Here is a 123,567-nt window from a genome sequence, read left to right as displayed (position 1 = left end):
ACTGATTGTCACCAGCCGTCACAGGCTGTCCTTGTCTCTTTATCTGAATCCCTCTAAAAGCAGTGTCAGCAGTACTGACTTGCTCCAATAACACCCTGCCTTCGTTTCATCTCACATTCATACTGATCTAAAGTTCAATAAAAGCAGCCATCGCACGACTGCACTCTGTCGAGCTAATGAGAGACCATCAGCTAACTTCATTTTAATATGAAAATCCATTAAATGATTACATTTTAATTAAATGTGTCCTATCTAACTAGGGAATGATGATCTGGAGTGGATCGTGCTCTCTTGGGTTTATTTATTTATTTATGAAGTTCAGCTGTCAGCAAACATGTATCTCATTGAGGATATACTGCTATTAGCGAAATGGACTAAACAGATGTTGAATATAGACAGACACACAAATTCAACCCAGAGATTACCTTGTTCTTGCCTTCTATGTGTTTAATAGTCAAAGCATACTCCTGATGGTTAGCCAAGTTGTGTGTCTCTGTGTGTGTGTGTGTGTGTGTGTGTGGCTGCTTCCTTGCCTCAATAAAGCATAGAGCATTTTTTGACAACAATGGGACATTTAACAAACTTAACAATAAAACGCATTTAAATAAAAAAAAATCCCTGGGACCTCTTTGAATCCCAATTAATGCAGGAGATATTGTTTCAGCCAATCAGCGCTCGGGAGAACAAAACAACGCAAAACTGCATTTATATGAACACCCCCACAAATCCACCACAGCACAGTACAGAGGAGAGCATACATCCTCATCAGCGTTCTTAAATACAGAGAACTGACAGAAAACGATTTGTTGCAGCAGGCGGGCGGGAGGACAGGCAGGCAGAAAGGCAGGCAGCCGCGATGTTGAGGATCAGTGAACTCCAGGAGGGATCTGTCATCCCCTTCCCTAATTAATTGGGCCTCAAGCTTCCAGTTAGAGCTGACCTGCTGTTACTTTATCTGGCTATCTCTACATTATCTGCATATTATATTATCTCCTTTATTATTTCAGTATTGTGTTACTTTATCCAGCAATCTCCATATTACCTCCATGTTGTGTTACTTTGTGTATTTATCTCTATTACCTCCATATTGTGTTACTTCATGTATTTATCTCTATTACCTCCATATTGTGTTACTTTGTGTATTTATCTCTATTACCTCCATATTGTGTTACTTTGTGTATTTATCTCTATTACCTCCATATTGTGTTACTTTATCTAGCAATCTCCGTATTGTGTTACTTCATGTATTTATCTCTATTACCTCCATATTTTGATTTAGATTATCAGGCAATCTCCATATTACCTCCATATTGTGCTACTTGATGTATTTATCTCTATTATTGCCATGTTGTGCTACTTGATGTATTTATCTCTATTATTGCCATATTGTGCTACATGATGTATTTATCTCTATTATTGCCATATTGTGCTACTTGATGTAACTCTCTCTATATTATCTCTGTATTGTTTTTGGAAGGGGGTCAGGCTGTGTGTGCAAATGTGCATGGGGGTCTGTGTGTTTGGGGTGTGTGTGAGTGTGTGTGTGTAGGCCTGATGAAGGCGTTGTGTGTGTAATTGGCTTCCTTGTCTCAGCAGAAGTGAAAGTCATTAAGAGACAGCGGTTTTCATAAGAGGATTGTAATTGTTATCTCTTCATCCAATCGCCACTGGTCGGGTAATTGCATTCTAGTTTGCCATACAATGCAGAACTGTGTTCAATTCCGCAGGAAAATATTGCTTGCATTAGCCTGACAGTTAATCCCAATGTCATTGTCCCTGTTAGGCTGTTTCCAATCATGTCCTGTCTAAATCCCCAGTTTTATGCAAGCTTACAGGTTTCTGTACTCTGGAGAAAACATACACACACACGCACATACACGCACACACACACACACACACACACGTACCAACTCCGTAGTCTACAAAGACAAAAATGTATTATCCACATCAATCTCAACTCACATTTTTGGGGTTCATGAGTAATAGCCTAAGTAATAAAAATGTTACTGGATTTAATATTCTCTGTTACAATGTAAAATACAAATGAAATCCACTATTCACAAAAAACATGTTTACATTTAAGTATATTCAGCCAATGCTCTTACAGTACTGAATGCATACGTTTTTATCCTGGCCACCATGGGTATTGAACCTACAACTACTGTGTTGCAAGCACCACGCTATACCAACTCAATGGAACCCCAAGCAGTCTAAATTATATTCTAATCTGTCTTTCACAAAATACTAGAAATGTTCTCAGTGCTCAGGCTACTTTCAAATCTGTCCAAAGCACAGCCAAGATTGGAGAACTCAAAGCCATGAACCACTCGAGTAACTATAGAAAGCAAAAGGTGTCACCTAGTGGACATCTCGCATACTGCAACTAACAACAGTGTCAATCTAGGCGTCTGAAGCAGTGGTCTAAGGCTACCGTAAAAATGTAAAAAATTTTATAAAAAATATACACACACATATATATATATATAGACACACACATATACATATATATATATACACAGTGGGGAGAAGAAGTATTTGATACACTGCCGATTTTGCAGGTTTTCCCACTTACAAATCATGTAGAAGTCTGTCATTTTTATCATAGGTACTCTTCAACTGTGAGTGACGGAATCTAAAACAAAAATCCAGAAAATCACATTGTATGATTTTTAAGTAATTCATTTGCATTTTATTGCATGACATAAGTATTTGATACATCAGAAAAGCAGAACTTAATATTTGGTACAGAAACCTTTGTTTACAATTAAAGAGATCATACGTTTCCTATCGTTCTTAACCAGGTTTGCACACACTGCAGCCGGGATTTTGATCCACTCCTCCATACAGACCTTCTCCAGATCCTTCAGGTTTCGGGGCTGTTGCTGGGCAATACGGATTTTCAGCTCCCTCCAAAGATTTTCTATTTGGTTCAGGTCTGGAGACTGGCTAGGCCACTCCAGGACCTTGAGATGCTTCTTACGGAGCCACTCCTTAGTTGCCCTGGCTGTGTGTTTTGGGTCATTGTCATGCTGGAAGACCCATCCATGACCCATCTTCAATGCTCTTACTGAGGGAAGGAGGTTGTTGGCCAAGATCTTGCAATACATGGCCCCATCCATCATCCCCTCAATACGGTGCAGTCGTCCTGTCCCCTTTGCAGAAAAGCATCCCCAAAAAATGATGTTTCCACCTCCATGCTTCACGGTTGGGATGGTGTTCTTGGGGTTGTACTCATCCTTCTTCTTCTTCCAAACACGGCGAGTGGAGTTTAGACCAAAAAGCTCTATTTCTGTCTCATCAGACCACATGACCTTCTCCCATTCATCCTCTGGATCATCCAGATGATCAATGGCAAACTTCAGATGGGCCTGGACATGCACTGGCTTGAGCAGGGGGACCTTGTGTGCGTTGCAGGATTTTAATCCATGACAGCGTAGTGTGTTACTAATGGTTTTCTATGAGACTATGGTCCCAGCTCTCTTTAGGTCATTGACCAGGTCCTGCTGTGTAATTCTGGGCTGATCCCTCACCTTCCTCATGATCATTGATGCCCCACAAGGTGAGATCTTGCATGGAGCCCCAGACCGAGGGAGATTGATCGTCATCTTTAACTTCTTCCATTTTCTAATAATTGTGCCAACAGTTATTGCCTTCTCACCAAACTGCTTGCCTATTGTCCTGTAGCCCATCCCAGCCTTGTGCAGGTCTACAATTTTAACCCTGATGTCCTTACACAGCTCTCTGGTCTTGGCCATTGTAGAGGGGTTGGAGTCTGTTTGATTGAGTGTGTGGACAGGTGTCTTTTATACAGGTAACAAGTTCAAACAGGTGCAGTTAATACAGGTAATGAGTGGAGAACAGGAGGGCTCCTTAAAGAAAAACTAACAGGTCTGTGAGAGCCGTAATTGTTACTGGTTGGTAGGTGATCAAATACTTATGTTATGCAATAAAATGCAAATTAATTATTGGATTATATGGATTTTTGTTTTAGATTCTGTCTCTCACAGTTGAAGTGTATCTATGATCAAAATTACAGACCTCTACATGCTTTGTAAGTAGGAAAACCTGCAAAATCGGCAGTGTATCAAATACTTGTTCTCCCCACTGTATATACATACACACACACACACACACACGTGTGTGTGTGTGTGTGTGTGTGTATGTATGTATGTATGTTGGTACACAAAATTATAATAAGATATAGTAGACTACTGTTTCCTACTAATTTAGAAAAGTTGCCTTATAATTTAGCCTTCTATTTTGGTGCAACAGGCCTATCCAAATTCAAAGCGATGGTTTTACCGCTATGCAGATGTGCGAGGATTCAGATCGACGTCTAAGATTTAAAAACCCAACTGGGCGTCTGTAAAACGGGAATACATTTGGCTTCAGCTCTCGAAAAAAAGTAGAGAAGATTTTTTTTAACAGTGTTTAGTTTTCAGGACGCGGTCGTGTTTGAATTAGTTCTTGCAGTTGAAAGACATTTATTTAAATGTGTAAGCTAAGCTGTTTGTTTTGTTGAAACATTTAAATTGGTTATTTAATTAAGTTCACGAATCCAGGTGACGGTGCGGAGGATTTTTTCCAGGATGAATAGTCAGTTTAGTGTTGTTATGGTGATGTGGAGTTTGCACTACGTCTTCATTGCCCATGGGCAGGTGAGTACACGTTCTAGCAAACTGTCCGGTTTTATATCGATTGATTGGTTACTTAGAGAAAATAAATGCTCTGATCGTTCCTCCTAATTTTACATTAAATGCTTATTGCATTTAATAATAATGCAAAACTCTTATAGCACGGACAATAAATCAATGTAGAAATAAGGCGTATTGTATGACTGAAGGTGTCTTTAGTAAAAGTGGCTTATTATGTGGACCATTTTTCTATCTGCGCTTACATACGCATAGGAGCTGCACATGCTGCCAATAAGTAAGATTTTGTTCGAGGATTACATTTTCTTCTCCATTTTCTCTTCTGACCATGCGCAATTCTGTAGTAATAGAATACTGTAGTAATAGCCTAATAGTCTACTTACGTTTGCAGTGGCTAAGTTGATGCAGAGCAATTAAAAAGTTATCTTTCCGTATTTGGAGAAGTTATAGACTATTTGTCATTCCTGACCATTTTCACACACCTGCGAGACTTCAGTAAGTGGACGAAAACAAGAAGCTCTGACACAGAAAAAATAGCTGACAATTGTTACTGCTTTTTCAGAAAATACTATTTATTTGGTTTGTGTGAATTGAGCCGCCAAACCCTGGTGAAACCTCGGATGTTTTCCATTCGATGGAACATGAACATATGTGTTTTTTTACGGTTAAAACAAGCAAATTAAACGTGTAGGTTGTACTGTAAATAAAGCATAGTAGACATACTAAAGTGCCATGCAAAATTATTGAAACCCCTGTGCAATTCAGTCATTAAAATGTTTTAGCTAAAACATTTTTGCATGGTGACAATGGACTTATGTTGGGAAGTAAAAAAAACAGCTCTGGAAAAAATTAAGAGACCACTGCAAAATTATCAGTTTCTCTGGTTTTACTATCTCATCTCATCTTCATCCGCTTATCCATATCGGGTCGCGGGGGCAGCAGCTCCAGCAGGGGACCCCAAACTTCCCTTTCCAGGGCCACATTTGCCAGCTCTGACTGGGGGATCCCGAGGTGTTCCCAGGCCAGTGTCGAAATATAATCTCTCCACCTAGTCCTGGGCCTACCCCGAGGTCTCCTCCCAGCTGGATGTGCCTGGAACACCTCCCTAAGGAGACGTCCTGGGGGCATCCTTACCAGATGCCCGAACCATCTCAACTGGCTCCTTTTGACGCAAAGGAGCAGCGGCTCTACTCCGAGTTCCTCACGGATGGCTGAGCTTCTCACCCTATCCCTAAGGGAGAAGCCTGCCACCCTTCTGAGAAAACCCATTTCAGCCGCTTGTACTCGCAATCTTGTTCTTTCGGTCATGACCCAGCCTTCATGACCATAGGTGAGGGTAGGAAGGAAAATTTACCGGTATATTGAGAGCTTTGCCTTCCGGCTCAGCTCTCTTTTCGTCACAACGGTGCGGTAAAGCGAACCATCTCAACTGGCTCCTTTTGACGCAAAGGAGCAGCGGCTCTACTCCGAGTTCCTCACGGATGGCTGAGCTTCTCACCCTATCCCTAAGGGAGAAGCCTGCCACCCTTCTGAGAAAACCCATTTCAGCCGCTTGTACTCGCAATCTTGTTCTTTCGGTCATGACCCAGCCTTCATGACCATAGGTGAGGGTAGGAAGGAAAATTTACCGGTATATTGAGAGCTTTGCCTTCCGGCTCAGCTCTCTTTTCGTCACAACGGTGCGGTAAAGCGAATGCAATACCGCCCCCGCTGCTCCGATTCTCCGGCCAATCTCCCGCTCCATTGTCCCCTCACTCGCGAAGACCCCGAGATACTTGAACTCCTTGGGGTAATGGCTCATTCCCTACCCGGAGTTGGCACTCCATCGGTTTCCTGCTGAGAATCATGGCCTCAGATTTAGAGGTGCTAATCCTCATCCCAACCGCTTTGCACTTGCGAACCGGTCCAGTGAGTGCTGAAGGTCACAGACCGATGATGCCATCAGTACCACATCATCCGCAAAAAGCAGCGATGAGATCCCCAGCCCACCGAACTGCAACCCCTCCCCACCCCGACTACGCCTCGATATCCTGTACATAAAAGTTACAAACATGGTTGGTGACAAAGCGCAGCCCTGGCGGAGGCCAACTCCCACCTGGAACGAGTCCGACTTACTACCGAGAACCCGAACACAGCTCTCACTTTGGACGTACAGGGATTGGATAGCCCTCAGAAGGGACCTCCACACCCCATACTCCTGCAGCACCTCCCCCAGTATCTTCCGGGGGACCCGGTCATACGCCTTCTCCAGATCCACAAAACTCATGTAGACTGGATGGGCATATTCCCAGGCCCCCTCCAGGATCCTTGCAAGAGTAAAGAGCTGGTCGGTTGTTCCGCGACCAGGACGGAATCCGCATTGTTCCTCTTCAACCTGAGGTTTGACTGTCTGCCGAACCCTCCTTTCCAGTACCTTTGAGTAGACTTTCCCAGGGAGGCTGAGATGTGTGATACCCCTGTAATTGGCACACACCCTCTGGTCCCCCTTTTTGATTAGGGGAACCATCACCCCAATCCGCCACTCCTTAGGCACTTTCCCCAACTCCCACGCAATGTTGAAGAGGCGTGTCATCCAGGACATCCCCTCCACACCCAAAGCTTTCAACATTTCTGGACGGATCTCGTCAATCCCCGGAGCTTTGCCACTGTGGAGTTGTTTGACTACCTCAGTGACTTCTGCCATGGAGATTGACGATGCCTCCCCATCAGCCTCCAGCTCTGCCTCCACTATAGAGGGCATGTTAGTGGGATTTAGGAGTTCCTCAAAGTGTTCCTTCCATCGCCCAATTACCTCCTCAGTTGAGGTCAACAGTGTCCCATCCTTACTGTACACAGCTTGGATAGTTCCCCGTTTTCCCCTCCTGAGGTGGCGGACGGTTTTCCAGAAGCACCTTGGTGCCGACCGAAAGTCCTTCTCCTGGTTTTACTATTCATAGGTATATGTTTGAGTAAAATGAACCGTTTTGTTTTATTCAAAAAACTACTGACAACATTTCCAAATTCCAAATAAAAATATTATAATTTACAGTATTCATTTGTAGAAAATTACAATTGGTCCAAATAACCAAACAAATATGCATTGTTTTCAGACCTCAAATAATGCAAAGAAAACAAATTCATATTCATTTTTCAACAACAAAGTACTAATGTTTAAATTAGGAAGAGTTCAGAAATCAATATTTGGTGGAATAACCCTGGCAAAAAAATTCAAGTAGCTCGGCTTTGTTTGATGTCTTGTGACCATCCATCTTCCTCTTGATCAAATTCCAGAAGTTTTCAGTGGGGTTCAGGTTTGGAGATTGGGCTAGCCATGACAGGGTCTTGATCTGGTGGTCCTCCATCCAAACCTTGATTGACCTGGCTGTGTGGCACAGAGCATTGTCCTGCTGGAAAAAAACAATTCTCAGAGTTGGGGAACATTGTCAGAGCAGAAGGAAGCAGGTGTTCTTCCAGGATAACCTTGTACTTGGCTTAATTAATGTGACCTTCATAAAGACAAATCTGCCCGATTCCATCCTTGCTGAAGCAACCCCAGATCATCACCGATCCTTCACCAAATTTCACAGTGGGTGCGAGACATTGTGGCTTGTAGGCCTCTCCAGGTCTCTGTCTAACCATTAGACAACAGGTGTTGGGCAAAGTTGAAAATTTGACTCGTCAGAGAAGATGACCTTCCTCCATTTCTCTATGGTCCAATCCTCATGGTTTTTTGCAAACTTCAGCCTGGCTCTTCTTTGCTTCTCAGTGATGAAGGGCTTTTTTCTAGCTTTGCATGACTTCAGCCCTGCCCCTTGGAGCCTGTTTCGAACCGTCCTCGCCGTGCACTTCACCCCAGCTGCTGTTTGCCATTCTTTTTGTAGGTCACTTGATGTCATCCTACGATTGTTGAGTGACATTCGAATTAGTTGACGGTCATCTCGGTCCGTGGACAGTCGTTTTCGCCCTCTGCCAGTCAGTAGCTTTGTTGCCCCCAATGTCTGTTGTTTGACCTTGTTCTTATGAACCGCTGTCTTTGACATTTTCAGGATGGAAGCAAACAGACACTCACTGTATCCCTCTGCCAGTAAAGCAATAATTTAACACTTTTCCTCACTCAAAGCTTTTCTTTTCAACTCTTTTGTCATGCTGAATTGTTTTTTTTTTTTATTCAAATTAGCTTTGAGGTACTACTTGCACTGTTTTTGCCATCCAGCTGGTCCTATTATAAGAAGATAGTGATGACCACAACAGTGGTTTTTATACTTTTCCTCGTTAAATTAAATTTGGTTCAGGTAAACATCTAATCAGTACATCATTCACCTCATAAACGTAAGTACCCCAGATCTGGACAGAGGAGCTGTCCGACAAACAGATTCTAAAGTTTAATTTGGAATGAAGCCAGACACTCAATCGACCATAAGGACATATATTTTGGATGCCTGGGACCTACCTTTATCCATCCAGCCATCTGAGGTGCCATCTTTATTGGAAAGTTGAACACTTTTCTCTTACAAAGTAAGCTCTGGTTTGGTCTGTGCTTGAGATAAATTTTCCAGTTCATTACCAAATGAATTGTTAGGTTCTTAGAACCTTAACCAGCCTATTGGCAATGATATCCGATCATCTATGACTGATAAAACATATCGATTGTCTGGAGGGTCAGTATGCGTTATTACACGTGGATGCCTTAGTTTTGTGAAGTGTTCCGTTATCCTTGAAGCTTATGCTAAGTTAGCATAGCTTTAGATTGGGTTGTCTAGTCTAGTAGCCAATTAGATTGTCTCTTCAGTTGTAGGCAGATATCCCAGGCGGGGGAGAGCCTCTTTATCGACCCTCATTGCGCAATAGGTCGAAGGTCGCATGGAAAGTCACTGGGATGAGAAGGTCGTGTTTTTATTGTAGAAAATGGGTTTCTATATTAAACAGATAGCATTTAAAACATTACAGATGTACATCAAACAGTGGAATGATGTAATTTACAGATTTGAAGTGAAAAGACACTTGGAAATGGCTCTTGACACCACTTACTAAAATAGCTGCCCAGATCTAGTACGTATGTCTATCAATCCCCAATTTTTGTTGACATGTTTGGGTAACCATAGGATGTGTGTAAAGCTGTATATATCATTATTTGAGTTTTAGCCTGTCCATGAAAGAATAGAAAAAATAGGAGTGTTTTTTTCCAGAGCTGTGTATTGCTAGCCTAACCCGATCTTGCGCCGATAATGAACAGTAATATTCCTGAAAACTTTGTGAAAACCCTAACTAGCACCAATCAAATGTAATGATACTAATTTCAACAGAACCAATTGGCTACCCGACTAGCTTGGTGGTGTTCATGATGCCTTCATGATGGGGAGCAATGTTTGTAAACACAGAAAAGGGATTATTCAATGTTCCATAGTTCTGTAAAAAAAATATATTTTAAATGGAATAGTTTTTCCAAGTGCTCAGAGGTCAATGAAACAATAATCACATTAAATATTTAATCTTTGTTAAAGTCACTGCCTGCGGTTTGAATCCTGCTTCCTGATCAGGCCCGGGGTGCCACGGAGGGCAGATTTGGGGGTTAGTAATTGTTTAAGGTTGGCTAGCCTTCATGCACTATAGGGACTCCTTGTGATGACTTGAGGACGTGTGAGCACAATTAAGATAGAAGACCTCGGCTGTCTCATATTTTTGTTGTAGCCCTGACCAACTCACCTGAATCAAGCAGTCAAAGGCTTGATAATTTGTTGACAACTTACATCTGACACATGGAATGGCTGGGTTCCCCAGAAGAGGTTTGAGAACCACTGATCTAGACGGTTGCACGAGCAGTGTGATAAGAACCAGAACGCCATCAGATAAGAGAGATTTACAAAGATGGTAAAACTCTGAGAGAAGTTAGGATGAAGGGTTGGCAATCCTCATTGAATCCAACTACGCTATCACCTTAATTAGTTCACCCCTTCTTATATGCTACTCATGAACCTAAAATGTAGTTTTCCATTCCAAAGTTAACAAATTTCATCTTTCATTCCCTCTTCCGAAACATCCATTTGCTATTTCACTACTTTAACGAAATGGTCATATTAGTGTGTGGCGAAATCTTGTGTCTGTTCTGCGGCGCCCCTCGCAGGACTGCCCATCGAAGCAGGAGATGCAGAACTCTCTTCGCCAGCTGGACAAGTTGCTGTCAGCCCAGGAGGCCTCCTACCTGCAGAACCTTCGTTCCTTGAGGAAGAGACTGAGTGCCCTGCAGAACAGCAGTACCTTAATTGCCAGGCATGACACCCAGGCTCACAACGGTGAGAGAGTGACAGCATGGTGCGCCATTTGCACATCACCGTTCTACCACAACTGTACGGTATTGCACCAGCACAGCGGTCATCACCGGAATTAACATGGCCGACGTCTGAATGTGTCATGCTTGTCTTACTGTTTATGTGACTCTTCCCTTGCTCCCCCTCCCTCTCCCTGTCCAGCCACCTGCCCTAAGCCTGAGGTCTTGGCCAATGGCAGGAGGCTGGGCAGGGTGTTTGGTGTGGGGCACGAGGTGCACTTTGTGTGCAAAGCTGGCTACGAGCTGATGGGGCCCCAGACCAGAGTATGCCTGGCGTCTCGGAAGTGGAGCGGAAAGCATCCCACATGCAGGGGTGAGTCTGAGGCCGGAGTCTGAGGCCTGAGTCTGTTTCCCCCGTTCATGCCTAGAGTGATAACATGATGTAACTCTACCTTATTATAAACTGGGAAATGGGGGTTTGGATGGTCTCCACTTTCCACACATCCGTATGTATTTTTTTATGTACATACAGTTAGGTCCAGAAATAATTGGACACTGACACATGTTTTGTTATTTTGTCTGTTTACCAAAATATATTCAAGTTACAGTTAAATAATAAATATGGGGAACTTCAGGGAATTCACATCCAAATTGGAGGAACGGTTAAGGAATTACTGCTTTTTAATATGTTGCCACTTCTTTTTCAAGGCACCAAAAGTAATTGGACAATTGACTCAAAAGCTGTTTCATGGACAGGTGTGGGCTACTCCTTCATTGTCTCTTCATCAATTAAGCAGGTAGAAGGTCTGTAGTTGATTCCAGGTGTGGCATTTGCATTTGGAAGCTGTTGCTGTGAACCCACAACATGCAGTCAAAGAGCTCTCATTGCAAATGAAACAGGCCATCCTTAGGCTGCAATTTTTATCCATCAGGGTTAAGGCAGGAACATAAGGAGTGGCCAAAACAACAGTTTCGTACATTCTGATAAAAAAAAAGAATGCACTGGTGAGCTCTGCAACACAAAAAGGCCTGGACGTCCACGGAAGAAAACAGTGGTGAATGTTCGTAGGATCCTTTCCATGGTAAAGAAAAACCTCTTCACCACATCCAGCCAAGTGAAGAACACTCACCAGGAGCTAGGCATTATCCAAGTCTACCATAAGGAAAATACTTCACGAGAGCAAATACAGAGGGTTCACCACAAAAAGCCAACCCAGTTCTGGAACAACATTCTTTGGACAGTTGAAACTAAGATCAACCTGTACCAGAATGATGGGAAGAAAAAAGTATGGAGAAGGCTTGGAACGATCCATAGCATAACACATCATCTGTAAAACATGGTGGAGGCAGTGTGATGGCATGGGCATGCATGGCTTCCAATGGCACTGGGACACTAGTGTTTATAGATGATGTGACAGAAGACAGAAGCAGCCAGATTAATTCTGAAGTGTATATTGTCTGCTCACATTCAGCCAAATTCAGAGAAGTTGATTGGACGGCGCTTCACCTTCCCAGATGACCCAAAACATACTGCCAAAGCAACCCAGGAGTTTTTTAAGGCAAACAAGTGGAATATTCCGCAATGGCCTAGTCAATCTCCTGATCTCAACCAGATCAAACATGCATTTCACTTACTGGAAACAAAACTTGCAGAAAGACCCACAAACAAACAACAACTGAAGACAGCTGCAGTAAATGATGGTGATGTCCATGCGTTCCTGCAAAAGATTCTCGACAAAGTATTAAAAATGAACATTCTATTTATGATTATGTTAATTTGTCCAATTACATTTGAGCCCCTGCAATTATGTATGAAAATGGTTTCAATTCCTAAACGTTTTATGCAATATTTTTGTTCAACCCCTTAAATTAAATCTGAAAGTCTGCACTTCAGTTGCACCTCTGTTGTTTCATTTCAAATCCATTGTGGTGGCGTAAAGAGTCAGAATTATGAAAATGTGTCCAAATATTTCCAGACCCAACTGTATGTACGTATGTATGTGCAATCTCACACAATATCTAAGGCAGCACTGGCCTGATTTGGATGAAACTTTGATGCATGGAATTTACAAATTGCACTGATTTGTTAGATGGTGGCACTTTAACAAACAATTCAAAATGCAGACTTTGCAAAGTGGGCACACCGGTTTATCTCTGCAAAGGTTCCTCTCCAGACAAGAAACACATTGTCCTGAAGAAATGCGTAAGGTCCAGGCCTTTTATTTTTGTTGAGAAACGCGAAAAATGCTAATCCTCTGGCACAGACACCATGGACAAAAACACTAGGTACAATGTTTATTCGATTAGTAACTATAACAAAATGGCCGCTGCTGACCAAAAAACCTCAGCATGGTTGTGCTCTGAAAAGACTCAACATAGAGCATGCATATCGATATTTGGCACACACGCTCAGGGATATGATTTTCTCTAATGTCAGATGCAATTTTACTAAACTTGGTGAAAGATGTGTCTTGTCAATAGAGATCCAGCATTTACAAAACAGTCCATTACTTGTGTGGGATGTTAACGGTTACCTTGTTTAACTCTAATATGGGACATAGTGTATGTATGTATGTATGTATGTATGTGACACTATCATCAGTGTGCAGGGAGCCCCTTATTTATTACTTATATATTACACCTCCTGTGTAAACTTGGTCTTACTTTTGTCTCTTTCTGTTCCCCAGTCTTTAACACTTTGATCAACACCCCAGCTGCCATACCTACGCCCTCCTACCTCTCCTCCATGTCATCCTCCACCTCCCTCTCCATGTCATCCTCCACCTCCAGCCCCTCCTCCCAATCCTCTACATCCTCTACATCCTCCCCATCCTCCGCCCCGCTCTCTGATTTCGTCCGTCCGTCCCGATGCACGCAGTTCCAGGGCTCCTCCCACTGCACCTGTGACCCCGGTTTCACCATAAGTAGCCGCGACAATAACGTCTGCACAGGTCAGTGGATCCAAACCATACCTAAAGAGAAGAGAAATCAACCAATGGAATGGTCATTCACCAACAGCCTCTCTCGCACTCTTTCATTTTCTGAGAATCCAATCGGTACTTAGGAACAGACAATAGTAAAACTATATGTAAAGTTGTGTTTTCTTTAAATAACATTTCTATTGTAGGTGGACCTAATAGATGGGGCTTTAAAAGCATAGAGTACTATCTATTTATATCAGCAATGTATTGAGGAACTGTGTGTTTCAGACATGGATGAGTGTCAGCTGTTCCCGCTGGCCCAGCCTGGGCGCCTGTGTATGCACGCCTGTGTCAACACCCCGGGCAGCTACAGCTGTGTATGTCCCCGTGGCTACAACCTGACCAGAGACAACCGCAGCTGCAAAGGTTTAGGCCCACAGACCAGACAATTCTGCAGATAAGAGCTACTGAACTACCCTGAAACTGCTGTTGTTTCAGGGAGATAGTCTTGACACCACGTCTGATATCTAACACTACCAGTGTCCATGGGCTTTTGATGAAACAGTACTGCTTTGTAATGGCAACTGTGTAATACTAAAGCCTTTTTTGTGCTTTTTTGTTTCCTGCCTCTGGGTAGATCTTGATGAGTGTGAGAATGGACATCACAACTGCACCCAGGAGCAGGAGTGTGTAAACACGTATGGAGGATTCCAGTGTGTGCATGTGGAGTGTCCTCCCATCCAAAATGCCACGTACATAAAGACGTCCTCTATGTGAGTAACTGCTACAACAAAAACCCCACCACTACCCGATCCCACAATGTCTCAGCACTGTTTTACCAGACCAGATCGGAGTTGCACTTGGGGACAAAGTCCTGAGAGGAGATTTCCTAAACTCTCAATCATTTTGAAACAAACAATGTAGCTGTTTCTATGGAGGGAGAATATTTTTATTGTTACAATTTTTTCGCCACCACAGAGCAGGGCCACCCAGCATTTCAGATCAGCACGCAGATAAATTTACCGTAATTACCATTTGCGCTGAACAATGACTTTTGCAAAACAATAGAATACAACATTATTTACAGTTGTTTAAAGAGAGAGTTTATCCAAATTAGAAAAGGATACATTGGTTTATTTAGGGTGAACTGTCCCTTTAGTGCTGTGTGTTTAGATGTACTTAGTAGTTAAGTTATATTTACTTGGTGAAACAAGAACTGACCTTCCGCCCTGTCCCTCGTCCTGAACCTCCCAGGCGCTGTGAGAGGAACCCATGCGTGGTGGGGGACTTAGCCTGCTCCCAGGCTCCCAACTCAGTCTCGTTCCAGTTCCTGCCCGTGGTCTCCAACATGCCCGCCCCACGGGTGCTCTTCCGGGTGTCCGCAGCCCGAGTGCTGGGCGACACGTTGCGCTTCGGCCTCCTGGGAAGCACAGGCCGCCGACACTTCAGCATGCAACGCTCTGGAAGACAGACAGGCACCCTGCTCCTGGTGAACTCAATCCATGGCCCTGCTACGCTGGAAGCCGAGATAGAAATGAGCGAACTGGAGAGAAGAGCTGTGCTGGGTCGCTACCTTACCAAGGTGACCCTGTTTGTCTCGCCGTATGGTTTCTAGGGGGATGGAGACGTAGAATGGGAGAGAAGGAATGAGGGAGGAGAGGGTGAGGATAGATTACTGTGAGGTGTGGAGGGGGGTTTGTAGGGCTGTGTTGTAAGTTCCATACTGTTAATGTGGATGGGTTGTCCCAGTAATGTTGATACAGGGATCTCGTTTTTAAACAGGCTTTAGACTGCTCTCCTGTTATCACTTTGACAAGCATTCATATGAATGAACCTGAGCGTTTCAGTGTTTAATTCCGGTCAGAAATACAATGATGTTGTGTTTCTATAAGTTATGGAATCTGTATCCCTAATCAGGAAGACCAGAAGGTCAGCTAATACAAATACAGATATTGACAATTCTGTAGTTCTGTTTGTGTTTGTCTATATTTATAATTTGTTATCCATTCGGTTGTGTACTTTTCTGTACCATTTTTCTTTATTTAACTTTTTTGTTTACGGTTTTGCTATATTGTATATGTTAAGTAGCTACATTTATAAAACTCCTTGTATTCCTTCCATTTCGCTAACAGAGCCTGAAAATCTTCATTGTGCTTGGGCGGGATAGAGCATATTGAAGGCCAGGGCAGGTAGGATTAAGCAGGGGCCAAGCAGTGTTGTTGCAAGCTGATGAGTGTTCGCTTAAATTGTTCCATCATCTAATCATGTTGTGGGTGATCTGGCACGGTCCTTGTTCTTAGCTTTTTTAACTAATAACTGCCATGTTTCTATGTCCGGAAGAACCTTCAAAATAAAATATTATCGGAAAAGGTTTCTACATGTCTTCTTTGTATCCAGTTCTTTGTAGAGAAAGTACACTGCCTCTATTACAATACCTCCATTACACTAACTCCATAGTACACTGTCGACATACAGTGGGAAGAACAAGTATTTGATACACTGCCAATTTTGCGGGTTTTCCTACTTACAAAGCATGTAGAGGTCTGTAATTTTTATCAAAGGTACACTTCAACTGTGAGAGACTGAATCTATAACAAAATGATTTTTAAATAATTAATTTGCATTTCATTGCATGACATAAGTATTTGATCACCTACCAACCAGTAAGAATTTTGGCTCTCACAGACCTGTTAGTTTTTCTTTAAGAAGCCTTTCTGTTCTCCACTCATTACCTGTATTAAAAGCACCTGTTTGAACTAGTTACTTGTATAAAAGACACCTGTCCACACACTCAATCAAACAGACTCCAACCTCTCCACAATGGCCAAGACCAGAGAGCTGTTTAAGGACATCAGAGATTAAATTGTAGACCGGCACAAGGCTGGGATGGGCTACAGGACAATAGGCAAGCAGCTTGGTGAGAAGGCAACAACTGTTGGCACAATTATTAGAAAATGGAAGAGGTTCAAGATGATGATCAATCTCCCTCAGTCTTGGGCTCCATGCAAGATCTCACCTTGTGGGGCATCAATGATCATAAGGAAGGTGAGGGATCAGCCCAGAATTACACGACAGGACCTGGTCAATGACCTGAAGAGAGTTGGGACCACAGCCTCAAAGAAAACCATTAGTAACACATTATGCCGTCATGGATAAAATTCCTGCAGCGCAAACAAGGTCCCCCTGCTCAAGCCAGCGCATGTCCAGGCCCATCTGAAGTTTGCCAATGACCATCTGGATGATCCAGAGGAGGAATGGGTGAAGGTCATGTGGTCTGATAGAGCTTTATTGGTCTAAACTCCACTCGCCGTGTTTGGAGGAAGAAGGATGAGTACAACCCCAAGAACACCATCACAACCGTGAAGCATGGAGGTGGAAACATCATTCTTTGGGGATGCTTTTCTGCAAAGGGGACAGGACGACTGCACCGTATTGAGGGGAGAATGGATGGGGCCATGTATCGCAAGATCTTGGCCAACAACCTCCTTCCCTCAGTAAGAACATTGAAGATGGGTCTTCCAGCATGACAACGACCCGAAACACACAGGCAGGGCAACTAAGGCTCCGTAAGAAGCATCTCAAGGTCCTGGAGTGGCCTAGCCAGTCTCCAGACCTGAACCCAATAGAAAATCTTTGGAGGGAGCTGAAAGTCCGTATTGCCCAGTGATCTCCCTGAAACCTGAAGGATCTGGAGAAGGTCTGTATGGAGGAGTGGGCCAGAATCCCTGCTGCAGTGTGTGTAAACCTGGTCAAGAATTACAGGAAACGTATGATCTCTGTAATTGCACAGAAAGGTTTCTGTACCAAATATAAAGTTCTGCTTTTTTGATGTATCAAATACTTATCATGCAATAAAATGCAAATTAATTACTTAAAAATCATACAATGTGATTTTCTGGATTTTTGTTTTAGATTCCATCACTCACAGTTGAAGAGTACCTATGTATCTACATGCTTTGTAAGTGGGAAAACCTGCAAAATCGGCAATGTATCAAATACTTATTCTCCCCACTGTAGGTAGTTGACTTTAGGTACTGTCCTATCTATTTAGCCATATATGCAGCTCAAGGCAGACAAGTGGGGTGGTTTCAAGTAATGGCAAAAATGTAACACTGTAGTGTCAGACGGTCAACACAGGATCTGTCCCCGTCTCATGGCCTTCACACGGTCGACTAAAAATCTAACTTCCTATGCCTGGATGCAGAAATAACCCCAACCTCCAGATGCTACTCCACGTTACTGTATCCTGGACAGACACATGCAACGGTGTCCGTACCACACCACATCGACACCCGCAGGTCGAGGAGGGGCTTGTGTTGAAACCCATTCCAGTGGACTAGGAGCACAAAGCAAAGCCGTGTTCCCTGAAAAATGACCGATTAACTCACTAGCAGTCTTGTCCAGCCAACTCCACACATTAGGCAAGGCACATAGATGGGAACATATCTCAGTTTCACTCAGGCATTCTCGTTTACTTAACGGAGATTGATCACAGGGTGTGAATCATAATTTATTAAATCAACAAGAATCTGCTGATTTGTGGATGCTTGACAATCATGACTACTCTGGCCATAGATAAGAGGAACTGTGTATTTATAGGTGGAATGAAAAAACAGCCTTCTGGCCTGCAACCTACCCAGAGTGGGAATGTGGGTGGTTTGGTGTGTGTGTGCGTGTGTCGTAGTCAGAGGAGACTAGTTCCAGAACCTGCCTCCAGCCTACAAAACAGTGGACAATATTTTAAAAACCTGCAGACTTTATTTTTAACAAATTGTCCAACTTCATCTGTACAGAAAAAAAAAAACTCTCTCTAAACCAGGGAAATGCACTGTTATTCTGTTACATCTCAAGTACATGGCATTATCAGAGATGAAAGCAAAGGACCTCCATGAATGTATACACAAAAACATAATTACAAAACATTTTTCATCATAACCTTAATCATATGTTATAGTCATTGTTATAATCATTATTAAATTCCACCTTGATGAAAGCTTTTGAAAAACAAAAAAATAACAGTAAGTATCAACAGATAGAACGACTCAACAGTATTTACTGCTGCCTGGGTAGCACAAGAGGAGAGTGCTGATTCCCAAAACAAAAAAAATAAGCGACAAGTTTTCCCCAAACTAGATGTCTTTGTAGGAGTGTTTCCCTCTGCCAAGAGCAGGGTGCAACAGCTGTGTGAGGCTCGTCTCCCCACGCGCCACTGCTCAGTCTGAAGGGGTGTTAGGAGAGGGCCGCCGGCCTCCCATACGTATGCATGTATATACACAGGGGATCCCTATTTGGGATTGTTCAGAGTAGGCACACACTGACGAATCTAGCTTTTGCGTGGTTACAGCAGAGGCCATTTTACAAGTCAAATCATCAACTGTTTTTACAAGCAAGAAGGGAAGCGCTCACAGCTCACGCCAATTCAACAGCAAGGCAATGACATGGATGGGGGGAGACGACTAAAAATCCACTGACATGGCATGACAGTTTAGAGAAAAGGATTGTTGAATCGTCTTGAACGCATTAGGAATTCTCCTCAACGCGGCTTTGATTCGTCTGTTTTGATTCGTTAAAGTTCCCATCCTTCTGAGGTCAGTAACTAAAAAGTAAAAGGGCAAGAGACAGAATTATTCATTCCCACACTGACTGAGCCGAGAAGCTCCTGGTGACAACATCCAGCCCCTTCCTCTCCACCGTGGCATCTCCCTCTTCCTCTAAACGGGCATTGTCTCCCTTGAAGGTGAGGAGAAAGAATGTAGCTACCCATAACCAGCTCAAACAACTGGGTACTCCATAGGCAAAAGGCAACAAGAGAACAAACCAAATAGAAAAATGACTTTTACGAGAAATAAATAAGGCTATGACCAAACAATATATATATATATATATAGAGATATATATATATAGATATAAAATAACAAAAATGTGCAATGGTTCCAGTATCATATATATATATATAAAAAAAAAAAATCTTCACATCTCTAATAGCATCTCTTTATTCATTTTTGTATTTGTTTTTGCATTGCTCTTCACCCATGTACCACCAACCATTCTTCAATACTGATGTATCACAGCTACCAAAACCATTGCTCTTATCCCGCAATTAACTACTTAAACTACATGGGACCCTTTGGAAAAGTTCAAAGCCAGTGTTCAAAATGAGACTCATGTTTCTGCACCATCCATCACAAGAGTTGTGTCACCTCACCACCTTGACCCAAAGCCTCCGACTGTCAAAATGTTCCTACTTAACTCAGAGTACCTTGAGAAAAATGGGGGGAATAACTTCCTGTTCCAGTCACGTGGTCGATGCTAACCGCTAACCTAGCGCACCACCCAATGCAGTTAGCATCGTGCAACCACAGCATGACAGTGACTGTGGTTGCAGACTGTGACGTACAGACGGGTCAGTAATCAACATTATCACCAGCTGTTAGGAGTCTAATACTGGAGTGACGTGCTGTGGAGTGTCACGCTCCTCTATGTGGCTCAGTCAGTGGAGGACAGTTCAACGCCACGCCCGGCAGTCTCATGGCAAATCAGTGACTCTAATACACTTCGGCGACCTGAAGTCCGTCAACCACCCCGTCCTTTACAAAGAACACAAAAAAAAACGGTGTTAAAACTCCCCTTTCTCACACACACACGCAAACGCACTCGCACGAACAGCAAACTATCGGTTCAGACCTCACCGAATACCTCTCTGGCAGGTCATTAGTATGGAGGCTGTTGCTCTCGCATTATAATGCTCAACGCTAACTGTGCACCCACCTCACCTTCAGACCAACCGACACCCACCCACACCAGAGAGATCTGGAAAGAAATATTGCATCTAAATGAGGTAAAGGATAGAAGGAGAAAAAAAAAAAGTCCAAGAGAAAATGAAAGCAGAATCCAAATAAATAATGCGTCTGTGCTAGCAGGCTGGCCTAGCCGGATTGCCCAGTGGTAAAAGTCTGTAAGTGTCAGTGGATCGACGGAGGATGAACAGGCGAAGGCGGCGTCCTTCTAGAAGTCTCCTGTAGAATGTATCGTGAAGACTTGGCTTCCATCGGTCAGACACTGGAGTGGTGGTCGGTCTCACGGTTGGGGCAAGTCCGCTTTCATGTCAGGGAAACTGGGGGAGACCCGGGGTCGCCCTCCGACAGCATAGCGATGACCACAGCGAAGCTCCAATGGCTGGCTGTTCTTATACGCCCAGTCTCTGGGAGTAACGTGGAGAAAGCTGAGGGAGCGGGGTTGAAGAGGTGGACAGAAGGTGGGGGTGGGGGGGTTGGGTGGTTTGTACATGGAGCCAGACTGAGGTGGGGGTCAGTCGGGGCTATGCTGAGGGAGGGGGGGGGGGGCCCTGCCCGGGTTCTTCTGCTGAGGCCCTCGGTGGCCCCGGAGGCCCCGCCCTCTACCTGTCCTTCTGCTCCTGCATTACCCGCTTGGTGATGCGGCCACACAGCAGACCGAACAGGAACAGGACACAAACTCCCATGCCGATCATAGCCAGGATGTAGTTCTTGGAGGGGGAGGTCATCACCTGCATGGCCAGGTCTGAGAAGCCTTCTGCCGGGGCCACCTGGGGGGGGGGGTTCCAGGTCAGTTTGAGTGAGTTCAGGGCTAGGACTTAGGGGATTCCCCCGTTAGCTACAGCCACAAGCTTCCAGGAGTTCTGCACTTAAGACAGACCAGTAACACAAAGACCGGACTACATAAACAAGCTGTTAAATCACCCTACCGTGTTTGACGTCACTACCATGCCTACGTCATGATCCACGATCGAGTGATTAACGGGAGCCTCAACAGGAGTCCACATTTTTCGTACTGAATGACCTTTGAATTGAGCTACTCAGGTTATCAGTTCTAACCACACTGGAATCTAAAAAGTATGATGGTAATATTGGGAAGGACATCACTCGCTTCTACAGAACTATGGGTTTAGGCTACGTGTCATGGGTCTGTGTGCGTGCATGCGCGCGCATCCCTAGTTCACCTTGGCAGCATAGCTCCACATGTCAATGCGGTCCTGCAGTCTCTTCTTACACTCCGGCTGCAGACGAACTCTCTTGTCCTGCAGGGCCTCCATCAGACAGGACATCTCTGGAGAGGAATGCACGCGCTCCGTTAAGGCCATTATCCAGATGTTGTCTGCTATGTATTCTAAGAACAGACTCTCACAGCAGACCGGGGAGCATTAGAGTGGACGGTCTTGCACAGGGACACACCAACAGGGTTTTTCACCTTGTCGTCTCTTGGATTAAAACTCCTCTACCTTCTGTTTACTGGCTCAACGCTACTGACCAGCCGCCGACCCATTTAACAGATGGGAAAATGACTAAAGAGGGGAGGAACGCGTGAAAGAGGGACAGGGGCGTGTAGAACTAGGCAGGTGGAGGCTGGGTGTTACTCACGGCGTCCTCTTCCTGGCGGGATGGCAGCACAGTGGTGTTTGATGTCCAGAGCACAGGCTGTGTGAAGGACAGGGTCCACAAAGATGTCCGCCTTGCTCTCCTTCAGAATGTTTAACACCTCCTGTAGATAAAACAGAGAGAGCGATGGAGGAGGCGGAGCATCATACTGGACTCGGCGGAGGCCCAACCCGGTTGGCTGATGTCCGCCACAGAGGAGGAACACCCACCTTCTTGCAGCCCTCCACTTTGATTTTGAGAAGGTTGAATTTGAGACACTCCTCTACTTGACCCGTCTGCTCCTGCGCCGCCGCCTCCTCTGGACACAGCCGGGAGATCTGAGACAGACAGACACACGTCAGTGGCTCCCCCGTGGTTGAGAGCCTCGGCATGCGGCGGCAGCCACGGCGAGGTGAGGTGCGGTGCCGGCCAACCCACTCACCTCATCGGTACAGTGCACCTGCAGCTGTGGGTCCAGTCGGTAGTCCAGAGCCGACTCCTGCAGGATCACTCTGATCTGGTCCTCACAGTCGGGAGACAGGCGCTGTGAACGACAGCACGGGTGAGGCGCAGGGCCAAACACAAAACACCCACAACGAGGTATGAACTCAAACAGTAGAGGAGGACAAAACCCCCACCCCACCCCACCCCCCGCGCGCAGGCGGACCTGGTCGGCATATTTCAGTTTGAGGCAGGAGACGACCTGTCCCTCCAGCTCGCTGTCTCCTGTAGCCTTGTTCAGGATGCTCTGGCAGAACTTGGGGATGTCCGCCTTGCAGGACTTCTTCAGCACCGGGTTCAACCTGTAGTCTGGGGAGGAGACGGGGGACAACCGCAGTGTTACGGGGGAGAGGCCGGATATACAGGTGACACTACTGGAGTGACAGACTTGTACTGGGAGTGGAAGACAGAAACTCGTCTTATATTGGGAGCTGTAGTGTGAATGTGCGTCCTCTGCATCTACCTGTGTTCTGCGTGATTTGCCTCTTGGTGATCATCTGTTTACACTTGGGATCCATCAGCTCGCTGTTCTTGTTCTGCTTCAGGCACTGCAGCATGTTCTTGGCATCAGCCTCGGTACAGAACCGCTGGTGAAGGCAGACGGAGACAAGAGCAGACGATAAGACCGAATGCTTTAGTCTTCAGAGAGCCGAGAATAACGACACGGGGGAATGCTCCGCAGAGACGCCACGAGCCACAGTCATCTCATCTGTCAAGCAACCAGGGAGCTCTGCTTCACAATAGGATAATTACACGAAACACACGGAGACGTTCCTCCCTACAGACGCTGTGTAATCGGCAATCATGGTCGGACTGAGGCGCCTTTCAGCTGGGCTGGTTGGCTTCTTTAAATTCCTCGCAGCGTTCCTCTTCTATTCGGATCAGGGTTCCTGTGTAACGCCTTCACGGCTAGAAATGTGCGGTTGGAAGACGTGGATGGCGAAGTTATACTGTACGTACCCGGATCATCTGTTTGCAGACCCTCATGAGTTGGTAGTCCAGTTCTGGGTCCATCATCTCCACCTCCTGCAGTTTGAACATCCGGTGGTGACAGCGCTGGGTTAGCTGCCTCTTGTTTTCCTTTAGACACTCAATAACCTGTCAGAGAGATCAGATGCCGATCATCCAAGTATCACATGCTGCTAAATGCTTCGGTCCAGGCACAATTAACAGGTGACGCTGAGCCCCAAGGGAACACGACGGAGCCTCAACGCTCAGAGACCACTGACTACCAACACTGACCTGGGCGTTCCCGAAGGCCACGTTCTGGCACAGCCTGCCGATGTCCTGCTTGCAGGAGTCGTAGAGCTCGGGCTCCAGGCGGATGTCCTCCGACATCTCCAGCTCCTCCACCCGGAGCTGCTTCCGACACTTGACCGACACGCGCTGCTCCTTGGTGTCCTGGAGGGTGTCGTTCCTCACGGTGGTGCTGAGACAGATCACCACGTCCACCCTGGAGGGGGGGGGGGGGGAAGATGGGGTTTAAAGGCTGCAGCTGGTCCCGCTAGAGCCCGGGTGTGGTGCGGGATGCCACTCACTTCTTCTTGATGTTGGGGCAGAGTTTGAGCACGTCCTCTTTGCAGGCCATCTTGAACTTGTAGGAGAAACGGAAATCTTTGATCTGGACCTGATTGGGGGGAGGGGGGGAGGAGGACAGAAGAGCAGAATCAACTCACTGCGCTGAGTCATGTTGGGGGAAAGTGTCTGTTAAGTGGCTTTTTAGGCTAAGGGCGGGTGAGATGGCAAAACAGTCCATATTTTTGTCATATCACTGGATATCAGTAAATACCATAATATATATTTGGAACTCACAGTAAGGAATATGCTAGAGAATGAGCCCACAGTAACACCCAGCACTGTCCCACAGTAACACCCAGCACTGTCCCACAGTAACAGAAACCTGAGCTGGTTCCTGTGTGATTAACGAAGCCTGGGGCCTTTGGAGAACTAACATATTAATCAACAGATAATTATCATTATTTAGGCTATCCTAGATTTATCCTTCTTACATTATCACAAAGCTCTATGTAAAATGGTCACTTTCAGTGTAGGACATAAGCCAGAAGAAACCAACGGGTTAATTGTGATGTAAAAAAATAAGGTTTATTTTGGACATAACCAAAACATCAAAGCAACAGACTCCTAAACACAAAATAGATAAACTGCTGCCAGGTCTTTTTCCATGAGGAAGTGCTGACCACTTCTATACACTCCAAATGCTCTTTAAATCATCTGTTCTCTAAAGAACTAGAGACAAAAACAAATGAATGTTAAACATTGTAGAATGCTGTAAAACAGTTTGGCAAACCCTTCCTCAATCCGCATGATGGGCACTCCTGTCCTGAGACCAGTGACCCTAAGTTTCTGTTGAGCCTTTCAAAAGACATTTAGTCTCAGGAAAAAACACAACTGATTCAAAAATGTATCTCAAAAGACTAGCATTGAAATTGTATTAGTCTCTAACCTTAATAAAAACTGATATTGTTTCATCGCCCAAACAAATACTGAATCATTCCAATCATCACCAGTGTGGTTCTAGAACCAGACAGACTTACCAGCTGGAAGTGTGTGACGCCCACAGCACACTTGTCGTTCATCTCTTTCTGGTGCTTGTTCTGCACCAGACACTCCATCAGGTCCCCTGTGTCGATCTGGTTGTCAGCCACCTCCTGAAAGGGGACGGGACATAAACATAGAATAACAGTTCATGAATCTATAATCCATTTAAACCTGATTCCTAAATGATTCTGAAATCCTAGGCTTTGAACGGGAGACATATCTTCCGTATCCCTGCCAGCGTTTGTGGGTCTGTTGGTCAGAATGAAGCCCCCAGAAACAGCTCAGGCCTGGGGTAGAGGAAGGACTCACATGACAGTGGGACTGGATGACTGGCTCACAAGCCCTCATCAGCAGGGTCTCGATCTGAATGTCCTCTGACTCCAGCTCAGTGAGGTTCCCCACCACGTCTCTGCACTGTGCCACTAAGTCCTCTAGATGGTCCTGTAGACACTCCAACTCCTGGAACAACACACAATAGCAGGTCAGACTCCCACATACCTAGTCAGTCATATTCACGAAGGCGTAGTGGCTGACATAAAAACACAATAGTTCTTGAATGGACAAGTTCAGGTAGCCCTTTGGGACCAGATCCGGGTGCGGTTCTGTACCTGGCCGGACTCTGTCTTTTCAGAACACCACTTTCCCAGGTCAGTCATACAGTGGGTCTGCAGCTCCGGGTCAAGCTTCACGTCTAGCGCCCTCTGGTGGAGGATACGCTGTACTTCCACTTTACAGTCCCGGGACAGCTGGGGAAACAACACCACACATGACTTTGGGATCTAGGTTTGTGATCAATCCTGTTTTAAAAAACTTAAAATAACATTTTGGCCAATACTCAACACCGCCCATCCCTTTTGGTTTATTTGATGTATATGAAAATCCTTTCTATGCACTGGGCTTGTCAGCTCACTGAACAATGAAGCATCACAAATGACCCAGGAAGACACATTATTAACTGCATCACAAGCCATGGATCAAGCTGACAATGAATCTTTTTAAAGCAATTCTTCTCAACTCCTCAGAGAGTATGGAGACTATTAGATTAAACACAGCCATCTGTTCAAAAGGACATGCTTCAGTGGATAACATTAATATTTCTTCCTGTGATGTATTCAGGTTTAAGTTATGCATTTCCTGTGCAGAAGGCATGGCGGTCCAGTCAATCCTATGAATATTCAACATATTTAAAACCACGGTGTTGGTAAGGTGTTACCCGTCGTCCTTGCTCCTCTGTCCGGTAGGCGTGGCGGTACAGGCAAGAGAAGATGGCCCCGGGAGGCATGAGCTCACTGGTCTCATTCCAACCGTGGGTGTGGCAGAGCCTGGAGGCATCACCCTGGCACTTCTTGTAAAGGATGGGGTCCAGTCTAGCAGACAGGAAACAAAAAGTGTCTTACATCTTGAAGAGACATTTCTAACCTCAAAAGTCTATTCTGGGTTACATTTATTTTAATTAAATAAAAAAGAGAAAGCCCTAAACGAGGCCAACGGACCAGGGACAGTAAACCCTACAACAGAGCCTGCTTGACCTCTGTATTAAAGACACGGTTCTTACAAGCCTCTGAATGTGTGGAGGACCAGCGTTAACTCACTTCCAGTCCCGTGCTATGAAGTACTGCAGCTCCAGCAGCCGGTGTTCACAGTCCTCCACCATCTTCTCTGTGTACAGGTGTTCCATCAGACAGGACAGGATCCTACACAGGTAGGGGTCACGATGAACACAAACAGAGGTACACGAGTGACTGCATGTACTGCAGAGTAGAAATGTCCTGCTACCTGTGTGTGTGTGTGTGTGTGTGTGTGTGTGTATAGAGAGAGATAGTAAAATATAAAAAGGGATTCAATTCATAAAAAAAACATGATTTAGACTAAGTAGTGACAGATCGACTCACATAGGATCTCCGTTGCGGATGTGCTTGCAGGCGGTCTGGATGACGGACTCACAGGCCTCGTTCAGGGCCCGGTCGATGCGGTAGTCAGCCCCGGGGTCGGCCTCCTGGATCAGGGTTTGGAGCTGAGAGAGAGGACAGAGAGGAACTTCAACAACCACTGTCGGGAGACTGGAAGCCTGCCCAGTCGGATGACTGTGGTGAAACCCAACACCGGCCTTCCTGTCTATTCCACCTCTGTGTGGGGGAGCGGCGGCCTGGCTCCTTACAGCTCTGAAAGGACGTGCTCTCGGCTAATCTGCCTCAATCCTTAAAGCCCAGCGGCTCCACCCATGTCGATCTCTTAGCAGTGAACTCACGGCTTTCTGGCAGAGGCTGTCGATGGCGGCCATGTCTCCCCGGCCCACCCTCATCAGACAGTGCAGCGTGCGTCCCTTGCGGTGGAGGCCGGAGCAGTGGGCCTCGATCTCCCCGCGGCAGTGCAGCACAATCTCCGGGCTCAGAGAGAAGTCCTCCATCAGCATCCTCCGGTAATCCAGCATCTCTCCCTGGCACTCCCCGACCACCGTGCGCCCTGGAAAACACACAAGGAGATGTTTCTCTGGAGCTTCCCGCTCAACATCTCATTAACCCATTCACCGCCATCCTTCCGTCAAGGATTCCCAGAAACCCGGCGGGAGAGTGAGAGAGTCCGGGCCGAACCTCTGTGGACGGCCGACTCCAGGCAGAGCAGCAGGTAAGACAGGCGGGCCTCACGGGCGCGGGGCATGTTGGTGTCCATGCTGCAGCGGTACTTCCTCAGGTCCGCCTTGCAGGCCTTGGCCAGAGAGTAGCTCACTTTGTAGTCCTGGGCGATTAGCTTCTGACGCGTGGTGAGGGCTTCCCGGCACTGTGGGGGGGGCAACCGCAACACACAGCAGCTCCGGTCACAATTGGGGTCTGACTCGCAGACGAGAGACGTCAGAATGAAGTGACAGAGGAGAGGTACGCAAATCACAGCAGCGTGGATACAGACAGTAGCAGAATGAGGTTTTGTGGGAAGATTCCACCCAGGGTCAACAGTAAAACACATACCCTTTCAGACATGGCCTCCTCAAACTTGTGATTGAAAAGACACTTGTAGACTCTGCCCTCTCCGGCCGCCGTCTAGAAATACAAGACAATAGAATGGGACTCACCTCCGAAGACGTATTAACCCACCCGAATACCGACGGGCGAACGGGGTGCGGGGTTAGGTTACTCACGTTCTCACAGAAGCGTTCACGGTCCTCCCGGCAGGAGAAGTACAGATACCGGTCCAGGTGGAAATCGTCCGAGGAGAGCTCAGCCACGCGCATGATGGCCTTCTTACACTCGTCTCGGATGGCGTGCGCCCCCGGCTGCTCCTCGGCCTCCCGGACCAGACCCTTCTCCAGGCACGCTATCACCTCGCCCTGGGAATGCACGTCCTGACAGACAGTGGGGGGGCACGGAGGTCACTACAGCACTGGGGAGTCTCTGAGCACCAATGACATGTCTCTGTGTGAAGCCTGAGGAGCTGGGGGTTACAGGATCTGTCGCTGGAAATATTTCAGGAGATTTCTGAACAGAACACCAAATCACAAAAACACACACGAACAGCCAGGCGGTAGGGGAGGAAAGATGCTAGTGAATACCAAGCAGCTTACGATTTCAAGAACGAAGGAAAACATTCAGCATTAAGAGAGTTACGGCTGTTGTTTTACCCTGACGGCCTGCTGTTGATTCCAGAAGCCACGGTCATTAATCATCCAAGTAGATATGAATAATTTATTAGAGGAAGGTGATTTAAGGTAAATGAAGATAAAATATTGTTTACCATCCCAATCCTATTACCAGGAGACCAATCTAACACTGGAGCTCAGAGTCGTGACAAACCTCATTTAGTCATAAAATATATTTGCAAACCAGGTCCCAAATAAAACTGAAAACCAAACCAACAAGCACGAAACCAGCACAAACACTTGGTCATAACTTAGCCGGTCTGTTTTCAGACGGTACCTTTACAGCATCCCAGCACAGAGAGCACTTCATATAAATCTAATGCATCAGCCAACATACAAAAACAATCAGGATCAATTCCTGATAAAAACAGTGTTTACATTTTTTTTTATAGACCTGCCACAGTAAAGTGAGAGTTATTCAGCTGGGAAAGGCTGATCCACTAATGAAATCAGTTGATATTATTTAAATATGATAGATAAGACAGGTGCATATGACGGTTTAAATGTCAAGCGGTTCTTTGTTGGATGGCTACACTGACTCTGGACAGTGGATTTGGGTACATGCCAAATGTGGGATCTTTGAAAATTTGTCATTGATTTTGTTAGTTGGATTAGTTTGAGAGTATCCAGTGTCTATAATACTCTGGAGCTCAGCTGGTAGAGGAGACTATCCAGGAGCTCAGCTGGTAGAGGAGACTATCCAGGAGCTCAGCTGGTAGAGGAGACTATCCAGGGGCTCAGCTGGTAGAGGAGACTATCCAGGGGCTCAGCTGGTAGAGCATGGCCCTTACAACACCAAGACAGTGTGTGAATCCAGGCACCACTGGTATGTGTGGGTTAAAAGCATCTGCTCAGTGTTTTTCCGTTGTCCTAGTACAAGTACTGGCTCAGCTGCATTTTTGTCACCCCTCCAAAGTGACTAGTTACAACGTGTCACAGACCAAGCAAGCGGAGGCTAAAGCCAACCAAGCCACACGCTCTCAGCACCACTGTTTGTGCTTCTGACTGTACAGTTGAGTGCTAAACCGTTATACCTCGCTAGGGATGTAACGGTTTCACGGCGTAAAACCACGGTGTAAAAACAGACGGTTCTCATACCGTCGCCATTTTGTCATTCAGGGTATTGCATGAACATATTCATAAATGTTTTCCTCAATTGCTCAAATTCAAGTAAAAGGAATTAGCATTCACATTGTAGATATCTGGTCAATAGACAGCCGGTTACATTTACACACTATCATATATACGTCACGAGACAAGAATCTTGAAATTGAAAAGTTGCTTTCATTCGACCGTCAAGGAGACGTCCAAACTGCATGTCAGTGAGTGCCGCGCACCGAAATGGCAATGCCTAAGCGGCTGAAGTCTGCAATATTTTGGCTCTTCAAAAGACCCAAGAGAGAAATGTATGTAAAAATACAGTATAGGCTAATCAACGATAGACTCCCCTTTCATAAATAACACAGCCACATACAATACATTTTCCAAGTTGTGTAATGACTCATTATGTTTATAGGTAGGCTAACGTTATGTTCACGCTGTCTGTCACACCTGCAGCAAACACAGTGCATATGTTACGATTGGCCAACTGTATGTTCATGCGTTCATTTGCTGGAGTGTAGCGCAATGGTGCAATACGTTTAATACTACGCTTTGTTAGCACTCTTATTAAAACAAGGTTTACAAAGTGCTTTAGGCCTACAGAAACTGGACAGTAGTGGGAAAACCCCCAATCAATAAACTGCTATTTAATTATCTTGTTTATCATAATTAGGGTCTTAGATTTTATGCAACCTGTTTTTTTCCAAATGTAATTCAACAACTATCCCCTAGATGTCTCTGCAGCCACTTTGATTACAGTCATCAATTCTCAGTTCAGAAATTAACAAATTGTATTAATGTTGTTTATCAAACATATTTAACACATTAACAATGTATTTGCTAATATTATTAGCAATAGGCCTACACCATAATACTGTGATACTTTTTGAGAGTTATCATGAAAATCTCATACCGGTTCACCCCTACACCTCACACACCAGAAGCAGATCATTTAAACCTGGCTTCTATTGCCATTTCTTGAGTTAAACCAATGATCCAGATAAATTAAAATTCGCCTTCCTCAGAGAAACTGACAGTCTCCTCACCAACTCGGGCCCTGGAGGGCAAAAACATTCCTGGATTTTGTTTCTACCTGGTAATGTTTCAGATCTGAATCCATTAACATTCACACATCACATTGTAATGAGCGAGATGTGGAACTTCAAACTGTTAAGGTGGTACCCACCGAGCCAAAACAAGGTAGCAGAGAAGCGTCGGGAATCAGAACGCTGCGTTGTTGCAGACATTCACCAATTTCGCTGTTTACTTTCTGCACCTGCATCATGTCGCTGTTTACTTTCTGCACCTGCATCATGTCGCTGTTTACTTTCTGCACCTGCATCATGTCGCTGTTTACTTTCTGCACCTGCATCATGTCGCTGTTTACTTTCTGCACCTGCATCATGTCGCTGTTTACTTTCTGCACCTGCATCATGTCGCTGTTTACTTTCTGCACCTGCATCATGTCGCTGTTTACTTTCTGCACCTGCACCATTTGGGTTTTAGCGAGTTCAACAAAGGCAGTACCTTCTCGCCGGTGGAGATGCTGCCACAGTGCAGGGTGTTGATGTCATCGTGACATTTGTCCATGAAGCCACAGATGAGACGGTAGTCACTGAACACGATGCTGGTCATCTTGGTGATGTACTGGTTGCACTGGTACTCCGTGATGTTGCTACGGTGATCCACAAGGCAGGACACCAGATAGCCCTTCCCCCTCTCCTCCGTCGCACATTCTTTAATCTGAGGAAGAGGAGGAGGATTGTGGTTGCTGTCTCTCAACATCAATTTTTATCAACAACCTCCACAAAGTAGTGGGTAATGTATAATAGGACATTAAAGCATCTGGATTTGACAAGTATTCATGCCTGAGTCAATTTGCACACAATGATATCTGCATCTCTGAAGTGCCTAGACGTTCTGCCCACCGGGACTGGCCAATATAAAGCCTAACAATTATCCAAGGCCTCAGGGCCTAGGATTCCTTAATCCACCACTGGTCATTATTGTGGAGTCACTACAATGTGGTTGATCACAGTAGTTTATTGCGGTGTTAAAAACTAAATCACCAACGGCCTTGTGGTGATGTCATTAGGGTTTCCTCCTTGTCGTGCAGCTTAGTTCAGAAGGACGACTGTCTCTATAATGATTAACTTCACCATGGTTGAAGACCTACTTTAAATGTCTGATTTGTTATCGTTTCCCCATTGCTGTCCTTCTTTGAGGCTTTCAAATGATTCCTTGGTCTTTTTTGGTGGAATCTAAACTTGAAATGTAGCCAATAGTTGACTGGAATTACAGATGCTGTTTGTATAGAAGCAGGCTTGGTCAAATAAGTACATTTAAAATATTTCAGATTCTATGTAACATACACGATTTGTTAGGCCAGATATCACCCCTGAACTATTTTTAGGTGGTCTATGCAACTACTAAATAAATTGGTATCATTTTGTAGAACTCAATTTTCAATTTGTTATAGAATAATTAATTTGGCACAACCCCGCCCCCCACCTCAAAAAAAACAATCAGTGTTAGACCGCTTCACAGGAATGAGTCTTGCTAGGTGTATTACCCATTCAGAAGGATGTGCCGGTATCTGCAAGCTAAGCCCGCTTTACATTAATTCAAACCACATAAATAGAATTGGCCAAATTGTTCTGGACCGCTTGTCATACTTGGGATTTCACACTTCGACAACATTCGTTGGTAAGCTTCGCGTGGATGAAGAGCGCAAGTCAGTGTTGTGGGTTGCTAGGTGACAGTAGAATGTCATGCAGCTCTGCCTAGATACAGTGGCTAGTTAGCCAACCAACTTACATCGTTGATGGTGGTCTTGCACACTTCCACGGCCACAGACTCAAACTTGGGATCAGTCGTCAGGTTAAGCTTGTAGTTCCACAGGAGCTAGAAGGATACATAAAAAACGGAATATGTAAACCGACAGCTCAGTGAAAAAGCCCTGGAGAGTAGAAGCCCACAGATAGGAGAATTTCAGAGGCTGCGTACGCCGCATTAAATGATGATGCACATCTAGTCACACAAACACCAACTGACAGGAAGGTTTAATGGTGCGATGTAGTTCAGAACACTTACATGGTTGCAGTCAGCAGCGATCTCCGTTTCCTAGAAGACGACAAGAGATAAAACTGTCATCAGAATCGCAAAGAGAACACAGCTCTCCACCGAGGCAGCACAAACGACACAAGCGGGCAGGACGCAGGGCCTTAATGAAGATCACATGGCCACGCGCAATAACGCGCTCGGTTTTTGATTAGCTCTGGTCGAGAAGGGCAGTACACAACGGTTTACCACCAGTCAGGCGGCTGGTCAAAAAGCAGGGGAGTACAGGTCGTGTCAGAGACCTACCCCAGCCACCGGGTAGCTGGAGTAGATTAACAAGGCCACCTGTCAAAACCAGTTCCCGATTGACTGTCAGGTGGCCTCTCGTTAACGGTGACGGCGAATACGTCCTGCACTGACCCCGCCTCCTAAATCACCGCCAGGACGATGAGGAGGAGAGGCCTGTCGGCAGACATCTGCTCAGCTCCTCTCAGGCCAGGCTGGCTGACAGAAGCAGGTCTCTGACGTACGGCCTCCAAACGGGAGCACAGCTGCCCGAGACCGAGCATAAACAACGCGGTCCTGTCCTGCCGACCCATTCAACGTCTCCACAAATGGCCTACTACGACACACTGAAGCTGGGCGCCCAAATTGTGTGTTTGTTTGTGTGTAGTCTGCAAAACACGTTTTCAGTCACTGTCTGCCCAAACCTCAACCGTAAAGCCAGTTGGGTAATAACTGCCTTACCCAGAGGAGAAGCCTCGATTTATGGACCACGAAGAGAAAAATGATCCTGGCAGTGATCGTCTGTGAAGTAATGCATGTGCCTGGGGAGCAGGAGAACAGAGTGCCGCTATCATGCTAATCACACATTAGCTCTGCGGTCCATCTGCTGCTTTCAGTTGCTGCAGGAGGATCTTAGTCACTCATTTATTTTGAAGGAGTGATTCACACCCTCACAGGCAGACCACAGAGTCAAGAGAGCAAAGACAAACAACATACTGACACAATGTGCCTGAATGCTCTAATGAAACTGTAGGCTCACTCACACAGTTTGTGTGATAGGATAGATGAACAGCTAGGCCCACTTTGTAGCCAAGTGCTGGCACAGCGGCTACAATAAGATCTTGTACAGACACGTATGCTACAATATCATGTTGAACTGACACCTGGGCTACAACACCATTACATCCCTTCACCAGTGTGTAGACATTCTGTAGACATGGAAAATGTTATCAAATACTTTCCATTATCCCTGCAGATAATGAACATATCAATATTCTTTTGAGACTATATAAAACACACTGTAGTCCAGACCAGTGAAAAAAGAAAAGAAATATTAAATTTTAAATACATGCAATATATTTAAATACATGTAAGAGAAGTTCTGCACAGCTCTGCACACAACTGTACATACATACCTAACCGTGGGGGCTATGGATGGGACCTCCCTACAGAGACCGCTATCGCCCATCCCTCAGGTCAGACCGCTATCGCCCATCCCTCAGGTCAGACCGCTATCGCCCATCCCTCAGGTCAGACCGCTATCGCCCATCCCTCAGGTCAGACAGCTATCGCCCATCCCTCAGGTCAGACTGTGTCTCAAGATGACATTTCAGCCATTTCCACAGCAATCATGAGCCATTAGCCTATGGAGTCCTTTTAGGGAATTGTCAATATGGCTTCTGGAGGCAATGTGAACTTGTCTTAGCATCACCATGTCATTCGGTTGTCACTGTCTGACTAATCTCAGACTTTTTCAATGAAAACTCCAGTATTGGCCAGAAACAAATGAAACATGGTGGTAGCGAACAGAAATATCCAGACAAACAGACACAGTCGTATCTATCTGGCCTATGACAAGTTGCAACACAGATAAAACACCCAGCACAGAAGCAGAGAAAACACCTCACTAGACGGTCACCTGTTGGGCAGCACCTGCCCATTATAGCCTAATCAGACACCAAAAAGCCTGTTAAGACCAGACTGAGCAGCTAGGACGAAGTGCTAACCGTGAACATTCGCGTTTCCCTATGTTGTGCAGTTGGATGTCACAAGTAGCCCTGTTTTGATCATATTAAGCCCGCAAAACCAAATCCTGACAGAAAATGTTTAGTTTAAATGTTAAGTTTTCATTTCGATGCAACATTATGTAGACATTTTAGCTCTTTTTTTACATGATGCAGACTGCTGTGAGCACTTGCATCAGGTCACCGTTCAAATGCAGGCCCATAAGTTATCAGACGGAGAGCTTCATTTGAGGGGCTTGAAGTCATTATTTCAATCAAAAGGACCAGTCCTAATTCTGATCAAAAAAAGACTGTCTAAAACTTAGTGTTGTTATCATTTAGCTCTTAATACCATAACCTTTTCATTAAGCTTAGCTCTCAGGCTAAAAAAGTGGTGACATTGCCAACTACAAACATTTGAAGGCAGAGATTTTACACTAATTACGCTATTACTTTCGATATCAAATGAATCGTTTACCTATCGCTTGTCAAACCAAATGTAATCTAAGCTAACTAAGCCGGGGTAAGGCAGACTACTAGATAAACATTCTAATGAACTGTCAAATTCAGTATAGCCAACAAACTATCTACTCAATTCTAACTCAACATGCACAACATGGGCACGTCCCAAGGATCACAGACGACACCTACCAACCCAAAGCTACAAAATCCTACAGTATGTCAGGGTGATCATGGACGGTCCCTCTGACATCTCACATGCCACAGTATTTAATCAGTATGTCAGGGTGATCATGGACGGTCCCTCAGACATCTCGCATGCCACAGTATGTAATCAGTATGTCAGGGTGATCATGGACGGTCCCTCAGACATCTCGCATGCCACAGTATTTAATCAGTATGTCAGGGTGATCATGGACGGTCCCTCGGACATCTCTCATGCCACAGTATTTAATCAGTATGTCAGGGTGATCATGGACGGTCCCTCTGACATCTCTCATGCCACAGTATTTAATCAGTATATCAGGGTGATCATGGACCTTCCCTTGGACATCTCACAGTCTCCACATTCCAACCGGCAAAGGAAACTGAACAAATACTCAAATCAGCCCCCCAGCAGTGACCTTGCCAAGAAAAAGAAACACACCAGTCACTTTAATTCTCTGCCTAGTTGACACAACAGCACCAAACATCACGTAACAGGATAATGCAGTTAGTGGTCACCGCGTGTTACGTTGTCATAAATGTTTACTCCACCCTCCATAAAAAGGCTTGATTGGTTAAATCCTATAAAAAAAAAATTATGCACTTGCACGCCATGCAAATAGAGAATGCAAGTACACATTTCAGTCAAATATTTACTTTCTTGCATGCTTTGTCACTTTCAGTAGAAGAAAGGTCAATTGCAAGGCCTATGCATCGGTGTACTGGCATCTTGTATCTCTGTACTAGCTACCAAGTTGGGGCAGTCCAATACTGGAAAGGCGCTTTGTTTTGCCTTGCCTTCCTGACTTTGATGTGTGTTCATTTATGTAAGCCCTTGCAGGCTGCACAGTTACTTTGCTAACTTGCTTAGTTAGTTCATTAAACAGTATTTTTTTTTTGGATATTCTGCATCATGGCATTGTTAATTGACCTTAATGTAACCCCTGGCCATCTAGGTGTTTGTATGCAGGGTTATATTTGTTTGCACTAGAAGTTGCTGGGTTAGTAAACTCGCTAGGGCCACACTATTGTTCGGTTAGTATTGCAAGCATTGGATAATAATAATACACCATTTCTGAACTAAATCAAGTTTTGACATGTCCTGGCTATTTAATTAGCCTATATGTGGTTTACTTAGTGACTTTGCTAATATTATAATTTAGACATTTTACTGTCTCTAATGGGTGTTTGTCCTGAGAAAAATCTATTAAAATCCCAAATTCCCAAAGAGATGAATGTGCCATCAGACAAGAGTCAAAATTAAAAGATCTGGAGCCACTCCCTAAACAATATACTAAAATCATCTTTTATAATCTGATCAAAATAAACCCAGCTCAAACCTAAAATAGATATGCTCAACTACAGCAAGTCTACAATTAGAGGGTGGGGGTGACTAAACACTCAGACCACCGCAGGTACAAGTCCATGGAGCAACCAGAGGCATTGCCTTAAGACTGAGGTGGTTACTTACAAAGCTGTCTTTTGAAAACAGCTAATTAGTAAAGACTTTCACCTCGGTGTAGCTTTTGGCCCCAGGCAAAGGTGGCCCTGGCCTCACCACTAATAACTGAATGCATTGCTTTTCCCAAGCCCTTCTATATTGGCCGTGGAAAGTTAAATGTGACTGAATCTGCACTGCAGTCCTAGAGCCCAATCTCCTCCTACATCCAGGCTAACCTTTTCTGAACCGGACATTACAAGAAAATAAGGATTGCGGCTGACAAAAAGCAAATATTTGTTCTCACAATATTTACCTAATAACGGCTAGGCTAACAATGGCCAGTATCATAGCTAGCTAGGAGTTGGAACATGATTTGTAGATGCCAGAAACACAACTGAAAAACGTTAGCCAAGTGATGACGATTTCACTTATAAATAATAATACAATGAGGTTAACTTACAGACTGGTTGGTACAAAATATAGCTATAGCTTCCTTACACTTATGATGACTCTCTAGAAGTCTACTAGCTTAATATTGCATTACAATACTTTCTACCTATTTTCTGTTTGCAGTGCAACCCAAGCAGCGAGCTACTTACTATAACAGCTAGCTAAATAGCCAGCTAGCTCACACTTAGCATCGACTAGCTAATGTCAACTGTAACACAGTATGACTATGAGCTAACGTTACAGTAGTTGCGCTAGTTTGAGTCAAGCAAGGCACACCCAACCAAGTCAAAGATACTGTCTGTGCCCATGTTTTGGCGGTGCTGTGGACCCAATATTACCCATACCTCTTTCTTGTCCTGGAGGCACTCAAGCACAGCCAGGTTATTGTTCCAGGAATGTTTCGGACAAAGCCTGGTTAAGTCGTCCCGACAAGCACCCTCTTCCGCCAGCTTCCAGCCGCTGGTGCGCTTACGAGGTGGCAAGGCCACGACAACTGGACCATTTATTCCAGCCGCTACTCCGCCTTGATTTTGAGCAGGTACATCAACACTAACTACAGACTTGACGATTGCATTGTTCGGAAGTTTCTGTCCTCGAATAGGATGCACATATAAAACGATGGACATCAAAAGCAGCAGAAGAGGAGGAACACGTCTACAAACCGCCATCTTCGGATAACTTGCTGCCTACAAGCTAGCTTGGATTGCTAGCTGCATATTACGACGAGTGGGATGGGACGTTTTCATACGTCGGCGTGTGCGTTGTTGGCAAACTCACACATAGATCCACATTTTCTAGACTGAAACTCTCATTGCGAAAACACGTTCCGTGAGAATGTTATTGACGAATGAAGAGTTGAGAAGGCGTAGACATTTCATTTATATAAAAAAGACAATGACAAACATTCTGCCTTATATTAAATATATAGTATTAATCATGAGTAAATACGAAAAGTAACCAATGACATTTTTATTACATTTCAAAAATTGTACACAAACATATGGTATAAATGACACTTATATACAATTTCCTCAAACTAATATAAAGAACATTTTTAAAAGCATCCAGAATTATTTTTGATACAGCCTGCTGGCTTCTCCAACTAGATTTACAGGAAGTGTAACACTTGTTTGCGGTCAGTGTCATGATTTTAATTCACGTATCCATCAGCAAGACCAGTGATGAAGCACGACGTTGAAAAGGTCTCACACTGGCAGCATGTATAAATGGCAACCACATCAATTATTCTCTACTTCCAAAACAAGGCCAAGCAAAAGGCAGAGTAGGGATGAGTGGGTGTACAACACGCCTAGTTCACTGTATCATATCTGTTATGCTATTTTTATTTTCTATGTGATGGGTTTTCAGTCCTTAAACTCTCCAGCAATGTAGGTCTCCAGACACTCCACTGCAATCTGAACACAGCAAGGGCTCCTCTGTAGTTACTTTGGGTAAGAATTTGGGTAAGCGTTACATATAGATCCCAGCAGCAGCTATTAAAGAATGCTCGCAGAGTGGCGTCCTCCATAATCCTCATTCCCACTTATAGATCTTGAGCATCTTCTCAGTGAGAGAAGCCAGGTAGTGGCCCTGGTTCACCTCAAATGGGCAGATGTCTAACACTGGGAGGTCAGCAGGCAACTTCTGAATCAAGGATCCACTCTTGGCATCCCACACCTGGATAAAGATGAAATGATTAGAGTCAATGGATATTCCTATGTAGAGTAAGATGTACTTACTACCAAGTTGCATGGTTTTGCCATTTTATAATACAATGCTAAAAAAAATTAAGGGGAACATGTAATCACAGTATAACACCAAGTCAATTAAACTTCATGGATATAAATCTGTCCAGTTAGGAAGCATAAGCGATTGTGAATCAATGTCACCTGTTTTGGTGCAAATGAAAGTGACAACAGGTGCACTAGAGGCAACAGCAAGACAACGCCCAACAGGAGTTTTTGCAAATGGTGGCCACAGACAATTGCTCGCTCCTTATCCTTCCCGATTGATTTTTCTATAGTTTTGTGTTTTTCTAGTGTCCTTGTAACTATTGGTAGCATGAAGCAGTACTTGCAGCCCATTCAGGTTGCACAGGCACTCCAACTCCTCCAAGATCCTCAATATGTGCCGCCGCAAGGTTTGCTGTGTCTCCCTGTACAGTCTCAAGAGCAAGCAGGAGATACCAGGAGACAGTTCATTACACAAATAGAGCTGGACAGGGCTGTAGAAGGGCATTAATCAGCAGCAGGACCAGTATCTTCTCCTTTGTGCGAGGAGGAACACTACCAGAGCCCTACAAAATTACCTCCAGCGTGTTACTGGTATGCATGTTTCTGACCAAACTATCAGAAACAGACTCCATGAGGGTGGCAGGAGGGCCCTTGATTGGCATTCACCAGAGAACTCCAGAAATGGCACCCAGTTCTCTTCACAGAGGAGAGCAGGTTCACACTGAGCATGTGACAGACATGAGTCTTGGAGATGCCATGGTGAACATTATACTGCCTGCAACATCATCCTGCATGACAGGTTTGGCGGTGGGTTAGTGATGGTCTGGGGAGGCATATCCTTGGAGGGTCGCACAGACCTCCACATGCTTGCCAACATTACCCTGACTGCTGTCCTCCTGGTGCAGGACAATGCCTGGCCTCATGTGGCCAGAGTGTGTAGACAGTTCCTGGATAATGAAGGTATTGATGAAATTGACGGGCCCTCATGTTACCCAGATCTGAATTCAATTGAGTATCGGTGCATCCGACACCGCCAAGTAGCACCACAGACTGTCCAGGAGCTCACTCATGACCTGATCCAGGTCTGGGAAGAGATCCCCCAGGACACCATCCGGTGTATCAACAGGAGCATTCCCAGACGTTGTTGGGAGTGCATATAGGCACATGGGGGCCATACACACTGCTGAGTCACATTATGAGTTTCTGTGATGAACTTCATGCAAGTTGGAACAGCCTGTGATTTCAATTGTTTACTTTGATTTTCAGAGTGAGTTTGAATCCAGCCTTCAATCGGTTGGTGATTTTGGTTTCCACTGACCTGTGTTACATCATTTTGTTCTAAATGAATTACGCAACGTACAGTAAAGATTTTGATCTTTAATATATTTCCTTCATCGGCCCAGATGCCTGATATAAGTGTTCCCTTAATTCTTTTGTGCAGTGTATATTACCTAACTGTTAGCCGCTCAAAACCGAAGTGTCTGCTTAATTACTAAAATCCAATGTGAAAGGTCTTGACAGTTCTCAACATTGCACCACACCACACACACCTCACACCACACACTTCAGTAAATGCCATCCACCTCCTCCCAAAGGGGCTAACCTACAGTGGATATAAAAGGTCTACACACCCCTGTTAAAATGCCAGGTTATTTTGATGTAAAAGAATGAGGCCAAGATAAATCATGTCAGAATTTTCCCCCCTTTAATGTGACCTATAACATGAACAATGCAATTGAAAAACAAACTGAAATCTTTAAGGGGGAAACATAAAAAAAACAACAACAAAAAAGAACTCAACCTGGTTGCATAAGTGTGCACACCTTAAACTAATACTTTGTGGAAGCACCTTTTGATTTTATTACAGCACTCAGTCTTTTTGGGAAGGAGTCTATTAGCATGGCACATCTTGACGTGACAATATTTGCCCACACTTCTTTGTAAAAGAGCTCGAAATCTGTCAGATTGCGAGGACATCTCCTGTGCACAGCCCTGTTCAGACCACCCCACAGATGTTCAATTGGATTCAGGTCTGGGCTCTGGCTGGGCCATTCCAAAATGTTAATCATCTTCTGGAGAAGCCAGGCTTTTGTGGATTTGGATGTGTGCTTTGGGGCATTGTCATGCTGAAAGGTGAACTTCCTCTTCAGCTTTCTAACAGACGCCTGAAGGTTCTGTGCCAAAATTGCCTGGTATTTGGAACTGTTCATAATTCCCTCCACCCTGACTAAGGCCCTGGTTCCAGCTGAAAAAAACAGCTCCAAAGCATGATGCTGTCATCACCATGCTTCATTGGGGGTATGGTGTTCTTTGGGTGATGAGCAGTGTTATTTTTTGACCATAACACATTTTCCCACGTGCTTTTGGGAGACTTGACGTTTGTTTTTGCATCAGCTTGGATGTTTTTCTTTGTAAGAAAAGGCTTCTGTCTTGACACCCTACCCCATTCATATGAAGAATACGGGAGATTGTTATCACATGTAGCACACACCCAGTACTTGCCACAAATTCCTGCAGTTCTTTTAATGTTGCTGTAGGCCTCTTTGAAGCCTCCCTGACCAGTTTTCTTCTCATCTTTACATACATTTTGGAGGGTCATCCAGTTCTTGGTAATGTCTCTGTTGTGCCATATTTTCTCCTCTTGATGATGACTGTCTTCACTGTGTTCCATGGTATATTTAATGCTTTGGAAATTCTCCTGACTGATATCATTAAACAATGAGATCCCTCTGATGCTTTGGAAGAGCTCTGCTTTTGCTCTGAGATTCAACTAAGAAAATATCAGGAAAATCCTACAAACAGGTGAACTTTATTTGTTCAAATTATGGCAGGTGTGTAATGACTTCTATTTAACTTATGCAACCAGGTTATTTTAAGGTTTTTCCTTTTTTCCCCCTCAAAGATTTCAGTTTGTTTTTCAATTGGTCACATTATAGGTCACATTAAAAGTGGAAAAAGTTCTGACATGATATATCTTTGTCTCATTGTTTTAAATCACAAAAACCAGGCATTTTAACAGGGGTGTGTAGACTTTTTATATCCACTGTATGTGAGACACCCCTTGTATGGCTCCATCAAAATAATAATCGCTGGTCTAACAAACGTAAACCCGGGGAATGGTGCGCACACACAAACCCATAAATCCACGTTGAAAAATCCCCTAACCCAAAACACACACATCGATCTCCTCCACACTTGCATCAGCCAATAGCTCACCATGGTGGAGTTGGTGGACTCGTCTCCAGCACAGACCAGAGTGGAGCCCTCCCCAGCCGGGCTTCTGAACACTGCGTTCTTGGTGAGCAGTTTGCAGGAGGAGCCGATGCTGAAGGCCTGGACCGGGTAGCAGGAACACGAGTGCTCCAGGTCAGTATCCACAGGGGGAGGCGTCCTGTTCAGCTCCATCAGAACACAGCGCTGTGACGGGTTGGTGCGCCCTGGGGTCACACGGGGTCAAACATGCAGAGTCATAGTAAACACTGGAGAGGTAGGTGCAGGTTTTAGTGGTGGTCAAAACACCCATTACGAGGTATGAGAATACAATCCTGCAGTGAAGAGGAACCACTTCGGCTGTTTGTGCTTAACGTATCCCCCGAAAGGGCGCCCCCTGTTCAGCCTTTTGAGCCTCCTTTGCTTTCATTTGGTAGATGTGGCCAACTGAAATTGAATATAATAAAATCGTTTTTTTGTTGAGTTCAAAATTCCTCCTCAGTGTGTTACCTGGTCTGTAGGTGACCAGACAGTGTCGGCTCTCTGGCTCCACTTGGATGTCTGTGCAGCCTCCCATCTCCAGGGGCAACATATGGCGTCTGTAGGTTGTCCCGCCAACCAGCTCCCAGAAGCAGCCCCCCTCCAGAGAGCCTGCGATGAGGCCACCGCACGGGAATGAGCGGGATACAGCGCGGGGCACATAGGTCAGGGAGGCAACGGGACACCTGGGGGGAGACGGGTCGTGGTTCCAGCCGTGTGGTTTTCACATGCACCGAAGACTACATATCCAGTGCATTTTTTAATATATTACAACACGTGAATTATATTTCACGTTCAATCTACATCAAAATGTATTTAACAGTCTCAGACGATGAGCAGCAAAACAAACCAGACGGCTTCAAATAAACTAAATTTAGGCCTAGAAGCTTTTTTTTTTTTTACTGAATACTCCCAGGTTAAAAAAAATCACATATTGACCAGGCAGCCAGACAGACCTGGAGCGTAGTGGCTGCAGCTCCTGGACGTGGGTGCTGGTGTCCCTGGTGTCATACACCAGCACGGAGCCGTTAGTCAGGCCGGCGTACACATAGTTGCTATTGTCCAGGCACCAGCAGCAGCTCCATACGGGTTTACCGGTGTTGTATGTCTGCACCACAGTGTTGGTCATCAGGCTGAAGGACACAAGCGGTACCGTGGGGGCATTACATTCACAGGCAGGAACACAGGCCCGTCAACGGTTGGTCTTCAACCCAGGCCGTGCAACCAAATCATATTATTTCTTGGGAAAGTTCAATGTGGTTCTCCATCCAAGTCTGGGGCAGAGAAACCAACAGCGTTCTGAAAGACTGGGTTTTGAGAAAGACTGGGTCTTGGCTGGTTACCTGGTGAGTTTTATGGTGCAGTCCAGGGCACCGGAGAGCAGGAGGCTGTCGGCCTGTCTGTTGAAGGCTAGGCCTCGGATCTGTTTGACATGGATGGGAACATACTGGCAGGCCTTCAGATTCACCGTGCTCACCTTCTTCACACCACAGCCTGACAAACGGTAGGGGGGTCAAAAGACAACAAACATGAGGAAGAAACAGAAGGAAATCATTCCAAAACACAGAAACACTTCTTGAAGGTAGAACATACTTCACAGGTGGTTGAAAATATTCTCCACTGATATTCACATCTGTTCTCAAAGGCATTTTGCAATGTGTCTCAAATCTCATCAGAAGGTCTCACCAGGCACCAGAGTGGTGTGTGGGGAGGGCTGTGAGGCCAGCAGGCAGCTGAGAGGCTCACAATACGACAGAACCCTGCAGCCCCCCGTCTGGGACACCAGCACTGCCTTGGAGAAGACGTATTGGCCCGCCTTGGCGCCGTCCTGTCCCTGGGAAAGCCCAGAGAGAGAGGTCCCTTTGCTCTGAGAAGGTGCACAGCCAGGCTGGGCCATCAGAGTCTTCAGCTCCTGTCAGAGGTGGAGGGAAGAGAAAGTGACTTGTCTGCACTGTTCACATTCAATTTCCACAGGTGGTACTGGTGTTATTGAGGCTTTCAGTTGGGGGCACCAGCACATGATTTGGGCGCACCACCAAAACAGTGACCTTACATAATAATTTGAGTTAACATTTGGCATATTCATTTGTGTGTATATAAAGATGGACTGAGTAATGAACTGATTGTATGTGTAGACTGCTGTCCCTGATTAGTCTACTAGCACTGGGACATACTGTAGGTCTGTGTTTTGGTTTAGAATGCAATTATGAATAGGAGGCAGTTCATGACATGCTTAAGACTTTTAAACATGCAGTTAAAATGGTACATTTATAACTACAAGGCATTACAAAAACTATTTTTAATGCATTTAACTATAGCAGGTCTAGTTGAAGCTTCAACGTGATTCAACGTGCTAATGACTTTAGATTTAAAGAGACTTAAAATTAGACTTAAAGTTGTCCAAATTACAATACGGAGTATATCACAAAACAAAGAATCACTTCATTATCCCAGAATTATCTAAGTATCTGGATAATGCTGTATTGTGACGCCCCAGGCAATTCCCAGCCCTATAAGCAACATGCTGAAATTTAGCACAGTTGATTTTTGGGGGTACATCAATCTCAGTGACTACAGATATCCACTTATAAGCCAAAATATGACGACCCGCCTAATATGCTATTGGTCCTCCGTGTGCCGCCAAAACAGTGCCAATCTGCTGAGGCATGGATTCTAAGACCCTTGAAGGTGCCGTGTGGTACCAAGTTCCAAGACATTAGCAGCAGATCCTTCAAGTGCTGAAAGTAAGGTGGAGCCGCCATGGATCGGACTTGTTGGTCCAGCACATCCCACAGATCCTTGATCTGATTGAGATCTGGGGTAATCTGGAGGCCAGGGCAACACCTTGAACTCGTTGTGTTCCTCAAACCATTCCTGAACAATGTGTGCCGTGTGGAAGAGTACACTGCCCTGCAGAAAGAAGCCACTGCCATCTGGGAATACCATTGCAATGAAGGGGGCACGTGTCAGATTGACGTCCACATGAATGCCCGGACCCAGGGTTTCCCAGCAGAACATTTGCCCAAAGCCTCACACTCCCTCCACCGGCTTGTCTCCCACAGTGCATCCGGGTGCCATCACTTCCCCAGGTAAACGGTACATTGTAGGTGCTTTCGGCAGCAGACGGGGTCATCACGGACACTGACCAGTCTGCGGCTACACAGTCCCATATGCAGCAGGGTGCCATGGGTTGTGTTGTTACATTCCTCCGGTAACCATCCTTCAACCTTTCTCTGACTTGTGCCACAGTAGATGTTCTGTCGGTTCAGACCAGACCGTATAACCTCACACATCCACGAGCCTTGGGCGCCCAACACCGTCACCGGTTTGTCCCTCCTCGGACCACCGTAGGGAGGTGCGCACCGCTGCTGACCGGGGAGCACCCCACAAGCCTTGCCGTTTCAGAGATGCTCTGACCCAGTCATCTGGCCATAATTTGGCCCTTGTCAATGTCGCTCAGGTCTTTACTCCTGCATCCAACAACTACGAGAACTGATTGTTTGCTTACCATCTAATCAACCCAGACCTTGACATGTGCCCTTGTTAGGAGATGATCAACGTTATTCGCTTCACCTGTGAGTGGTCACGTTTTGGCTCATCTAATGTGTATATATATATAGATATAAAACGATATGGACAGAAGACCAGGGGAAATGGGAGTGAACAGCTAAAGAAACAAAAACAAAGCACCTGGAGCTGCTTGCGTAGTTTCCCACATTCGTCGGTTATCACCTGCAGCTGTAGCCGACACTGGGCCGACTCCAGTTCAGCCTTCCTACGCAGGGACTGCTCCTGCTCCAGTGACCTGCCCACAATAACATGACATTCAGACCCGTCACTCACTGTCCGCAGCTCCCTCCCTACAGCGGCACGTACGGCCAAATCAATACAACCACATCAACGTGCCAGTCAGGAAACCTGGGGAGGGTGGGGCCTTGGCCACTTTACCTCTTCATACGCTCCTGCTCGGTGTTGTCCAAAGCCCTCAGCTTGGGTGCGTACAGGAGGACGATATCGGAGCGCTTGGCCTTCTTGTTGCACTGCAGACATTGCATGGAACAGTATATAAACAGAGCCATACTGAGACTGCTCTCTTAAGACTTAAAACATTGTCTGTGAGACACATTTAGGGGCAGAATATCAACAAAACACATTAAGCTAGCTCGTCTAGCTCGGAGACTGGTCAGCCAGAGATTATTACCGGTGGTGTGAAATGCTTGTTAGGAGCGAGATGGTTCACAATCAAGTATCACAATTGTGTCAATTGTTCTGTTGTTTTTTTGCTATTACTGAAACGTGCATGGATGTGCTGTTCGCAAGTTAACGGATGCCTGACAAGTCAACACCCTGTACTTTCAATGAAAAACTCATTTAGGTCTGTTTTCTTTCACAGATTTTTTTTTTTTTTTTAAACACCATATGTAGCCAAGTCTATCATTGCATCATTTAGAACAGATATTCTCTTGAAAACCCATTTTCCATGTTTTATGGCAGTCAGGTCTTTCAAAACAGAACTATGTACTATACATCTCCAGAAAAAATTAAGAGACCACTGCACCTTTTTCTTTCCTTTCCAAAAAAAAGTTTGGTTTTGAGTGAGGAACAGAATAAAGAAACCACTCCAAATTGAACGCTTCTGTTCTTCACTCAAAAAACTTTCCTTTTCAACTTTTTTTGTTGCAGTGGTCTCTTCATTTGTTCTGGAGCTGTATACTGTATAGTACAATTATTTAACAGCGAAAAGGCCTATTGGGACACAAGACAGACCTGTCCGTTAATACCGCAAAAATCTATATAACATTGCAAAATGTAAATTGCAATACAATCCATAACATTCAGTATGAATAATCATTGTAAAGTGTGTCCCAAAGCAAAACCAGTTGAGAACCACTGGCCTAAGGTATGCGTAGGGCAAAAGACGTGCTCAACTTTTCTGCCATTCTTTCCTCTACCCTTCTACTACAAATGGAAGGAAATTGCAGATGCGTATCTCTTTAAAGGATTAGAAGTTTGATGGACAATGAAGGTGAGGCTATTATAGATGGATACAATGAACACATCATTCCCACCTCGCTTCAGTGAGCACACTGGTCTAATTTCATCTCAATGAGACAGACCAGGGGGAAAAAAGGAGAAATAATAAAGATCACTACGCACACGGGTCATATTTCATTACAGCATTTGTTGTGGTTTCTAATAAGCGTTGAAGGTTCGACAAGATTAACTCCAGTCCACCTGACCTGGTGACCATCATTCCTGTGGGCCCAGGTCAAAACCAACGCCCCTCCTCCCAGCCTCCCAGCCTCCCAGCCTCCCAGCCCGGACACACTGGAGCAGACAGACTGACCTGGGGGCACTTGGCTCCATGGCCCTGACCCTTCACCCAGCGTTCGATGCAGGTGTATCCGAACAGGTGTCCGCAGCGCAGTGTCGCCAGGCGATGCTCCCCTGACGTGGTCCAGGGCTCAAAGCAAACGGGGCAGTTCTCCCCTTCGGTCTCCTCCACCTGAGGCAGTGGAGCCGCGCCATCAGAGGGGTCGGAGTCCGGTGCCCCCTGGGCAGGGAACGGTGAGGTAAAGCATGGCAGGTACCACAGTGAAGAAACAGAAACTCAGCGGAAGTGGAGAAACTGCCGACTAGCTCGTCGTATCAATCTGTACGCCCGTAACTGACAACGAAAGTGGTCTTACCACAGGATTCGCTTGATTCCCGGCCTCTGTTCTTCTAGCCTCTGTTGTCGCGTTAGAAGCTATACACAGGAAAGACATCGTGATCTATTTTTTTCTTGGGACAGTGGGAAATGGCAAAGCATGGGTTAGACTGGAGCCTGGTTTACCTGCCGGATCAATGCTTTGCGGGGGCGGTGCTGCCACTGAAGGATTTAGACGAGGGCTGGAGGAAACGGCAGGGATGGAAAGATCGGCGGCTGCCACCGGGGCCTCTGGCTCATCCTCGGACTCGCTCACCTCCGTGTTACTCCCAGAGTCAGGCTCGGCCTGGTTGGCAGCAGGGACCCGCAGCAGGAAATCAAGGAAACGGCTAGCAGGCGCGGAAGCCTGGGTGGCGTGGTGCGCCCTCAGGCCCGACCTGTTGATCACCACAAGTAGACAACAGGTAACGTCAGTTATGCCATGTGTGCACGTCTCAGCAGAATGCTTCAGGTGACTAGGACACCCCGGCTTTCAGTAGGGCCAGACCGACTTTAAGATCCATTTCAATTAAGGTGTTTTCATATGGCTTACGACACCTCAGCATTTTGATACTCCCATCATCTAGATATAGGGATACCTACCAACACAGCGACTAGGTACAGCTTGTTTATTGACTGCATGTCCAGGCATGTTATTATTGAATGCAACAAAACGTGTTTTATCTTTTTCTTATTTTTGGGTTACTGTGGCAACCCGCCCATTTCTGAAAATGTGATTGTTACCTTATTGTGAGAATAGCAACCTTCATGTTCATTGGCTGTTTGCTGATAATTCTCACAGCTAGAGTTGACTCGTCCAGAAGGCTGTTACTGCACCACAGTCAACACTAAAGGGCGCACTAGGATTAGCCATATAGAGAGACCATCGGAGAGCCGGGTAGAACAGGGCCAACTGCCGATGGACTAGAAAAGGCCATATCTACCCTGATATAATGGCAATCTGAAATATTTGCTACTTTTTTCCACCTGTTGGGCTAAATAGACTATTCAACATAAATATCTTAATCTCAAAGCGGAAACTCTTTATTATACATTTCACCCTAATAGTCTTTAAGGCCAACTGGTGGAAAAAGTACTAGCCAACTGACAGACAAAATGAGCTACAAAAAATGTAAAAAAGAGAGACACTGAAATATGGAAATAAAAAACATTTCTCAATGCTCTAGTTGTTGTAGTTCAAGTGTCCCTGAAGATCACACCAACTTGCAGGGTTGCAAAAATGTAAATTAGGCAACTGCATTACCAAACATTTCCTGGACCCATTTCCTGAATTCTCCTTATACTACCAAAATATTTAAATGGAAAGAGACACATTCAGTAAAAAATGTATTAACCTAGAATAAGGGGGAAACATCAACATAAATGCCTCCCTGACCTTCTATTCATTTCTATTCCATGCGACCTCCGACCATAATTACCTGGTTCTCCGCTGCCTCAGGGCGGCTGCAGTGGTGACCCTGGTCCCAGTGTGACCCTCCATTCTGACCCTGGTCCCAGTGTGACCCTCCATTCTGACCCTGGTCCCAATGTGACCCTCCATTCTGATTCGGGGACCAACTTGACCTTCCACTCTGACTCTGTTCTGACTGTACGCCCAGGTGGTCGGTAGTCGAGGCGGGTCAGGAAGAGCAGCTTCTGCCTCGTCCTCAACCTCGGTTTCGCTGCCAGAGTCGGGGACGATGGCGGGGAGCTCTTCCAGGCTGGCCAGAGCGTCAGAGTCAGGCACGGGCTCCCTACTGGGCCCTCCCAGCTGCAGGTCCACCTCCATCGCCTCCAGCACCTCCATGCTACAACCTGTTGGTGTGAATGGGCATGAGCATTTACCTCACCACAAAAAAACTGCATGATTGAATCACAGTCACTTAGATGTTAAGGCAAAGGAACATCCTGACATTTGCAGGGAATAAACGCTATTTAACATGTTGCCCTGCTGGTCTCTCACTGACACGTGTTGCCAGACTCCAGCGATGTTTAGTCCTGTTGAAATGCAATATAATATGACCTTATACATTACAGATGTCTTCATCCACAATGGCTGTAATTCTAATCATATAGTAAGATCTCTCAACCCTACTAACTATACAACTCTGAATCATAGAACTAACGCTATGTGAATACATACCGGTTAAGTGATATGAACTGTATTAATGGGCATAACCAAACCCTAAAATCTTCATTACTAGATTGTATGTAAAAGAGTTCCAGAGACTCAACTGAACATATATTTGTATTATTATTTAGCTCTAACTGGTCATTTATTTGTAAATGCACCTGATGATGGGGATTTTCCACTGACAACCACATCCATGTGTTCCAGATACTCTTCCGATATCTGATATTACTCTTCTGATATTCCAGATACATTTCTTATTCCGAAGGGAGTTACTTGTGTTTACCTCACACCATTTGGTCATGGTGATTGTCTGACTGATGACTCCGGACAGATGTAGATTTCGGTGTGTCTGAGAGGAAATTTGCCAAGCAGCATGTTCCCCTGACCCTCCCTTTTCAATTGATGTATACCATGCATTTGAGTCAAAAACGTATTTACAGATGTCTTAGTGACTTTGTTCTTGCTAGAGCACCCCACCCCTGCAAAAGAACGCAAATCATGCATTCTGGTAATGAGTTTACCATAATTGCTTATATCGCCTGGTTCACAAGAATCCGCTGAACATTGTAAAAGAAAAACGGTGTGGCCAGCACAAACATAAAGAGAATCAGGTAACACACAACGACATGACCAAGTTCAATCACCCCCACGATGAAAAAACTGGTATGGATTAATTAAAGGTTATGCACATCAAAATCTTTAATTTTGCTGAATTTTATCAACATTTGAACTAGAGCAGGTGAAAATAGTACCACCAAGTATGAAAAATTTATATCAAGAGCCTTACCTGAAAATCCAACAACAGGATTTGAGTCAGAATCATTGATTTTGCATGGAATACCTGACTTCTGATTTTTTTTCGGTTCCTAATTTGAATGTGTACAGCACACATCTGATCAGATAGTTAGCTTAACCAGGCTGCCTCAACCACCATGCTTACAGTTTGTTGAGCACATTTTGCACATCAGTGCTGTCAAAGAAATACAAAAAACAAATCGAATATGCTAAGTTTCTAGTGCTTAATCCTGATGCAGTTTCAACACATGAGTTGCCAGTCCAATGCTTAACATGTAAATACGGAGGTCCTAGAACCCAAGTGTGTGAGAGGACAACTTGACCCAGTGTTGGGGGGCAGGGGGCGTGGCTAAGCATCCTCCTGCAGCTTGACTCAATGAAGAATTCAAATCATCTTGAATGGAGCACACCATAGATAAAACCCTCTCAATCTTGTCAGGCAATAGGCAACTTTACATGGAAACCATAGGTCAGAAAAAGCATGGATTACATTGGGACTTGAGGGGTATTGCAAATCCATATGTAACAAAGGGCTCTAAGCTGGCTTTTAAATTATATAAAATATATATTACAAATAGCACACGTGCTCCTAAAAAAATCTAGGCTCACACACATTTAGGATCACAATGAAAATATGGTAGTCTTAATTGTCTCTAATGATGACAATTAAACACATATGGACAATAACAGAGCTTCAAACATACTGTCCATAAGAATTCATTATACAGGTCCACAATCTTTTTCTGGATTTAGAGCGAAAAAAAATGGGAGCTACTCTATTTTATTGGCTTTCAATTATGCACATCCTTATTTTCCAACAGCTAGGGAAAAAAAGAGGCCTATAAAATGACAGGTTTAAAGGAAAAGGGACTCCACTTTTACTTAATCTCATCTCATCTAAACTCTTCTGTTTGCGGCACTAAATCCTCGATTTAACTGCGATATTACGTTATATGCTTCCCGCAAAGGAGTTTTCACTACTATTGCAACCATGTGAGGTGGTATGCCAATCTGAACGCCCAGTGCACTGCCTACTGAGGACGTTACATTTAATTGAACGCTATACATTTCATTGGCCGATTAACATCTTTTTATAATATCTCTGGCAATGCTAAATGTTAAGCACCACATTAGCAATATTGACAGGCAGCTACAAAACAACCTATATCGAAGCTAAATAAACAATGATTATGTACATTTTAACGTTTTAACGTTAACTAGCTGGTTGTGGGGTAAACGTCCGGTGACAATTAACAGTTACAAACAGGTAGGTAACATGTTAAGAGGGATCAATGTCTGTCATAGCTCGCTAACCAATTGCTACTAGCCGGCTAGCCGAGGCCTCTTGACGTCTTCTGAATAAAACATGCAGCTCTCTGGAAACTACAATTTGAGGCCCCAGCTAGACTTGCTAGCGAATTAGCTGGCGTAACTTGGTTACGCAACGGCGTAGTTACATTAACAAGGTGGTGACAGTCTCAAACGTGATTAATGAAATACTACAATTCCATGCATAACTAACAGTAACTGTTTGTAAACCGCATAACAGCTGGCTATTGAGCTAACGTTAGCTACCTATTTAACACGAGTTAGTACAGTACTGTCGCTGTTAGCGTAGCTAAGAAGCCTAACGAAAGGCTTACCTTGAAAATAATGGTTGACCACAACGAGATGTACCTGCAGTGTCAATTTTCGTGGGTAACCATGACAAACTAAATGTTTAAGATACACAGATTTTTAGTTCAAAAGCGTTGTTATCTAATAATCCGTTTACATTTCCTATTCTGTTGCCCCACCGTTGTGGAATGCTCGAATCTCCCCGCCAGTCTTCAAAGGCCCGCCCCAACAATGTTCCAACCTTAGTTCCAACACCACGATTGGTGCGGAGCCAGACTACTAATAATTATGCAAATTAATACATCGCCACTGTCGATGTTTTAATAACCTCTGTCGCTCACAATCACAAAATTATTTATTTTTCCCAGCGTTGTGCAAATAGAAATTCTGATTTGAAAATCAAAATGATATTGAATGCATTTCATACAGACTCACAGTTTCAATTTATTCATAACTGCATTAAGAGATATGCAAATTCCTTGCTCCACATTATTATAATTCTCACAAGCACTTGAACAAGCTGTTGTTAATGTCATTATGAATTGCAGTCAATCAGTCTTCCATTGACCCAGGGCTAAACTTTGCTGTTTTCTTCTTTTCCAGTAATTTTCCTGAGATCTTTGGAAATGTCCTCTGCTTGTTAGTCCTCCTCCAGTTGGTCCACCACTTTACTGAGCTTATCCACCAACACTGTGGAACAAGGAAACTTGTTTACTCAGTCTGACGTGACCTTTTAATGATGCCGATCAGAATGGGAAAAATAAGGACAAATAGCAACTGATATACAGAAAGCAATACATCTGTAAGTACTGTGTATGATATAATATTTATATTAGAAGTGTGTGTTTCGCTGTTGAAGGAATTACCTCCTGATGTTGGCCTGGAGAATCCGTCATAGGAGCGGCAGGCGTTGATCAGTTCTCCTAATGTTTCAGGGCAGTCTTCAGGAAGAGGTTCGTTACGTCTCTCTTCACACACCATCTGATACACCTCTTTGTGTGAGAGATCTGATCAGAGTGTGAGAGAACAGAACATTTAATTTATGAGAGAACAGAACATTAATGATAACCATTAGATATCTACATATTGTATTTCACACAACCTTTCCCCCTCTCGCTCTTTCACAATGTCCCATTCACAACACTCGAAGACCCAACCCACCATATGAATCACTAAAGCGTGATGAGACAAGGCACGCCAGTGTGAAATCCATTTATCCATTCCAGGCGCTGAATTATTTAGCACCACCCTATGCGAAATCCTGGGCACTGTCCATGTGTCCCTACCAGGATGCAAATCAGGGGCCACATCGGCACAGCTGGTAGGCTACTTATTTTCCATTCGGGGGTCAGGAATGATACTATGCTTATGAGAAAATCCCAAACTTGTTCTTTTTAAATATTTCATTGGCTAGTAATACTTTACACAATGAGCTGATGAAGTTGATACACACCTTTGAAGGGAATCTTGCGGGTTGCAATCTCCCATAAGACAATACCAAAACTGCAAAGAACAGAAGAATTCAAACAAAATGAACCATCAGTCTTTATTGCTTTAATTGCCCTGATAACCGGTTTATAATAGTAATAAGGCATTTTGGGGCTTTTCGGTATATTGTCAAAATACCACAACTAGGAGCCCTGCAATATCACATTGCTCATTTCCTTATTGCTTCATTATAACATAACAATAGTCAAAAGGTGTCAGAATCTGACATAATTTTGTCAAAACACTTTTGTGGCACAGACACATACAGAGCATTTTGACCGGTTGTATTGCATTGAAATCCTACTTCTCAAGTCAAGCCGTGAATAGTTTAGTAAGAACACCTTTGTTACTTTCTATAGCAAAGCCATAAATCAACTCTATCATTTATTGCCAGAACTAATAAACATGTTGATGTTACCACATTGTACTGCATGTCATAAACAGTTACAAAATAACACAATATTCTGCATTTTACAACAGGCAATGTTACAATAATATTATAACCTGGTATGTCAGCTGTTATGACATGGTTATGACTGTGATATGGTGTTAAAAGATATTGCATTATGTTTCAACTCAAATGTTATTGATTTACAACAGCTGAGAGTGTTGTACACAACAAAACAACAAATGTACTATAAGTGTGATTAGAAGCTGACCTGTACATCTCACAGGCCTTGTTGTAGGGATAATTGACACTCTCAAGTTGCTGAGGAGAGCAATAGCCCAAAGAACTCCTCTTGGTGTTCTTAGTGTTCTTCAACGAAGTCTCAGTTTTGGCCAGCTCAAAACCGCCCAGCTAACGAGATATAAGTACCAAAAACCATGAATAGTTAATATGAATATGGACATGTTTAGAAAGAATTTCAAAACAATTTACTAGTACACCAATGTATATATGGAACCTCTAACTACACATCTCGATAACCTCACTGTTCACATACACTGTACATACAGTATATTTTACTGATGTAAACAAATTTACCTGCTATCACATTGCCTTCTGCCTCTATTTTCTAGGGGACTTACTTTCTGGCGTAATCACCTTGGGGCCAGTCTTTGTATATTCTGTTAACAGGTCTCTGATGAACATCATACCTTTACTCTGTATCCAGCAGCTACCAGGAATTTGCTGCTGTTGATGCACCCATGCACCTTGAATTTCTCCTCAGACTGGTGCAATCTATAGTGAGAGAAAGATCAGCTAGTGACAGGGTACCTTAATGATGGGGTACCTTAATGCAATTGGGGTACAGCTTGTCATGACTGGGTAGTGTAATGTGATTGGGGTACAGTTTTCAGTGACATCAGCTTGTCATGACTGGGTAGTGTAATGTGATTAGGGTCAGGTTTTCAGTGACATCTGCTTGTCATGACTGGGTAGTGAAATGTGATTAGGGTCAGGTTTTCAGTGACATCTGCTTGTCATGACTGGATAGTGAAATGTGATTAGGGTCAGGTTTTCAGGGACATCAGCTTGTCATGACTGGGTAGTGAAATGTGATTAGGGTCAGGTTTTCAGTGACATCAGCTTGTCATGACTGGGTAGTGTAATGTGGTTAGGGTCAGGTTTTCAGTGACATCAGCTTGTCATGACTGGGTAGTGTAATGTGATTAGGGTCAGGTTTTCAGTGACATCAGCTTGTCATGACTGGGTAGTGTAATGTGATTAGGGTCAGGTTTGATTAGGGTCTAACACAGGGTCTAAAATTAGGGTCAGGATATTGACAATATATGGAACCCTTCCTCTCCATATAAGTCATTGTACTGTCACGTTTTAGAACACCCTTTAATACATCTTTTCTATGTACTTGGTAGTTCCGTGGGCTGGCCTCTTAATATTTTCTTTCTTCCTTTTCTCATGTCATCAAATCAAAAAAATATAACAGTATATTTTTGGTTAAAATTGCTATATTGCCCAATAAAACATAGTTGATATATTCTCAGCAGCTCCTTATTTTATCATTTCATTGTTTCAATGGTATAACTATCCATTGTACCTCACACAAGATATTGCAGGCCAATCTTAAATGTCTAACAGAAGACTGACTGGCTCCAGTAGACTTCAATCTGCCTTTGAAGCAGGATGACCAGTCACAGTGTATCATCTTTCCAAGGCCTGAGACACCATTCGCTACCTTGACCACTGAACAGACCCCTTGTATACAAGATGTTGCCTTGTTTTCTCTGGTATTATATGGTACCATTAACATCCCTCTGCGTTAATTCTATCATAAAAGTTGCTCAGCTAGCTACGACTGATTGACTGAGCAGGGAGATCACCAGATACACAAACACCTGTGGGGAGAGGAAGGGAAGACACATTCCTGTGCCAATATCTAAAGCTTTCTGAATAGGACTGTTTGAAACGGAATCTTGGTAAAAACACAAAAATAAGGAATGTAGATATTTTCCCTCTCTGGGAAACAATAAACAGTGGAAAAGCATATTCAAGCTTCAGCCACTGTGTGTTGTAGAAATGATACTGTGTATTCCCTTAATGCCTTGACATTTCAAGGAAACCATGACATATTTGGTAACCCCAGGTAGGAACTATTACAACCAGAGCAGTGACCCCACTTCCGCATGGATGTTTTGAGCAGGGGGTTCTGATAATTGTTAAATTCGTGGTTGAATAGAAAATCGAGGACACCCATTTTTAAATATTTCATTTTGTAACGTTTCCTCCATAGATGGCTGATGGGTCTACTGCACAAGCCAATGACCCATCTATGGAGAAGACTCTAGATAATGTAACATTTAAAACCCTAGACAGACATTAATCTCGTACAATGTATATAATGTGTCCCACAATAGATTGAGGTTCCCCGATGTGGTGTTTTCACTATGACAAATCATTTGGCTTTCACGTAGTTCAAAAGGTTCTATGAAATCTCATTACTGGGGGGAGAGCCATAACCAGACGACGCCGTACTCGCGCTAGCTCGACCATGCTCTCCGAGTGACAGAGTTGCGTGCATAGAGATTGTTCCAAGTGATTTATGAACTCAGACAAATTGTAGATCTTCGCTGTTATTGCCCTTTAAGGAAGCCGGCTCTTGCTAGTGAATGGGGTCACAAGAGAATGCTCAGTGAAAATACGGGAATGCTCATCACTAACCTGTGTTCATAGTCTTCTTTGTTTGTTCCAGGATGCAGATAGTTGAATTTATAATTTTTTACAGTGTTTGTTGTTTTTATAGCCCATCTGTCAGGTAATAACAGACAGCAGAGTTGCCAGTTGGGGTGGTTTCCCTGATATTTTTATTGGGATTGGGTGGATCACTATAATTGCAATTACAGTTTTCTAGTGGGTTTTTGTGTAGTAGGTGGGATTAAGTCTGTGATTCTACAGCATACTTTCAATCAAATCTGGCAACCCAGATGGAAAGTTGACATTTATAGGTCTGGGAAGAGGGGTGGTTTTATTCTCAACAATAAACAGTCCCTGATTCCAGTCTGTTTAAGTAATCTGTAACATTTGGTTGTTCTATGCATGTATGAATAATGGTTGTTCTGGCTGTTCTATGCATGTATGAATAATGGTTGTTCTGGCTGTTCTATGCATGCATGAATAATGGTTGTTCTGGCTGTTCTATGCATGCATGAATAATGGTTGTTCTGGCTGTTCTATGCATGCATGAATAATGGTTGTTCTGGCTATTCTATGCATGCATGAATAATGGTTGTTCTGGCTGTTCTATGCATGTATGAATAATGGTTGTTCTGGCTGTTCTATGCATGTATGAATAATGGTTGTTCTGGCTGTTCTATGCATGTATGAATAATGTATGAATAATGTTTAGCTTTTTGCTTTTGGTATTCTTCATCTTTCATATTTTCCAAAACACCAGTGACCCTTTACTAATCAGATTTTTTTGAAGCTTGCAGCTGTTCCAACATTTCATGTTGAATGGGTCTGCTGGTTGCAACAGATACCTTATTAAATGGTAGACAAGATGGCTTAGTTAACACTATGCAATACAACACATATGGCAATGTAGTGTAATGAAAGATATGTTTTGGAAAGTCTTTGAAGGTGCAACGTTGTCTGGCATCTCAAATCAGTGGAACATCCTAATCTCACACCAGTGAACCCATTTGCTTCCTCAGAAGAATGGATATACAAGCTGGGGGGACAAAGTAGCCCAATCTGATAAGACAAACCAGATGTGAAGACGGAAAAACAAACAAAGTTGTGTGACGGTTTGGTGACGGACGGCTCCGTCATCTCCCGCTTTTCCCGGATTCCCATTATTCATGAACTCACCCCGGACTCCTTCATTTGTCATGTCTCCACTTGTCACTCACACCAGGTCCCAATGAAGTCATTAGTACGTGTTTAAATGTTTCTCCTCTGCTCCCCTCACTTATTGTTGGTTATTGTTTCCCTGTCTCCGTATGTGTCTCGTCATTGGTGTTACTGTTTCAATTTGTTTGTGTGCTTGGTGTTTCATTGCCAACTAAAAAAACAACAACATCGACTGCCACTCTGCCTTCGCCTGGTTCCTCCTCTCCACCACTACACCATCAATTACAAGTAGTAAAATGACATTCATTAGGATATACAGTTCTTTGGTCTTCTAATATGTGTCCCATAAAAGGACAAATGCTCCAATACGTTTCATTGCTGTACATGTTATGTATCACTTTTTGGTTTGCTGGATGAAGAATTCCGCGAGACCAGATGGTACTAATTGAATACAGGTAAATGTGTGAATGCCGATTTCTTTGCTTTCATTGTTGTAGCCAATGTTTGGTGATCCTATTATTGACACAATGGCGTTTTGAATTGATTTGTCAATTTGGGATAAATAGTGAAGTTTTACATATTTCTGGGAGTCTATCGTTAACGGATACTCCTCGCACACATTTCGTGCTATAGTGTTTTAAATACTTATGTTATACTTTGTAGACTTTTATACGATTTGAGAGGAATATTGCTGGTATGCAACTATGCATAGTGTGGTGATGTGGAGGACGCAGCAGAATCAATTTGCAGCTTTTATTTAGAATAGTCAACAGGCAGGGTAAATCAGGGGCAGACAGAACAACAGAGAAAATCACAGGCAAGGGTCGAGACAGGCGGCAGGAATCACAGTCCAATGAACAATCCGGGTCGAGACAGGCAGCAGAACAATCAGAGGTCGGTATAAACAATCCAAGGTCGGTAACAGTTCAGCAAACAGTGAAAAACGCTCAGAAATTGTACGCCGGGGCAATGCAATACTTCGCAATGGACTTGAGAGGGAACAGGGTTTATATAGACGAGTGTGGGTGAGTTGCAGGTGTGTGTGCAATCAGTCCCAGGTGAGCGGCATGATGGGATGATGAGTTAATATTCTGGTGAAAGTGTCCTACAGTGGCGAAGAGGAGGTGGAGCGGAAGCCCGCTCTGTAACACATAGTATTGTTTTTTTTTTTTTTATTGGAATAAATTGTGTTACTGTTAAGTAAAGATTACAACGGCATTACACCCTCCATTTTGACTCTGCGCCTGTGTCGTACCACAACTTCATCCATGACAGCCAGGTCTTTACTGAAGTTGTCTTCAGTTGTTGTTTGTTCGTGGGTCTTTCTGACTTAAGTTTTGTCTTCAGCTAGTGAAATGCATGCTCGATCGGGATGAGATCAGGTGATTGACTCAGCCATTGCAGAATATTCCACTTATTTGCCTTAAATTCCTGAGATGACAATTAATTCGACTGCTTCTGTCACATTATCAATAAACAATAGTGACCCAGTTTCATTTGAAGCCATGCATGCCCATGCCATCACACTGCCTCCACTGTGTTTTACAGATGATGTGGTATGCTTTGGATCATGAGCCGTTCCAAGACTTTGCCATACATTTTTACATTCTGGTACAGGTTGATCGTAGTTTCATCTGTCCAAAGAATACTATTCCAGAACTAGGCTGGCTTTTTTAGATGTTTTCGGGCTAAATCTAATCTTGCCTTTCTATTCTTGAGGTTTATGAATGGTTTGCACCTTGTGGTAAACCCTCAGTATTTGCTCTCATGAAGTCTTCTCTTTATGGTAGACTTGGATAATGATATGCCTACCTCCTGGAGAGTGTTTTTCACTTGACTGGATGTTGTGAAGGGGTTTTTCTTTACCATGGAAAGGATCCTACGGTCATCCACCACTGTTGTCTTCCATGGACGTCCAGGCCTTTTTGTGTTGCAGAGCTCAGACTCCTTGGGAGCTTTTTCTCACAATGTAACAAACTGTTGATTTGGCCACACCTAATGTTCCTGCTATCTTTCTGCTAGATTTTTGTGATAGCCTGTTTCACTTGCTCCTTTGACCGTATGTTGTGGGTTCACAGCAACCGCTTCCAAATGTGAATGCCACACCTGGAATGAACTCCAGAGCTTTTACCTGCTTAATTGATGAAGAAATAACGAAGGAATAGCCCACAACTGTCCATGAAACAGCTTTTGAGTCAATTGTCCAATTACTTTTGGTCCCTTGAAAAAAGGGAGCTACATATTAAAGAACTGTAATTCCTAAATCCTTCCTCCAATTTGAATATGAATACACTCAAATTATATCGGAGAGACTGCACATTAAGCCCATATTGACTATTTAACTGAAACTTGAGTATATTTTGGTGAACAAACAAAATTACAAAACTTGTCAGTGTCCTATTGTTTCCGGACCTAACTGTGTATACATACATACATACATATAAACAATATGGAAATAGATAATAGAAATTACCACAAAGGTTAAATTCTCAAATTTTCCTATCTGTCCCCTAAGTAAGGTTCTAAGTGGTACATTTTTACAGCTACAACTATGTGTCATGGGTAATAGGTGTCCTCTCTGGTCTGTGTGTAGGGCACTGGGTAACAAGATTCATTTCTATGCTTGTATACCTGTAGATGCCACGAGCTGCGTCCAGACTCATGCAAGCCTTTCTGTCCCAGGGCAGCTTACTTTGGGAGTCAAGCACTTCTCTCAGACTGCCCTTCTCACAAAACTCCATCACAATCAGGAAATTTGGATTGGATCCTGCAATGTTGGGAGGAAAAAAATATTTAATTTAAATATACACACAAAATATACATTTAGTGATATATCAATTATCGTATTGTTCAACCACTATATCTCATAATGGAGAACCACACATCGAAGTCGACTCACCATACTCATCCTGGACACAAATCCCAAACATTCGCAAGATATTTGGTGACTCAAAGCGCTTCAGAGTTTCCACCTCCTTCCTGAAGATCGTCCTCACCTGACTGTGTGAACCAAAAACCGCAGATAAAACAAACACAGTACATGAGTATGATATTATAAGAGCTCTAAGAGGAGCATGTTACGCCATGCAACAAACCTTAGGCATGTGTTCGTGGGGTGGGTGTATCTTTTTATGGCTACTGTGAATTTGTTGTATTCTCCTTTGTACAATTCTGAGAAGTCATTTTTGAACATGACCTCTTTGGGCACATCAAAGGTCAGCTCCTCTGGTTTAATCTCTCTGATATCTTGAATTAAAATGCTGGGCTTCTTTACTGTCAGTTAGAAACACACAAAGTCACAGAGAGATCAAGTTAGACACAAAAGACAATAACACGTGTTGTGGAAATCTCTATTTCTGGGTTCTATTGTTAACAAATGTATTAGTTCAAAGATAGTTATTAGGATATAAGTGTGTCTAAACTATAGTACTTATTACAGAATGGTCAAGTGGGTGAGTGCTATACTCTTGTCACTGAGATGAAGAACATCATGTGTTGATGTTGTTGTAAACCACTTGTCAGAGTGGGGGCAAAGACAGATGGATGTGTTTTATGACAGGATAGAAGAAGACATCAATTTCAAAATGGGCATATATTTTTCCTAAATCAATTACATGTCTCTGGTTCAACATTTGATATGTACTATTTGTACTATTTTCAATAGAATATAGGGATTAAATGATTTGCACATCATTCCATTCTGGATTTATTTACATTTTAAGCAGCATCTCAACTTTTATGGAAATAGGGTTGTACATTAATATTAAATATGCTATGATATATAGCTATTTACTATCTAAATCAATTACTTTAGTTTGACTTTCAGGTGCCTAAGACCTTTTCACAGTACTGTACATTAAAGATCAATTAAATGTAACAAAGTAAACTCCGTCCACAGTCTCTATATTTAGGCTCACTCACAAGTTTCCAGCATGGCTTTGATGTCTTTCACGTCTTTTTGGGTGGACTCCACTTTCTCATGCACTGAATCCACACTTGTTTTGGTGCCCTCCGCCAGTGACTTGAGTACTGTGAGATGAACAGACACAATGTCACCTGCCTCAGCAGAGCCGCACACAACCTAGAACCCTCAAAAAGTCCACACCTCTGACAGTAACTAGAGACAGCATGTACAGGAAGGCTGCGTAAATAAGACCGTGCACAGTAACAGTGCACTCACATTTGTGAAGCTCCAGACGATCCAACTCCCTGTCAGCCTCATCCTCTGTTGAGCGCGTCACCTCAGTGAACACCTGCTGTAGCTTCTCCCGCTGCTCCACTTGCAAGGCAAGCGAGAGCACCTGGGCTGCGTCGTTCAGGCGCTCGTTCAAACTCTCAAAATCATCTCCCTGGTCGTAGGCCTTCAGGATGCGCTTCAGGTAGCTGGCACTAGTGTATTTCTTAACCACATCCTGGGCCGATTCTAGGGTGAGTTTGAGCTCACGCAGGCCGTTCTCCAGACGGGCAGGGTCTTTCCCCAGTCCATTCACCTTTATCGCCCTCACCACCTCTTCCAAGGCTTTTATACGGGTGGCCAAACGTAGACAGCGCTTCTTATTGGCTTTCACTTCACCGCATAGAGTGTAGAGCTTTTCCGCTATGCCCAAGATGGGTTCTATGATCTCCATGGCTGGAGAAGAGAAGAATAAGCAATGATTAGACATGGTTCACCCAAAACATAGCTCTGAGAAGGTCTAGCTACTGTAGTCAATACCCAGCTTGTCCACAGGGCACAACATTAACTCAATTACTTATGTTCATCATAACAGTCATGTAAGTTCTGGAGACCCAAAGAGTTCAATTTAACTTATTTAAAGGGCAATAAATGACATGTGAAATTGTTTACACTGTCAAAGGAAGTGGAAGAAAATAGGAATAACAAGTCAAATAATAAGTAAACATTACACACAAATAAATTACAAAATTATGAATGTATTTCAAATGTCATATTATTCACAATGTATAATGTTGTAACAATGTGCAAATAGTTACTCATGAACAAAAAAAGAGAATGGATAAAGAGAAATGACGTTAATTAAGTTTTTTGTGCTGTTAAGGTCTCCCTTTACTCATGGCAATGGGTCAGATGATCTGTATGATCTGATGTAAATGTCACTCTTATTGGCCAGGGGATTAGGAAGTGCAGCTTTCTTTCCACCCCTTTTTCAGGGCAGTTCAATTTCAGCTAGATCTAGATAGTGTTCGTTTGTGTTTAATCCTGGCTTTATTCCCACACATTCCCACACATCCATTAGACACTGACATTTTAAATGTATTAATGTTATGCAAACGGAAAGTAAAATATTTTTTCAGCCAGTTTATGTTTTCCAGCCAGGTTTATAGAAATACTTACAATTGGTATTTGTGTATGAACTGGAGTTAGTTTAATGTTTTAGGCATTATGTTAAGTTTAGATACAAATGTTAAGTTATTGAGGTTAGGCATAGGATGGGTTAGGGTTAGGGGATTGCGAACATATTTTCCCTGGTCCTCAAAATAACTCATATACAAACAGAAAGGTTCACCAGGTTTCAACTCTGAATGCCAAGAAGCTACTTTGAAACAGTCATGTCAATTGAAGTCAATGGAACAGGAAGGGTAACCATCTTTTCCCCTTGTACACATCCGTAATCAGAATCATGTACAGTTTTTCAACAGAAGGAAGGAAAGCAGAAGGAAGTTACAGTTTGATTTGGTTTTGGTTTAAGTAATAGCTGAACATTAAATGAGTAGCAGCCATCATGCCAAACATTAAGGTCAGATAATTCAACATTATTTTGATCAGCTTCACAACGTGTCAGATCCATAGACTGTAAAAATCAGATCAGTAATTACTATAATTAATGTGTCAGTAACAAAATGTCACATTTCAGATACACGTTATTTTAATTATCTCAAAAAATGAATGCTCAGTTCGGACGGCCAGCTCAAGGAAGAGTGTTGGAAGAATGATGGAGGCCTCTGTGTTCAGTGGGGACCTTCAATGTGGCAGACATTTTGTTTTGTACCTTTTCCAAGATTTCTGCCTTGACACAATCCTGTCTCAGTGCTCAACAGACAATTACTTTGCCATGATGGCTTGGTTTTTGTCCAGTCATGCACTGTTAACTATCAGACCTTATATACGTGTGTCTTTCCAAATTATGTCCAATCAGGTGTATTTACCACAGATGGAATCCAATCAAATTTGTAGAAAAACCTCAACAATGATTATCAGTGGAAACAAGGTGCACCTGAACTCAGTTTAGGGTGTTACACCTGAATACAGCCTGAATACTCATGTCAGTGTGACATTTTGGTTTTGAAATCAAATACATTTGCTAACATTTCTAGAAAAACTTTTTTTACTTGGTCATTATGGTACCAGCTGGAAGAAGACGGTAAAACAGCCCCCTCCCCAGGGGATAGGTGCACCACGTTTGCCCCAATTATGCACAGCTGCCCACTGATGGCTGAATTATCTCCCTCTAAGGTGCAGCTTGAGGGGCAGGGCATTGAGAGAAGGCAGGCAACAGGAGAGCGCAGTGGAAAGACTCCTTGGGAAGCATAAAATATTCTCTATGATGTATGAAATTTGTAGTCTTGCCTAGGGCCACAGAACATTCTGGGCCAACCTTGCCCCTGGTCGAGGGAACAAACACCCCTGGTGTCAACAGGCCCTTGCTACCGCAAGCCGTAGAAATGGCCTCTGCGACCGAGAGGAACAGACATTGCTCAGAACGCAAATACAAATAAATAAATAAATAAATAATAATAATAATAATAATCACAAAGATAAATCATGTCAGAACTTTTTCCACTTTTAATGTGACCTATAATGTGAACAATTCAATTGAAAAACAAACTGAAATCTTTGAGGGAGCATATTTTTTCACATTGCTTGCTGAGTCGATTTAACCATACGAACAACTGTGACACAAGACAACATCCCTAGTCATTTCAGTGGTGGATGGCCTTATTGCACATTTCTTTGAAAAACTCTCCCCTAGGAGGGACTATGTCTCCTGTCAAAGCAAGAAATCATGCTTGTAGCTCACAGTCTAAGAAAAGGGTGTTTCCTGTGTCTTGGTGCAGCTAAGTACGTAATTAACAGGCCGGAGGGCTAGGTCCACCCACCCTGAGGAAAGCGTCCATCTTGCTAGTCAACACACATACACACACATACCTTTTTAAACATCCACATAATAAGACCATTTTAATATCATGGGCAAACTTAGGCTACTTCCATCATGGGCACTGATGTATCGTTCAGCACCCAAGCCATTGTTATTTCTTAGGTGATCACTTTTGTGAAAACAAAGATCTTAAAACCTAAGAGGAATTAAAATTCAACTCAGCTTTGACCAAGAGGAAAACATCCTCTTACTTAGGACTCACGCCATCACTGGTCAACACAGACCCCGTGACCAGCCCCTCCATTCCTTCCCTGAGTTCCAAAAACCAGATCCCCTTGACCAACCCATCACCCATCCCTATCCTGAGACCCCAGACCCCCTTTAACCAGCCCCCTACCTTTTCCAGGCCCTTCTCCCTCCTGTGAGAATAAAAAAAAAATCTGACTCAGACACGCACACACAAACGCCCACACAAACATGCACGTTTTTTTTTTAAATATGTATGATTAGACCATTTCAATACATATTTCCCGCATCTGTGACAAGGTCATAAAGACATAAAAGCTATAATTCGCCCGTAGGTCTCTTCCTAATGTGAGAGGTAGCTTGACCCAATGAACTAAACCGTACAGCTGCAGTTTAGATGCAGGATAATATCACTAAGCACCAATGCCATTATTGATTCTTATACAGATCTTGAACTAGAAAACAAATTAAACTCCAGACCAGTAGGAAAACTACCTCTTATTTATTTGGGACTCTCTCCATCTCAAGAAACCCAACAACCTCTCCTCCCAGAGAAAGAAACCCCAGAAAACCCTGCTCAGCCCCCCTTGCGCTGCTCCATCTCAATAAACCCAACACCCCAGTTGCTCGCCCTCTCCTCCAAGAGAATGAACCCCCAGAATCACCTGCTCAACCCCTCCCTTGCTCTGCTACTCTCCATCTTTCATCTCAAGACTTACTTAGAAGAACATAACCATAAAACACTTCTTAACCACCCCCCTAACCGGACATAAACCCCCGGAAAAACCACTGTCCAAATAATACCCCGGACATGATCGTCTGGTCATGAATTATCCACCTCCTAACCGGACATGAACATTTTCGTGATCCTTTTGACCTTTCGTCGCAGTCACAGCTGTCAAAGGTCAAAGCAATTAAACATAGCGACATGGGCGCTGTATACTGTATTTTTCTGCTGTCCAAGTAGTTTGGGTGTCTTGTACACATTTTAAAGGATAATGTCTGGGGAATATCTCTGCTGTGACAGATTAGGCCTCGCCACACGTTTGTGAGGATTTACCTCCTTGATGTCCCTGCCCCTAGCCTGGAACATGTCATCCAGGAGTGGGTGAGTAAGTGGCTGTTTTTTTTCTTTCCAGGCTGTTTTGTTTTATACCCCAGTCTAGCCCAAAGGGATCCATCTAAAACCTTCCACTATGTGGCAAATGTGAAATTGCTGATGTCCCACTGCTCAAATGTATTTATATAAAGAGTAAAAAAAGAGGGTTGAGATTCAAACCTTGATGCACCCCTTTATGGAACTCAAGTAAGACAAAATGTTCCCAGTCTAACATAATAGCTTGAGTTATATTCTGGAGATAATTATAAAACCATCTGCAAGCATCAGACCCCAGACCAAATTATGACAATCTATTTAACAGAATTACATGACAACATGACAACAGAGTGTTTTCTAAAATGTAAGGCATCTGCAATAGGATTAAAATAAATCAAAACCGATAAAGAAGTTAAAGAAAATGCCAAATTCTAAAAGTTAGAGGATGTTGATTGTAAGGTAAAGTTCCCTGAATTTATATAAGCTAGTTGTAATTATGAACATTAAACTGTGTCAGAGCAATTCACATTGTTTAAAGGCCTAATTTGCAAAAGGGGACAATTGTATACAAATAAGTAATGTTGCTGCTAGGGCAGATGTCTCTGAACATAAATCAGTTGGTTGTATTGCTGGAAATTGTATTGGGTTGGAGCTATTGATAATTCTTGTTGGAGAAATGCAATAAAAACGAATAATAACTATCCAAACTGAACAACAGTAAAACAAAAAGAGATGCTGAAGCTAGGGCAGATGTCCCTGAACCAAAATGTGTTGGTTATGTTGCTGAAAGTGTTATTGGGTCTGGGTTATTGACTGTTTTGTTTTAGAAATGCATAAAAAAAAACGAATAATATATTTTTTATTATTCTCAAACTAAAGCCTGTTGATTGCAGGGCAGTTGTCCCTAAATGTATCTGTTGGTTTTATTGATTTAAGTTGTTTTGGGTCAGAGCGATTTACATGAATTTGAAGAAAAGTCATTAAAAGTAACAACGATAGGGCACAGAACCTCGAACTCTATAGTTGTTTTGAGATATCTAGCCTATGTTCTTTAACTGCAAAGCAATTAGCATTTACCTGTTAACGACACTCATTATAAACTTATAAAAAGGTCCCTTTACAGGGAATACATAGAGAATCAGCCATACACTGCGTGCATAATTATTAGGCAAGTAAGTATTCTGATCGTATCATTATTTCTATGCAAATCTTCCAACTCCAAACCACATAAACCTGAATGCTCATTGGATTGAATAATTTTTAGGTAAAATGTATTTGTGTAACGAGAGAGGGTGTGGCAACATTGAATAACACCTAATATCAAGGTGTGCATAATTATTAGGCAGCTTCATGACCTCAGGTAAAATGGGCCAAAAAAGAGATTGAACTGACACTGAAAACTCATGTTTTTACAGTTGTTTTCAGATTCTTAGAAATTGTATACAAAACTCTGTAAAATTACGGACATTATTTGTAGATTAACAATCCAACTGTTATTTTAAGTAATACGCCAATAATGACAGATACCATATATTCCGCCTTTTTCTACAGAACAATTACTATATAATTGCCTATACAATAACATTACATTTTTTCTGTTTTCTGAAATGACTGATTAAATGCATGTAAAATATCTGTAATTAAATATGTAGCACATTATACAAAGGTTTATGTCCATACTAACAATTTAACAATTTACTTTGTTTTTTAAGGTAAATCTTATTCGTTTTATTATGGAATGCGTAGCAGTTTACTTGCTAACGTTATCATGGAAGGCAACTAGCCATTATGAAACGAAAGGGTTAGGGACATATTCACAGCTTCTTCACATAAAGATGCCAAAATATGGTGGTTAATAGTGAGTGGGTATCAGTTTAATCTTCTTCCTGCAGGACCTTGCCACTGCCTATCCCACCCTAGTTAGCTTGATCAGCTTGGTCAGATAAGATCTATTTTACATCGACACCTGTTCTTTCCATCACAAATGTGAACCAAGCAATACACCTGTTATAAGTTGTAATGAATCAAAATGTATGCAAAGTTCCATGTACTTAAATACAGAATAAATACATTAACTGATACTAATTCTAATTACAGAGTCATGCTCATCAAGGCAAGGTGATGATTGTCAGAGGGGAAAGTAAGAACAAAAACCATACTCAGAGGATGAATGTGATCGTGAAGGAGACATTTTTAAGAAAATAAATGTTTTCTGTGTGTGTGTTTTCCCCTCATGATCCTGTCGTTTTGGGAGTGAGAAGTCTCCTGCCACAAGATCTTCAAAGGCAGTAAGTATCCAGGTCATCCTGACGTAAAGACAGTGAATGGATACCAAGTACACTAGTGGCCATACTATTGCCAGTTCGTCTGTACATGTTAATTTTATTTGTTTTCTCAACAATTGACAATAGCCTTTTTGTGGGAGGAAACGTGATCAGAGACAGAACATGCAAACTCTGCACAGAGGCACCAGTCTGGCTCAAACCCATCAAACAATATTTTACTCATCTATGCTGTTCTTGAGATATTAGGATTTGTTCAGGGTAGACAAACACTTAGCTGGCTACACAATTCCCTCATCTTTTCACTTGACGAATAAGTAAGTTATCGTCACCTGTATTGATAGTTATTGTATAAATGCCATTCACGAATTGCTAATAAGCTGTTAAAATGGCCAGTGACAAAAGCCATACAGTTCATAGATGCTATTAGTGGTGGGGGGAAATTTAATAAGAAGTGTCAGTTTAACACAATGCGTAATGGTGTCTAGTGACATATTGAAACTCAGCATGATGTTAATGATCTACAGTAATGTCGAAATGCTATACCAACTCTTGGCAGATGTGTAGCTGTTTCGGCGATCTGCTGGGAGGTGTGTCTGAGTGCGTGTGCATGTGACAGAGGCTGCTTCTGCATGCGCGTGACAGAGCGCGGCTCCGCAGTGCACCTCAGCAGGTGAGCGAAATTAAACTAATTAGCAGTGCACGTCAAAAAACCTTCAAACCATTTCTGAACCTATTAATATTGTTCTAATTCACAGTTAATGGTTTAGAATGCTTGATTTCATTTAGGTGAAATTATGAATAAAATATGGAAATGCTGTATAGAATGATCAAGGGTAAACAAACAATAACAGGTTACTTTAAAAGGAAATAGGTCTAAAAGTAGAGCTGGCTTTCTGGGTATGCAATGCCAGATTTACACTGTTTACCTGGGATAACAAAATGAAATATCTATGTCTATCTAATATCTATGTGTAAAATATACTTACCCTTTGCTTGATGTTCCGTGTTGTATTGTATTTAATGGGAAATATTGAGCTTTGTTTAATGTGTTATTTTTTTGTATGTTTAAAGGTTTTTCACCTTTCTTGTTACTGGTCAAATAAATTGAAGAACAAGTGAAATCCTGAGTCTGGTCAATTCCTTCCCTTTTCAAGTGTGGGAAGCCATGAAGTTATAAATACACTTGACAGTAGCTCTGTGGTGTAGTGGTTGAAGACACGGTTTCGTATTTGGGAACCCACTCGGGTTTGAATCCAGGGAGGGCATCAACGATCATCACTTTTTATTGCGGGCCGGCTGAACTTTGCTTTCCTGCTTTCTTTTACCTTGATATGATGCATCTGTGATAATTGTCCATTGTTGTGAATCCATGTCTTCCTTCGTTTGGTGATTCAAATTTTTCTGGCTGGAGTGCTGACATGCATTACGTTTCTTTAAAGAAATGGTAAAATATGAAATCTTACTTTTTAAGGACTTTTCAGTGAATATTCGCGTGTCCTTATTTCCTCCTAGCTACACCAGGGATGGATCCAGCGGATTAGTGGCAATTTGGAGGAGGATTGTTCTTTATCTGCTACATTGCACTCACTACTGGTACAGAATCATTGGCCTTTTGTGCTGTGTTTTGATTTTACTTTATTTGTAATTTAGTTTCCAATTGCACTTTAATTGAAACAGTGAAACTTTTGTAGATGTATCAATTTCTTTTGTATTTCTTCTGTATGTTTTCATTTGAGGATATTTCACAGTAATCTTAAAGCTTATATTTTATGAGAATTTTAAGAAGCGTCTACTGTTAACCAGTACAGTAGTTTAAATATTCAATTAATTTAAGGTTTGTACTGTAATTCTACAAAACCGGATTCATTATTGTATTTTAAATTGTACATTTTTAACATTACTTGACATATTTAAAGATTGAATCTAAACATAATCAATGCAAGTTAAAGTTTGCTAAAATAAGTTTCTCATCAAAACCTTTTATGAAAATATCTGTACATGTATTGTTTTTGCCCTTTATTTGAGTTAGGATATTTTGCTTTAATTGTAGGTTATTTGTTTGGCAGCCATAGCTGCCAGTCATTTAAATGTTTTATTATTTTTTTATTATTAAGTATTAATCTATTTTGTACAGTTTTTTTTTCAGTCATTTGACCGTTTATTTACAGTGTACTGGTATGGGCTGCTATCATTAAAGATGAGGTAGTTGGACCTTTTCGGGTTGAAGATGGACTGAAACACAACTCCTAAACCTATTGCCAGTTTCTGGAAGATACTTTCTTCAAACAGTGGTATGGGAAGAAGACCTCAGCATTCTTCATGCAGGAAAATTCTCCATCACATGCATCCAAGGACTCCACTGCTTGGCTAGCCAGCAAGGGCCACAAAGATGCCCGAATAATGACCTGGCCCCCTTCCTCTCCTGACTTAAATCCTATCGAGAATTTGTGGGCCCTTCTCAAATGTGAAATTTACAGTCAGTGAAGACAATACATCTCTTTGAACAGCATTTGGGATGCTGTGGTTGCTGCTTCTGTGAAAGTTGATCGTGAACAGATCAAGAAACTGACAGACTCCATGGATGGAAGGCTCATGGCAGTTATTGAAAAGATGGTTGGTCACTGAATATTTTTGAAAGTATATTTTAATTGTCATTTTGTGTTACTTATTTGTTACACTTACTCTAAAAATGAGAATAAACATGTGAATTGGAAGTATTTTTTTTTTTGTGTTGCCTAATAATTCTGCACACCAATTGTTGCCTAATAATTCTGCACTCTTATGTATTCCCCGGTGAAAGATCAAAACTCACTTTTCCTTTGTTAAACATTCAGGTTTGAGGTTCAATTATATTTTGGATTGACTGAGAGCATTGTGTTTCATCAATAAAATAAATCTTGAGGAATACGATTTGACTAATAATTGTGCACGCAGTGTAGACATGCATGTACATTTGTCTTTTTTAAATTTTACGCAACAGAAAATAAGGAGTGTTGCTTATTAACTATCGTCAGCAGAAATATAATTCCTGATTTTCTGGCGGTTTTTTTTGATTAGGTATTGACGATCAAAGTCTGAATCTTTAATATAAAGCTTTCCTTCACCACATTCTAAAGCTACATCCATTGTTTATGTTGCTGAATGTTTTGGTATTGACCATGTTTGGTATTAACAGGCAAAAAGGTGCATTTTTAAGACGGTCTCTTAACCCTCGCTGCGGAAGAAAGCAAAGATTTACCATTGTTTCGTTTCAGAAACATAATGTGACAGATGGGGACCGGATTCTGAAGATGTAATTTGTTTCTTTCTGTCAGGTTTCGTTGATACGGTATTGACGATGTTAGTACGATTTTGTAATATAAAACAAGCTATCCCAGTCAACTGTAACAACAACAAACATAAAATCCAAGTAATCTGCCATCCTCGCCTATAGGGGAGACAAATCGCTGTTCTAAACATCGGGAAGCTCAGGCTATAGGGGAAATCACAAACATAACAAGCGTTACTGTTCTTTGTAGAAAAAAGTTTTAAATGTGACATACCTGAGATATTATGTTTTTGTTGCACAGACCACTGAAAACTGAAACAGAAAAGCTTCAATGGAACGTAGCACCTCCTCCTGCAACACTTGGGCAACTCCGGAACAAACGTCTTTTTTGGGTAACGTAGCATTTGTAATAGATGTAGTGTTATTTATAAGTGTCGGGAGCCAAATGAGTCAGCCAAAAGAGTTGTTTCCACATGCTGGTGGAAAAATGATCTTAATCTTATCTGAAAATAATGTTGACATTTTAATGTGGTATGGATAAAAGCCCAGGTGTTTTCATCTATTAATGAAAGGAATTACTTCAAAAGGTAAAGTTTCCTTTAAATTGCAAGTGGCATTCGAACTAGACAACATCGCTCTTGTTTTAGTTCAATCAAGGTGTTTGATGCTGTCTGACTGCTTATATATACTAAACAAAAATATACATCGTCCTATATTTCATGAAATAAAATAACCCAGATATTTTGCTTGAGCAATGAGCTTTTGTTATGACGAACCACCTTCTGAAAATGTTTATTTTTTTTACACTTCGGAACCAAATGTACTTCGCATGGGCATTTTAAAACCGTTACACTGGTCCCGTCATGTTTTTTGTCCGTGTGGGTTCAAGCTGGTTGTTAGGATAGACTGTATTTTCGTGTGAAATGGGGATTAAATACTGCTAAACATTCAGCTGTAGTTATTGTTTTTATTACAGGGACACGGTGTAGAATCTTGCCTCTAAACAATAACAAAACATATCTCTTCCTCGTCTTCCTTTGCTGAACGAGACAGGAATAGTATTAGCAAGTCCATGGTGGTTTGTGTGGGTAGGATATTACTGCAGTTGTCGAAAGCGAGATTACAAGTGAATGCAAACTGATTGACGGACCGCCGAGTTTAAATAGACGATGTCTCTGTCACTTAAATAAATTTAGTAGAAAGATATTATGTGAAACATTAACTGCATTTATGTACTGGTAATTTACATACTGCCAATTAGCTTCTAGCTAGTTAACAATTAGTAACAATGTTATTGTTAAATAGGCGTGCAATTTTGTACCTTAAAGACAAAGGTTTCATGAAAATTGTCCAAGCACTTTGCACTAGTACTACAAATGGATACCTTCAAGACTGTGTCTCGGATAATGATATAAAGAACTTCATTAAAGAAAACACTGAGATAGTAAACGAACGCAACTTGACGCCAGAAATCCGTCTGAGACTGTTCACACCGAACTGTCGGTTTTGGCATGCCAGACCAGAACTATGGCCCTTCTCTGACCCATTCTGGGCAATCTACTGGCCAGGGGGACAAGCCCTTACCAGGTACATGTGTTTATGATAGGAAGGCACTATGGTAGTAAACTGAGAATCCAAATCACCATTAATAAACCCTATCTCAACACCCTGTCAATCTCCAGGTATCTCCTGAGTAACCCTGGCGTTTCAAAGGGCAAGAGAGTGTTAGATCTAGGGTGTGGCTGTGGAGCTTCAGCTATTGCTGCCAAGTTCTGCGGTGCTGCTCATGTTGTGGCAAATGACATTGACCCAGGTAAGACAATACATTTATACATTGATTATATCCCTGGGGTAGAAAGACCTCCATCCTCATTCTGCCTCTCACTTCAGTTGCAGGCATCGCGACCCAACTGAACTGTGAGCTGAATGGTCTAGAAACAGTTATGTTTGAGAAGGAGAACATAATTGGTTCAGAGCCAGGTGGATATGACCTCATCCTCCTGGGAGACATGTTCTATGAGGAGGCATTAGCGGACAGCCTCCACAACTGGTTGAACCACTGCATCCAGACTTATGGGACCCAGGTTCTGATTGGGGACCCAGGGCGGGCTTCTTTTGAAGGACATGGCATCAGGAGACTTCTGCGTCAGGAGGCTCAGTTTGAACTGCCTGAAGCTGTTAGAGAGGAGAACTACGGACTCACTTGTACCACGGTGTGGCGCTACCTGCCAGGACTCTGACACACACACACACACACTCTGAAAGTCTTGTTCACACTGGCATTTTGAAGTGAGCCATCTCACATTTCTCTGGTATCCAATTGCTAAATTTCCTTGCATCTGCCAAAAAGCTGTGAATCGGTTAATTTCATGTCATTTTTCAAGACTTTGTATGGTTTAAAAACAGATTCCTGGCCATGCAATTTGTCTGAAGAGTCAAATATATATTGTCCCTCAACGGTTAGGGCTGCCTCAAATGATTGGTACCCTAAACATTTTGACCAGTAGGGCTCACACAATGACCAAAAAAACTAAGCCAATTTACTTACACAATAACTAGGTTTTGAAGCATGAATTTAATGTTTTAGGTGAGTTACTACATTTTGCAGACATGCCATAGAGGGATGTGCCATGAAACAGTTGTGACAATTCTACTTAATTTAGAGAATAAGACTGTTTAAAAAAATTCTGTTTTTTTGTCTGTCAGGAGAATGAAACATTTCTGTAATTGGACCTTCCAGCAAAACAAGCGCACTGAAATAAATAAAATATAGGAGCAAGGTTTAATCCAAGGGATTTCAACTTGCCATGAATTGACTTTATTTACAATACACAATATGTAATGCTATACGTATAATTACAGATTGATGTAATGTTAAATATATAATTACAGACAATCAGTGCATTTATCTTATTGATAAATGCTTCTCAATAAGAGTTATAGTCATGTGAATTTAATATAATGTAGAGTGAGGGCTCTGTGTGTGGCTGGCCTTCACTGATATGGGTTGAAGACTGTTGAATGGCCTTGTAGTCTTGTATCTGTGATTGTTTGGGGTACCAGTGATTGCCTGGCCTTCTTTGTAGACACCTGTGGTACCAATGATTAGACATTTTGTATACTCAATGTGAAGTGATGTCTTTGTACATGTGAATTGATTCAGACCCGATGGGTTAACTTACAAAGTAAACATTGTGCTTTGAGATTTTTACTTTGTGTTTCACAAAGTAAAAAAAAAATGCAACGAAGAATGCCAATCATTTGAGATTAGGGTATTTGACAAATCTTGTAATTGTTTGATAAACAGTAAGGTCTGTCAGTACCCCTGCACACCCTCTAGATAACTAAACATGAAAACTATACATGTATATTTGTTTTTGCCTTGAAACTTCATGCATTCACACTTCAGTGGATTGAGCTCTGTGATGGAAATTCCAATGTATCGACACTCGGAGTAAGGAACACAGAGACAAAGTTCTCTTTGTACATTATAACCGTTTTATTAACTATTATGCACATATGAGAGACACGTCAACTGCTTACACACACATAATCGTCTGAGGTGTCTCTAACTCCATACATGAACAATCCGTATTTATTACATAGAAAAAGGGGTGTGGTAAGATGCTGCCATCGGTCTTGTCACAAGAGTTTACCCAAAGGGCGGGCTGTCCCCCCACCTTATCCTTCTCAACTCCTGAGGAGACACAATGTCTGGATAGTCAACAGAGACACTAAAGGGTTATACAGATTTACGAGTACCCCTCTAATCCACCCGTGCCGGTCAAGGATGTCTCCTATTCAAACACCAGACCCCTCTCGGTATCTTTAACTAGTAACTCATTCATACATGTATAGGACGACAAAGAATACATCCTTCTTCTAGGCAGGAGGACATGGCCCAAATACCTAATAATCCTCTGATATTATACAGACATGTGTGTCACAATAAAAGTACAGATTTACATACCAGCCAATAGACAGACATTTCTCAAATGCACCTTAGTTCAAAATTTCCATAACAGCTCTCATATCGTGACTGTGGCATTTAGTATTCTTAAAACTGAAAGCAAGTAAATATTTATTACATATAAAAAACAAGACTGTTTAACAAAGCATTCAATGACCTAACAGTGGAGGGAATCCACAATCCTTCCAATCTGAACACATTCCTATTCTGAAACGTTTATCTGCCCAACATCCCTGAACTTTTTTTCAACATTTTATTTTCTAAATGAAAGACTGCATCACGTCTTTACAACCAAAACAGAGTGCCTCCTGTGTGCTTCCAACCACTGTTCAGTCAGGGAAATGAATGTCAGAAGTGCACTTTCAGGTTTTAACTCCTGTTCATGATAAGAATGACATTACAAAGCTGAGATTCCGATGCTTTTTTTGTTTATTGGAATGTAAATCATCACTTCGGTCTCAGACTCATTTATACTGTTTGAACATTTTCTAATTCCATTTCCATCACAGTTGTTATCTGCTTCTGTGCTCCTCTGAAGTAGGTCCAAACATTGTTCAGGAATTCTGGATAGAGGGCAGATATGGTTTTCATGTAACGGATAAGGTCAGGATAATCTGTTCCTAGGTCGGCATCTACATGTAACTTCGCCCTCAGTACACTGTCCATGATACATGTTGTAACTTTACAGGGCTTAAAAGGTTCTGCAGTGCCTCTTGATCTAAGGTAAAGAGAAGGTTAGGGTTTATACAGTTGTGAATATACAACACTTATCTCTATTGACTACCAATGAAAAAAAAACACACACAGGCCTGGACTGGGTTACATAACAGACACTATGAGCCAAGATCTCACCAGTGATGAGGGGACATCCTGTAAATATGAAAATCTGGATGTTTGGGCAGTTTGTGAGGACAGCCTTCACAGCCTTGTCCGTCAGGTTACGACATCGGGCCAACTGGAGTTCCTACAACACATCCAATGACATTGGAAGTGGCAACCTTGACTTCCATCCAGATGGGAAGAAGTGTACAGTTTTTGCATGTGTCTGGATGATAAATTGCTAAAACTATAACCATCACATTCAGTAAATGTGGACAGACCATGGTCTGTGTGTAGACTGAGTGAACATTGATATAATACCATAAAAGGGTAAATATAGGATACATACAGCCCTGGAAAAAATTAAGAGACCACGGCACCTTTTTCTTTCCTTTCCAAGAAAGTCAAAAAGGAAGGTTTTGAGTAAGGAACAGAAGGGTTAAAATTAAGAAACCACTGCAAATTGAACGCTTCTGTTCCTCACTCAAAACTCAACTTTTCTGGAAAGGAAAGAAAAAGGTGCAGTGGTCTCTTAATTTCTTCCACTGCTGTATTTGTGATTGGATAATGAACAGACAGTTCTAGGGTCTGAGGACATCTGGTTGGCTAATGACCATAGTCTTGATCGCAGCCTCTGTATTCTACCATATACGACTGTTCACCATTGAGTTAACAATTAGGATTGGGGTTAGGATAATCTGTTCCTAGGTCGGTTTCTATGCCTAACTTCTCCCTCAGTACACTGACCATGATACATATAACTTAACAGGGCTTAATGGGTTAACATTCCCCTTAAATGGTATTGAACCAGTTAAGGCTGATGGCAGTAGGTAAAGAAATGTTTGAACCCACAAGAACAATTCTTTCCAACAGACATTGGTGTTCTTACCTTTATACTGTTAGAGCACTGTGCAGTTGCTAGCCCAATAACACCCTCATCTGTAACCTGAAACAACAGGTAGCACTTTATTTGGACAGTCTGTAGAGCATGTATAGATGGACTATGAGTAATTTCAACTAATTATCTATTAACCCTAGTCACAAGCCTAATCCTATACCTTATTCTAACCCACCCTACCTTACGGAAGAAAGCAGTTGTTTATCAACAGAAAAATTATTGATACCATCCTGAGTTTTCTCAATACATAAAATAATCATCAGGCTGGGCAAACTAAGGAAATTCCATCTGGCATGCAGTAGTTAATAAAAATAATTTAAGGAGTAAAGAAATAACTCACCAGCCCATTCTTTTACATCTGAATAGAAATAATTTAGATATAAGGGACCTATTGTATCAATGATTTAATTTTTGCCATTTCTGACCTGCAAATAATTAATGATAAACAAATTACAAAAACAATGTGGCCCTTCATTTAATTAAAAAATCCTGATGTGGCCCCGGAGCCAAAAAGTGTGCCCTTCCCTACCCTAAACTCTAATTCCATCACTGGCACATCGGGTCTCAATTAACTAAATATAACTACTTGGCGGAGTCAGGTGCACAGATACATAATGTCCCAGAGGTTCTCAAATGGAACATGAGGCCTGGGGAATGTGAGGGCCAGTCAATGGCATCAATGCCTTGGTCATCCAGGAACTGCCTACACACTCTGGCCACATGAGGCCAGGCATTGTCCTGCACCAGGAGGAACCCAGGGCCCACTGCACCAGCATAAGGTCTGACAATGGGTCTGAAGATTTTATCTTGGTACCTAACAGCAGTCAGGGTACCGTTGGCTAGCATGTGGAGGTCTGTGCGACCCCTGTAGAGGTATTTTCATAAAATGTATCTGTACACACAATCCCACACTTATTAAAACATTTAAACAGGTCACTTGGGCCTAAGGGCCCATATATTACTATTTTTCTAAACGGTCTGTTTGTAGATTTTTCCACATTTAATTGTTAAGAGAGATGAACAATAAGGTACATGGTTAGGATTTCTGTGTGTGTGAAGGCCAACAGCTGTGCTCTGTCTTTCTCCTTAGTATACTTGAAACTAATGAGCAACAATATATTTCATGTGGATGACAGAATGATCTGTGGCTTGTCTGAAGGATGAGAATATCAGCAATATTGATTGTTTCACTGAGCTCAGAAAACAGGGAGTCATTAACTAAGGTTTCCTAAGGAGAATCAGTTTCATGGCTCAATTATTTTTAGAAAACTGACTGAAGCGCCCTGTTAAAGGGTGTTAGTTATGTGCATTACTTTTTTAGTTCACATGTATAATGTTTTGCCATCGGCAAACAGCCTTTCTTCGTGGTAGTCTTCCAATAATGCACATCCTTTGCATCCTATTAGATCGATAGCCCTCAATACATGTTAATCCAAACAAAGGCTGATGCCATTACAATGGTACCAGAGTAGACTGCAGGACCACTGATATCCATGGTCTATATCGTGATACTAGATCAGGGCCGGCTCCAAGCATAAGCAACATAAGTGGTCACTTAAGGCCCCCAACCGCTAGGTGGCCTCCGACTGCCAGGGAGCCCCTGACCAATAGAGGAAAGGGGACCCCAAATGAAATTTTGCTTAGGGCCCCTAAAAAGATTAGAATTTTACAGAACTGTGGGGCCTAGAAAAGGTAGCACGAGAAGCCTGGTTATGCAGTGAAATTTGATCTGCACACTTAGACCAGGATGAGAAAGGAAGGAGCAGGCAACATGTGGATATCATTATCAATGAATTCCTAACAGTATCTGTAATAGAGAGGCTGCCTCCTGAACCTCTATAAAACCTGTATGAAGACAAAGAGCTATTGAATTGTATTTCTGTACTCCTTCAGGTCTGGGACTATGATTAAAACCTTTGACACGATTTTAGCTCTTCTCATTCAATGTATTTGATTTGTACTATACGAACATATGGAATTGTTTTAAAATTGAGATACTATCAGTCATTTATTAGATGTTTTTAACTTTTTTTCACTTAAATATTCCTGCCTTAACATATACAAAAGCAAATATTTCAACAAGGTTTGTCAACCTTTTTATCCACTATATTTTAACAGTTCAATAGACTGGAGGTAGCATATTATTTCTCTAAGTCTTGGTAGCTCCTATATCTTACTGCATTTTGTTGTACTGTACTTGCTCAATGACAAAATTGAATCAAATCAAATCTTCTCAGGCAGTGTGCCCTGTGTTGCCATACCAATGACGCAGCCTGTAAGTATACTGTCAATGGTGCATCTGTTGAAATTTCCAGAAAGAAGGTTCACCAAGAAATTACATCTTTTTGGTGTGAGGTTGCAGAAGAGCAGTTGCATCTTGTTAACCACAGCGTTGGTGTGGTAAGACCATTTCAAGTCCATGGCGAGAAAGCTTTTTGACCTTCTCTGCAGCATCGCTGTCAATCTGTGGGGATTAAGGCAGTGGTACCATCTCCAGAAACCCACAACCAGATAGCATCTACCAGTTTAACAGCAAATCTGAATATTCATGCACTTTAGAAGAAGGAATAAGAAAAGGGTGGGGTCCAAAAACAGGCTGCACTCAGTCTGGTAGTGGAAGAAGAGGGACCAGAAGTAGCAGAACCCTGTTGATCCTATTGACTCCAGGCCCAGCAGTGGTAGGCACACATGCTTTTTTCACCTCCATATATCCTCAGACTTAGTGGAGACCCCCATCAGGAATTTCATCAATGGAACAGAAGGCATAGGGCAGAAGACATATGGCTGAGCAATTCTGCATCCGTTTCTGTCCTATCCTGAATCATTCATAAGAAACCATGGATATCCGGAGGGTGTTCCATCCCTCCAGTACAATTCCAAAGACATCTACGCCAATTCACACTGAAGCTTTTTTGGTGGTTCGTGGTGGCCCAACACCTTACTGAGATTCTTTATTTAGTTTTTTTAGACCTATGCATGATGTCAAGGTAATTAAATACAAATTTGGGCTATTATCTGTCCACTTCCGGTTTGGTTATTTGTCTTTAATGTTTTTCTAGATGCATGAGCAGAGGCAGACATTACACTTACAGTCCAAGCATTTCAATTGCATGGGCACAAAATCCTTACTCTATAGCCCAATCCTTTGTTTTGTTCTGTCTGAGGAGAGGAAAACAACTAGTCCTAGCGGATGCAGCTCAATGGGAATTAGATTAGACCCCTTGAACTGACAGGATACCCAGCTGAACATTCATGGGATTGAGTAGTTATTAGTAGAAATTACCCTAAGGGCTGTAGGAGTGTCACTGAGTCAGTGACTGTTTCATGCTTTCCGAGAGCCTTTGTGGTCTGTGGTACAGCAACTGGGATGTATTCCATTCTCACGGAAATGATCCACTTCAAGAACCTGTCAATTTGCTCTGCGTACTCTTAATCACAGCACATTTTCAGTGTTATGCTCGAAATGATAAGACTTCGGTCACCCCTATAAACTCAAGGATCACCATTAAACCGGTGTGTAGGAGAACTTTGTACCATCTGCCTAACAAATATAGGCAGTGACACTGAGCTGTGCTCTGGAAAACAACCAGAATTTCTGTTTTGACACTGCTTTGAACAGTGAGAGACCAAACAGATGAACATGGAGTATATGCAGGCCTGACCTTGAAGTTTGGCAGACTGGTACAAACCCTCAGAGAAATGAGTCTGTCTCCAGAATATAGCCTATTCATGAAAAATGTCACTTAAATGTAATATTACACATTTGCACCCACTTCATGCACATTAGCTGAATTAACAAAATAACTCATTCAAACCAGCATTATATTTTAGTTGACCATTTAACAAAAGCTGTAAACCAATACTTTTGGATTAAACAAAAATTCTAAATTGAGAAGAAGTTTTGCAACCATCTGCTGTCACTTGTTTGATGAGAGATGATCCACACCATAGTGAAACCAATTAAAGACTGGGCGTGCAGCCTTTCCAGGCAGTGAATCGTGGAATAAAACTACTGTGATTATCTTCATCATTTCGTGAAAGTCATAAACCTTTCTAAGGGATTTCAAATCAGACATCCTTCAGATTAAAACATTTATTTTTTGAGTGGCCAGCCAGCAGCTAGACAATAACCTGACCTTTTTTCATGTTTTAATTAAATGAATACATTTTAGTTTCATCCAAAAAAACATCTATACTGTCTTCCGCCCCCCCCCCCCCCACCCCCCCCCCCCCCCACCCGTGAGGCGTCTGCTCCTTAAACTAGACACCTATTTATTTGTCACTCAGTTGTGCACCAGGGCCTCCCACTTCTCTTTCTATTTAAGTTAGAGACAGTTTGCGCTGTTCTGCGAAGGGAGTAATACACATCAGTGTACGAGAGCTTCAGTTTCTTGGCAATTTCTCACATGAAATAGCCTGAATTTCTCAGAACAAGAATTGATTCCTTTTCGAGCTCACCCCCCCTCCAAAAAAAATCTGTGAGCCACCACCATGCTTCACAGTGGGGATGGTATTCTGTTCACTATAAGCCTTGTTGAACCTTCTCCAAACACAGCGCTTATGGTTGTGACCATAAAGCTTTTTGGTCTCATCACTCCAAATTAGTGTGCCAGTAGCTGTGAGGCGCATCAAGCCGTTGTCTGGCATATTGTAACCAGGCTTTTTTGTGGCACTGGCACAGTAAATGCTTCTTTCTGGCAACTCGACCATGCAGCTAATTGTGAAACAACCACACCTTTTTCCAGATCAGCCTGTATTTCTCCTGAGGTGATTTCTGTTATCATTATGATTTAAAAAGGAGCCAAACAACTATGTGATAATAAATCATCTCATCTTCAGCCGCTTATCCGGTATCAGGTCGTGGGGGCAGCAGCTCCAGCAGGGGACCCCAAACTTCCCTTTCCCGAGCCACTTTTGCCAGCTCTGACTGGGGGATCCCGAGGCGTTCCCAGGCCAGTGTTGAAATATAATCACTCCACCTAGTCCTGGGCCTACACCGAGGTCTCCTCCCAGCTGGACGTGCCTGGAACACCTCCCTTGGGAGACGTCCTGGGGGCATCCTTACCAGATGCCCGAACCACCTCAACTGGCTCCTTTCGATGCAAAGGAGCAGCGGCTCTACTCAGAGTTCCTCACGGATGGCTGAGCTTCTCACCCTATCCCTAAGGGGAGAAACCAGCCACCCTTCTGAGAAAAGCCATTTCAGCCGCTTCATATGATCACTATCATTAAATAAAAATGTTTTTTGCATGATCAATTATTTTCATAATCAATGCCAAAATGTCACAATTTCTGCCAGGGTATGCAAACTTATGAGCACATCTGTAGCCTTTTTTAAATGATAAACTTGGATTAGCAATCACAACGTGCCTTTGGATCACAAGAGTAATGACTGCTGATAATGGGCCTCTGTACGCCAATGTAGAGATTCAACTGAAAATCTGCCATTCCAGCTACAGTAGACATTTACAAAATTAACAATGTCCACAGTGTTTTTCTGATAAATTTTATGTTATTTTCATCAAAAGCACTCCTTTTTTAACAGGGCCTGTTTAATCTTTATATAAAGCATCAGGGAACTCCCAATAAGCATTTCACTCACTGTATTGAATTACCTGGGTTCCGGAGAGGTTGAGGGTATGCAGAAAACTACAGTTCCCTAAAAGCTCCAAAAGGGCTCTGTCTCCCACATCAGAGCAACCCCATAGGGAGAGGACCTCCAGGGAGCTGCAGCCATGTGCCAAAGCCAGGACACCCTCATCCGTCACTGCAGTACACCCAGTAAGGTCTACCACTTGCAGTCGTGGACAGGAGGCTGCTAGAGCTCTCATACCTACAAATTATCACCCAATTAACAGTCATGTTGAGCAGTGACACTTATTCCATATTATGTGGAACTGTATTCCGATGGTTATGAAGTATTGTACACATCTAAGAACAATGGTAGAGATGGTGGCTGAATTTATGGGTATGGTGATGTGACAAAAATGCTAAGTGTCATTATGGTTCTAAGCATTTAGATGTGTAGCAACAATAACACAGAGCTGGAATATAGTGAATCGTAAGTGGCTTGCTTTTGATTCATTGTCTTGTTACACCACCATAGTTGTGCATGCATCTACAAAGCTTATATACTTGACTGTACAATTTAGTCATTGTTAAACACAGAATATTACATTTGGTAGGTAGATACCCTCTGAGGTAATGCAGAGGTTTCCCCGGAGAAGGATCCTCCGGAGCTGTGGACAGTGGATCTGTTGTAGGGCTGAGTCAGACACTATGCAGTTCATCATGTCCAGAGTGTGTGTCCCAGAATGCAACAGCTGAGGGCAAGCCATAAATAAGGTTGGAGGCTTTAAATGGTCAAAAGCTGGGTCCCACCCACTTGACTACATTAATGAGTCCACTGTTTAAAATTGTTAATTGAATAGGATATTGCTAAGCCCCGAATGTATTGTGATCCTAGCCACGCCTCTGGTGTGAAGGAGTTAGCCCAGTAAGTAACAAACAAAATGAATACATAACTTTTGTTAGCCTAATCCTTAGGCTCAATTTAGACATATGTGCAGCTGGAATAAGAAACTGTATACTAATTAATTCAAAACCACATTGGCTTTATTTCATAATTAATATAACTCACCTGACTGATGTTTAGGTCGGTCAACATGCCCTTTAATGACATAATTCGTAACAACTTGTCTTTTAGGGACGCAGGTAAAGCCATGAAATCACTGAGGTAACTGTCCGCATACAATGCAACACATACCGCGCTTCTGCAGAAGGGAAACGTACAATAATAAACACATTTCGCGTAGTTAGCTAGCTAAGCAAGTATACCTAACGTTAGCCTACTGTACAATTTTTAAAAATCACATTTGACAGACGCACCAATAAACACTGCTATAACCTGCCAGAACTAGTAACTCACATATTCAAAAGCGTGTCCACTGCCATAACAATGCAAATTTAGAGAACGGGTAACAGACAAGAAATGCTTTGGGATATATGAGGGGCAATAATGACAAATAACCGCACGTCACTCTTGTTTATGTTATGAATGAGTCGCGCGGTGCATTGTAGGAAATGTAATTTGGATAATATAAATAATTATATATATATATATATATATATATATATATATATATATATATATATATATATATATATATATACACACACAATAGAAATTATATAAACCACATACTTTTTATGCCCAATTTACTTTTATATTAGTAAAATGATCCTGCTTCATCAGTCTCTCCCCGTCTCCCCCAGCAACCACTGACAGTTCATGACGAGCACTGCGGTAAAGTTAGCTTTATATTCAAGATTAGAACTTTGAAATTCAATACCTCATCAACGAAAGACAGCAATTACATATTGTGAATCCGCTGGCGATAGTGAACAAGAAACACTCCTTGTTTTTCCATTTCGGTTTCATATTAATCTTCCAGAGTCGAAAAGAACATGAAAAAGTGCTTTCCTACGATGCGAAGGTTAAGGCACCGTTTTAAAAGTGCACCATTATGTGGTCATTTAGATGAAAAACGTCAGTTGCTTATGTAAATTTCAATAAGTCGTCTCAAAATTACCAACCAATATAGCTTCAACGACAACTGCTCTACCATCAACATTCTTTAGTTTTCCAATATTTCAATTTTGGACATTATTAATAGTCTATAAAGCATTTGTCAATAACAAATGCTCAATTACTTGGACCCAATAAAACGTATATGAAAATAATCAACTGATATAGATTCAGGGAGACCTGCTCTACCATCAATATCCTTTAATTTGGCTGTTTTTTCATTTAGGATATTATTACTAGTTTCTAAAGCAATTTTTCATGAATTCTGTTCAATAGCTCTGACCCAATAAAACCTAGATGGAAATAATCAACTGATATAGATTCAGGGAGACCTGCTCTACCATTAACATCCTTTAATTTTGCAATTTTTATTTTGGATATTATTACTAGTTTTAAAGCAATTTTTCATGAATTCTGTTCAATAGCTCAGACCCAATAAAACCTAGATGGAAATAATCAACAAGGTAAGTTCCAAAAAAGGGTCTCTGTTTCCCACACCATAGTTTTGTTCAGCATAGTGTTAATTTGCGTTAGAAAAAGCACATAGGTGGAGCTTGAGCGGAGTACCTGACCGCTGGGATAGAACAGCTTTAGCAGGGATACATGGAAGGAGGGAGATATCCAGTACTGATGAGGTCTAAAGAATCTTAAGAATCAGCCGGCAATTGTACACTGTTTACTGGGGGGCAGAGCCCCCTACGTAGCTGCAAATCTGAGGTTGGTGCTAGTGAAGTCTAAAACTGGCAAGTACAAAGAATACAGAGATAGTTATTCCTGTTGGCACCAACAACGTTAGTATGAAACAATCAGTGGTTATGGAGCAGAACATAGCATCTGCGTGTAAATTAGCTAGAAAGATGTTTTGGCATCTTCCCATCTCTGATCACATGTTAATATCTTTTAATATTAACTTAACACTGGCCAAAATAAAACTGCCACGTGTCATCTCATTCCGTAACATTAAGGACATTAACTTAAACGTCCTCTTTCGTGATATCGACTGCCTCCCCAGTATAAATTGTTTATCCACCCCTGATTAACTGGTTTCTCATTACAATGATGGACTACATAATATTTTAAATTCTCTGGCCCCTTTAAAAACCCGGACTTCTCCACTCATTGTGCCCCATGGTTTACATCTGAACTATGCCAGATCAAAGTAAGGTTGTCGCTTGGAACGCCTTTACAAGAAAACTGGACTCATTGTGCACAAAGAAATGTATAAGGACCACATTCAAAATGACAAGGACGCTCTTTCTACAGCCATATCCACTTATTATGCTGGCTTAATTAGTTCAGGTGAAGGAAACACCAGAGCCCTGTTCTACATGGTCAACAACATTTTATGATCACCGGACTCTCTTGCACCTCATCTGTACTCAAATGCCTATTGCAACTCCCTAATGTCACTCCTTAGTAGCCCTGGCTGTGTGTTTCGGGTCGTTGTCATGCTGGAAAACCCAGCCACGACCCATCTTCAATGCTCTTACTGAGGGAAGGAGGTTGTTGGCCAAATTCTTGCGATACATGGCCCCATCCATCCTCCCCTCAATATGGTGCAGTTGTCCTGTCCCCTTTGCAGAAAAGCATCCCCAAAGAATGATGTTTCCACCTCCATGCTTCATGGTTGGGATGGTGTTCTTGGGGTTGTACTCATAGTGGAGTGGAGTTTAGACCAAAAAGCTCTATTTTTGTCTCATCAGACCACATGACCTTCTCCCATTCCTCCTTCTGGATCATCCAGATGGTCATTGGCAAACTTCAGACGGGCCTGGACATGCGCTGGCTTGAGAAGGTTGACCTTGCATGCTCAATCCATGACGGCGTAGTGTGTTACTAATGGTTTTCTTTGAGACTGTGGTCCCAGCTCTCTTCAGGTCATTGACCAGGTCCTGCCATGTAGTTCTGGGCTGATCCCTCGCCTTCCTCATGATCATTGATGCCCCACGAGATGAGATCTTGCATGGAGCCCCAGACCGAGGGAGATTGACCGTCATCTTGAACTTCCATTTTCTAATAATTGTGCCAACAGTTGTTTCCTTCTCACCAAGCTGCTTGCCTATTGTCTTGTAGCCCATCCCAGCCTTCTGCAGGTCTACAATTTTATCCCTGATGTCCTTACACAGCTCCATGGTCTTGGCCATTGTGGAGAGGTTAGAGTTTGTTTGATTGAGTGTGTGGACAGGTGTCTTTTATACAGGTAACAAATTCAAATGGATGCAGTTAATACAGGTAATGAGTGGAGAACAGGAGGGCTTCTTAAAGAAAAACTAACAGGTATATGAGAGACGGAGTTCTTACTGGTTGGTAGGTGATCAAATATTTATGTCATGCAATAAAATGCTAAATTAATTATTAAAAAATCATACAATGTGATTTTCTGGAATTTATTTTGGTCTCTCACAGTTGAAGTGTACCTATGATAAAAATGACAGACCTCTACATGCTTTGTAAGTAGGAAAACCTGCCAAATTGGCAGTGTATCAAATACTTGTTCTCCCCACTGTACATGTAACCTAAGATCGCCTTCTAATTGTACCTAGAATTTCTAAATAAACAGCCGGAAGCAGGGCTATCTCTCATCGAGCGCCACTACAGTTGAATGGTTTGCCTATTTAGGTTAGAAATGCAGACTCAAAGCGCAAACTTTCAAGTGTCTACTAAAGATCTCTTTAGCATGGTCTATGATTAAGTGTAGTCTGGCTCAGGGGTGTGAAGGTGAATGGAAAGGCTTCATACTGTCCATAATGTCCCAATTTGCCAGGTGGGCTATCATTCCCACTGGGATGTCTTCTCTCCAATGCCATTCGGGGGCGGGGTCACTGACTTGCACTTCTCTAGCAATTGGAGTGAACTCTGTTGGCAATACTTGGCCCTCATTCAGGGTGGTTTGCCCATGGTTGGTGTCCCTTTGGTTGATGCTTGGCAATATGGGTGGATTGACTTCCTGCTGCCTCTCTGCTGACCATTCCACACCCTGGGTTTTCCATGACCTTGTCCATCTGGTCATGCTTCTGACCTGGATTAGGTTTTACAGACTTTGGACAAAGCCCACATGCATTTATTAATTTATACATGTTGTACTCCTAAAATGTTCACCCGGCACAACTAGAAGAGGACTGGTCACCACTCCAAGTCTGGTTCCTCTCTAGGTTTCTTCCTAAGTTTCAGACTCTTTCAGGGATTTTTTCCTAGCCGCTGTTTGCTCCTTGTGGTTTCAGGCTGGGTTATTTGTAAAAACACTTCTTTTACTAATAACTGCTGATGTAAAAAGGGCTTTATAAATGCATTTGATTGATTGACGGTAAATTGCAAGCTACAACACAACGTGTTGGGAGGTCTCTTTAAAAATGACAAATTCCTAAAATTGCAAGCTACAATACAATGTGTTGGGAGGTCTTTTTAATGATGACAAACTCCTAAATATGACTACAACACAATGTGTTGGAAGGTCTCTTTAACAATGACAAACTCAAATAACTTTTTGGAGATGTGGCAATTCCCCCTAAAATCAGACATATCTAAAACACTCCCCCAAATAGTAATTAGCATTACTTTACCTTGGCAAACACAACGAACACATCAACTTTCCCACTTAATCAATACAAAATTATCAAATGGACATACTGGCAGTTGTGGTCAGTCATCCAACAAGGACAAACATTTCTATAATGTTCTTTTAAAGTTTGATCCATAACCTGTACAGTACAATAAAACATATCAGATTATTCAGCCCTTTATGGGGAGCAGGGGAAATCCAAACACTACAGATAGATGTCCACAATATCATGCATTTAGTTACACTCCAGTTTACTCAAAGGTTCACACCTCTCCAGGTGAGCTCAGGAGGGTGGGGCTGATGGCCCACACCTGGTGTTCCAGATTTTAGAGAAGCAAATGTTATGCAGGACACCTGATTAACATCACCAAGGGTGTCGTGGAGACTTGGTGGGGCCAGACACTCCTCTTTGTCAAATACACTCTCAAACGTGCAGGTTTCTACAGATCAAACAGGGCGAAGGGAAAAACCACAACGGGCAGGGGAAAACCGGTTATCAGGAACAGAATTACTTCGTTACGAAGAGCAATGGCTTGGGAAGCCCACTACAAACAATACCTCCCAACTGAGAGGTGGTAGATGTCTGCTGTATGTGGGGAGTCATGATGAGGCACAGGTGTCTAAAATTCCGGTGATTGTGATCTGGAGTGAGAGTTGCGTTCAGGCGTGGGATGTTGCGCGTGTGTACTGTTAGCAGGTAGAGTGCATTGTGATGGTAATTCCATCGATAGACACTCTTAAAGGAGGAAGTACAGAGACAAAATTCTCTTGCCACAATTAACAGTTTATTTTCAAATAGAGAGACGCGTCAAAAGCTTATAGGATAATCATCTGAGGAGTCTCTAACTTAATACAGGAAAACCATCAGTACTTAAAGGGGAAAAAGGGGTGTGGTAAGATGCTGCACATCTGTCTTACGTCACACAGGTTTTACCCAAAGGGCGGGCTGTCCCCCCACCTTATCCTTCCTGCCATAATGTTTACTGTTGTGGTTACCCAAAGCAGCCAGTGGCCCCTACTTCCCCCCTAGGGCCACATTCCTAACGAACAAAGGACTGACACCCTTATTGGTTTAAGCAGATAAACAGATGGTCAGAGTACCTAAGAAACCCTTTGATATTATACAGACATGTGTGTCACAATCTAAGAAAAGAGTTACATACCAGGCAATAGAAATGCAGACATTTCTCAAATGTACCTTAGTTCAATATTTCCATAACAGCATGAAAGGGCAATGACAGAGCAAGGATGTTGCCAGGTCTTTTTTTTTTACCTTTTGACCAGCCCGCATGTTCTGTGGATTACCCTTTTTGACTGCTGATTCCTGTATCTTTGCCTTGGAGCCTCAATCTCACTCTGTCTGGGTTATTCATTACAATTCAAGGGTATGTAAACTTTTGATCTGGGCCATTTGGATGATTTATGTTATCATTATGATGGGAAATTGGCATGAGAAACTTAACACAACACAGATGTGCTTACTAACTCTGAAAGAAGGACCATAGACAGGACGTGTTGCCTGTTACTGATGGGCCCCACACATCCTGTCCATACATTCTGTCCATTCCTCCTGCTAGGAGTTGCCCATGTGACTGACATAGGCTATATGGATAGGTCCATTGACCATAGGTTGGAACATACCATACAAGGGTCTGTTGTAGGATAAACCTTTCTTATTGGAGGGTATTGGAATGTGTAATGGTTGGTAATGACCACTGGTCACCTCCTATGTATTCTGGCATAAAAACAGTGTTGCCTCTGTAATTTTCGAGAGAGAGAAATGAGAAATGGAAGGAAAACATCATAGACTCATGCTGAATAAAGATGGCTCTCCCCTGACTTCTGGTTGCATTTATTTTGTTCATGGATCAAACTTGGACAGAATCTAACAGCATGGTGCCGTGAGCCGGACAGATGGATTTCACTCTGAATGGTGAGTCAAACCACTCTAAAAGAACAAGTCAGTTCAATCAGCATGAGTATCCAGATGAACACATCTGGAACAATAAGAAGACCTTGAAATGTCATTTTTTAGGCAATGGAAACCTGTGGTGAGGACATGCAAGACTTACGTTGACACTGAAAGATGTGTTCTTAGTCTTAGTCCAGAGATTCCACAGAAGAAGATAAATCTTTGATAAGTCATCTAGAAGTCCTTGCTAAATCTTCCTTGTTGTGATGGAAAGTACTTACTAGACTGAGTAGTAAGTGACACGTGTAAAGTCCTAATATTGGCCACTGTTTAGTGCAAAGCTTCGGTATTCATCTAGAAGTCCTTGTTATTTGGATAGCAGGTTGACGCGTCGCATCGCATCGCATCATCTTCCGCTTATCCGGGGCCGGGTCGCGGGGGCAGCAGTCTAAGCAGGGATGCCCAGACTTCCCTCTCCCCAGACACTTCCTCCAGCTCTTCTGGGGGGGGACCGAGGCGTTCCCAGGCCAGCCGGGAGACATAGTCCCTCCAGCGTGTCCTAGGTCTTCCCCGGGGTCTCTTCCCGGTGGGACGGGACCGGAACACCTTCCCAGGAAGGCGTTGCGGAGGCATCCGAAACAGATGCCCAAGCCACCTCAGCTGACCCCTCTCGATGTGGAGGAGCAGCGGCTCTACTCTGAGCTCCTCCCGGGTGACCGAGCTTCTCACCCTATCTCTAAGGGATCGCCCAGCCACCCTGCGGAGAAAGCTCATTTCGGCCGCCTGTATCCGGGATCTTGTCCTTTCGGTCATGACCCAAAGCTCATGACCATAGGTGAGAGTAGGAACGTAGATTGACCGGTAAATCGAGAGCTTCGCCTTGCGGCTCAGCTCTTTCTTCACCACGACAGACCGATACATCGACCGCATTACTGCAGAAGCTGCACCGATCCGTCTGTCAATCTCCCGTTCCATCCTTCCCTCACTCGTGAACAGGACCCCTAGATACTTAAACTCCTCCACTTGAGGCAGGCACTCTCCACCAACCTGAAGTGGGCAAGCCACCCTTTTCCGACTGAGGACCATGGCCTCGGATTTGGAGGTACTGATTTTCATCCCCACCGCTTCACACTCGGCTGCAAACCGTCCAAGTGCATGCTGAAGGTCCTGGCTTGAAGGGGCCAACACGACAACATCATCCGCAAAGAGCAGAGACGAAATCGTGTGGTCCCCAAACCTGACACCCTCCGGCCCCTGGCTGCGCCTAGAAATTCTGTCCATAAAAATTACGAACAGAACCGGTGACAAAGGGCAGCCCTGCCGGAGTCCAACATGCACAGGGAACAAGTCTGACTTACTGCCGGCAATGCGGACCAAGCTCCTGCTTCGGTCGTACAGGGACCTGACAGCCCTTAGCAAAGGACCCAGGACCCCATATTCCCGAAGCACTCTCCACAGGATGCCGCGAGGGACACAGTCGAATGCCTTCTCCAAATCCACAAAACACATGTGGACTGGTTGGGCAAACTCCCATGAACCCTCCATCACCCTGTAGAGGGTATAGAGTTGGTCCAGTGTTCCACGGCCTGGACGAAAACCACACTGTTCCTCCTGAATCCGAGGTTCTACTATCGGCCGTATTCTCCTCTCCAGAACCCTGGCATAGAGTTTCCCGGGGAGGCTGAGAAGTGTGATCCCCCTATAGTTGGAACACACCCTCCGGTCCCCCTTCTTATAAAGAGGGACCACCACCCCGGTCTGCCATCCCAGAGGCACTGTCCCCGACTGCCACGCGATGTTGCACAGGCGTGTCAACCAAGACAGCCCCACAACATCCAGAGACTTGAGGTACTCAGGGCGGATCTCATCCACCCCCGGTGCCTTGCCACCGAGGAGTTTCTTAACCACCTCGGTGACTTCAGCCCGGGTGATGGACGAGTCCACCTCTGAGCCCTCATCCTCTGCTTCCTCAATGGAAGACGTGACGGCGGGATTGAGGAGATCCTCGAAGTACTCCTTCCACCGCCCGACGACATCCCCAGTTGAGGTCAACAGCTGCCCACCTCTACTGTAAACAGCGTTGGTAGGGCACTGTTTCCCTCTCCTGAGGCGCCGGATGGTTTGCCAGAATCTCTTCGAGGCCAGCCGATAGTCCTTCTCCATGGCCTCACCGAACTCCTCCCAGGCCCGAGTTTTTGCCTCCACAACCACACGCCAACCAGGCCTGATAGGACTCCTTCTTCAGCTTGACAGCATCCCTTACTTCCGGTGTCCACCACCGGGTTCGGGGATTGCCGCCTCGACAGGCACCGGAGACCTTACGGCCACAGCTCCGAGCGGCCGCTTCGACAATGGCGGTGGAGAACATGGTCCACTCGGACTCAATATCTCCAGCCTCCCTCGGGATCCAGTCAAAGCTCTGCCGGAGGTGGGAGTTAAAGATCTCTCTGACAGGAGACTCGGCCAGACGTTCCCAGCAGACCCTTACAGTACGCTTGGGCCTGCCGAGTCTGTCCAGCTTCCTCCCCCGCCATCGGATCCAACTCACAACCAGGTGGTGATCAGTTGACAGCTCCGCCCCTCTCTTCACCCGAGTGTCCAAGACATGTGGCCGCAAGTCAGATGAAACGACAACAAAGTCGATCATCGACCTGCGGCCTAGGGTGTCCTGGTGCCACGTGCACTGATGGACACCCTTATGCTTGAACATGGTGTTCGTTATGGACAAACTGTGACTAGCACAGAAGTCCAATAACTGAACACCGCTCGGGTTCAGATCAGGGGGGCCGTTCCTCCCAATCACGCCCCTCCAGGTGTCACTGTCGTTGCCCACGTGGGCGTTGAAGTCCCCCAGTAGAACGATAGAGTCCCCAGTCGGAGCACTTTCCAGCACCCCTCCCAGAGACTCCAAGAAGGTCGGGTACTCTGCACTGCCGTTCGGCCCGTAGGCACAAACAACAGTGAGAGACCTATCCCCGACCCGTAGGCGCAGGGAAACGACCCTCTCGTTCACCGGGGTAAACTCCAACACATGGCGGCAGAGCTGGGGAGCTATAAGCAAACCCACACCAGCCCTCCGCCTCTCACCATGGGCAACTCCAGAGTGGTGAAGAGTCCATCCTCTCTCAAGGAGTGTGGTTCCAGAGCCCAAGCCGTGTGTAGAGGTGATCCCGACTACCTCTAGTCGGAACCTCTCAACCTCACGCACCATCTCAGGCTCCTTCCCCGCCAGCGAGGTGACATTCCACGTCCCTAGAGCTAGTTTCCGTGTCCGGGGATCGGGTTGTCTAGGCCCCCGCCTTCGACTGCCACCCGATCCTCTCTGCACCGGCCCCTTATGGTCCCTCCTGTGGGTGGTGAGCCCACGGGAGGGCGGCCCCATGTCGACGCGTATGTAATAATAATTTAAATCTTATACAAGTAAGGGGAAGAAAAATACGTCTTTAAACAACGTGGTAAATACAGGGACTGCAGCCCTCCCGTTGTAATTTAGAAAATGGTGAAATCCTTGGCCTATGAGATTAAAAAGAGTTTGAAAATAGATGACTGTCACCAAGAGATAATTCAAAAATATGCCATTGTTCCAGAAGTTTTTTTTGATATACAGAAAATATGGGAAGAAATTCAAAGAATGCCTGATGAATTACAAAAAACACATTGGTCGTTGATTGTGTTATCAGAAATTGAAAAATGAAATGATAAATTTCTCAAAGATAGAATGAGAAAGAATGTGTTTGGGCGTCGGCTGAACAAATGGCTGAACTGGATAAGATGGAAAAAGGAACTGGAAACATTGAAAGCAGGAACAACATCTAAAGACACTCAAAGCCCATTGAAAAAGAAACCAGGATCATGTCACTATTGTGAAATCATTGGACATTGGCAGGATGAGTGTCACAAGAAGAAGAAGAAGAAGAACCAAAGGAAAAGGACAGGATGCACAGACAATTGGAACATGGGACATTCTACCCACATTCCGATAAGCAGCAAGGAAAGATCTCCCATGTATGGAATTCAGGAATCAAAGACAGAGGATTTCCTGGTGATACCGGGAACTGACGTGAGCTTATAATCATTGATTAAGAGTTTTAAATATGTTTACAAAAATGTATTGAACCTAAATATTGAGTAGAGCTGGAACTTATCAAGGAAACCTGATCACTTCCCTTGATAATGACCATGCTTATTCAAGTGAATATTAATTTGATAGCACTTTGATGTTATATAGCATGTTTTAAAAAGCATTTGAAATAGCCTGTTTTGTTCTGTCATGCTTGAACATGTTTTAATAGGTATTCAAGGAATAGCCTGATTTGTTGTGCTTTGTCATCTTCACTATGTAAATTTAAATCAAACGTATTTATTGCATTGATGATAATGTTTAAAACCGTAAGGCCTCAAGGAGGGTCTCACTACAGGCTTTAACACGTGGGTACATCTAACGCTAGTGATAAATTAGAAATTGGTACAATGATGATTTTGTAATCTGGTAAAATAGTCTCATGGTTTTCTTAAAAAAGGTTAAAATATTGTGTGTTCTCTTTCCTTATATATTATATCAGTGATAGAATGAAGAATCCACATGGTGATAATCTTTAACGTTAAGAAGACACGCTGTGTCCCATGAGGACTGAATGTGAATCCAAAACAGCCATAAGCCTTTACAGAGGGTTTCCCCCAAGTTGGAATGTGTGTGTGTGTTCTCTCTCTCTCTCTGCCTTGTCACAGGACAACTGGTGAGAGGGAAACAATACACATAGGGTAATCATTTTTTAAGTAGACACATGGCTTTCCATGTGCACTGAATTTGATTCTAATATATGTTATACATTGGTTTTAGACAAAAGATTGAGATTCAAGTCTCAAATTATGACAAAAAGGGTGAAAACTGCCAAAAGGGAGTTTATCCCCTACAATAAAATTTTATATTTTATTTTGAATGTTGAATTGGCTTTGGTTAATTAGGAACATTTTAATTTGTCAGTTTTTGTGTTTCTCTTACAACTAAGATGACATTTGTGTTTTATAGAACAAGTTAGATACTAAAGAGTTGACTGACTAAAATGGTCCCTTGGTTCAGAGAGCAGCACAGGGGGGAGGAGTGCTTGAGCCAACACCCCCACAAACTCCCACACCCAGGGATAGCGAGAGTAACATAGGCTTACTTGGGTGGTCATGTCTGTTTTTGGTTTAGTCATAATTTTCACCAATGTTTGGAATGTCCACCAGAATGTTAAGTTATTGTATAGATATGACAAGCATATTTTTACAAACTGCACACAAAACTAGAGATGGGTAGGACAGTCAATTTGAACCTTCACTTAACAAAGGATATCGGCTAAGTTGAAAGAATAACATATGTTGCTACAGACAGTCTGAGGACCATGTACGGATTTTTAATATGTGGAAACCTAAATTTTATATACATTTTAAATAATCCATTTGGCCTTTATTTATGGCTAGCCATGAGTGGGTGAAACCAAGGGCTCCAGGAAGGGGGGCAGACCCCTAGGATGACCCCAAACAACCTCTCCCATTAAATCAAGGTAGCCTATTTCTAGGGGTTAAAGTTGAATGTTCAGACTGGTCTCAACTGTGGTAATTTCCTCAACGTAATAAAAATTCAGTTTTGGGATGATTAAACATTGAGTAGAGGTTAGAGACATTTTCTAATCAATAGCTTTAACATTGAAATGTATGACTTTTGACCAAAAGTCATCCTCCATTGTTGATGAATAATTTTGATGTCAATAGAACCACAGAAGTGGTCAAAATATAAGTTGTGATTTAGTGTTTGGCTGAATGCAACTATTTGGAATAAAAATGAATCAAAGTTGGAGAATTTTACTTAAATGTAGAAGGTTAATCAAGACATTGTTTGTCACAAGGTAGTTTGGTCGTTGCCTTTGAAAATGCTAAATTTGGGTGCTGTAGATATGATAATACAATTGCCCTGGTGGTTGCAGTAGGTATACCACTGGAACATGGGCTGGAGTTTTCTCTCCTACAATTTAGGTGCGCAGCTTATCCCCTAGTGGGCAAACCAATTTAGTTAGGCATGTGCCAAGAAACTTCAGGGTATTCTAAATTCATGATAGCCATTTAAAGAACATGAGAGCTGTTTAGCTCTGTAAGACAAATGTGTCACTGGGTTATATGGTTTATAATTCCTTTGCACAAGACTGATGCACATTGATGTCTTTGATTATGTTAGTGAATGTTTGTGTTTTTAACATTTTCACTTTGTTGTTTATTATGAATATACAGTATGCAACTCCATATTGAATGGATTCTAGAACCATCCCTGTTACCAGTTCTCTATTTTTACATGTCCATCCCAAAATGATGGCCAGTGTGGGCTCAGGATGGCGCCTCCTGTGGCCATATTCGCCGTGATTCTGCTTTCACTCATGGTGTCGCTTTCCGTTGGCTTAATGAAGTGAAAGCAGGGGGGATGTATGATCTGATAATTGATTATGATTGGAAAGAGTTGAGCTTAGGGCTCAAAGCAAATCAAATTGGTACTTAAGTTACATGAGTTACATGAACATTTGCTTTTTTTCTGTTTGCTTAGTTATAATGGTGCATTGGAATCTGCTATGTTTAACATATTCTATTCTTAGCATTTGTTTTAATTGTTTATTTGGAAACTGTTTGTTTGACGTAAGGTCTAACATTTTAATGGTGGAATGGCATAGATGTAACCATTTTTGATTTGGCTAAGCAAAGTCAAGTCTGATCAGACAACGGAATCTCATTCCACTGCCAGGTGCTATTCGAGCATAAATATAGCACATTGAATGAAACATCAACCAAGCCAGGAAATTTGACATAGACTTTTATGGAAACTTGTCTGAATAGGGTGTATGCTTCACTCTGATGATGGAACTTTGTTGGGAGTTGACAGAACCATAACCAGTGGATGAAAGTCTGATGGACTGTTGAACCACACTAATCGTTGTTTTGTAGTTATACTTTCAACAGATCAGGACATCACAAACCCTTTTCTGATGATACATCATGTCACTGACTGGACACAGACAACTGAGTGTGTGAGTACCAGCAAGAAGGATGTTCAAGAAGGATTTCTACAACCAGATGGGTCGCATCTGTTCCAAATCCTCCTGACCACTTACATGGCAGAACGATGCCAGGGTCAGATCACTTGGCTTCACATTGCATTTCCAGATGAATTTTCGACAGCAAGATGAGAGGAGAGTCCTGAGGGACTCCACATATTACAGGTCAGAGTACCACGGGCCAGTTGACTGGAATGACTCCACATATTACAGGTCAGAGTACCACGGGCCAGTTGACTGGAATGACTCCACATATTACAGGTCAGAGTACCACGGGCCAGTTGACTGGAATGACTCCACATACTACAGGTCAGAGTACCACGGGCCAGTTGACTGGAAAGGTCACATGGTCCCAACACAGTGGAAGACACTGTTGTGGTGTTTATCTTGAATTAGTGAAGTTTTGGAGACTCACTGTTCCATTATACACCTACACTGACTTGTTAGGACAACCAGGCAATTTGCTGGGTCCACATCACACTGACTGCAATAACTGATATTGGAACTTTATATCACTGATGCAAGACAGAGAAGACTGAAGACAAGAACTACTGGACATTTGATGAGAATCTAGGGTCATTCCTAACAATCAATAGTTTTCCTAAAGTAACTGGTATTTTTGATCTTTTATGTATGTTCATTCCTCACAAGGCAGGTAGAGGACTACACATGATCAATACCCAAACATTTGTCATTGATACTTGTTTTTTTGTGAAGTTGCTTAATAGTCATAATTACAACAACTATCCTGATATGTTTAATAGTGCCATATTCCGTTTCAAAGGTAGAAACTATCACTAGTACATTCATTGGAGTTGAGTGTTGTGTTATGTTCAGGATATGTTGGGTTGTTGCTATGATGTTGATGCATGAATCATGATATGGACAAGGGGGGACTTTGATTGTTTAAAGGGTTTATTGGGAATGAATTATGCATTTCATTAATATGTCATGTTAGGTCTGTTTCTGTTGGACACTGGTTAGACTGATAGTAGCCTGGGACTTGATGTGTTTGGTAAAGATTGATCATGATGGTCAGTATGATTGCAGTACCATACAGTGCTATGTGTCAGGGCAAGCTGTGTCCATTGCATCTTATTTTCATTTCATTTAAGGAATAATAAAGCCTCATAGGCCAGATAATCCTTTTTATTATTTTTCTTTATTGTTTTTTTAACAGAAGTGTTTGGACCTTTTCAGTTCATTAGGAATTGGATTGTACCTTTATTTTGTTAATTTAATCAACATGTAATGATTAGTTATCACATGTTTGAAGGGGGGACTGATGGGAAATTGGCATGAGAAACTTAACACAACACAGATGTGCTGACTAACTCTGAAAGAAGGACCATAGACAGGACGTGTTGCCTGTTACTGATGGGCCCCACACATCCTGTCCATACATTCTGTCCATTCCTCCTGCTAGGAGTTGCCCATGTGACTGACATAGGCTATATGGATAGGTCCATTGACCATAGGTTGGAACATACCATACAAGGGTCTGTTGTAGGATAAACCTTTCTTATTGGAGGGTATTGGAATGTGTAATGGTTGGTAATGACCACTGGTCACCTCCTATGTATTCTGGCATAAAAACAGTGTTGCCTCTGTAATTTTGGAGAGAGAGAAATGAGAAATGGAAGGAAAACATCATAGACTCATGCTGAATAAAGATGGCTCTCCCCTGACTTCTGGTTGCATTTATTTTGTTCATGGATCAAACTTGGACAGAATCTAACAATTATGATTTAAAAAGGAGCCTAACCACTATATGGTCATGTTTTCTAAATCAATGCCAGATTTTCACAATTTCTGCCAGTGTATGCAAACTTTTGAGCTGTACATTTGGAAAACACATTATAATACGACTACTCGTCACAAGTTGGGCCTCAAAGCAGAGGATGTTTATGAAAAGATTATGTGGGTAACACTTTATATTAAGGTCCCTTAATAAACCATTAATAAACTGTTTGTAAAGAGTTAATATTCAAGTAAGTAAACCTTGTTCCTACAGTTGTTAATGTTAATAAGCAGTCTCTGAACAGTCAGTTATGCGTTTATAAAAACTAACTTAAAGGATTTAGTAATGATTTATACATGCATTAGTAAGATGTTTGATCACAGTATGTTCACAATTTGTAAATAATTACTAATGTCCTACAAGGGCATTAGGCCACATCTACAACAGCCTGCACAATGTCAGAGGAAGAAGCACTTTGGCATTCTCATCCAATGGGTTTTGAAAAGGAAAAAGGAGAAAGAATGCAAGGAGTACACAATTGAGATCTTTCCACAGATTGTTGAATATTCAAAGTGGTTTATGTGCATATTCTGGAGATGCTGTGTTTTGTATTAAAACGTTGTTATACTTTCTTTTGTGGTGTATTCCGTGGCCTTTTGGACATTAATAAGTCAATGATTTATGTTAACAAAGTATATATAGTCCACACTTTAGATTAGGGGCTGCAAAATAGATTATTACTAATTCATAAATGGTTTAAAAATATCTATATTAATCATCAACTGAGGTATTAGTATATGCATACTCACATTTATAAATGCACTCATTAACAATTAATAAATCTACAATTCATGACCTATATAAATACTTCTATAAATGTGCACGTAAAGGGTATAAACAATGTTATGACTTAAGAAATAACTCCTTTATAAATGATATATGTTAGTAGGGCATTAGTAATAAAATTCACAAATTGTGAAAATAATGTGGACATCCACCTTATTAAGGAAGGTTTATTAATTAAAATAAGTGCTTATAAACTAATAATTGACTGTTCAGAGAGCTTATTGACATTTATGAATGTAGGATTAAAGATGACTTAATTGGAAGTAGACCGTAAGGGATCTTAATATAAACACTTCTGTAAATATGCATATAAAGGGTGAGTCAAACCATGAATAAACCCTTATCAAGTACCATATGAATAATCTTATGAGATAAAAAAAGAATCCTTTATAAATGATTTATAAATGTTTGTAGGACATTAGTAATTATTTACAAATTGTGAACATACTGTGATCAAACATCTTACTAATGCATGTATAAATCATTACTAAATCCTTTAAGTTAGTTTTTATGAACGCATAACTGACTGTTCAGAGACAGCTAATAATGACAGGGTACAGCGGCGGACTCAAATGCACGACTCAGAGGGGTGTCACAAGTAGCAGTCTTTATTGTTCCAAGAACAAAACGCAGGCAGAGTTACAAAAACGGCAGGCAAAAAATCGTAGTCGAGAACCGAAGCAAGAGGTCTAGTAACAAGGGACAACAAACACTGGAGGAAAACGCTGGAGAGAGTGACATAAGTTCAACTACAATCTGGCACTGGGAAGTGGGACTGGTGAGTATTTATGAATGGGGAAGCTGAAAACAAACAGGTGAAACACATTAGGGGCGGGGACAGTAATCAAACAGGCGGGAAAGCAAACGATGGGAGGAAGACGAGTGACCTGGGATAAGAGCGACTAATGATGTCAAAATAAAACAGGAAGTGCAGATGAACAAAACAACACACAATATGAGCAGGAACATGACAAATTAACATTAATAACTGTAGGAACAAGGTTTACTTACTTGAATGTTAACTCTTTACAAACTGTTTATTCATACTTTATTAAGGGACCTTAATATAAAGTGTTACCCATTGTGTGACTTCCTATGGAAATGTCCTCACATGAGGGTGACACTGTGTAAGTCACCAACTCTGGATCCAGCAAGAGACCCATGTTTGATTTTTGGGGTCATACACTGAGAAACCATCCTTCAGCCTACTCGATCCATCCATCCATCTTCTTCCGCTTATCCGGGGCCGGGTTGCGGGGGCAGCAGTCTAAGCAGAGATGCCCAGACTTCCCTCTCCCTTGACACTTCCTCCAGCTCTTCCGGGGGGACACCGAGGTGTTCCCAGGCCAGCCGGGAGACATATTCCCTCCAGCGTGTCCTAGGTCTTCCCCGGGGTCTCCTCCCGGTGGGAAGGGGGGCATCCGGAACAGATGCCCAAGACACCTCAGCTGACCCCTCTCGATGTGGAGGAGCAGCGGCTCTACTCTGAGCTCCTCCCGGGTGACCGAGCTTCTCACCCTATCTCTAAGGGATCGCCCAGCCACCCTCATTTCGGCTGCCTGTATCGGGGATCATGTCCTTTCGGTCATGAACCAAAGCTCATGACCATAGGTGAGAGTAGGAACGTAGATTGACCGGAAAATCGAGAGCTTCGCCTTGCGGCTCAGGTCTTTCTTCACCACGAAAGACCGATACATCGACCGCATTACTGCAGAAGCTGCACCGATCCATCTGTCAATCTCCCATTCCATCCTTCCCTCACTCATGAACAAGACCCCTAGATACTTAAACTCCTCCACTTGAGGCAGGCACTCTCCACAAACCTGAAGTGGGCAAGCCACCCTTTTCCGACTGAGGACCATGGCCTCGGATTTGGAGGTACTGATTTTCATCCCCACCGCTTCACACTCGGCTGCAAACTGTCCCAGTGCATGCTGAAGGTCCTGGTTTGAAGGGGCCAACACGACAACATCATCCGCAAAGAGCAGAGATGAAATCGTGTGGTCCCCAAACCTGACACCCTCCGGCCCCTGGCTGCGCCTAGAAATTCTGTCCATAAAAATTACGAACAGAACCGGCGACAAAGGGCAGCCCTGCCGGAGTCCAACATGCACTGGGAACAAGTCTGACTTACTGCCGGCAATGCGGACCAAGCTCCTGCTTCAGTCGTACAGGGACCTGACAGCCCTTAGCAAAGGACCCAGGACCCTATATTCCCGAAGCACCCTCCACAGGATGCCGCGAGGGACACAGTCGAATGCCTTCTCCAAATCCACAAAACACATGTCCACAAAACACAACATCCAGAGACTTGAGGTACTCAGGGTGGATCTCATCCACCCCCGGTGCCTTGCCACCGAGAAGTTTCTTGACTACCTCTGTGACTTCAGCCCGGGTGATGGACGAGTCCACCTCTGAGCCCTCATCCTCTGCTTCCACCGCCCGACAACATCCCCAGTTGAGGTCAACAGCTGCCCACCTCTACTGTAAACAGCGTTGGTAGAGCACTGTTTCCCTCTCCTGAGGCGCCGGACGGTTTGCCAGAATCTCTTCGAGGCCAGCTGATAGTCCTTCTCCATGGCCTCACTGAACTCCTCCCAGGCCCGAGTTTTTGCCTCCACAACCACCCGAGCTGCAGTCCGCTTGGCCTGCCGGTACCCGTCAGCTGCCTCAGGAGTCCCACAAGCCAACCAGACCTGATAGGACTCCTTCTTCAGCTTGACGGCATCCCTTACTTCCGGTGTCCACCACCGGGTTCGGGGATTGCCGCCTCGACAGGCACCGGAGACCTTACGGCCACAGCTCCGAGTGGCCGCTTCGACAATGGCGGTGGAGAACATGGTTCATTCGGACTCAATATCTCCAGCCTCCCTAGGGATCCAGTCGAAGCTCTGCTGGAGGTGGGAGTTAAAGATCTCTATGACAGGAGACTCGACCAGACGTTCCCAGCAAACCATTACAGTCAGCTTGGGTCTGCCGAGTCTGTCCAGCTTCGTCCCCCGCCATCGGATCCAACTCACCACCAGGTGGTGATCAGTTGACAGCTCCGCCCCTCTCTTCACCCGAGTGTCCAAGACATACGGCCGCAGGTCAGATGAAACGACAACAAAGTCGATCATCGACCTACGGCCTAGGGTGTCCTGGTGCCACGTGCACTGACGGACACCCTTATGCTTGAACATGGTGTTCGTTATGGACAAACCGTGACTAGCACAGAAGTCCAATAACTGAACACCGCTCGGGTTCAGATCAGGGGGGCCGTTCCTCCCAATCTTGAGGTAAAAATCTGTTATTGTCACCTGTACTGATACAGTAATTACTGTATCAATGTCATTCACAAATGGCTAATAAGCTGTTAAAATGGCCAGTGGCAAAAGTCATACAGTTGGTAGATGCTATTTGTGGTGGTGGTAAAATGTATAAGAAACATAATAAAGTTTAACACAATGCGTAATGGGGTCTAGCTACATATTACTGGCTAATAATCTTTTAAAACAGTGGCAAAAGTCATGCAGGTCATAGATACTATTTGTGGTGGAGGTAAACTTAAAAAAGAAACGTTACTCAGTTTAACATGATGGTTAATGGTGTCTAACGAAATATTCAAACTTAACGTGATGTTAATGCATGACAATATTATATAATGTCAATATGCTATACAACACACAGCAAACGTTCAGCTCTGTAGTGAAGTGGTTAAAGACAGCCTTTCACATGGGCAACCTGGGTTTGAATCTCAAGAGGGCAGCCATGATCAACACTTGCTATTGCTGACCGGCTGATCTAGGCTTGCCTGTTTTCTTTTTATTATTCAAGTGTTATGGTTCTGATTACTAAATACAATTCATTTTTGAATCCCTGGTGGCCTACTGTTGGCCAGATGCCACATGTTGCTATTTGAAACAATTGTTACATAAAGTTAAGTAGCTCCTAAACTATATCTTGGTCACTAGCCATTAGCCATTTCTTCATGCCAGGTGGTGTGAGGTTAAAAAAAAAGTAGGCCACTACTTTTCAGTTTCACAATCGAGGTTGATTGTTTAAAACGTTTGTAACAGGCCAGCCTACTGTAATGAAAACTCAATTACCATTAAAGTGTTTTAATTAAAACTGGCTAATTTTGACAGGGTAACTGAAGTCAGTCTTGGATATTGTGACATGTCCAATTGAAGCCATGGGGATGTTTCTGGTTTGTTATGGATTGTCTTCAAACATTGTGAATTCAAAGTCTTTAATGTATGTGATGTTATTTTCCTTCAGGACCTTCAGCATGTACTGGGACAGTTTGCAGCCGAGTGTGAAGCAATGGGGATGAGAATCAGTACCTCCAAATCCGAGGCCATGGTCCTCAGTCGGAAAAGGGTGGCTTGCCCACTTCAGGTTGGTGGAGAGTGCCTGCCTCAAGTGGAGGCGTTTAAGTATCTAGGGGTCTTGTTCACGAGTGAGGGAAGGATGGAACGGGAGATTGACAGACGGATCGGTGCAGCTTCTGCAGCAATGCGGTCGATGTATCGGTCTGTCGTGGTGAATCTACGTTCCTACTCTCACCTATGGTCATGAGCTTTGGTTCATGACCGAAAGGACAAGATCCCTGATACAGGCGGCCAAAATGAGCTTTCTCCACAGGGTGGCTGGGCGATCCCTTAGAGATAGGGTGAGAAGCTCGGTCACCCGCGAGGAGCTCAGAGTAGAGCCGCTGCTCCTCCACATTGAGAGGGGTCAGCTGAGGTGGCTTGGGCATCTGTTTCGGATGCGTCCGGAACGCCTTCCCGGGAAGGTGTTCTGGTCCCGTCCCACCGGGAGGAGACCCCGGGGAAGACCTAGGACACGCTGGAGGGACTATGTCTCCCGGCTGGCCTGGGAACGCCTCGGTGTCCCCCCGGAAGAGCTGGAGGAAGTGTCTGGGGAGAGGGAAGTCTGGGCATCTCTGCTTAGACTGCTGCCCCCGTGACCCGGCCCCGGATAAGCGGAAGATGATAGATGAATGTTATTTTCCCCCACGCACAGACCAATCTGATCTTGACTAACCAGAGATGCAGTCCAGAGATGCTGTTTCGTCTAATATTAACACACCAGGCTTGACTTGACACCAGTGTTGGTCAAGTTACTTGGAAAAAGTAATTAGTTACTGATTACTTATTACTTCTCCAAAAATGTTTTCAAAAGTAACTTTTACTTTACTAGTTACTTTACTAAGTTACTTTTCAAAAACATGATGCATGACCTGAATACACTATAAAGCAATACCTTTCAGCCTAATTCTATTATTTCTGCATATTCCATCATCTAAAATTTAATCAAATGAAACATTCTATTTTTTTTTACTTGTTTTATTAATTTCAATATTATGCACATTGCATCAAGCAAAAATTAAATGCAAGTCTCAGACTTGAAGAAAATGTTGAACATTTGAACCTATTTTAATGAAATAAAGAATTATTCTGTGAACTTTTATTTCTGCATTTAAAAGAAAAATATTTTTGGTCAAATCCTTCAATCAAATGAATGTAAATAAAATACAGCAATAAAATAATTTTAATGAAAATCTCTCCCTCCTGACTATATTCAAAATTATTAACATAACAGTAAAGTGCAGAGAGGAGTAAAAACAAGATTACCAAAACAGAAAATGCTGTTACATGCCACATTTAGGCTGTTAGTCCAGTCCAGCTACCCTGACAAGGCCCTATGTTTTTTTGTTTTCTTTCAGAATGAAACAGTGGTTATATCGCATCAGCAGAAGCTTCTCAAATCTCCTATCACACAGTCTGTTCCTTTTCGGAGAAAGCACCAATCCACCTAAACTGAACAGCCGTTCTACTGGTGCACTGGATGGAGTTGGAGTGTTGTATTTCATGTACATCTTTTTGAGGTTTGGGAACTGATTCAGAATCTCAAGCTCATACCCTGACCTTAAATAGTCAGTTACCTCATTTTCTGCTGAGAAGCTTTCTGTGGGCTGGTTCTCAAAATCAAAAAAGTCCATTTAATTTGGGCTGGCTGCCAGATGGGACACATTAGCATTGTCAGCTGCAGGAGCAGCTTTACAACACTCTGTTTTCAGAAGCTCCTTCAAATGCTCTCTCCTATGCTCATCTCTCAGCCATCGAAGTTTGAACTTGGGACAAGTGGCCGCTGCAAGAAGTCCTTCTCGGCTATCCAGTACAGCATGAAAACGGATCTTGATGGCCTGTAAAATACAATATGATATAACTAAGAATATATTTATTTTACTATATAAATTGGCTATTTTAACTATTTTGTGGGCTCTACTACTGACCTAATTAAACAATGTCATGTGCTATCAATACTATATGAGATTTAATTTTGGCTGAGGCTGTTCTGACCTCTTTATTTCAATCTTCTATTGATGTAAAGATTAATATTCAGGATTAATGATGATCAATATCAAGAACTGCCACCTTAACGTGGTGGAGGGGTTTGAGTACCCGAGTGACCCTAGGAGCTATGTTGTCTGGAGCTATATGCCCCTGGTAGGGTCTCCCAAGGCAAACAGGTCTTAGGCGACGGGTCAGACTAAGAGCGGTTCAAAACCCCTTAATGAAGAATACAATTTTGAGTACCGTGACGTCGCCCGGTATGGCGCAGCCGGGGCCCCACCCTGGAGCCAGGCCCGGGGTTGGGGCTCGAATGCGAGCGCCTGGTGGCCGGGCCTTCCCCCATGGGGCCCGGCCGGGCTCAGCCCGAACGGGTGACGTGGGGCCGCTCTCCCGTGGGCTCACCACCCACAGGAGGGACCATAAGGGGCCGGAGCAAAGAGGATCGGGCGGCAGTCGAAGGCAGGGGCCTAGACAACCCGATCTCTGGACACGGAAACTGGCTCTAGGGACGTGGAATGTCACCTCGCTGGCGGGGAAGGAGCCTGAGTTAGTGCGTGAGGTTGAGAGGTTCCGATTAGAGGTAGTCGGGATCACCTCTACGCACGGCTTGGGCTCTGGAACCACACTCCTTGAGAGAGGATGGACTCTTCACCACTCTGGAGTTGCCCATGGTGAGAGGCGGCGGGCTGGTGTGGGATTGCTCATAGCTCCCCAGCTCTGCCGCCATGTGTTGGAGTTTACCCCGGTGAACGAGAGGGTCGTTTCCCTGCGCCTACGGGTCGGGGATAGGTCTCTCACTGTTGTTTGTGCCTACGGGCCGAACGGCAGTGCAGAGTACCCGACCTTCTTGGAGTCTCTGGGAGGGGTGCTGGAAAGTGCTCCGACTGGGGACTCTATTGTTCTACTGGGGGACTTCAACGCCCACGTGGGCAACGACAGTGACACCTGGAGGGGCGTGATTGGGAGGAACGGCCCCCCTGATCTGAACCCGAGTGGTGTTCAGTTATTGGACTTCTGTGCTAGTCACAGTTTGTCCATAACGAACACCATGTTCAAGCATAAGGGTGTCCATCAGTGCACGTGGCACCAGGACACCCTAGGCCGCAGGTCGATGATCGACTTTGTTGTCGTCTCATCTGACCTGCGGCCGTATGTCTTGGACACTCGGGTGAAGAGAGGGGCGGAGCTGTCAACTGTTCACCACCTGGTGGTGAGTTGGATCCGAGGGAGGGGGAGGAAGCTGGACAGACTCGGCAGGCCCAAGCGTACTGTAAGGGTCTGCTGGGAACGTCTGGCCGAGTCTCCTGTCAGAGAGATCTTTAACTCCCACCTCCGGCAGAGCTTCGACTGGATCCCGAGGGAGGTTGGAGATATTGAGTCCGAGTGGACCATGTTCTCCACCGCCATTGTCGAAGCGGCCGCTCGGAGCTGTGGCCGTAAGGTCTCCGGTGCCTGTCGAGGCGGCAATCCCCGAACCCGGTGGTGGACACCGGAAGTAAGGGATGCCGTCAAGCTGAAGAAGGAGTCCTATCAGGCCTGGTTGGCTTGTGGGACTCCTGAGGCAGCTGACGGGTACCGACAGGCCAAGCGGGCTGCAGCCCGGGTGGTTGTGGAGGCAAAAACTCGGGCCTGGGAGGAGTTCGGTGAGGCCATGGAGAAGGACTATCGGCTGGCCTCGAAGAGATTCTGGCAAACCATCCGGCGCCTCAGGAGAGGGAAACAGTGCCCTACCAACGCTGTTTACAGTAGAGGTGGGCAGCTGTTGACCTCAACTGAGGATGTCGTCGGGCGGTGGAAGGAGTACTTCGAGGATCTCCTCAATCCCGCTGACATGTCTTCCATTGAGGAAGCAGAGGATGAGGGCTCAGAGGTGGACTCGTCCATCACCCGGGCTGAAGTCACAGAGGTGGTCAAGAAACTCCTCGGTGGCAAGGCACCGGGGGTGGATGAGATCCGCCCTGAGTACCTCAAGTCTCTGGATGTTGTGGGGCTGTCTTGGTTGACACGCCTGTGCAACATCGCGTGGCGGTCGGGGACAGTGCCTCTGGGATGGCAGACCGGGGTGGTGGTCCCTCTTTTTAAGAAGGGGGACCGGAGGGTGTGTTCCAACTATAGAGGGATCACACTTCTCAGCCTGCCCGGGAAAGTCTATGCCAGGGTTCTGGAGAGGAGAATACGGCCGATAGTAGAACCTCGGATTCAGGAGGAACAGTGTGGTTTTCGTCCAGGCCGTGGAACACTGGACCAGCTCTATACCCTCTACGGGGTGTTGGAGGGTTCATGGGAGTTTGCCCAACCAATCCACATGTGTTTTGTGGATTTGGAGAAGGCATTCGACTGTGTCCCTCGCGGCATCTTGTGGAGGGTGCTTGGGGAATATGGGGTCCTGGGTCCTTTGCTAAGGGCTGTCAGGTCCCTATACAACCGAAGCAGGAGCTTGGTCCGCATTGCCGGCAGTAAGTCAGACTTGTTCCCAGTGCATGTTGGACTCCGGCAGGGCTGCCCTTTGTCACCGGTTCTGTTTGTAATTTTTATGGACAGAATTTCTAGGCGCAGCCAGGGGCCGGAGGGTGTCAGGTTTGGGGACCACACGATTTTGTCTCTGCTCTTTGCAGATGATGTTGTCGTGTTGGCCCCTTCTAACCAGGACCTTCAGCATGCACTGGGACGGTTTGCAGCCGAGTGTGAAGCGGTGGGGATGAAAATCAGTACCTCCAAATCCGAGGCCATGGTCCTCAGTCGGAAAAGGGTGGCTTGCCCACTTCAGGTTGGTGGAGAGTGCCTGCCTCAAGTGGAGGAGTTTAAGTATCTAGGGGTCTTGTTCACGAGTGAGGGAAGGATGGAACGGGAGATTGACAGACGGATCGGTGCAGCTTCTGCAGTAATGCAGTCGATGTATCGGTCTGTCGTGGTGATGAAAGAGCTGAGCCGCAAGGCGAAGCTCTCGATTTACCAGTCAATCTACGTTCCTACTCTCACCTATGGTCATGAGCTTTGGGTCATGACCGAAAGGACAAGATCCCGGATACAGGCGGCCGAAATGAGTTTTCTCCGCAGGGTGGCTGGGCGATCCCTTAGAGATAGGGTGAGAAGTATAATAATAATAATCTTACCTTTACAATAACATCTGGAAGGCTGGCTGTCATTCTAGAGAGGTCATCTTTCAGGGCAAGTGTCTTTGACATCAGGCATGTGAGTGTTGGTAGTAAAGCCCCATAGGTGCACTCGTCCCCTTGTAAGATGTCTAATGCAACGGTCAGGGGCTTCATCACGGTGCAGTACTCTTGCAAGAATATGTACTCCCATTCATTAAGGCACTTGATTCCCAGTTTTACGCACAGGGGATTCAGCTCATTCAACGGAATTGTGATGATTCTGGAAATGGCCTCGTACAGGGAATTCCATCTTGTGGATGTGGGTACCATTAGTTTCCTGCGGCTGACTTCCTCCACCTGTTCAGAGGCTAATGTTGATCGACTTGCTTTAGTCCAAAGAGCAGAGCATTTTGCAATACTACTCCTATATACAGCATTGGTGTCTGCACAGGAATTAAGAACTTTGTAACATCACTGGTGGAAATGAGGTTAATTGTGTGTGATGCACACCTGTAGTGAGGAGGGAGGTTAAACTGTCCATCACCAGATGCGGTTGAAAAAGCTTCTATGACATCTGTAAAGGTCGGTTCCTTGTCATCATCACCTTCTTTTTCATTTTCAGATTCAGACTCCAAATTACAGGGCTGACACACTGAATGCTTTGGCAAAAGTAGATGCATTATCAGTTACAGTGGCAACAACTTTTCCATGCAGTCCATATGATCAATGGATTTCTTCAATCTCTGCTCCAATTACATCATAGTGTGCCTGCCTCTAATTCTCTTACATGCTAGGGCTGCCTTGTTGCGCTGTAAAGTGGAATTAATCCAGTGAACTGTTACACCCATAAAACATTTGTTATTCACCGTCCAGATGTCAGCAGTGGTGGAAACAAAGTCAACATCTCCGAGTGCAGCCTTCAAATTAGCGTCCATTATGTTGTATTCTCTCTCAAGGTATCCTGCAAATGACTTTCTCTGCAGCAGCTTAACACAGTATTTTTTCTATTATGCATCAGAGTCAGCAGTGGAAATTGGCAGCATATTCTGGACAATATAGCCAGCGACGAGCTTATTCAGTTCAACGGCACTAAGTAGTCCTGTCGTGTTTAAGTCTATTGTCACCTGTTTAGCAGGGGAGGGGCCCTCGGATGTAGCCTCAGCGGTCATGTCAGTTGGGGGTTGTACAGCGGACGCTGATGTTTTTGTCACCTTTAACTGAGTCAAACTCAAAGTAATGTCGGTACTTCCAAGCATTAAACGCTGAATGGTCCTGCTCTCTCCTGCGCTCCATGTTGTCTCTTGCTTATCACTAACGTTACCACTACACTACAACAGGGACACAACATCTCCCACCCCCCCCCCCCCACCACACTCACCCTTCCCTCTCCACCAAACTCTAGTTCTACCTATATTGCTTTGACAACTGCCACATCGACAACAATGTTGTCCTTTATTTTCACAGAGCACAGATTATGCTCGGTGATGTCCTTCGGGCCCCTTCTATTGTGAAAATAGCTATGTTGATTGTTTTGAGTTCAAGCTAGGACACGGTATCTCTATTCCTGTATTGATTAGAAATAGAAGGAATCGAGTGCATGCAACTTATAAAGTAAACTTGTCTAATCTGTTATCTGTAACACGTCAACCTACTAGTCCAGGAACCCCATCACATCTATTAAGCTGTCTTCACTTAATAATAGACCTCTCCCCAACAAATCATTCTTAGTAAATGACATTATAATATCCTACAACCTAGATTTTTGCCAGAGTCAGTGGACCTGTAGACCACAGGTCCCGAGTTCGTATCTCCTAGCAGGCGAAGCGACGTACGCATCATGAATTATTCCATATAGACGAAAACTTCCCTGGCTAACACCTTCAATGTCTACATTATAGTAAGCCAACTTGGTAATGTTTTTAGCCATTTACATTTGAGGAGATTACTTTGCATCTCTGAAAATGTTGTTCATTGGTTATCATTGGCTGCTGACGTCATTTACTTTAAGCTAAGAGTGCAGATTTATAATCACAGTTTATTTATTTTTACTCTTAACCTATAAATCAATACATGGACTTGCTCCTACTTACCTTGCTGAAATGATCCAGCCATACATACCTACACGTAACCTACGATCGCAAGATGCAGGCCTTTTAATTGTACCTAGAATTTCTAAACAAACAGCTGGCGGCAGGGCTTTTTCTCATAGAGCTCCACTACTGTGGAATGATCTGCCAATTAAGGTTAGAAATGCAAACTCAGTGCAAACTTTCAAGTGTCTACTAAAAACTAATCTCAACAGCAAGGTTTATAATTAGGTGTAGCCTGGCCCGGGGGCGTGAAGGTGACCAGTAGGCTTGATACTGTCCACCCTTGCTGTCTTGCCAGGTGGGCTCTCGTCACCACTGGTATGCCCTCCCTCCAATGCCTTTCGGGGGAAGAGTCACATGCTTGTTGTTGTCTCTCTGTTGCGCAATTGTGCAATTGGGCTGTACGCTGCTGGCAATACTTGGCCCTCTTTCAGGGGGGTTGCGGTTGGTGGGTGTCCCTTTGGTTGATGCCTGGCAATGTGGGTGGATTGATTTCCTGCCTGTTGGGCCCTGTCCGGGGCCTCCCCCGGGTAGGGCCACAGTGTCGCCGGACTCCCCCGTCTCAGTTCCAAAGTGTTACGCTGCTATATTATGGTGCTGGGGGATATGAGGAATGCCCTTTCTAACTTTTCTCAGTCTCCTCCAGTTTTTAATTTTAGGAGGAGATGAGGTCCTGGTCCACTGCTGCGGAGTACCTGGTTTGGGGGGCCCATTGCTGTCCCTGTCCACCTGGTCATACTTTTGACATCCGAATCAAATAGACTCTGGATTTAGCCCAGAGACATTTATTTATTATTCTAATTGGACTCTTAATATCTCACCCGGCACAGCCAGAAGAGGACTGGTCACCCCTCTGAGCCTGGGTCCTCTCTAGGTTTCTTCCTAAAATTCGGCCTTCTTAGGGAGTTTTTCCTAGCCACTGAAATCCAACACTACTGTTGTTTGCTCCTTGGGGTTTAAGGCCGGGTGTCTCTGTAATAATAATTAGTTCGGGTAAATATACGTAGTATATAAGTGCCGTTTTTATACGTAAAAAATTGGTGGGGCATAAACCATTTCAAAATATAGGATACAAAGCTACAAAACTCCCTTTTGCTACTGATGTGTTTATTTAACACATCAACAAACAGCGTGACTCCACAAAACGCTTTTAACGACAGAGCGGCTTGCTTCTACCAGGTGTTGTAGTACACATACTGGAGAGAGAGAGAGACCTTCTTGTGTAACTGCTCTCCTTTTCTCTCACAAACATGTAAAATTACCACTTTTACAAACCTAAATTAGGAATGCAACCAAGCTCAGAACCAATGTGCCTACAGGGCCATACGCGAACAGCAATGAGCTCAACACCACTGAAGGCCACAAAGAAGCGGAAAGACAACTTTTTAGGGATACAGATCCATTCTATGACAACAACCTTAATAGATAAGCATGGACACATTGACACTTGTCACCATCTATATCAATCGATCCAGCACAAAAATATGACCAGCACCAGAGAAAGGTGGCACGGCGGTTCTTCCTCTGGACAAACTTTTCAATGACTTTGGGAATGAAGTCATGTATCTGCTGAATCAGCTGGCTTTCGATGGACAACATGGCCAGTGCGTTGAGTCGCGGTTGTCCCATGGTATTGCGAGTGACGGTTTATACCCTCTTCAAGGTGGAAAAGTTCCTCTCTGACTCGGATGTCGTCATAGGTGTTGTTATGATAATTTTCGGCAGAGTGACGGTCTCAGCAAAAGCCTCCTCTAGGTTGTTCTCATGGATGGACCTTAACAGAGACAGGGCTGTCTTACCAGTGTGAAGCTCAGTGTGGCGGTACAGAGTGGTCATCACAGACTTCCCAGAGGCCATAGTTTCACCGTGCAGTCAAACTCAGATGTAGGGAATGACAGGACAAATTGTGGGAAGAGCGAGCTGTCAACCAGCTTGGCAGTGATCAGGTGGTCACTTTGTGAAAACCTCTGCTCCACCTGCTCTGCTTGCACTGCTAATCCCAGATGCATCGATGCTCCGTTTTTGCAGAGTGTAGTATAAAACATCAACTTCTGGCATAAGGAAGAAGAAAAAAATCCAGCTGCAGAAGGCTCGGCCCCAGAGTTTTTTGACAGGCCGTATGCCTCAATTATGGTGGCCTCATCCCATCCTGGTTGTGTGTGTATGTCCTCCATACACAGGAGCAGCGCAGCGAGTTTTTCCCAAACTGCAATGACACTTCTACTTTTAAAGTTCCATTGTACAGTGGGTAGCCTTGGAATACGTCTCTGTGTTGCCTCAGTGCTGCAACAAGTTTGGGAGCGCCAGAGAAAAAGCAATTCAATCTGCAAAAAACACCTTCAGGATGCTCATCCTTGCTGAACAAAGTTGCTGTAAGGTCAGGTTCAGCTGGTGAGGATAGCAGTGAACAAACTGGAAATGTGGATGTGTCTCTTTCATTAGAGTCTGAACCCCTCAGACGTTTCCACTCATTACAGCCACACCATCATAAGTCTGAGTGATCAGCTTTTCTCCCAGTTTCACTGGTTCCAGCACACCCTTGATGCTATTAGAGAGGCCGAGTCCAGTTTTATCTTTGACTTCCACAAACTCCAAAAACCTCTCTGTCACTGTATTGTCAAGCAACATGTATTGCAACACAACCACCATTTGTGATTTACAGGAGACATCAGTTGTCTCATCTGCCTGTATGGCAACAAATTATGTCTCGTCCACTTGCTTGGCTATCTCCTCCCTGTACACTTCATACATACAGTCTAACAGTTCATTTTGTACAGTGCTAGATGTCCCTTTGAAGATGGGCTGAGCGTCATAGTGTCTCTGAAATCTTGAATCTCCCTCACACATAGTCTCAAAAATGCATTTGAATATTCCAGGATTCAGGGAGTCCACCAACTCATCGTGCCCCCACAGTGCTGTTTCACATTTTCCACACAGTTTAATACATGTTATGATTCGACTGAGAACATACCTGTTTTCCTCCACCTGTTTGTTATGCTGCTCAATGGAGCGCCTGTATGCACTGTCAACTTGGGCTGCAACATTTACCCTTCCAAGTAAGTCTAATTTCACAGCATTGTCCAGATGACTCCCGCTGCTCTCATGTTTTGCAATCCTCTCAGAAAGATGTTTCAAATCTTTGTAACCCGTCCTCGACCAAATACCATCTCCACCAAAAGGCAGACAGGGAAAACAGAAGTGTGCATTCTTTTGTATGCTAAGTATGCTAAGCCAGTTTTGCTTCAAAAACCACTCCACATTAAACACGCGGTTACTTTTACCAGAAGTTTGAGTGATGACTCAAACTTCATTGGCTGATGGGCACCAAGTCGCTTTACTTCAAGTTTCTCCTTCAAATTAAGCGTTTCAAACCGGTGCTCGAGTATGAAATGCACTTTATTCATTTTCTCAAGTTATCTGGCGTTTGTGAAGCTAACAAGCTAGCTAAGACAATCTACCCTCGTCGCTCTTCTTGCTGACTAATGTTGGCACCAGACAGACAGACAGCCAATCAGGTCTGAAATATGAAAAGACGCTGTAGTGGGGCTACCGGCTGTCAGCCCCACTTGGTATCAAATTTGTGCTATCTACATTGATCACACTAACATTCTGAGCATGCGTATTAATAATTTCACACGTACAATGTACATTGCATTTTGAGAGAGGGCTAGGCCCACATTCACGCTTAGCCTATGGCCTACTACTGGGAACTCAAATCGGTAGAACGCAGTCTGAAGCAGCAAGGCAGGGACCAATGAACATGAAAACATAAAATCCTAACACAAATTATATGCAATTTAGGAAGATGCTATATTCATAGATACTAAATTATAGGAAGTAATCTTCAAGAAATAAAAATAACATAATTTTTGTTGAAACTGAGAAACGTTTCTTGAAAAATATATGTCCACTTTGAATTTGATGCCAGCAACATGTTTCAAAAAAGCTGGGACAGGGGCAACAAAAGACTGGAAAAGTTGTGTAATGTTAAAAAAAAAAAACGGGTGGAACATCTCACAACTAATAAGGTTAATTGGCAACAGGTCAGTGACATGATTGGGTATAAAAAGAGCCTCTCAGAGAGGATGAGTCTTTCAGAAGTGACGATCAGGAGGGGTTCACCACTCTGTGAAAGACTATAGACTAATAGTGCCACACATTTAAGAATGTTTCTCAACGTATAATTCCGAAGAGTTTGGGAATCTCATCATCTACGATACATTATATCATTAAAAGATTCAGAGAATATTGAAAACCAATATTGGATGGCCGTGATCTTCCAGCCCTCAGGCAGCACTGCATTAAAAGCAGATTCCATTCTGTAGTGGAAATCACTGCATGAGCTCAGGAACACTTCCGAAGACCACTGTCTGTGAACACAGTATGTCGCTGCTGTGAGGTTCTGTTTTGTTTGGTTTTGATTTTGCTTTTGAACATGGCCTGCCCTGTTTGGTTTTTGTCCTTTGATTTTGAAAACAGCTTGTCCTTTTGCATTGTTTACACCTCTGTCTTGTTTGCCCATTCGTTGTGTCCCTATTTACATTCCTCCTGCCCCAGTGTTTCTTATTGGTCATTGTGTGTGTTCATATGTCTATGGCTGTGCTGCTTGTTAGTCTTGATTAAACTACTTTTACTATCGAAACCTCTGTGCCTGTGTCCTAGGGGTAGGACGAATGAAACCAAATCTCCAAAGCACTGTTCAGCTTTCCGAGCTCTACTGTTTCAATGCAGTGTACCAGAAGCTTGTTTCAAAGTACAACATCACGTGAACAATGATATTCGAAGCTTCAGACCCTAACTCCATCAACGAGTGTTAGGCGGTGGGTTCTCAGTTATCATTGGTTAACACAAACAAAGAAAAACTATTATTTAACTAAACTCAATTCAACATATAAAATAGGACATCTAATTTAATCATGGAGAATAAACTTCCTTTGGCTATTCTGCACTCTTTTGTAGGCTAAGACTATATTCAAATTCAGTCCTCACGGGACAGCGTGTTTTCCTCAACAAAGACTATTAACCTTGTGGAATCTTCATTCAACTACTGATCCTACTGTACACAATATTTTCACTTTTTGTAAGAAAACCGTGAGATATATTTTACCAGATCAGAAAATTATAATTGTACAATATCCTTATTTATCAGTTGAGTATTTTCACATGCCACCTAACAGCACAACAGGGGATAGGACATAAGGTTGAACCGTGCACGCTAGGATATAAGGTTGGACCGTGCACACTAGGATATAAGGTTGAACCGTGCATGCTAGGACATAAGGTTGAACCCTGCACGCTAGGATATAAGGTTGAACCGTGCATGCTAGGATATAAGGTTGAACCGTGAACGCTAGGACATAAGGTTGAACCGTGCACGCTAGGATATAAGGTTGGACCGTGCACGCTAGGAGTTATAGTTGAACCATGCATGCTAGGACATAAGGTTGAACCGTGCACGCTAGGATATAAGGTTGAACCGTGCACGCTAGGATATAAGGTTGAACCGTGAACGCTAGGATATAAGGTTGAACTGTGCACGCTAGGATATAAGGTTGAGGTATCAGGTTTAGTATCCAAAGGACGAACCCCAAAAGTGTGATTGTAATTCCATCGATAGAAACTCTTAATGGAAGTAAGTACAGGGACAAAATTATCCTGGCATAATTAGCAATTTATTTGCAAATAGAGAGAAGCGTCAAAAGCTTACAAAATAAATGCGAGGAATCTCTGAAGAAAACACAGAACAGCCTCAGAATTTACTCAGTTAAAAGGGGTGTGGTAAGACTGCTCAATCATTTTCTAAAGACAACATGTGTTACTTTATTGCTTCCTGCCCCCACTTGTCGTCCTCTATCATGTCATAGGTATTTACTCTAAAGAGGGAACAGGGACATCATAAAAGAAAGCTAGCCACATTCCAGAAGAACAAAGGACAGATCCTTATTGTTTTAGGCAGATGAACAGATGGTCGGAGGACCCAATGATCCACTGATATCATTCATGTCACAAAAAAAGACCAGTGTTACATACCAGGGAATAGAAAAGCAGACATTTCTAAAATGTACATTAGTTCATGAAATTCCATAACTGCCCCACCTCGCAACTTACAGGACTTAAAGGATCTGCTGCTAACGTCTTGGTGCCAGATACCACAGCACACCTTCAGAGGTCTAGTGTAGTCCATGCCTTGACAGGTCAGGGCTGTTTTTGCGGCAAAAGGGGGACCTACACAATATTAGACAGGTGGTCATAATGTTATGGCTGATCGGTGTATGCTCAAATAATTGCATGATGTTCTTTTTCTCTTCTTGTGATATTAGGATCCAGAAAACAAGATCTGGATGAGGCCCATGCAACAATGATTTTCATTGATTCCCAACCATTTTCTGTGGTTAATATTGGAGATTGTGCATATATATTCATGTAATCAATGAATGTATCAATAATCACTCATACAACTAATCAACAAGGTAAAGCCAGGAGCACAGCCTGTATGGAAGAAACAATATTACATGAAGCCAGAGGCAGAAGCAGGCATCAGGCCAACAATTGAAGGTCTAGCAGAGGCTGATGTGTTAGAAGAGACAGTTAGTGACTTTAATACACCGCTCTTCCCAGTACTAAAGGCTGACAGAACAAAGTGGAGTTTGGTCAATGACTTGCGGCCTATTAATGCAATTGTGCAGGATAGTCAAGCTGAGGTTCCAAATCCACACAGGCTGTTGATGAATGTCCCTCCCAATGTTTTTTACAGTTATTGATCTGTGTGGCGCATTTTTCAGCGTCCCACTGGCTGAAGAGTGTAGACTACTTACATTTGTTGTCGTATCCAGATTAAGAGGTGTGTTACAGCAAACCCGGCAGAGAGGATTCCTCTTGAGTTTGAAGGAGAGCCTCATGACTGCATGACTGAATCCCTGACGTTTACCTGATTTGCTTTCCTTTCCACTCCAACTCCAAGGGGAGTTGTTTGTGGATGGGTCCTGTTACAGAGATCATGATGGAAATCGGCTTCGCAGTGGTCAGGATGAACCAGCAAAGGCCAGTTCCATACGATTATCAGTGAGGCGTGTCCACAGCCTTGCTCTGCAAAGGCCCCGATAATACTATTAGAGGCAGCCCCAAGAATGGATGACATCATCAGGATGCAGGAGAAAGCCAGTGTGTATGAGCAGAGTGTGTGGCTGAAAAGGGGGGCTACTAAAAACAACACAGGCCTGTGGAGATCTCATACAGGACTTTTAGTAGAACCAACTGCTCTTCTTGGGATCCTCATTACGAATGTGCATGGTTTTGACCACTGTGCAAGGGCGGAGATCTTAAGGATGATCAGAGGCCAGAGTTTTTGGTCCCCATATATGCAGGCTACTGTAGATGCGGCCCTTGCTGAATGTAAAGTGTGTGCGAAAAACAATGTGAGGAAAGGAATAAAAACACCATTAGACGACATTCCAATACCAGAAGGGCCCTTTAAACATTTGGTAATAGACTATGTGGATGTGTTGAAGAGTGTTGGTGGAAAAAGGTACATGCTGGTGGTGACTGACAGGTTCAGCAGATGGGTAGAAGCAGTCCCCTCAAAAGATCAGGCTGCAGGAACAGTGATAAAGTTCCTGACAAGGGAAGTGATGCCTAGGTTTGGCATCCCTACAGAAATCAGTTCTGACAATGGGTCAATGGGCCAGCACCTCAGGATCAAGCAGAGGCTGGGATATGTCTATCATCCTCAGTCCCAGGGGTGGTTGAGCGAGTAAATGGCACTTTGAACGCCAAAATAAACAAGATTGTGATTACAAGATTACGCATCTAACACATCATGAAATTCTTACGGGTCGACTGATGCCTGTGCCTGTGCTTAGAGCACCCTAAGAAGGACCTCCTCTAGAACTATTACAATTGGAGCACAGACTGATATACATGAGGTTATTTAGCGCCAGGAAAGTGAACGAGTACCAGAACCAGAGGACAACGAGCCGTGAGCAGTGGTGCCAGGAGACCAGGTCTACATCAGGGTCTTCAGGAGGAAGTGGAACGAGCTGAGACGAGAGGGTCCCTTCAGGGTGGTCCAAGCTACGCAGTCAGCGATACGAGTAGAGGGCAGCAACACCTGGTACTACCTCAACCACTGCACCAAGGTCCCACAAGGCCCTTAGCAGAGACCACATGAGGAATGTGAGGAAGGTGAAGATGCCGACGTTCCAAGCAGGGACGAGCAAGAAGAGGAAGGAGCAGGACCACCTCTGGGGGTGGTCGAGGAACCTGCTACACCGGGGTCGGAGGAGGAATCGGAGTCTCCTGGAGAGGGTAGAGAGGCTAGGAGGATGCTTTTATTCCATGGAAACAGCCAAGGGAGAAAACCATAGACTGTAAAAAAAAATGGACGACGCCCCTTCGCTCTTTTCCATTGGTGAAAACTGAAGCCACCAGTGTCCCGATATGGCGCTGACATCTTGGACTTGCGTCTGCGCAAATAGCGATCTTGGGACCAGTTCTGCGCAGTAGTTATGCGCACTAGCGAGCAGGAAGTAAAGCCGTAAAGACGCGAAATCAACGGCCCCACCCCTGTGCCCCGCCCTCACTCTCCCTCGCAGAATGCGCATACCGTAATCGTTTTGGAAGTGGAGTCCTGCTCCTGTGAACTCTGTCTGCTCCGTTCCACTCCAACCTCATTAAAGTACAATATGTTATAGCCTAACTTACATAATGTTTAACCTTAATTTAGAATAGGCCTAATACAAAAATAATTGGTAACCTCTAGCTAACGATCACCTGCTACCTATTAACATGGCTATTAACGAGGCTTGTTGTCTTTTAGCTAACGTTAGCTAGCCCATTACATTTATTTACTAATTAAATAGCTTATAAATTTAACTTACCGAAAAAAATTCTAAGATCAATTGTAAATGCCAGATCGGTTAGCACAATCTACTGCAGAACAACCCATTATGTCCGTGTGAAATTATATAAATTATAGAAATTTAGAGATTAAATGTAAAGCCCCAATCTCCTTAGTCCTCCGAAGATCGCGAAAAAAGCCTGTTGGCGCTTCAGTGGCTCCTCGGCTCAGATAGCTGTCAATCACGACGTCACACCACCGTTTTTAGAGCATTAAATAACTAACTAAAAACAAACTTATTTTAAAAACGAACTCTTGAATTTAGTTATTAGCATGATATAAACTACAGTAAATGACAGAAACCAGCTTCGGAAAAAAGATATTTGATGGGTAATTTAATTGTTTAGTTGGTCTCGCGTCCCATTGAATAACATGGGGAGGCAGGGTTTATGACCTATACTGGGACCACTCACCAGGGGGCGATCTAGATGTTTTGGCTTCACTTTTCAGGGCTTGTGCGGCACGCTTGGAGAAAACTAATAGTCAGGTCCCCAACAAAGGCACAGTTATCCCAAAGATAGTAAGGTGAAGAAAGAGAGAAGTTAATGCAATGGCGCACACTCAGAGCCAGAGGAGTGGTAGTCCCAGGGAAGACAAATAATAAGGCACAGAGAGCAACCATGGTAAAGAGCCAGACTGGGAAGGTCTTATGTAGTTGGGCAGATAGTGTTCAGCATTGTCAGGCAACTTGGACAGAAGGGAAGTGCACTGTTACCGTTGTAGAGGTAAAAGGAAAATGTGGTTGAACACAATGGTGAGGAACAGGGAATATTTCTTGAATTGGCTATTAGTAGATAGGAGCACACAACAACTGATAGAATGGGGAAATCAGGAGACAGGTTCAGGAGAAGATGACACTCCAGAAAAAGCAAGGCTAGCTAGGTCTGTTTCCGAGGGAGAAACTCTGCCCCCTGTACCCACAGCACAGCAAGTGATGGCCTATGCAGATACAACGGAGAAGGTGTTGAGCCCCGAACCCACTCAAGAGCAGGCCTTTCCCATATCCACAGGGGAGCCCACAATAGAGACGGAAGAAGACCAATTGTGTGATTGGTATAAATGGGCCCAATAAACTGCTAGACAACATGAGGTAAATAATTGTCTAATGTTCTCAAGAGCAGGACACGGAAATATGGTAGTGGTACCTATTGAGAAAGGATGGAGATATTGTCTAGATGGAAAAAAGACGGCGAAAATGATTTCACAAACCATGCTTTGTAATGTGTCTGGCATGGCTAGGACATAAACAAACCTATGCCGAAATGGTTGCCAAGAAACTTTACCTCAGAATGCCAAGATCTGTTTGCAAGAATTAGTTTTAAAGAAAGTAGAAAACACACTCCCAGAAGAGGGCTGAAGAATACTGGGGAGACACGAATGTTACCAGGCTAGTGGAGCAATTACTGTTGGACATTTCTCAATATAGTTAATCTGAACAAAGGTGAATTGATGATGGCACAGTCAGGCCAAGGGTTCTACTTAACTCAAATGGCAGGACGAAACAGTATTTACTTGGAACAAGAAAAGGCCATAGCTGATGTGTTCAGGATGTGTGGAGGACGGCAATTAGTATCAATACTACCATAGGGTTGGTCAGGGGCTAGGATAAGAGTAGCTCAAGGGGTGACCATCATCCCACACACCCTGACACAGGAAGACACTATACAGAGGGCTGAAGAAAGCCCAGCTAGGTCACAGGTAAGAAGGGCTTATACACCTGATCCACAAGTTGTCATTGATGTAATAGGCCAACCACCAGGTATTCCCAATGAGTTTAAAGCAAGAAGTGAGATTAGAGTGGGTCATGAATACCTCATCCCGCGGACAGCACCGGCTAAAAACACTGAGTGGATTAATTACATAAATTATAATCAGCAGCGATTCATCAATTACACAGACGCAGCTTTGACAGCCCTAGGAGAACAGCTTCGGGCTACAAGTAAGATTAAATGTCAGAACAGGCAAACTCTTGATTGGATCTTAGCAGAAAAGGGAGTTTTTTTTTATGTTTGGTGAACAGTGCTGTACTTTTATCCCAAACAACACTGCCCCCGATGGTTCATTCAATCAAGCTATGAACAAGCTGAAACGGTTGAGACAGGAAGTAAAAGACAATGCAGGGAGAGATGCTCACATTTGGG

The 123,567-nt window shown here is 43.4% G+C and overlaps 6 protein-coding genes across 10 annotated transcripts; 2 read left to right on the top strand and 4 right to left on the bottom strand.

The window, feature by feature from the left end:
• The first annotated feature begins 4,471 nt into the window (after positions 1-4,471).
• Positions 4,472-16,176, top strand: LOC105031144 (fibulin-7). 2 transcript variants are annotated; one of them, XM_020056761.2, is made up of 9 exons: positions 4,472-4,658; positions 10,133-10,199; positions 10,753-10,921; positions 11,099-11,269; positions 13,584-13,847; positions 14,106-14,243; positions 14,455-14,590; positions 15,072-15,399; positions 15,950-16,176. In XM_020056761.2, exons 1-9 carry the CDS (start codon positions 4,651-4,653, stop codon positions 15,992-15,994), a joined length of 1,326 nt encoding a protein of 441 aa, XP_019912320.2. In that variant the 5' UTR covers positions 4,472-4,650; the 3' UTR covers positions 15,995-16,176. The 2 variants fall into 2 exon arrangements, with proteins under 2 accessions (XP_019912320.2, XP_034144116.1); XM_034288225.1 differs by lacking the exon at positions 10,133-10,199.
• Positions 16,177-18,314: 2,138 nt separating this feature from the next.
• On the bottom strand, positions 18,315-38,366 carry glg1a (golgi glycoprotein 1a). The gene is made up of 24 exons (XM_010905414.5): positions 37,970-38,366; positions 33,096-33,125; positions 32,820-32,906; positions 31,530-31,745; positions 28,404-28,607; positions 28,234-28,305; positions 27,862-28,048; positions 27,519-27,733; positions 27,163-27,284; positions 26,863-26,964; positions 26,484-26,637; positions 25,879-26,016; positions 25,580-25,729; positions 25,267-25,380; positions 24,250-24,338; positions 23,954-24,164; positions 23,672-23,809; positions 23,175-23,298; positions 22,878-23,020; positions 22,653-22,754; positions 22,441-22,548; positions 22,214-22,334; positions 21,796-21,902; positions 18,315-21,381 (listed from the first exon to the last, which is right to left on the bottom strand). The coding sequence occupies exons 1-24, from the start codon at positions 38,291-38,293 to the stop codon at positions 21,214-21,216; spliced, it is 3,426 nt and encodes a 1,141-aa protein (XP_010903716.1). The 5' UTR covers positions 38,294-38,366; the 3' UTR covers positions 18,315-21,213.
• Positions 38,367-38,603: 237 nt separating this feature from the next.
• rfwd3 (ring finger and WD repeat domain 3) lies at positions 38,604-53,075 on the bottom strand. 2 transcript variants are annotated; one of them, XM_010905416.4, is made up of 13 exons: positions 52,869-53,075; positions 49,736-50,111; positions 48,444-48,694; positions 48,298-48,356; positions 47,955-48,161; positions 46,556-46,647; positions 46,340-46,412; positions 44,294-44,519; positions 43,951-44,101; positions 43,564-43,740; positions 43,079-43,293; positions 42,575-42,795; positions 38,604-39,302 (listed from the first exon to the last, which is right to left on the bottom strand). In XM_010905416.4, the coding sequence occupies exons 2-13, from the start codon at positions 50,101-50,103 to the stop codon at positions 39,159-39,161; spliced, it is 2,184 nt and encodes a 727-aa protein (XP_010903718.3). In that variant the 5' UTR covers positions 50,104-50,111; positions 52,869-53,075; the 3' UTR covers positions 38,604-39,158. The 2 variants fall into 2 exon arrangements, with proteins under 2 accessions (XP_010903718.3, XP_010903717.3); XM_010905415.4 differs by having other exon boundaries at positions 38,605-39,302; positions 46,298-46,412.
• Positions 53,076-53,149: 74 nt separating this feature from the next.
• Positions 53,150-72,979, bottom strand: LOC105031149 (mixed lineage kinase domain like pseudokinase). Its single transcript, XM_010905422.4, has 11 exons — positions 72,867-72,979; positions 62,763-63,212; positions 62,504-62,611; positions 61,678-61,855; positions 61,482-61,582; positions 61,214-61,349; positions 55,429-55,513; positions 54,990-55,129; positions 54,296-54,345; positions 53,709-53,849; positions 53,150-53,532 (listed from the first exon to the last, which is right to left on the bottom strand). Exons 2-11 carry the CDS (start codon positions 63,208-63,210, stop codon positions 53,483-53,485), a joined length of 1,437 nt encoding a protein of 478 aa, XP_010903724.2. The 5' UTR covers positions 63,211-63,212; positions 72,867-72,979; the 3' UTR covers positions 53,150-53,482.
• A 222-nt stretch (positions 72,980-73,201) lies between these two features.
• On the top strand, positions 73,202-76,059 carry etfbkmt (electron transfer flavoprotein subunit beta lysine methyltransferase). The gene is made up of 3 exons (XM_010905420.3): positions 73,202-74,179; positions 74,275-74,405; positions 74,483-76,059. Exons 1-3 carry the CDS (start codon positions 73,881-73,883, stop codon positions 74,830-74,832), a joined length of 780 nt encoding a protein of 259 aa, XP_010903722.1. The 5' UTR covers positions 73,202-73,880; the 3' UTR covers positions 74,833-76,059.
• A 909-nt stretch (positions 76,060-76,968) lies between these two features.
• Positions 76,969-85,324, bottom strand: amn1 (antagonist of mitotic exit network 1 homolog (S. cerevisiae)). 3 transcript variants are annotated; one of them, XM_020056566.2, is made up of 7 exons: positions 85,208-85,324; positions 84,920-85,052; positions 84,473-84,602; positions 83,895-84,112; positions 78,271-78,327; positions 77,415-77,526; positions 76,969-77,125 (listed from the first exon to the last, which is right to left on the bottom strand). In XM_020056566.2, exons 1-7 carry the CDS (start codon positions 85,231-85,233, stop codon positions 77,031-77,033), a joined length of 771 nt encoding a protein of 256 aa, XP_019912125.1. In that variant the 5' UTR covers positions 85,234-85,324; the 3' UTR covers positions 76,969-77,030. The 3 variants fall into 3 exon arrangements, with proteins under 3 accessions (XP_019912125.1, XP_019912126.1, XP_019912124.1); XM_020056567.2 differs by having other exon boundaries at positions 77,026-77,280; XM_020056565.2 differs by lacking the exon at positions 76,969-77,125 and having other exon boundaries at positions 77,294-77,526.
• Between the last annotated feature and the right edge of the window lie 38,243 nt (positions 85,325-123,567).

The sequence above is a fragment of the Esox lucius genome, chromosome 19, assembly GCF_011004845.1.
Source record: "Esox lucius isolate fEsoLuc1 chromosome 19, fEsoLuc1.pri, whole genome shotgun sequence".
Classification (NCBI taxonomy): domain Eukaryota; kingdom Metazoa; phylum Chordata; class Actinopteri; order Esociformes; family Esocidae; genus Esox; species Esox lucius.
Note: the sequence above shows the minus strand (reverse complement) of the source record. Positions and strands in the feature narration are given on the sequence as shown.

Excerpts from the sequence above, each read along its gene's own strand:
- etfbkmt (XM_010905420.3), top strand. The coding sequence starts at position 73,881 with ATGTTATTGTTAAATAGGCGTGCAATTTTGTACCTTAAAGACAAAGGT. Across the intron at positions 74,180-74,274 it reads GGGGGACAAGCCCTTACCAG|GTATCTCCTGAGTAACCCTG; the intron begins GTACATGTGTTT and ends GTCAATCTCCAG. Across the intron at positions 74,406-74,482 it reads GGCAAATGACATTGACCCAG|TTGCAGGCATCGCGACCCAA; the intron begins GTAAGACAATAC and ends CTCTCACTTCAG.
- LOC105031149 (XM_010905422.4), bottom strand. The coding sequence starts at position 63,210 with ATGGAGATCATAGAACCCATCTTGGGCATAGCGGAAAAGCTCTACACT. Across the intron at positions 53,850-54,295 it reads CCGCAAGATTCCCTTCAAAG|ATCTCTCACACAAAGAGGTG; the intron begins GTGTGTATCAAC and ends CACTCTGATCAG. Across the intron at positions 53,533-53,708 it reads CTCCAGGCCAACATCAGGAG|TGTTGGTGGATAAGCTCAGT; the intron begins GTAATTCCTTCA and ends CTTGTTCCACAG.
- amn1 (XM_020056565.2), bottom strand. The coding sequence starts at position 85,233 with ATGGCAGTGGACACGCTTTTGAATAT. Across the intron at positions 85,053-85,207 it reads GTGGACACGCTTTTGAATAT|AAGCGCGGTATGTGTTGCAT; the intron begins GTGAGTTACTAG and ends TCCCTTCTGCAG. Across the intron at positions 77,527-78,270 it reads AGTGCTCTAACAGTATAAAG|GAACTCCAGTTGGCCCGATG; the intron begins GTAAGAACACCA and ends GATGTGTTGTAG.
- glg1a (XM_010905414.5), bottom strand. The coding sequence starts at position 38,293 with ATGGCGGTTTGTAGACGTGTTCCTCCTCTTCTGCTGCTTTTGATGTCC. Across the intron at positions 28,608-31,529 it reads GCATCTCCACCGGCGAGAAG|GACGTGCATTCCCAGGGCGA; the intron begins GTACTGCCTTTG and ends ACTGTCTGTCAG. Across the intron at positions 25,730-25,878 it reads AAAAGACAGAGTCCGGCCAG|GAGTTGGAGTGTCTACAGGA; the intron begins GTACAGAACCGC and ends GTGTTGTTCCAG.
- rfwd3 (XM_010905415.4), bottom strand. The coding sequence starts at position 50,103 with ATGGAGGTGCTGGAGGCGATGGAGGTGGACCTGCAGCTGGGAGGGCCC. Across the intron at positions 46,413-46,555 it reads GAGCAGGAGCGTATGAAGAG|GTCACTGGAGCAGGAGCAGT; the intron begins GTAAAGTGGCCA and ends TATTGTGGGCAG. Across the intron at positions 43,294-43,563 it reads CTGCAGCCACTACGCTCCAG|GTGTCCCGTTGCCTCCCTGA; the intron begins GTCTGTCTGGCT and ends GTCTCCCCCCAG.
- LOC105031144 (XM_020056761.2), top strand. Across the intron at positions 10,200-10,752 it reads CACGGAGGGCAGATTTGGGG|GACTGCCCATCGAAGCAGGA; the intron begins GTTAGTAATTGT and ends CGCCCCTCGCAG. Across the intron at positions 10,922-11,098 it reads TGACACCCAGGCTCACAACG|CCACCTGCCCTAAGCCTGAG; the intron begins GTGAGAGAGTGA and ends CTCCCTGTCCAG.